The sequence below is a fragment of the Protopterus annectens genome, chromosome 3.part0, assembly GCF_019279795.1.
Source record: "Protopterus annectens isolate FY-2018-M chromosome 3.part0, PAN1.0, whole genome shotgun sequence".
Classification (NCBI taxonomy): domain Eukaryota; kingdom Metazoa; phylum Chordata; order Ceratodontiformes; family Protopteridae; genus Protopterus; species Protopterus annectens.
The window spans coordinates 717514793-717658971 of NC_056731.1; positions in this window are offsets into that span (position 1 = coordinate 717514793).

Consider the following 144179-nt stretch of genomic DNA (forward strand, 5'->3'; position numbering starts at 1 on the left):
TGTTGTAGTGTTTCTAAATGTGGGTTTGTCTCTTTACATTTTTATGGGAAGTATCTAAAGTAATTTGGCGAATGTTTTTGTGCGTTCCCAGCAGTAGTGGCAGCGTGTAGAATACTGTAAGGCAAATTAAAGGTATATGCCCTTTTCCCCACTGTAGTGTGATCCTGGAGTTACTATATATAATTGGGGGGGTGGGGGCACAGCCCCCCACATTGGGCAGTGTGGTACGTAGCCCCCCATCTAGTTTGGTTGTACATTGCCCCATTTCTGTTAAGGGGGTAAGTAGTTCTGGAAAGGGTTAGTTATTGGAGTTCTAAGAGCGCTTGTCTATGGTTTAAGATTTAGTATGTTGAAATTCAGCATTATAAGCTGTCGGTGAAATGGAACTCAGTCAAATGAGTTGTCAGTCAAATGAAATTTAGGTCAAGTGAAGTAGATCCATATACATGTATATATTTATATATATATATATATATATATATATATATATATATATATATGCATATATATATATTGTGTGTGTGTGTGTGTGTGTGTGTGTGTATGCATATAGATAGGTATTTTCCCACAACTCAGCAGACTTATTTTTCAGTTTCACAGACTAGGCCAGTCTCTGTGACTATAGCTGTTTTTGTGGAGATCTTTAACCACTGTGTAAAACACAGGTCTTGAAAAACTGCCATTTACTAATACTATATTCCTTTAGTGCAGCAGTGTTTATATAAAAATGCAGCTTTTAAGCCCGCTGTTTCTCTGGGCTTTTCTTTCTTAACTAGTAAATGCAAGTCAGGTAATATAGCTTTTGTAATATCAATGTTTGTACTGAAATTATGTTGTCCCAATCTCTCCTTTTTCTTTTTTCTTTTGTTTATCCTTTCCTTCAGTCTGTCTATCTGTCTCACTCAGGCCATTCAAAGAAGGGTAAAATGGAACAGACTTTATAAAGAGGTGGTCTTTAGAAGCATTCTAGGAACAGCTAGATGATCCTCTATACATACTTTTAAAAAGCATCACAAACTGGAACATCCAGGTCAAGCTTTGCTAGAACCATTGTCCTGGGGCACCTGGATCTTTTTCCATCTCCCAGGTTGGTTAGTCTTTGGTAATCACTTGTGTGAGCAACAAATCCTCTCCCTCCAGCTAAAAGCAAAGAAGAAAACTCTAACCAGCAATCATCCAAAAATAGACTGCAGCCCCATTTTTAACTCCAGGAACCTTGTTGTTGCCACTTGTGTAGTGTAGGTGCCAGCTTTTGTGACTACTGTTATGCCTTGTTAAAATCTGTTACAGTCAGCTAGAGTGCGTACCCCAGGGGCAACAGCTGCAAATCATCTTCCTCTTAGCCCACCCCCACCTCTTTCATCCATTGCACTGTTGATAATTTGTTTTATGTTAAGGTATTGATTGTTTTTTACAGTTGCTGTGGGGGAGCCTTGCTATGCTCAGGCTCACTTTGCTCCTCACTCACCCCCCCATATCATTTCCTTTATACCTAACCACCTGTTTCCTCCTACCCAAACACTCCTCCCCTTCCTGTTCCTCACAAAGACTCTGGCCTACTTCCTGCCACCAACATAGAATCCCTACCTCTTCCACCACCTCTCTATACACACCACCCTATAACCATTAACTATTACCTATAATTAATATTTTTAACTGTAGTAAATACACATATCTGAACATAGTACAAATAAATTGACAATATATAATTCCCATTCACCTTATCCATAGTCAAGAACATCATTACAGATAAAGTAGCAAGTATCCCCCCTATTTACAAACTCGCTATCTCTGCTACCCTCTCTTAACTAGAGGATACTAATTACCTGACCAATACTTCTTGGCCATACTGCAGCTCCTAACACATAAAACGATAGCTCTTGAACTGGCCATACTCTCCATCACTTTTCTGTAGCCGTATGCCCAGCATTACGTGATGCTTATTTAGCTCCTAAGTCCCTAACATCACTTCAACTTGTAGCTACAGACAGCTCCCATTAGCAAGCCTTACACTCTCATCCCCCTATCACTTCAAATCTCTTACCTCTCTTAACAACAAACTCCCACATACACCTAATACTGCACCTTTAATGCACCAGTCTCACTCATTCATAGATAGTACCCTTGCATGTAACACATTCTTTCTGAAACTAGATAACATGGGTTACACATATCCAGCCCAACTACTAAAAACATAATTCTACCCATTAATAATCTTCACCCAACTCCTACTTTCCATCCTGTCCTCCTACCACACTCAGCTTCATAACCACACCCCATCCCCTTGGCAAACTGATTCCACAGCCAACACCACCAAACTAAAAAAACTTCCCAATATCACCATGTGACCTTGCCTCCCCTACCCTTCTCTTACTCACGCATTAAACTGAAAATCAAAACTAACCCCCTCTCTTTTCAAAGACAAATTAAAATAATTCACAAACTGACCAAACTCTATCTACACCTACTCCATAAACTCACTTGCAGTGGTGATATACATCCCAGTCCAGGACCCAAAACATCAATCAGCCCAAACTTAAATCAGCTAAATCCCCTACACCACAGACCTATCTCAACTCTCCTCTTCTTAAACATTAATGTAAGAAGTATACTTAACAAAATTCATGACCTTCATGCACTACTAGTTCTATACAAACCAGATATCACTGTGTTAACTGAAACATGGCTCCAACCACAACATCACAATAACGAGATTTCTGCCCCGGGTTATAACATTATCCGAAGTGACAGATCAGAGAAAAAGGGTGGAGGTGTTGCAATATTATTCCAAAATCATCTTGCCTTAGAACAATTAGATTACAATACCCATGAATTCAAAGATGTAGAACTAATCCTTCCCAAATTAAAAATAAGTTCCAACGAACATATAATTATTGCAGGTGGCTATATACCACCAGGTAATAACATCACTGTAATGGAAAGCCTGCTTAATTGGACCTCCAACTCACTTCCACATGAAACCATACTATTAGGAGACTTAAATATTGACTGGCATCACTTCTCCAGCCATAAGCCCTCTGCCTTCATAAACCTCCACAGGTTTACCCAAACTATAACCACCCCCCACTCGAATTGACAAAACTTCCAAACACCAGTCCATCTTAGACTGGATCCTGGTATTTGACCCAGCTCTTGCACAGCAATCTGGTTGTCTTCCAGATACCCTAAGTGACCATCATCCACCCTGCGTAATTAGGAACAGATCCCAAACCATCAACCAAAATATCCTCAGCATAGTTTGAAACAAAAAACCTTTATAGCTACTGATCTCATCAATACTCTAAAAAGCTGTCACTGGACCCCCCTAAAACATCTACCTCTAGACGATGCCGTCGAGTACTTTAACACAACCTTCATAAAAATCTTAAACCATCATGCACCCCCTAGAACCATTAGAATAAAAACTAACTATGCCCCATGGCTAAGAAAAGATACTAAAACTATAATGAAAGAAAGGGACAAGGCCTGGATTCAATATCAGAAAAAGAAAACCACTACTTTGAGACAAAACTATGTAGAGCTCCATAACAAAGCCAAAAAACAAATCAAATTAGATAAATCTAGCTACTATACAAGCATGCAAGAAAAATATGCTCACAACCCACAAAAATTCTGGGCCTCAATAAATGGTATACTGCATCCAGCAAAGTCCACGACTCCAACCCCTGTGCTTCCAAATAACCATGAAAACACTCCTACTCAGTTTAACAAATTCTTTACCAAAACAGTCCAGACCCTTGCCAATGCCCAAAATAGTACTAGCAGCCCCACACCAATAACTACCCCAACCCACCCCAATATACAAAACAATAGCCCCAGTTTTCACCTCTACTCTGTATCCACCAAATCAATATCTAAACTCCTTGGTAAATTTAAACCAACCACTCTAGCAGCTGATAAGCTGCCAGCAGACTTCCTTCGGATCTCAGCTGAAGCTATAGCCTATCCTGTCACTATTCTCATAAACAGATCTCTCTCAGAATGCAAAGTCCCCACCTCATGGAAAACATCATATATAATTCCACTGCACAAAGGAGGCAACTCCTTAGAGCTCATCAATTATCGCCCAATAGCAATTCTATCACCTTTATCCAAAATATTAGAAGGAGTTGTTCATACTCAACTAATACAGTACCGCCAGAATAACAACCTACTCTCCATATCCCAGCATGGCTTTAGACCCTGCCATAGCACCATGACAGCACTACTATCATTCACCAACATCGTTAACCACCACAGAAACAAGGGTCTATTTGTTTGTTCCATATTTTTGGACCTATCAAAAGCCTTTGACATGGTAAACCACAGTCTGCTTCTTGATACCCTATCCACCCTAAATATAAGTCTCTCCTCTATATCATGGTTCAACAGCTACTTATCTGCCCGTCAACAAGCAGTCCTATGGCAGGACCAATTGTCCCCCCTGTTACCAGTAACTATAGGAGTCCCTCAAGGATCCATCCTTGGCCCATTGCTGTTCTCTCTATTTACAAATCAGATCTCTTCATCCTCTCCCACTGCCTCAATAGTACAATATGCAGATGACACTACCCTCATATGTGCTGTCCCTACCCTTAGTGAATTGCAAACCCTTACCCAAAATAACTTCACCCTAGCCAAAACGTGGTTCACTAACATCAAACTTTTTCTTAATCCCAAAAAAAACAAGCTAATTCTTTTCAGCCCTGGCAGAGCTCCTCCCCTAAATAATAATTTCACCATTAGCTTCAAAGAAAACATTCAAATCAGTTCAACCACACAAAGTAAACTGCTAGGCGTAGAAATAGACAATAACCTGAGGCTCGACATCCACATAGCACAAACCATTAAGAAGGTTAATAAAAAAACTTCATCTCCTCTACAGGAACAAACAGTTTATCACAAAACGCACCAAAGTAACCATCGCAAGGACTCGTCGTCTATCCACCCTCCTCTATGCTTCTCCCATCTTGACCACTCTCTGCCAAACTGATCTAAATAAAATGGAATCTTGCTACAACAAGATTGCCAAGTTTGCTTTAGAAGCCTCATATAGGTCCCACCAATGACTGTCCCTTAAGCAACTCAATTGGCTTGAGTTGCCTCATATAATTCTCCTCAATCAACTCTCTATAGCACACAAACTCTACTACTTTCCTGAGATAACTCCAACACTTCAGCACCTAATTCAGCCTAACATTCCCTCTAGAGCCTTAAGCTCTAGTAACCAGAACCTCATAACTGTCATAAAGCATAAAAATGAAGCTGGTAAGTCCCTCTTTGCCAACACCATTGCCAAAACCTGGAGCACACTACCAAGCCAAATAACTTCTACCACCTCCTTTAGTCAATTCAAAAAACTCCTGAAAACCCACTATCTAAGTAACTGGCTATGCCACTCACCAGGCTAATCCATACCAAGATAATTTGTCAGGGTATAGCTATGTATAAACAGTTTCTCCCCTGAAAGCTCCCAAACCTGTATACATTTACCTTACAAAACCTATAACTGCAAAAGAAAAAGAAAATGTACCCCTGATTGTCTGCTGTAAGAAATGTTAATCACCAGCATGTTGTCCTGATGCGTATATATTCCATATGTATGTTCTACTTCTTTTTACTCTCATGTAATGTATTGTAATGTGGAGCTTTTCTCCCTGGGCCTCCGCTGAAAATGGACCTGTGTCCAGTCGGACTTTTCCAGTAAACAAATGTAGAATAAAATAAAATAAATAAATAAAATCAACTCATATAGCCTAGTTGGAATGATGAACGCTGTACCGCTGTGTACTTACCCATGAATGTAGGTGTTCTAATTCTTCATTGCTGAAGTAGCTGCACCCACCCTCCATCCCCCTACTCTTGTATATAGTCATAGTTGTGATATAAAGTAGGGTTCTTTGTCTTTCTACTTTACATGTCTTTTTTATTTAGTTCAGGATTGTCAGGCTGTTTTCTCTCTCTCTCTCTCTCTCTCTCTCTCCCTCCCTCCAAGGGCAAGAAAGTGCTGAAGACATTTTCACTTTGACTGCTGATTTCACTCTTGAAAACTAGGCCATTAACAGTTAGAGTACGTGTGTGTGTGTGTGTGTGTGTGTGTGTGTGTGTGTGTGTGTGTGTGTATGTGTGTGGGCACACGTGCACATGGGGTGGGTGGGTGTAGCTTTGTGAATTTGTGAAGCAGGATGGTTGTTGTCTTCTGGGCAAGGAAACCACCCATATAGCCTAAAGCAACTGCAACAGTGGTAATGATGACCATCATCCATTATCAGAAAATAGGATTCTCTGATCATTGCTTACACTAAACCTTTGTATTAGATTTTCAGGGGCTGTATGAGAAGATGGAAAGATCATGGCATAAGAAAAGCACACTAGCCAGGGAGCACAGCACATTTCAGTTTTTAATTTGGATGAGCACTTTCATTAACAAAATATTAACTTTGTCAGATAAAGCACAATACACAAACAGTTCTTTAAATAAGGAAGTAATGATCATCTGTTTGCCAAGCCTCCTCTGTGATCCAATCACATGCTCAGTTTCTTGTTTCAGTGTAGTGCCTTCAGGAAGTGCTGCTTCAGTTGTTGTTTTTAAGTTAGAAAGCATTTCATTTAATTTATTCAAGCATAACTAGGGAGTAAATAGTGAAAAAAAAAAATAAAAATTAAATAAAATATGTGGAAAATGTGTTGTAAATAAATAAAAATTAGAAGTAAATAAAATTATTTTACAAGTGTCTATGAGAAATGCTGATGTTGAATTACTTTTTAATTCTCAACAATTCCTGTTCAAAGAATAAATAATTGAATTTCCTAAAACACCCACAACCTTTATCCTTTTTCGTCTCATCAGACCCTTTAGTGTAAGTACTGGGCCTATAGAAATATAATCATTCAGTGCTGGCTATGCACTGCCATTGGATTTAAGCTGACAGTACAGTTCTAGCTTTTCCAGGTTCAATGACCAAGGACCTCCTCTCACGTTAGGGCTGACTTTTTCTATAATAGTGAACATAGATTTGTGTTCTGAGGTTATTTTTTTGTAAAGTGCATTTGTTTCCTTCATTTTTCTGATGTCATAAATTTGTTCATATATGCGCTCTTTTAGTTTGTGTTCGGTCTTCCCTATGTAAAACCCAGGACAAGATTGGCAAAGAGCCATGCAGACTACACCATTGGTTTCACAATTGTATTTCCTTTTATTTTTATAGTTTATGACTTTTTTTGAAAAATGTTCCAGTCTGAATATATTTACAAAAAGGACAATGTCCGCATTTGTTCATTTTGCAAGTTTTTTTGGTGGGCTTTTTTGTTGTTCATTCTTCTAATATGTTTGTCCTAGTTTTTCATTAGTCACGCTTTCTTCCGATATCAACAGCCAATTTATGTTCCTCATAACATTTGTGATTTTCTTGCAAATCACTAAGGATTGAACTCACTAAAAAATACATACATTTAAGTTTCAAAGTTCATATCCTTCAGAAAATACATGCTAACACAAATCCTGTTACTGTAGCAACTTTCTAAGTTTATAAGAGCAATATTTAAAATCTGGCCCTACTTTTAGACCTTTTATCCCCAATTATTTTAGACTTTACTCAGATTAATGTGCTAAGAGATTGTGAAGTATGCTGTGACAGCATTACATATTTTGTTAGTATCACCAGTAATGGAAATATTTAATAATATACTAAGATAAGGCTTAGTACCCTATGACTGGAAGAAGTCCCTAATCATTACCTTGTTCAAAGGAGGGGATAAATTAGAAGCAGTAAATTATAGACCAGTAAGTCTCACATCTATCTAAGGGAACCTGATAGTTCCCTTGTTCAAAGGAGAAGATAAATTAGAAGCAGAAAATTATAGACCATTAAGTCTCACATCTATCTATGGGAAAACCTTTAAAAGGTATAGATTTATTAATCTTATCAATTATGATATTAGATGAAAATAAGAACTGGCTCATTAAGGGTAAAATACCCTGGTTAGTCAGTAAAATTTTATGATACAGGGTCTGCATTAAGATATCAGAGCAAGAACTGCATTGTAGTTTTTTCCAGTCATTTCCAATGCATTTGATAGCTTAGAACATCATACAACAATAAATTGCCTATGCAGACTAGATGTAAGCTATTTAATCAAGATGAAAGTTGCTGTCAAAAGGCATTTCACAAGGTTCCATATTAGGATCAATTTTATTTACTAGAGTATTTAAAGAAATGTCCGCATCACCTATTTTTGCTTAACAAAATATGCTGATAACTGTAAAATTTGGGCAAAAATAAACAGCATGACAGATCTGATAAACCTAAATAGTTATCTAACCACCATTAATGTGAATTATTGAAACTGGGTTACACTAACTATTACTTTAACTATTAATTGAAAAAAGTAGTGATTTTGGTAAACATATATTAGGAAACAATATGATGGGTGATAAAGTACTGGGCATAGTTAAAAAATAAAAATAAAGTCAATGTGCCTTGTGGCAGGTGTTCAGTGTGCTCATACATTGATAGTAGTGCAAGGTTTACACATCCAGACCAAAAAAGGGATTATAAGTTTCATGTAATTGCTACCTGCAGCACGGAACATGTTTACTTGACTCATTGTCAGGAATATTCTAAATTTTATATAAGAAAGACTAATAGGGCTCTAAGGGAGAGAATAAAGGAACATGTATATTAAAGGGAATCACAACTAATGCTTTGTCTAAGCATGTATTGGCTACTGATTCTAGACACACATTTAAATTTCTTGTCATTGGCAGAGCTTGTGAGACTATAAGGGGTGGAGATATAAGAAATCAAACAGAACAGATGGAAGCTAAATGGATGATAGGCTGAGGGGAGATTTTGGGCATGGTTGAATGAATTCATACCTATTAAACCCAAATTAAAATCAAGACCTCTAGCCAGATGAAAGTATTTGTTTTTGCATCTGTAACTGCATATGCTTGTCCCCTAAATTATTTGTATTAATACATTCAGTATTTGTTTATAGGAAGTTTTATATCGTTTTCATATTGATTTTATTTATGCATATTTGTATATGTATATATTATTACTTTCTTATGTGCCTTTAATAATAATATGTATTTTAGCTGTGTCTCTTTAAATCTGGTGGTCATGTGATTTATTAGTGTTTGACTAATCTATTTAAGAATGAGTTTTTGGTTTACTATGTTTGTTATCTGATGATGCAGCAGCAACTGCGAAAGTGCTTGTGACCTATAATAAATCAAGTTTTTGTCCTGGTGAGTCATGTCTTCTTTGGGGCCATCAGTGTTCTTGAATTATTTGCTCTTATTTTTGTTGGACACTGCTGCTCTGGGAAGTTGGTGGTAGTTTTTCTTTAGTTCCAAAAGGTATTGGATCAGTTTGACAGAATAACAAGAAAATGCTTCACTTATCAAAGAATACATAAAAATCAGTGTATTACCAAGATTATATATTCCATGCTCTGAAAGAGGTATTGGCCTCCTGAAAATTATTTATTTATTTATTTATTTTAGATTTGTTTACTGAGGAGGTCTGACTGGCCAGAGTTGTCCATTTTCGGTGGAGGCTCAGGGAGAAAAGCTCCAGAACAATTGCTAATATACTATACATAAGATACATTTACATTTAAAAATTCATTTAAAAATGACAATTGATTACATGTATAGCTCTGTAATCATGGGACTGCATACATCTGCTGACCTTGTTAGGTCCAAACATAATCAAAGTTTTACAGCATAAAGAGAAGTCTAAGATGACCTCTCTGCTTAGTTTAGCAGAACCATTCAAGTGACAAGCAGGAATGGAAATCAAACCAGAAGTAGACAACAATCAGACAGCAGCTGAATGTGCCAAAAAAGTAAAGAAAGTATATAAGGAGAAGGATTAGATGAGAAGGAAAGAAATGTGGAAAAGCTATATAGATAGTGGCGAGTATAGAGATTTCCTGGAACAGCCTCATGTTGATCAGGATTTCACACAGGAATGGTTAAGGAGAGGTGAATTCAAACCAAAGGCTGAAGGCAGCACAAGATAATGGACTACGTATATTTGGGTTTACAAAGGTCATTGAACATGTTGTGGAAACAGACAAATGTAGGTTTTATAAAAAAAAGAATTGGAAACAGTAGCACACTTTGCAGAGGGCTTGTATACTGAAAAACACAATAATGTGGGGATTGCGCAAGCACTACAATATAGACATAGCTGAAAAGCATTGGAAAAATTAACCACAAAGCATTATAAAGAATGATGAAGTATATATCACATGGGATCTTCTGTTATCAACAATTCAAAAAATAGATACAAGAAAACCAGATACCAGTTCATGAAAAAAGACAAAAGTAAAATTGATCTTTGAAATTGCTACACCTAGTGATTACAGGGTCTCACGTACAGAAACACAAAGTCATAAAATATCAAGATTTGCAGGGATAAATGAGAGCAATGTGCAAGAAAGATACCCATACAGTTCCAATAATAGTAGGACCAACGAATCTCATAAAAAAGAATTTACAGCTGTATATAGATATGCAGTTGTAACTGTGTATGAATTGCAGAAGGAGTTGATTCTGGGCACATTGCAAGTGCTGGGAAAAGCACTTTTGGCTAACATCATAAATTTAAACAATACTAATTTCATGAACTTTAATCATACCATGACTTAGGAATGGGATCCATTCCTGCCATAGTATTAGAAACCACAAAGTCTTGGAGAAATTAAACCAGATCATTAAGGAAAGTTGGCTTAGTACGAAGTAATTTGGAAACAAGGGAACATAATGCACCAAAAAAAAAAAAAAATAGTATGTCAGCAAAGCTCCAAACGCCAACACATATGCTGTATACTCACATAAAGAAAGTCCAACATTAAATGATGCCACAGAATATAGAGTAATAGAATAAATTTAATCCAAAAACAAGTTAAGCGCTTTCACCCACGGTCCATGGGCTTCATCAGAACTGACAAATACCTGTTCAACAACATTTAAATATACTGCTTTGGCGCCAATTTTACTTCGGCTTCTAAAAGCTGTAGTACATCATTTCCTTATGTTGTATAATCTAAAAACTTCCTTAATATAAGTAAATAGCGGAATTAAATACTTCTAATCAGCGTCAAGCAGATTGCAATAAAATCTTTAAAAACATTCAAATATAAAACATATATACAATAATGCACCAATAAACAATATATCACTTCCTTAGTTCTAATATAGATTTTACAGAGGTGTATTCATTTAAACCTGGTGGTGTTGTGGCATCTGTTAATAACTGCCACCACAATTCCCTATAAGCTAAGATGTTTTTAATGCATTTAAAGCTTTATCTAATGGAAAAACTAAGAAAAGAGTTATATCTAATAAATATATGTAACACGACACATTCCAAGAGTGTGGAATAAGCTACCACTGGTGGTCAAACAATCAAATACATTGAGCATGTTCAAAAAAAAAAAAAAAAAAAAAAAAAGGACTAGGTGACTATTTAGGTGATAATAAATATAAATCTGGTATATTGGAGACTGCAGTATTGATGGTCTATAATGACCGCATGCAACATACTAGTAAACTATGAATCTACTGTTTAATCTGTTGATTTCTCCTGGTAGAATGTTCATAGCATCCAGTATTAAAATCTAAGTGGCTATAGCAATCTGGTAGCATTTTCTGGAATGGGTACCCTACTTATTGCAAAAGCATTTGCATAACACTTGCCTAGCCTGTATATAGTCCTATGCTTACATTCATACCTCTTAAATACCCTTGATTTTGAGGAACATCCTTGATTTTGCCTCAGATTTTTAACTCGTCCCTCTTATTTAATTAGTTATTTATCTGTTTTTTTTTTTTTTTTTATTTCTGGTAAATTACTGCAGATTATATTCAATAAATAATGCCAGACATTAGTTTCATGCTTCTTAATGTTCTGAAAGTGCATTTTGATAGAAAACCTGTTGTTCTGTTAACTTTTTAAGCAAATTAGAGTAATGTTTAAAATGCTCTTACTTTTAGGCCTTTGTCATCCTTTTTGTCTTTCACAAGAATTATTGAGCAAAGAAGTTGAGAGGTATGCTGACATTCTCTCAACTTCTCCTCCTCATACTGTACTCCTGGTATGAAAATCTTCATGTAACAGACTTCTTTAAACAAAGCAGGCAGTGGTTTATGATCTACTCACATGTGTTGAATGATCATACAATTGTTTATGGAACATTTGGTTTCCAGAAAGTATAAGTAATCGTTCCTTGTCCAGAGGCAGACTTTTTGCATTGGATATCAGCGTACAACACGCATATCCAAGTGTTTGTTTGCTACCATCAGGCATTCTATCTGACAGTACAACTTCTATATCACAACAAAAAGAATCAATGGGAAGAATCATAACTGTATCTGATGAATAGGAGCAAGCACATCAGCAGAATAAACAAATTGTTTACACCTCTGAAATACCTTTTCCACTTTTCAATATATTTGTGTATATCTTAGTTCATTTCTCACAAAATAAAACCTTTTTGTCTCTTGTAATCGGGAGCACAAAGTTCTGACTACGTAGTTATACTTTGGTCATTCACTGTGCATTATGTACAGTAACATAACTGCAGTAATTGTGGAAAACAGACTGAACATTTATGAATAAGGTGTTGCTTTACACTTGTTTAACAAACAAGTTGGAATAAATGCTGTAATATGAACACAGTCATGTGACCTTTTTTCATACATATTTATGAGTACCTTATAGTCCTGAATTTATATTATGTTGCAGCATTTTTAGTCAAATGTTTGTTCAATATCTAATGTTTATTTTACTTACATTATCATATATCATATCGTATCATATCATAGCCCCTCATGTTAAAATTGAGCAACTATTTTCTTGCAACTTAGCATGAAGGCTTGCTGAAATATCATAACATCAAATATGAAATAAAGTGAAAATCTAGTGATAATATGATGTTAAATAATACTTTTGTTGTAAATGATGGAATTTTATGACTTCTGCTATCCTCTTTACTTTCCGAATTGTATAAATAATCGTAAATTCACACATGCCAGCTCTCAATTACTGAGCTGTCAAATTCCTGAGTACTAGCAGGCTACACAGCAATAGCCTGAATAACTATCTGGAGCTTTTATTCAGACTTACATACTCATCAACAACTATGTGGTGTGGAATTTCACACTTCTAGTAACCCACAAGGGCAGTTAGCCTAGTACTAATCTATGAACCTATGAACCTATGCACATCCTGCATTCCAGAACATTTACTGAAAATTGACTTTAAAAGCATGAGATAAACAAATATAAATATTTTGTGAACAATAAAAGATACTGAAACTATACAAATAGCAACGCTGTCAGTAATAAGTATTCTTTACAGTAACAACAACAGTGCATTCACAGTTTTTTAATAAATAAATTAAGACGTTATAAGGCATACAAATCCAGAATTATATTTTTACTAAACTTTCGCAAAAAAATTGTCATACCTTGGAAATATTGAGCCTAAACATATATTGTTAGAAAACGTTTGTTAATCAGGCATACGCTTTCACATGATGGCAAGACATTGCTCACTTGGTGCGTGTTTATTGCAATATCTATAGAAATAAGAAAACATTTTAATTGTATAATTAACAATATAAATAACACTGAACATCTCTCAAGATGTGCAACTTATAGTACAATTATGAATGATAGTTTTCATCAATAGCATCCAAGGCTTCACCGGATATCTTGCAATATTTTGTAAGTTATTTGTTTTTTGAAGTATTAAGTATATACATAAATACTGCTTATTTTCACAAAACAACTAGCAGTATATCAGTGGGATATAAAGGGGACATCAACAACAGATTTTTTCATGTTCCACTATGGCATTTCACACCATACTCCTCAATTACACGGACATTTCTCAGTTATAAAATTATGAATAAAAAGTGACAAATAATGATTTATTTCGATACTGTATGACATCCTAGCTTAACAGTCTTAGTGTTATTTTAATTATGCTTTGTCCTTTTCTACTATTGTTAGTTGGTAAATCACTTAATTAATTAAGCCAGTCCCTAAAAAGGTCTGAATGCCATAAAGAGGGTGTTAGCTGAAGTTTAAAGAAAGGCACTGTAGGCTTGAATGCATTCACAAGTAAAAGGGCTTAATAATGTTCAATGGTTTGATAAATTGTTCCTATAAAGGTGAGCATGTAGTATAGCTTGTAATAAGCGTTCTGTAGTCCACTGAAATATAGGCGATACAAAACCGATTCCAAATGTTATAAAGTCATTTTTAAAGTTTTCCTTATAGGTGTCATTGGGGGGTGTCTATATTAGATAATCAAACTTTCAAAAGTTTGAGTGTCATATGGTCGACACCATATGATTGGATTTTTGAAAGTTCGAACATTTTAACAGAGAACTCCGTACAGCACGTAATGGGAAGATTTCCCTTTTCTGCACTGTAGTGCTATCTCGGAGTTGGTATATTTAAAGAGCGGGTGGTGTGGAGGCGCAGCCCCCCTTGTAGGGAGTGCAGGGGGGATTGCCCCCCTGCTTAAAACGTTCAGGTAGGTTATTTGTGTAGTTTATTTTTTTTTTATTTGATGTTCAAACTTTTAAAAGTTTGATCATATGGTGTCATATGACAGTCGAACTTTTGAAAGTTTGATTATCTAATATAGACTTGTCATTTAGGATCACTTATTTCTTAGACAGATCATTCAAAACAATTTGTTAATAATTATGACTCATGCCTTACTTTAAACAAAATATGGTTCCTTTTAACAATGCAAAGATTTTCTACTTGAGTTATGGTATAATATTTTAAGTAGCTAGTGGTGAACTGGTAATCATTAAACTCTCTTTCAGTGTGTTCATCACATACTTCATGAAAAGTTCTTTTTATTTTTCTACATTTTTCATATTGCTACAATCTCTTGGTGTATGCCTACTTCTGCTAGGCATCACATTTTTTTATATAAAATTCATAGTCGTGTGATAATTTGTGTAATATTTCTCAGAGCATTTTAAAATGCATTAACGCTGGTGCCTCCAACTTTCTTTGGAACATACATTTTTCAGTTCTGTTGTCTTAATTGCATATCCAGTAATCAATGTGATTATGACCAGAGCCCAAAAGATCCCAGTAGTAAAGTTGAGTAATAAAGATGAAACCAGAAAACATCAACTTTAACAGAAATCAGGAACTAAAGCATTTTTGCAGGAAGCAAGCCTCCCTTCTTGCTACCCACTTCTCTACATACATTAACTCTGATACTGCTGATTTTTGGAAGTATAAGAAAACTTCAAGGCTTCCTAGGTTCTATGATCTTGGAACACTGAACACACCCCTATAATACTAAATGGGGTTCAACAGTAAGTTTGCTGAAGTCCATTTGGAGCATAGTTAAGGCATTCATCTAATGTATCTTGTAAAATTACCTTGAGGCAAAGTCTTCATTGTTTATGATTTCTATTTAATCCACACAAAGTTATGTCTCTCAACGGATCCCTATCAGATGATCAAAGTTTCACAACTTCGAAATTCATATGGTTGGGACCATATGATCGAAGTTTTGAAACTTTGAATGTTTTGAATGGAGATAGCGGTACTGCACGGATCAGTAAATTTACTCTTTTCATCACTGTGGTGATATCTTGGAGTTAGTATATTTAATTTGCAGGGGGTGTGGGGGGGTGTGCAGGGGGGTTTGCCCCCCTGCAAAAATGTAAAAAAAAAATAAACTTTTTATTTTTATTTTTTTTTAATGTTTGAATTTCCACTAATTTGACCATATGGTTTTGAAACTTTAATCATCTGATAGAAATCCCTCAATGCAGCCCTATCAGATGATCAAAGTTTCAAAACTTTGCACATTTTGAATGGAGATCACAGTACAGCACAGATCAGGAAATTTACCCTTTTACTCACTGTAATGCAATCTCGGAGTTAGTATATTTAATTTGCAAGGGGTGTGGTAGTGCAGGGGTTGGGTTGCTTGCCCTCCTGCAGAAATGTAAAACAAAGAAACATTTTATTTTTATTTTTTAATGTTCGAATTTTTGAAAATCCGATCATATGATTTTTCAATTTTTAGAACTTTGATCATCTGATAGGGATCCCTCTCAACAGGTGTTGTATGTTTCCCTAATTGCATTCCATACCTAATATTGTCAACTTGGTCACATATTCACTGACAATCTGCATTTTTGTACATGATTCGGACAGACTTGTTTTGCTGAATTAATACACTCTGTTCAGAAATGAAATTATATTTTACACACAAGGATTTGTTTTGCATCTATATTACATCGAACATTTAGATTGTCGAATGCCTAAACATCGACACCTAAATGTCGAATGCTGAAAACAGCGAACAGCCAATTAAGCAAAATTTTTCCCCATGACAAAATTCGCTTGGCCAAAAAAAAAAAAAACAAAAAACAAACTTTAAAGCCCTAACCAAGTGGGGGCTTCACCCCCCCACACCCCCCGACATGGGGGGCTGTGCCCCCCACACCTCCCTAACTAAATATGCCAACTCTGACATCGCTCTACATCATGGAAAAGGGCAAATCCCTGATGATGGCCAAGCAAATTTTTTCCCTGGGAAAAAAATTTGTGTAATTGGCCATTCGCGGTTTTCAGCATTCGACATTTAGGTGTAGACGTTTAGGCTTCTACAATCTAAATGTTTGATGACGTGATAGGAACCCTTTTTTGACACTGTTTCCCTGGATTAAGGAGGTTTTCAACTTTGACTTTAGGGCTTGTATCCAACTACATTGATGATATTCCCTTTTCTAGCTTAATTATCAGTTTCAATGGGGAAGTATATTTTTGCAATATTTATCACAGGACTGGAATATTAAATCACATGCTGTAAAAGTACCAGCATTTCCTAGTTTCTATTATTTCTTCCTTTTATAAGTTTAATACAAATGTTAAATTTTTGGTCATCCTTAGAGCTTTTAATTTTAGATAGCTCTTGTCACCAAAATTTAATTGTTATACCTTGGGAAAAAATCCATTAATAGTTCATAATAGTAAATAAATAAAACTCAGTGGTAAGTATCAGCAAATAGCTAGTGTTCAATACAGTTTAAACATTACATTAATAACTGTTTAGGCGTTCCACATCAGAAGTATATAATCATCACCTACTCAAGATACTAATGTACGCTGTCATCAGATACATTTTTAAAGAAGAGTAATCAAGTCACTATTCTCTAAAAAATCTTACTTAAATCTGTCACATTTGAGTAGTTAATGTTATTTACCTTTAGAAATGAAATGGGAGTATCTGCCCTTGTGTGTTATATTAATGACTTTCAGTTTAAATTATTTATAAGAACAAAGCTGTACCCCGTGTATGCATCTAGTTTTACCTTTCTATTCAGACTGTGGTTAGTGTTATTAGTGTAGTTAAAAGCAGTATTTACAGTAGATACCCACAATACTAGGGACTGTTAAATTTATTTAGGTCAAACCACCTACTCATTTTTTTTATGTGAAGTGACATTTAAGAAGCAGATAAAATGGTTACTAAGAATAATATTTAAATAATAAAGTAAATGTGAGATTTAAAGATACCCAGATTCCCAAAACAATGTATTTGCTATAAAAGGCTACATAGATTTTCTTAAGCATGTTAGACTCTACAACAATTACTAAAAATTAAGAGACCACTTTTCTCATCTAATGGAGGACTATTTAAAAGCAGTAGACATCAGCTATGCTTTGAGTAGCAGACTCATTGAACAGATAATTCACATGGGCGATGACTGATCACTGTCTTGTGTTGATGGATTAGATGATTATGGCATGCAGTTATAAATATGGGGCATTTGATGAACCTGAGAAGCATCACCATTCAGTGGCCTTTTAGCTAGTAATGTAAGCATGACAAGCAGAAATAAATAAAGAGGCAGAATGTATTTTATGTCACAATATTGTGAGGAAAGCAGACATGAGAATGGCTGGATAAGGTTCATAGGTTCATAGGTTCATACTAGGCTATCTGCCCTAGTGCATTTATAAGCCTAGCCAGACTGTGTTTGGCTTTCGCCACCCATTTTAAATTAATTTTGCTATGCTCTTTTTCGAGGTTAGTATACTGTGCCTCTGTCTAACAGTGACACAGAAGTGATACCCGGGGTAAACCTACGATCTCCCATCCACTCATCAAGATTCCTCTTGAAGAGAGTCAATGAGGGACTCTGCCTAACCTGGAGTGGGATTTTATTCCAGAGTGAAGGGAGCCTCTGGGTTATGAATCTGTCCCTCCAGCATGTCCTATTTATTTCAGTGCTGAGGTACAAGTCTCTCGAGCGCATAGCTCGATGGGATTTGGATTTTCTGAGGTGCAGCATGTCCATTAATTCCGGGTTGGACATGGCTTTATACGTCAGGCACAGATCGCCTCTGAGCAGGCAGTATGACACTAAGTAGAGCTGGAGTTTCTTTAACCGGGCAGCATATGGCATCTGTTTGAGCCCTTTGATCCTCTTGGTGAGATACTTTTGGGGTCTTTCCAGTTGCTGCAGGTGTCTGGTAAGGTACATCCCAAAAGGGGCATTGTACTCAATTATGGGCCTGATGAGGGATGAGTAAAGAGGCACGATGACCTCCCCTGATCTAGATGTGAATCCCTTCATGATTAGGTGGGCTATATAAAATGTTTTTCTAACCACTTTGGCCACGTGGTTGTCAAATGAGAGATTGCTATCAACTTGGGTCCCCAGGTCCCTAATTACTTCTTCTGTACTTAATGGATTACCACCTATGTGGTAATTTGTGGGCACTTTGTTTTTGCCAAAGGGGATGACTATACACTTTTTGGCGTTTAGCTTGAGGCCATGGCTCTGGCACCAGTTGTCTGTTTCTATGAGGCCCTTTTGGAGGATGCTTGTGTCGGCTGGAGAGTCGATTATGGCACCCAGTTTGCAGTCATCTGCGAACTTGGTCAGCCGCAGTCCTTCCGTGTTGGCCTGTACCTCCGAGAAATATATACCGAACAAGAGAGGTCCCAGGACTGAGCCTTGTGGGACGCCACTTGTAACTGGTTTGGAGTCTGACATGGCTCCAGCAATTCTCACCATGTGGGTTCTGTCCTTGAGCCAGTTTGCAACCCATCTAGTGACATAGGGGTTTATATTTAAGCTGGTGAGCTTATCTATAATGCCCGAGTGGGGTATTGTATCGAAGGCTTTTGCGAGGTCCAGGTAGGCTGTGTGGACCACCTTCCCCTCGTCAATGGCCTTGGTGACTCTTTCAAAGAAATCAACCAGGTTTAAGAGGCAGGATCTGCCCTTAACAAAGCCGAACTGGGTAGGATCCAGTGTCTGTAGGTCCCCGATATCTTTATTTATGAGGTCCATGATGATCCTTTCCATAACTTTGCAGACCAAGCTAGTCAGGCTTATGGGGCGATAGTTTCCAGGATCCGTTGAGGCACCACCTTTGTGGAGAGGGACCACTGTTGCTGTATGCCACTCTTTGGGTACATATCCTGTAGTAAGGCTGAGATTGAACAGTAGTTTTATGTTTGGGTTTAGCTCTTCTTAGAGTTCATGTAGGATGCAGCCTGAGACACCGTCTGGTCCCATTTATGCTGTGTTTTTTGCTTTGGAGAGGGCGGCTCTCACCTGAGCATCTGAGATGTCAGGGGGGCAGCACTCTGCTGGGATAGATATTTGCCCTTTTGGTGGGGAGGGGGAGAGAAGTTTGCGCTGAACCTGTCAGCTAGGGTGTTGGCAATGTCTGTGGGTTCGGTGTATTTTTTGTCATTTTGGACTAATTCTGAGCATATCTGGGAATTCCCACCCAGGTTCCTAACATAACTAAAGAAAACCTTGTGATTATCCTTAGTGTCCTGTGCAATTTTTCTCTCGAAGCTGGCCTTAGACGATTTTATGAGTGCCCATAATTTTTTGCTAATACTAATCAGAGATGCCTTCCTTTTTGGGATTTTGCTCTATCATGTAGTAGCTTCCTCCTTCTATTGTATAGTTTGTTTATGGCTGGGGTCCACCAGACAGGACGTCTGCCTTTGGAGGATTTGGTCTTGGTTTTATTTGGGATTGCATGATCCATGCATTCCTGAAGGTGTTCATAGAATGTGTTTATAAAGGATTCTGCGGTCTGGGACGTATTTTCCACAGGCCCAGGGGCTTTGAAGGATTCCACCTCGGTTTTGAGGAGTGTGAAATTTGCTTTGGAGAAGTTTTTCATTGTGGGTTTCTGGGCAGAGTGATATGAAAGCTTATGTAAAGAAAACAGAATATATTTCATTTTATTTTATTTGTTAACCACACACCCAGGGGTGTCATGAGGCATACGTCCACGGTTTAAGTGTCTTACAGTTTCTAGCTAGTTTGGCAGTATTTGTGCCAAGCATACCACAATGCCATATTGCACATATAAAATGGGCATTTGCATTTTATTTTAAAGTCTGAATTTTACCTTCACAATTTTTGTATGGTAATTATATGATCTGATGCTGCCTGTTCTGTCATTTTCTCAATGGATGGGTTACCAGAGCTAGCTAAGACACAACTTTGGCCACTCTCAGACTTTGGATCCAAGGCACAAGCTCCTCACCTTAACCATAATCCCCTGTAGATAGAAAATTACCTCAGATCTCATTTGTCACTCATTTGCAACTGATGGGATGTGATTTATTTTTCTCAGGTTCCCTTAGGGGAATTTATAATGAACACAATCTATACTGGTTCATTCTATCATTTTTTCTATGGATTTTGACCAATCGTGTATATAAACTGTTTTTCATACATTGCTGCTTTAACTAACTAATTGGTGGTTTAGTCGTGTGATAATGTATGCTTATATATGTGCTCATTTGATTCTTTATTTTTATCTGATGAAGTTAGGTATTTTTTCTAATGAATGTGCTTATGTTTTACTGTTTTATGGTGCAATAAATCGTTGGTGACCTACAGTTTCCTCCTGGCCTTTGTGTGTGGTTTACTCTGTCAGAGAACCAATTAGTACACTTCTCATTCCTACAGAGTGTTCTACATAGGTTATCTGATGATTCTCTAGCACTTTTTGATAACCCCAAACATTCCCGGAAGTAGTTGTCTCTAAATGCCCTATATACCTGAATAAGATCGCCTCTTAGATATCTACAAGAGACACTATACAAGTTCAGATATTTTAGTCTTTCATAATAATTTATATTTTTACATCCATGGATGCCATTGGTATATTTCTTTTGTACTCTTTCCAGTTTACTCATGCTTGTTTTCATATAGGGTTTCCATATTGTTATTCCATACTCAAGTTTAGGTCTAATGTAACTAACAAACAATGACTTTATCATTTTTGATTTTCCAGGCTTTATAAATATTTTTATACAACCTGCAGTTCTATAACTATCATTAACCAATTGGTTGATATAGGTTCATAGGTTCATAGATTGGTACTAAGCTAACTGCCCTTGCAAGCCATTTTAAGCCTAGCCAATTATCCTTTGTGAGACTCAAACCCTGCACCTTGTGTTTGTAAGGCAAACACCTTAACCATCAGGCCACCCTCCCAACCCATGATTAGAAAAACTCGTAGTTGGCTCTACCAGTATACTCAGGTCCATAAATGAATCTACAGTTTCAATCACAGTGAGCTGTATTAAATATTCACCTTTCAGTTTATGTCTCCCAAATCTCATATGCTTAGTTTTTGATGTATTTATCAGCATATTATCTCCTGTGCCCAAATGGTCAATTTAGTGAAGTTATTTTCCAGACATGCCTTATCTGTAACACATGTAATCAGTTTATCCAATTTCAGATTGTCTGTGTATAGACTGTAGAAAACCTCAGATGAAAAAGTTAGGTCTGTAACATAAAATCTAAACAAGTAAATGTCTAGGGCAGACCCTGTGGGACACCCTGACTATAACCAAGGATTTCTCCCATCCAGTTGCTGTATGATACTTGCCATGTCTTATTTTTAAGCCATGCAACTATCCATCTTATCAAGAGTCCATCAATGCCTAGTTGTTCTCATTTGTTGATCAGTGTTTTGTGTATGACCCTTTCAAATGCTGAAGTTAAATCTATATAAATTACATCACAGCACAATTTTTCATTCATAGCTGTTATTATATTGTTATAGAACATCATGTTAAAGGTGGTACTAGATCTATTTTCAACATATGCATTCTGATATATGGTTTCAAGTCCCAACCTATCCAAGTCTGACATTAACTTATCCAATATTACCTTCTCCATTATTTTTCCACAACATGAAAGTAGACTTAAGGGTCTATATGACTCTGGATTTGTCCTACTCTCCCTTTCCCTTAAAGACAGGTTTAATAAGTGCATGTCTCCAATCTTGAGGAATCTCCCCATATTTATAGGACCTAGTGAATAATAGATATAATGGTACTGCAAGTTCTTGCTGAAGTGTTCTGTAGTCATTATTACTAATTCCGTCTCCTCCATGTGCTTTGTTTGGATCTAGTTTGCATAGTTCTTTTTTAATATAATCTAATTTGATTCCAATATCTGGGGTTACCTAGATGTCACAAGTACAACTTATCACCCCCTTTGTGGAAACTGTTTTGCATAAGATTTTATAAATATATCTATAATCTGTTATGTCTGAGGATAAATTTTAGAATCTGCATATAGTTTATCGGTTTGTATGTTGTTACTCCTTCCACATCTTATGTATCTGTAAAAAATTTATATAAATGTTTTTCAGATTTTTCATGATCTTGTCTCATACCGCTTAATCTGTTTGTTTAGCTTGTTTGTTTCAGTTTTCAAAGTTGTAGTTCGACCTCTCTTCTGCTTATCTTTTTTGTCTCTCACCTTAATCAGATATCTTGTTCTTATGAGAATATATCTCCCCTGAAGTTATATGCCTAGATCCCGATGTTAAACATTTTTTTTTGATTTTTTTGTACTCAAACAATTTCTCTTTCAAAACTTTCCACATTCCATCTGCAGTTTTTCCATTGAACACATCACTCTAGTTAGTTTTACAACTGTTTTGCTTCCATATAATGGGTAATTAACCTTCTGTGCAATGATTTAGATTTTAGTTTGGCAGAATTATCTAGCAACAAATTAACCTTTATAACCCCATGATCACTGCACATCAGTGGTGGTAAAACTTGACTTGAAGTAACAGTAACTTCTTTAGGAACACAAACAATGTCTAGTATGATCCGTCCCCTGGTCGTATTTTCTTTTTATAAGCTGAAGCAATTGTTGTTCCTGAATATGCGTTGTGAGTAATTTCCTTGCAAACGTTGTTGAATCAAAATTATTTTAGTCTGTTTCTGGTAAATTTAAGTCCCCAGCTAATATTATTCTTCCCTCCTGTGTTTCATGCTAGAATTGTATGAATTCCTCTAGGTCATCTGCACTTGATTTTGGTGGTCTGTACACTCCAACTATTGTCATATGTTCCAGGATTGTCTTTGTCACAGTTACACTGTCTATAGTACTGGTATCATCATTGAATATGTAATAAGCACAGGTCTCATAACTATCTTTAATCCCTATCATAACACCTCCACCTGATTTATTGTTAGAATGTCTGTTACAGTAAAACATTTAAACCCTGACAGAAATGGTTTCCAATAATTTTTCTTTAACCATTTTTCACAAACAATAACAACATCAATCTTGTGGGAACATAGCAAATTTTCCAATAGCATTATCAGCCATCAGAGATGCATCAGATGTTGCTATCTGTGAACTGTTAAATTTTTGACCTGGCAAAAATTATGCCTAGTGTTTGTCAAATATTGCAAAATATCTGCTGCAAAAATTTTCTTCCCTGATATAGACAAATGCACCCGATCCTGTCTGTACACGTGCGCCCAAAACTAGGCTTGGATGTCTACACATTTTCATTTTTTTTAAACAGCACATTTTTTCCATGTAGGTATTTACCCAAAAAATCTTTTCATTTTTGGTGACCTGACTATCCTTTCTATAGGTGATTTGTGAAAAATACATCCTAACACTAGTACAAGATATAATAAGATGGCTGTTATTTCTCTACTAACTGTCAGAGTATCCTTGTGGATGACATAATTTGTACCAGCATGAATAAAAATGAATGTGTACTTTCTTACATTAAGGCATTCCAAGGCTTGTCTCACATCTTCTATTTTTCCTCCTGGCAAGCATAACAGTATTCGATGTTCATTATCTTCTCTGCAAATATAAGTATAAACTCTTCTAATAATTGAACCTCCAATTACAAGAATATCTTTGCTGACCAGTTCTGAAGAATCTTCAGCTTCTAATACAGTAATATCTACTCTATCAATTGCTATGAAGGATAGATCTTCACATTAGTCTTATTAATTCCACTATCATTGTGCAGTAAATTCTCATCTAGCTGGCATTGTAAATCTACAGCTTGAGCCATGTAGTCAGCATCTGTCTTTCTCTTCTTTTTTCTTACAGTAATTTTCTTCAGTCCTTTCACATTCAATTTTGACTTCTTCCTTTTCAACTGCCCCTTGGTGCAGCCCTCCAGGAACCTTTCCAAAGCAGACATTGACAGAATTATGAGAAGTTCCTCAAGACCAAGATCTAATTGTGAGTTCTACCAGCTCTGACCATGTGACAGTCCATTAGAGTTCTTGGATCTAGGCACTTCATAGGGTTTGTCTGCGTGGATTCAAAGACTTGGTCTTCCTCAGTTCCAACCATGTCTCTGATCCAATCAGCACCATGATTCAGACCTCTGTGGATATTGGAGCTGGGGTGTCAGCATCGATGATGTGGGATCAGTCTAAACTTTAAAGCTTTGGTAGAGTACATCTCAGTGCCGATGTCAGTTTTGTAGCCTAGTTGGGCAGGCTTAAAGGTCCAGTCTGTGGCAGGGTTCCTGGATCTTGCCAGGATGTTCTTGGGGTCTGTCTTAACTTTGTCCTTTGAAGCCTTCAAGGGGATGATGTCTCGATTTAGGGAGCAGACATCCCTTCCATTCTTGGATCCACCCCTGTCCCAATTTGGGTCTTTGACCTTCACCCTTCACCCTTCACATACTATCTTACTGGAGAACTATTTCCTTAAAACATTGAGACAGTCCACACTGAGAACTTCACATCAGTTTCATAGTCCTCCTCAGACCATCACTCTGGGGAGGTTGATTGAAAGCACTTATGCAAGAGGAGGCATGTTGACTCCCTGCATGAATCTTTAATGGAGGATACTGATTTCAATGAAGGAGGAGATGGTCCCTCAGATTCCCCTTGAGGACCTCTCATAGAGTGAGATTTTAGAATTGCATAGACAGAAAGGAAGGTGGTTGATGAAAGCTTCCTCCCGGGAGGAATCAGTATTTCTTAATGCTTTTAGGGTTGGCCCATCTACTTCTTGGGTGGTCCCACCCATAGACAAGTTTGTGGGTTTGAGCTCTAAGTAGGCATGAAAGGAACCAGAAGCAGTTGAACCTATCCCCTGGAAGCTGGACAAGATTTTGGATTCCACGGTGGCGGCAGTGGATACCAAGAAGGAGCCGCACACACACATACAAGAAAAAAAAACAATGGGGACATAAGGCCAATGTTGGATATCAGTCACTTGAACAAATACTTGAAAAGGATAAAATTCCAGAAGGCCAAGGTACAGTCCATTCTTCCCTTGTTGAGGAAGGATGCTTGAATGTGCTCCAGGATGCATACTACTGCATAAAGATGGACAAATATTCCAGGAGGCTTCCCCAATTCTAGTTATTAGCCAGTCACTTCCAGTTCAGAGCCCTGCCCTTTGGTCTCACTGTAACCCCTTGGGTGTTCACCAAGTGCATGGCAGTAGTTGCAGCGCATTTCAGGGTGCTGAAGTTCTGTGTGTTTCCTTACTTGGATGGCTGGCTCATTAACATCCCCTCTTGTAGGAAGGGATTCCTTGCTCCACCTTTGCTCCCAACTAGGGATAACTCTCAAGTCCAAACGTCAGCCTGTTGAAGCCATAGAATTCATTGAAGCACATCAGGACACAGAATTCCAGATATCCAGACTACTGAAATCCAGGATTACCATGCTTTAGCAACAAGCTATCTTAATTTTTTGTCTTTGTTTTTCACAGTGATTCTAGTTACCCTACCATCAGAGTTTAGTTGGTTGTTACTTCCAGTTTTCACATTAGTGAAAATCAGTCACTTATTGCTTCCCTGAGATTGTCTAATCCTTCTTAAGGGGCACCTTACTACAGCAACCACTTTTAGAGATCCTGTCTTCCCTTGGGATATTATTGTCCTTCTTCAGGGTTTGACAAGACTCCCTTTCAAACCTGCAACTGCAGTTGTTTTGAAACACCTTTTCTGGAAAATTTTATTTTTAGTAGCAGTTACTTCTGAAAGAAGAGTACCATTGCTCCACACTCTTTCTTGTAAAGTTCCTTACTTTGTTTTTTTACAATGATGGAGTCACTTTATAAACAAATACATCCTTTCTCCCTAAGGTGACTTCTAAATCATAACGCAACCAGTCTGTAATCCTCCCTATTTTCTTTCCATGTTTTTCCAATAAAGGAGAGTACATGCTACAACTTTTGGACGTGTCATCAATGCAGTTTTCACTTGCACCATGTTGAGAATGTCAGAAAGACTGACCAGTTGTTTGTATTTTGTTCCTCAGCATAACTGGGCAAAGAGTGTCTAAGAGAACTCTTTCTCACTGGATATCTGAATGCATTTCTAATGTCTACAAGGAGAAGGGATTGCCCTTGTCTGCACCTTCTAAGATTCTTGTAGGTCAGTTGTAACCTCCACTACCTTTTTCTTCAAAGTCCAATTTAATGACCTTTTTTTCTCCAGCTACTTTGGCTAACTGCTCATACATTCAGATCTCACTACAAGTTGGATTTACAGTCTAGGCCTAGAGCTTCCTTTGGTTCAGCTATCTTCTGGAATATCCATCCATGAGACTTCCCAAAATGTATGGTAACTGAGAACTTTGTCCCATCCATTGAGGAACAGATGGACGAGGCAACATCGCATATGAAAGTTATGTACTAACTATAATGATATCTATATTGTCTGCTTCTGTCCTTCCTACCCTTCCCTTCCAACCATCATTTTTCATTGTTTCTGGAGTGGCCATACTGGTAGTTCCAAAGGCATGGTCATGTATGCTTCAAGTCCTGGATCAGAACTATTGCTTTCCTTAGAATGTATTTTTCTTTCAGTGATACTGTATCAATTTTATTATAAGATGTTGGCAAAGTTGATCTGAGGTAATTTGCTATATACAGGTGGTTATGGATAAGGGCTGGAGCCTGAGACTTCTATCCAAAGTCTGAGAGAGGCAGAAGATGGATCCCAATTGAATCCATTAACCCATACATTGAGGACGAATGGAAGCAGACATCATTAGGGAAACTACATAACTTTCATTTTTTAATGTATTTTAAAGTAAAATAGCTTTTCTTCTCCATTAAAACTGTTTGGTTATTGTTCAGGATTATATCTTATTAACTATATGGAGTTTATGGATGAACTTTTCAGGGTTGTCATTTTAAGGGCTTTCCTTTTAAACTGTTGTGTGTCATTTTACAGCTGCATTTTTAAATGTCATTTCAGAACCTGTTTTTGTCAATCACATTTTGGATTTAGGCGGCACAAACTGAGTTCTGTATTTCACATGGTGGTGGTGATCCATAAATGGCATGATGAAGATTTGAGATTTAAGTATAAAGTTTTGGCAATGATATGGTGATTTGTAGAAAATAATTTTAAAAAGATTGCAGTCCATTTTAGCTAACTGATTGTTGTACAAACTTTTAATAACTTTTTACCAACATGGAACTTTGGCAAGAAGTTTTCAGGGTAGTCAGTTTATAGACTCTTCTTTGTAACTATTGCATGCCATTGTAGTTTTATTTGTAGGTTTTACACTGATTCAATATCATAGTTCAGATGGTTGTGGTCTGTGAATGATATGCTGAAATTTTAAGGTCAGAATATTATGTTATGACTGACTTATGGACATTTATTTAAACTAATTCAAAAACACATCTTTCGTGTTTTGCTATTTTTTGTTTTGTGCAAGTCTTGTGTTTATTATTTCCCTGAGCTTTTTTTATTTATTGTTCTCCAAGAATGGCTATCCCTCTTTATTTATTTTGTCATTTTCATAAAAGTTTATTTCCGAGTTTTTTTATAATGATGACATTGACCTGCAAAGATTACAACCATTGCAGGTCAGAATTAGGGATGAGAGAGAGAGAGAGAGAGAGAGAGAGAGAGAGAGAAATGGTTGCCAGTGGATTTGAAGGCTTGTAGGTGTTAGGGATCTGTGAATGAGTGTGATGTTTAGAGTGCTTGCAGTATTTTTTTTTTGTATGCATGTAATACATTTTAACCATTTTTATTATTGTTAACAGTCAAATTGCAGTGACATTTAACAATCTTCTTCAAATATTGACTATCACAATATTATATAGTTTATGCATTTAGATATTCATATCTCAACTACAGATAATGAAGTAACTTAATAAGTAAAACATGTACAACTGTATATGCAGATGATACCTCCGAATTTATTAGTAATTTCGATCCTCATTAATTTATCTTACTTTTCAGTGTGCCCTATTTGATTCAATTTTCTTAAGATCATAGAGCATTGTTAGCACACTTATCTAATAATGGTGCACGTTTTGGCAAAAGTGTATGATTTATTGGTGACTCATTTGTTTTTTTTATCTTGTACTATCCATCTTTCATAAATAATCATGGATGCCTCTAAGAAATAAGTGAAAGGTTGAATAACAGGGTTTCTTCCAATTTATAGAAATAGTTTCCTAACCAGTGTTAACAAACACTAAAGAAGTGGTAACACCAGAACTTTCTGAATGCAGTGAGGAATGGAAACAGTAATTTATTTTATTTTATTTTACATTTGTTGACCGGGCTAGTCTAACTGGACATATGTCCATTTTCAGTAGTGGCCCGGGGAGAAAAGCTCCAAGGAAAAAACTTACAATTTAATAGAGAATAACATCAAAACAGTTTTATACAGCAATGATTGTACCATAAAAGTAGTATAACTTTAGCATAACATGTTAGCTAAAGAAAATCTTAAAAGAATATAAAAAAATAGAAGAAATAAAAGGTTTTTTTTTTTAATTCTAACCTACTCTTAAGTTGGTTAAAGTATACTGCGTTTACATTTACAGTTTACATTTGTTGACTGGGCTAGTCTAACTGGATGCAAGTCCATTTCCAGTAGAGGCCCAGGGAGAAAAGTTCCATGTATTTGTACAGAGTAAATAGATTTATTTATTTTTTTATTTTACATTTGTTGACCGGGCTAGTCCAAGTGGATACATGTCCATTTTCAGTGGAGGCCCGGGGAGAAAAGCTCCAGTTACACAGCATAATAAAAATATACAAAAACATTCTATAACATTTAGATTTTACATTTGTAGCAATAGACATTTTAAAAACACCATTGTGAGACAATGCAAGGAAAACAAAATTAGGTAATGACATTTGTATATAGTAATAGTTCTAGAGTTAGCAAAAATAAGAATAAGACAGAAACAAAAGGTTAATAGGATTATAGATCAAAAGTAATTCTCAGGGAAGAGAGTGCAAAGACTAAGGAGGAGGGTTAGCTATAATAAAATGATCAGAAGTAAAGATTTATGGTAGAAAATAAAATTTTGTTAGTGTCAGGTAGTAAGTAAAAAAAAAAGGTTAGTCAGGGTTGTTACAAGAGCATAACCAGTGATTGGAGAGAAAGAGTTTTAGTTTGGTTTTAAATAGTGGGAGAGAGGTGAGGGTAGTCAGGTCATTTGGAAGTTGATTCCATATTTTACCCTCTGAGTTTGAAAATAAAGATTTACCTGCTAAGTTATTTGAGAAGGAAGTGTGTATCAACATTTTGATGGCAGAGTGCAGATTCTTCAAGTTATTATAAGGTGTTATAAGGGTAGAGAGAATTGGGGAGTTATTAGGTTGGTGAAGGGCTTTGTGGGCGATTATAAGTTGGTTAAATTGTAGTAGTAGTGGAAATTCAAGCCAAGCTAGCTGTTTTAGATTCTGACAGTGGTGGGTCCTATAAGGAGAGTTGGTCGCAAATCTAGCAATATTATTGTATGATCTAGTCAGATTGTTAAGATTATGTTTAGAAAGATTGGTATATATGGGGGAAGCATATAACAGGGTAGAGATTAAGTGAGTTCTAGCTATTGTGGCTCTGGCTACTGGTGTCAGGAAAGGTTTAATGCGATAAAGGGATCCAAGTTTTTTATTAGTAGATTTAGTTGTAGAATTTATCTGAGAGTCAAACTTTAGTTGATTGTCAATCGTAATTCCTAGAGGTTTGGTAGTGGGGTCAGGAGAGATAACGGTACCATCGTCAGATGTAAGTGTGAAATGGAGAGGGGGTGATAGATGAGATGGAGTAAAGAACAGTAGTTTGGTTTTTTTAGGGTTAAGGAGAAGGCAGTGGTTAGAGAACCATTTTTCAATAGTAGAGAAAGCTTTTTGTGTGTGAGAATGAAGATCAGTTTGAGATGAGGCAGAACAAATGATAGTAGAGTCATCAGCATATTGGATACAGATAGACTGTGGAATGGAGAGATGAAGGTCATTTATGAAGATGGAAAACAGTAGTGGACCTAAAATAGAGCCTTGTGGGACACCTAGAGAGGTAGGAAGAAGGTCAGAAAGATGGTTTTGCCAGAGAACGGCTTGTTTTCGGTTGTCCAGGTAGGATGTGAATCAGTTCATGGCAGGATGGTCGAAGGAGAGGGACTTCAGTAGGTGGAGGAGAAGTTGATGATTAACCATGTCGAAGGCTTTAGATAGGTCTACAAAGAAAGCAGAGGATAAAGTATTATTGTTACGATTATTGTTGATACAGTTAGTAAAGGATAGTAAGGCTGTGGTGGTACTATGAAATGGCCGAAAACCGTGTTGACAGTTAGCTAGGAGCTGATGGTGGAGTAGGTGGGTAATAAGTTGTTTATGGATACATTTCTCCATAATTTTAGCAAGTGGGGAGAGTAGCGCTATGGGGCAAAAGTTAGAGAATTCAGTAGAGTCACCACCTTTGTGAAGAGGAATAATATATGAGATTTTCCAGATTGATGGGATTAAGCCTTCTTTTAAGGTTCTATTGATTAATATAAAGATTGGGTAGGCAACGGCTTTGGCTCCTATTTTGAGGTATTCAGCTGGTAGTTGGTCAGCTGAGGGGGTGTTAGGTTTTAGTTTTTGAAGTAGAGAGGAGATATAGGAGGTAGGTATAGGTTCTAAGTGAAAAGGGGGAGGAGTAGAGCTTGGTCTGGGCAAGTTAGAAGTATCTGGGTTTTGGAGATTAGCTAGTTTTAGTATAGTGGTAGTAAAAAAAGAATTAAAGGCGTTAGCTGTTTGCATTGGACAGTCTGGGTTAGAGCCTAATGGATTGGGTGATTCAACTCTGCCTGGGGATAGTAGTGTGTTAATAGTAGACCAGAATTTTTGTGGTTGTTGAAGGGATGTTTGTTGTAGTTGTATATAAAAGTTCTTTTTGTCCTGTAGGATTGCTTTTTTTGTAATATTTCTTTGTTGTTTAAAGGTTTGGTGATCAGTTGTATTCTTTGTGGACCGCCATTTAGCCCAAGATTTGTTTCTATTGTGGATACGTTTCCTAGTATGATTTGAGAGCCATGGAGCTGGTTTATTTTTCATTCTTATGGTACGGATTGGGGCATGATGGTCTAGGATTGCTAGGAAGGTGTTATTAAAGTAGTTAACAGCTTCATCTATAGGGAGAGACTGTAGGGAAGACCAGTTACATTGTTTAAGTTTGGTTAGAAACAGTTCTTGGTCAAGGTGTTTTTTTGCTGCGGATGGTTCTGACTGAATAGGGGGGATATTTAAGCATGTTTTATGTCTGATAATATATATGAGAGAGTGGTCACTAAGGTCATCTGGGAGGGTTCCTGTTCATAGGTTCATAGGTTCATAGGTTCATACTAGGCTATCTGCCCTGGGGCAATTATAAGCCTAGCCTGATTCTGTATGGCTTACGCCACCCCTTGATTTGAGTATACTGTGCCCTTTTTAAGGTTTAGTTTACTGTGCCTCTGTCTAATAGTGACACGGGAGTAATCCCTGGGACAAACCTATGATCCCCCATCCACCTATTGAGATTCTTCTTGAAGAGATTCAGTGAGGTGCTCTGCCTCACATGAACTGGAATTCTATTCCAGAGCGAAGGGAGCCTCTGGGTTATGAACCTGTCCCTCCAGCAAGTTCTATTTATTTCTGTGCTGAGGTTCAAGTCCCTCGAGCATGTGGCTCTAAGGGATTTAGATTTAGTGAGGTAGAGCATGTCCATTAATTCTGGATTTGACATAGCTTTGTATGTCAGGCATAGATTGCCTCGAAGTAGGCGGTATGCAACTGAGTAGAGCTGGAGTTTTTTTAACCGAGCAGCATATGGCATCTGTTTGAGACCCTTGATCCTCTTGGTGAGATACTTTTGGGGTCTTTCTAGTTGCTGCAGGTGTCAGGTAAGGTACATCCCAAAAGGGGCATTGTATTCTATGATGGGCCTGATGAGGGATGAATAAAGGGGCATGATTACCTCTCTTGATCTAGATGTGAAACCCTTCATGATGAGGTGGGCTATGTAGAAGGACTTTCTAACCACTTTGGCAATGTAGTTTTCAAAGGAGAGATTGCTATCTACTTGGGTCCCCAGGTCCCTAATAACTTTCTCTGTACTTAATGAGTTTCCGCCTATGTGGTAATTTGTGGGCACATTGTTTTTGCCAAAGAGTATGACTATACATTTTTTGGCATTTAGCTTTAAACCATGGCGCTGGCACCAGTTATCTGTCTCTGTGAGACCTTTTTGAAGGATGCTTGTGTCAGCTGGAGAGTCGATTATGGCACCCAGTTTGCAGTCGTCTGCGAACTTGGTGAGCCATAGTCCTCCCATGTTTGCCTGTACCTCGGAAAAGTATATACTGAACAAGAGTGGTCCCAGGACAGAACCCTGTGGGACGCCACTTGTGACCAGTTTAGAGTCTGACATGGCTCCAGTAACTCTCACTCTGTGGGTTCTGTCTTTGAGCCAGTTTGCAACCCATCTTGTGACATAAGGGTTTATATTTAAGCTGGATAGCTTATCTATGATGCCCGAGTGGGGTATTGTGTCAAATGCCTTTGCAAGGTCCAGATAGGCTGTGTGGAATACCTTCCGTTCATCTATGGCTTTGGTGACTGTTTCGAAGAAGTCAACCAGGTTCAAAAGGCAGGATCTGCCCTTGACAAAGCCGAACTGGGTAGGATCTAGTGTCTGTAGGTCCCCAATGTCTTTGTTTATGAGCTCCATGATGATCCTCTCCATAGCCTTGCAGACTAAGCTAGTCAGGCTTATGGGGCGATAGTTTCCAGGGTCCATAGATGCTCCACCTTTGTGGAGTGGGACCACTGTTGCTGTATGCCATTCTGTGGGCACATATCCTGTAGTGAGGCTGAGATTGTATAGCTGTTTTATTTGAGGGATTAGTTCCTCTTGGAGTTCATGTAGGACGCAACCTGGGACGCCATCTGGTCCCATGGAAGCAGTGTTTTTTGCTTTGGAGAGGGCAGCCTTCACCTGAGCATCAGAGATGTTTGGGAGGCAGCCCTCTGCCGGGATAGATACTTGCTCTTTTGGGGGGGAGGGGGTGGAGAAGTTTGCACTGAACCTGTCTGCCAGGATATTGGCGATGTCTGTGGGTTCAGTGTATTTTTTGTCGTTTAGAATCCCAGGTTCCTAACATAACTAAAAAAAGCCTTATGATTGTCTTTGGTGTCCTGTGCAATTTTTCTCTCGAAGCTGGCCTTGGAGGATTTTATGAGGGATTGTAATTTTTTGCTAGTACTGATCAGAGATGCATTCCCTATTAGGAATTTTGCTCTATCATGTAGTAGCTTCCTCCTTCTGTTGTACAGTTTATTTATGGCAGGAGTCCACCAGACTGGATGCCTGCCTTTGGATGATTGGGTCTTGGTTTTGTTTCGGATAGCATGATCCATGCATTCCTGGAGATGTCCGTAGAATGTGTTTATATAGGATTCTGCAGTTTGTGCTGTAGTTTCCACTGGCCCTGGGGCCTTGAAGGATTCCACTTCAGTTTTGAGAAGTGAGAAGTTCACTTTTGAGAAGTTTTGCACTGTGGTTTTCTGGGCTGGGGGTGGGGTCGGGATGTGGACATCCAGTGAAATTAATTTATGGTCTGATCTTACCAATGAGGGATATACTTCTGGTGTGGAGCATAGAGTCCCCATGTTGGTAATGATCAGGTCTAATATGTTGTCCCCTCTTGTGGGAGTGGTGACTAGTTGTTCCATAGCATTTGAGTTTATAATTTCCAGGAACCTTTGGGCTAAGGTGCTGGGGCTTGAGTAGTGCTCCCAGTCAATGTTTGGGTAGTTGAAGTCACCCAATATAATGGTGTTAGGAGAGATCTTCATGTTCTACAATGTTTTCAGGAAAGCCGAGTGGGATTCCTGACTTTGAGAGGGTGGTCTGTAGGATGCTATAAACTGAAAAGCAGTCTTGCCCACTGTTAGCTGCACATGGATGGTCTCAGATACTTTGTGCAATGCCACTAACCTGGAGGTGTGGATATCCTTGATAAATATGGAAACTTCCCCTCCTTTTGTGGTTCGGTCCGGGTTTTGGGGCCGGAAAGCATGATATGAGGTATAGCCTGGTAGTGCTGGGGTGCTCTCTGGAGCCTTGAACCAGGTTTCTGTCACTGCACATATATCGATGTTCTCCATACTGAGGAGAGCTTCAAGTGCGTGCATCTTGAGGTTAAGACTTCTGGCGTTAAGCAGCATTACCCTTAGTTTCTTGTTCCTTGTGCTGTCTACGGGAGTGGGTTTGACTTTTGAGCCTTGCCTAAAAAAGGCACTATGGGGGTGGCAAGAGCCTTTGCCAATATCCAAAAGCCCAGTGGTGACAGGTGCAAGCCGTCCCTAGCGAAGCAACGTGGCTTGTCGAGCATGTCATCCCAGGCTGACAGACACTGGATCCCCTTTGAATGACACCAAAATTTTAGCCAATTGATCATTTTGTCTTTGTACTGTGGCATCATTCTAGGTGAGGGTAAGATGCTGCTCAAGGTCAGGGTCATACCAGCCTGCGCTACATGATCAGAGAGCTCCTCTATGTCTCTTTTCATGTAGTCCAGGGAGGTACGTCTCAGGTCATTCACACCAGCATGTACAATGACTGAGTCATATTTGTATTTGCTTTGGAGTGACCTGAGTGCTTGCGTTATGTGTCGGATCCTAGCACGAACAGGGAGCTCACCGTGACCTTCTCTTTATTCAGCCTGGTGAGCGGGACGTCAGTGTGCCTGACAATAGAGTCACCTATTACAAGAGTATCAGGTGTGTTATTCAGCCTTAAGGGCTGTGGCTGCTTGGCACACTGACTTTGTGGGCTATGTGTTGTGTGTGTTTTGTTTAGAGGTAGCGTTTGCTTGGATGTCTGCTTTGGAGGTTTCTGTTGCTTAGGTAGATTTTTATTTAGAGCGTCCGAGTATGTTTTTGTGTATTTATGTGTTTGGTTCGCTGATGTGGTGGGACTATGTGATACTGGAATTGTGTTGTGTGAGGTTACCTTCTCCTCCTGACTGGTTACACCAGTTTTGAGATGAGAGAGCTCAGCCTCCAGTTTGGCTAAATAGTTGCATCTCTCACATATATTTGAACCTGTTTGGAGGAGGAGAGAGTTGTCCGTGTACATGAGACAGTTGTAACATTGCCTCAAAATTCCCAGATTCACCAGCTGGACTGGAGAGGAAACCATTGACTGACCTTTGGACATGCTAGAGTAATATAGGGAAACTGAATTTAAGACGGACCAATAGAGGACAGGGTAATCGTAGAGAGTATAAGAGTAAGTAGTGCTTATGGTTTAATAGTGCTAACTTGTAGGATTACTTAATTGGACCAGTGAAGGGCCTTAGAATGAGAATATGGTGTTTAAATTGAGAGATAGAGCAGTTATAAGGGAAAAAGTGAAGAGCAGACTTTGTGGAGCAAGGAATAGTTTAAACCCAATTAGGCGGCGCTGCCCGTTGTTGCGCTATGCACAAAAACACGCAAAAAATGCGCAAAAGAGGGTTTTGAGAGAGGAAGATGAAGGAGTTTGGAATTGACCCAAAATGGCCAATAAAACTACAGTTTCAAGTCAGTAACCACTCCCACAGGGGCAGGCAGGCTGCTCAATGTTTTTCATTGCCACTGATCAACAGAGAGACTTCCCTTTAGCCCAAGCAAAAAATGGCCTCCAAGAAACTTACAAACAGTTCAAGAACAGCAAGCCTGTAACTGAACTTTTTTAAATCTCAGAAAAGTGGGAAAAAAGCAAGATTTTTTTTTTTTTGTTTTTTCAGAGATAGCAGAGGTTCACAAGTATCAACAAGTTATAACAGTGCAGTAAATGACCCAACACAAGAGTGCTAGGCCAAAGACAGATAAAATGCAAGTTTTGAGAAAAAAAAAATTTTAAAAATAAGTGCAAACAGGAAATTCAGTAAACAGCTCTAGGTTGTGCTCTAAATACAGTTACTAATGCAGAAATCAAGTTTAACAAGCCAGAAAATGCTCAAAATAGATGGCTATGCAGAAAGACTTAGCAAATAAACAGAGGAAAATACTTAAAATCTCAAAAGTGGCTCCTTTCTTCTCTCAGTGTTTTCTCCTCTTGGTGGGTGCTTCACCAACAGCCAACAAGCCTGAAAAGATGCCAAAACCACGAGGCAACCAGGTTTTAAGAGAGGAAGATGAAGGAGTTTGGAATTGACCCAAAATGGCGAATAAAACTACAGTTTCAAGTCAGTAACCACTCCCACAGGGGCAGGCAGGCTGCTCAATGTTTTTCACTGCCACTGATCAACAGAGAGACTTCCCTTTAGCCCAAGCAAAAAATGGCCTCCGAGAAACTTACAAACAGTTCAAGAACAGCAAGCCTGTAACTGAACTTTTTTAAATCTCAGAAAAGTGGGAAAAAAGCAAGATTTTTTTTTTTTTTGTTTTTTTCAGAGATAGCAGAGGGTCACAAGTATCAACAAGTTATAGCAGTGCAGTAAATGACCCCACACAAGAGTGCTAGGCCAAAGACAGATAAAATGCAAGTTTTGAGAAAAAAACGATTTTAAAAATAAGTGCAAACAGGAAATTCAGTAAACAGCTCTAGGTTGTGCTCTAAATACAGTTACTAATGCAGAAATCAAGTTTAACAAGCCAGAAAATGCTCAAAATAGGCGGCTATGCAGAAAAACTTAGCAAATAAACAGAGGAAAATACTTAAAATCTCAAAAGTGGCTCCTTTCTTCTCTCAGCATTTTCTCCTCTTGGTGGGTGCTTCACCAACAGCCAACAAGCCTGAAAAGACGCCAAAACCACGAGGCAACCAGGTTTTAAGAGAGGAAGATGAAGGAGTTTGGAATTGACCCAAAATGGCGAATAAAACTACAGTTTCAAGTCAGTAACCACTCCCACAGGGGCAGGCAGGCTGCTCAATGTTTTTCACTGCCACTGATCAACAGAGAGACTTCCCTTTAGCCCAAGCAAAAAATGGTCTCCAAGAAACTTACAAACAGTTCAAGAACAGCAAGCCTGTAACTGAACTTTTTTAAATCTCAGAAAAGTGGGAAAAAAACAAGATTTTTTTGTTTTTTTGTTTTTTTCGCGTTAGTGGACATCTACTACTGGATTTCGAAAAGGTGTAATTTCGATCTCCGGTAGTAGACCCATATATATATATATATATATATATATATATATATATATATATATATATCTATATATATACATATATATATATATATATATATATATATATATATATATATATATATACATATACATATATATATATATATATATATATATATATATATATACATATATGGTTTACACTTAGCAGGACGAGGTGGGTTTGGTCGAACCCATGTTAGTTGATCTCAGGAGGTTGAGCGGTGACAATGTCGTACCCGATATTGTCGAAATACAACTGTCGGCCCCATCTCGAACCATGTTAAAGCCCATTCCGAGGTTTACGGCGATTTGTATTTCGACAATGTTGAAATTTGACATTGTCGATTTCGCTGAACGGGGTCAACTATACCATCATTCGATGATATCAGGTCTGACCTCCTGTAGGTAAACATATATATATATATATATATATATATATATATATATATATATATATATATATATATATATATATATATATATATATGTGTGTATACCTATACACACACACACACACACACACATATATATATATATATATATATATATATATATATATATATGTATGTGTGTATATAAATACATACATGTATATATATATATATATATATATATAGTTGTATTGAAATTAAACTAAACACCCAAAGTCTGATGTTTACAAAGTCAACCGGAAAAAGTTGACTTTGCAACTATCGACAAGCTATAAACATGGGCTGAGCAACCATCTCGAGTCAAGGCATGCAAAACTTAAACTAAAAAAATTAAATAAAACATTGTTTTTTTGCAAGGGGGCATGCCCCTCTGCACTACCACACCCCAGGCTAATAAACTCTAAGAATGCACAATGTTAGGGAATGGGTATATTTCCATACCCTGAGAAATTTGTGATATCGCATACCTGTAGGCTATCTGTGTAGTCAACAATATATTATCAAAACAGATGTCGATCGACAATAGAATCAACATATTTTGTTGGCCCTGTATATATATATATATATATATATATATATATATATATATATATATATATATATATATATGTATATGTGGGTCTACTTCGAAGTATCAGATTACCACTTCATTGAATTCTACTTCATTGAGACAACATTGCCGAAACTGCAGAACATGGAACACCCAGAACATTGAAAATTTTCCAAGGGAAAAGAGCCACTTGGCCACCTTGGTAAACTTTGCCCTTTCCTCAGTGTGTGTGTGTGTGTGTGTGTGTGTGTGTGTGCATGTGTGTGCATGTGTGTGTGTGTGTGTGTGTGTGTGTGTGTGTGTGTGTGTGTGTGTAGGCATGCATGTGTCCATATATTACACAAATACATACATATACACATGTGGTATATGTGCAAAGAAGAATGTCAGAATGTCTCAGAATTACTGTTTCGGCAGCTGCATTAGAACTGAGCCTTTCTCTAAAAAAAGCAATGGCCACTGAGATGACTATGTTTAAAAGGAACTTGAAGGGACATAGCTCCTTGTATGTATGTCCCTATTGTGCCTTTTTTAGGCAAGGTTAAAATAACAAATTCACCACCGTAACAGGAACAGGCAAGCAAAAACTGAGGGTAATGCTACTCAACGCTAGAAGTCTAAATCTCAAAATGCACTCACTCGAGACACTCCTTAAAATGGAGAACATTGATATCTGTGCAGTGACGGAGACCTAGTTCAAGGCTCCAGAGAGCACCCCTGCACTACCAGACTATAAGTCATACCACACTTTTCGGCAATGTAACCTGGACTGAAACACCAAAGGCGGAGGTGTGTCCATATTCATTAAGGATATCCACACCTCCAGGCTAGTTGCTCAGCATAATGCAGCTGAGGTTATCCAAGTGCAACTAACTCTGGGCAAAACTGCAACCCAAATTGTAGCTTGCTACAGATCCCCCACCATGCCCCAGGATTCCCACTCCTCTTTTCTTGATGTACAGGAAAATATTAGGGTTCATCCAAACACCCTAATAATGGGCGACTTCAACTACCCCACCATTAACTGGGAAAACTACTCATGTACCAACTCCTTAGCTTAACGCTTTCTGGAATTCATAAACTCCAATGCCCTGGATCAACTTATCCACACCCCCCACCAGGGGCAACAATATCCTAGACCTAGTCATTACCAACATGAGTGACTGGTGTTCCACACCTGAAGTCATCTCCTCGTTGATCCTATCCGACCATAAGCAAATCACCCTTGATATCCACATCCCGCCCCCACCCCCATTAAGGAAACCACGGTAAAAAATTTCGGCAAAGCCAACTTCATGCTTCTTAAGACAGAAGTGGTGAACTTCATGACACTCATGCAGATGGACAATACAGTTACAACTGCTGAATCCTAAACAAATGCACTGTATAAGCACTTACACGAGTGCTTGGATCGTGCTATCACAAACAGAACCAAGACGCTATCCTCCAAAAAAAGGAATCTAATCTGGTGGTCCCCTGCCATAAACAAACTGTACAACAGAAGGAAGAAACTGTTGCAAAAGAGAGTAAAATCCCATGAGTGGAGGAGCTCCCTGGTCAGCCTCAGAAAGAAGCTGAGATCTCTTATAAGATCCTCCAAAGCTAGCTACGAAAACAAAATCACCACTAATTCTAAGGACAACCACAAAGCATTTTATAGGTATGTCAAGAATCTCAATGGCAACACCCAGATCTGCTCTGAGTTACAGCACAAAGGCACGAAAATTACAGAACCAACTGATATTGCCAACATCCTGGCAGATAGGTTCAGTGCTAACTTTACCCACCCTCACCCCCTAAAGGGCCCATATCTATACAGGAAGAATGGAGAGTCCCTGTAATCACAACTATGAAGGTAAAAGCTGCACTCTCTAAAGCCAAATACACAGCATACGTGGGGACCGGACAACATCCCAGGCTGTGTTTTACATGAACTTCAGAATGAACTGGCTCCCCACTTAAGCACCATGTTCAATAATAGCCTTGCATCAGGCTTTGTGCCCACTGAATGGCGCACAGCAATAGTTATCCCACTCCACAAAGGGGGAGCCACCACTGATCCTGGGAACTATCAACCTATTAGCCTGACAGGCTTGGTCAGCAAGGCCATGGAACGTATCATCATGGAACTCATAAACAAAGACATTGGTAACCTCCAAACTCTGGATCCCACCCAGTTCAGGTTTGTGAAAGGAAGATCATGCCTCCTGAACCTGATAACTTCTTTGAGGAAATCACCAAAGCCGTAGATGAGGGTAAGGTGGTTCACACAGCCTATCTTGACCTCGCCAAGTCTTTCGACACCACCATTCTGGAATTATAGCAGAACTCACTAAACTAGGTATAAAACCCTACATCACAAGATGGGTTGCCAACTGGCTCACTGACAGAACCCACACGGTAAAAGTTGCAGACTCCAAATCAAATCTCAAAGCAGTGACAAGTGGAGTACCACAGGGCTCTGTCCTGGGACCTCTCCTGTTTGGTATCTACTTCTCTGAAGTACAGGCTAACACAGAAGGCCTCTAGCTAACGAAGTTCGCAGATGACTACAAACTAGGAGCCATAGTCAAGTCCCCAAATGATGTGGACATCCTACAGAAGGACCTCGCTGAGACAGATGCCTGGTGTCAGAGCCATGGCCTCAAGCTCAATGCCAAAAAGTATAGTGTCATCCCCTTTGGTAAAAACTCTGTACCCATGAACTACCACATAGGCAGCAATCTACTTAACACCGAATGTGTGATAAGAGACCCTGGGACCGAGGTGGACAGTAGTCTCTCCTTTAATAGTCACATCGCCACAGTAGTCAGGAAGTCCTTCTATGTGGCACACCTCATCATAAAAGGGTTCTCATCCAGGAAAAAAGAGGTCATTGTTCCCATCTACTCGACACGCATTAAACCCATTGTAGAGTACAACGCCCCTTTTGGAATGTACCTCACAAGACATCTGCAGCAGCTGGAAAGGCCACAGAAGTACCTCACATAGAGGATTACTAGCCTCGAACAAATGTCCTACCCTACACTGACCATCTCAAAAAACTCCAGCTTTACTCCATAGCATATCGCCTACTCCGAGGTGATCTCTGCCTAACATATAAAGCTATGTCAAACCCAGAGCTGTTCTGCATTAGCACTCTTTAAGAAAAATCTTGATGAGTGGATGGGAAATAGGAAATACACCCCGGGGATCACTTCTGTGTCTCTACTCGACAGTGGCACAGGAAAATAACTTTCTTGGGTGGTGTAAGCCAGGGAACCTTGTTGGCTAGGCTTATGTAGGCCCTTGGGCCGATAGCCTAGTACCTACCTATGACCCGAACCTATGAACCTATGGGGGGGATGGATCCTTTGCCTTTTCATAACATAACCTTCTTTTATCATTTTCACATCTACAGCTAATGTCATTTCATTTGTTTCTGTTTGATGAAACTGCATTCATCAGAATGCATTTTGAACAACCATACCATTTCCAAATAATCATGGAGATTGTAATACTTAATTACTTAGGCATTCAAGAAATTAACATTTTTCTCCCTAAAATTTGCTGGCATCATAGCATGGTAGATCAATTAAAAGAAAGTCCCTACTACCTAGTTGGGCAGTGAAATGGCATATATCTATTCACTTCTATGGCAGAAGTGGGGTTGTTAGTGCTGCAGTGAAAAACTAATGAGAAATTGAGTATGTGTGTGTGTGTGTGTGTGTGTCTGTGTGCATGTGTGCGTGTGTGTGTGTGTGTGTGCGCGCGTATGTATGTGTGTGTGTGTATGTGTGTGTGTGTGTGTGTGTGCGTGTGTGTCTGTGTGCGTGCGCGTGTGTGTGTTTGTGCATGTGTGTGTGTCTGTGTGTGTGTTTGTGTGTGTGTGTGTGTGTGTGTGTGTGTGTGTGTGTGTGTGTGTGTGTGTGTGTGCGTGTGTGTTTGTGCATGTGTGTGCATGTGTGTGTGTGTGTGTGTGTGTGTGTGTGTGTGTGTGTGTGTGTGTGTGTGTGTGTGTGTGTGTAGCTTTGTCAGGACTCTCATGTGTGAAGGTGCATCTGCAACTAGTTTGAACTGATAAGGAAAAGACTAGCCCAGTTAGGTATAACAGTGGAGTGTTCCATTCAGAGGCATGGGACATTCAGAGCTTGTAATGAGCTATTGTTCATTGCAATTTTATCATGACATTGAATTGCAGATTATCACCTCTGCACTATTGGGTGCTACAGCATTACCCAAATAACACAGGTGGTGAGCATTTTTCTGAATCCTGGCCTATATCTTTTCAAGATTAAAAATATAACATAGAGGAAGTGAATTTATGCTCATAGTCTAGTCATCCAAATATTAAAAATTACTAATTGCTACTTCTGTCATAAATCTCCAGCCGCCACTTTTTTGCCAATCAGTTAATCAATAATGTACAGTTGTCCAGACACTATTCCTAGCCAGTACTTTAAATGCTGGTTTAAATGTCAGTCTACTTTTTACAGAGGGGAACAAAAGTGTTGGTTGATATATTGGATTGTAAAGTATAATTTCACTAACCCTGCTCATTATTATTAAATTTATTTATTTTTTAATTATAAACAATAAAATTAAACTTTGGTAGCAGTAATGGCCAAATTAATAATGCATTTACATTTTTGAAATTATTTACAGTTCATTACAGGACAATATTTAAATTATTTTCCATTTAAATCAACTGACGTCTTCTTGCTTTTTTAATGGTAAGGACTGTATTCTTTTTTCCTACCATGTTCAGTCTGCATATGGTCTGCAAAAAAGGAATTATCTACGCTTTATTCAAATTTTAGTTAGCATTAACCAAATGTAACTCCAAGGTCTCTACTTACTATCTATTTATGTATCTTTTGGTTGCTCCTTAAAAGTTTATTCTGAGAAACGTTGCACTAGAAAATAAGCTGCAGTTTTCAAAACTCATCTGCAGTGTATCAGTACCTTGTACTGTACTGTTTAACTGACAAAAGCATTCTGATAATTCTAACTATACTGTAGCTATTAATTAGAATCATCATTCTTACCATAAAACACAGTAAATTAAGCATTTTAAATGATAAAGGATTACGGCTGAATGGCACAGAAACTGGCCATTCATCTGAGCCTTCAGTAACCTGAGTTCAGGAATATGCTCCGTTTAATAGTAGAAGCGGCAGGGAGGGAAAAGATCAAATAGACAATATCCAGCTCTTCTATCATGAGACAGGTTTGGGGTGAACTACTGCTTGTGCAGTCTCTGGTGGATACTAGATTTATTGCAGCTCAGCAGTTCAGTAAGAGCTAATGACAGACATGCTGACATCATTGCATGGCTGTTCTCCTAAGCAAGGATTCTGACAGGATAATGGCTCCCTGCACCCAATCCATAGCTTTCCATTGGTCCTTGCTGCCCTGCCTCTAGGGCTTGTACTATAGGGGTGACCCCTAAGATGCCATGGAACCACCAAGAGAAGAGATATATCCAGGATTATCAATCCTGGAGCCATGAAAATACCTGGGATGAGTAGATTTAGTCTCTAGGTATGTAGCTGGATGCTTCCCAGCAGGCTAGGAGGGGAGTGCACTATAAATCAAACAATCAATCAATCAATCAATCAATCAATGATAATGTTTAAGCATGTAACTAGCATTGCTTTGGTAAACTTAAGTTTAACTATGGTGACCATTATATTCAATTCATGACGTTGACAACTGTGCTATTAAAATAAATTGCAACAATATGGCAATGATCAACTGTTAAAATAAAAATAAAATTATTTCAGTTTTGAATATTCATTTAGCATGCACTCTTGCAACTACTGTAAAACAACAAAAATGTTACCAACACTACGATTACCAGGGTATGCTAACTAGTTTTCTCATATTTAATGTGTGCTACTACAGTCCTGTGCCTGTGACCTTTTTTTGAGATCAGCCTGTGAAGCAGCTATGATATACAATGTTGAACGTTTTAAGTAAGCGTCAAATATCACTTACAATTAAAGTATGACTAAAATAAATTACCAGACTAAATTTGTTTCTCTATATTTGCAGGTACAACAGCTTCAAAAAGCCATTGATGGACATGACGAAATTTTTATTGCTGTGAAGGATGTATACAGTGGATGGCACGAATTACAACAAGAACTAGTAGAAAGCAACAACTTTTATCATAGTTTTGCACATTTGCTTCTGTTAAATAATTTCCCACTCAAAGAAGAATTTGAGTTTAGTACATTCCAGGAACATCTACTCTTAACACTGTATGTCTGGGTGATTTTATTTAATTATTATTAGTTTTTGTTTGCTTGTTTTCTATAAACTCCTGCCAAAGACATATATTGACATTAATAATTTTTGACTTGTAATCTGCAAAATATTGCAATATTTAGGTTATACTGGTATAAAGGAATGAGACCTTTGTAGTGTAGCATGGTTCAATATTTCAGAATCACAAGACTTAGATCTTAACATGTTCCATTTATCTGTTTCACCATTATAAATTTTAATTACTGTTCCTATTCTATTCAGTCGTGTGCAGTCATTCTCTAAGTTGTTTACTGAAAAGGAGTTTATCACTATTAGTTTTTTGTGAATGTCTTTTTTCATTTGTTTTTCCAGCCTTATTTCTGAGATCAGTTGCTTTTTTAACTTTCATTTGAGGTACTTTTATGTAGTGTAGTTTTTCAGTATGCATTTAAAATTTGGTAGTGTTAGGTAGTAGTTTATTTTGATTAATTTAAAGTTATTTTTTTCTTGTCTATTTTGTTTTTGTTTTTCTGATTTGCTGGATGTGGTTCTTCATTTTTGCATTATTAGGGATAGTGGCTGATTTATTTTCATTAAGCAAGGTCTAGATGTTATTTCATTTGTTTTTGTTTTTGGTAGAAGTAGTTGTATTGGCTTTTAGTGTACAGTTTTACTACCTGCAGTATATGCCATTTTGTTTTTATGTTATCATTTGTGAATGTGGATTAGTCAGATTGATGAGGGTGAGGTTTTTATGTTGCTCCAGTATATTTCAGAATTGTGTGTTAAGGATATGTTTTACACAATATTTATTTATGTTTGCAGTATGCCTGATGGAAGCTTTTTGTGAATTGAGAGATCTGTAGTTAATAATGAAAAGTGTGGTCTGCCTGTTATTTCAGTTTTTCAATATTTATTATTTTGTTATTTATTATTCAACTGCATTTAGATTTCATTTAGGATGTTATTTAAGTATACTAGGTGGCTTGGTGTTCTGTGCTTTTATTTTATGAAAGCAGTGGTTGTGTGAAATTATTTTCGTTAAGTAGTGAAGATACTGTTGGTTAACAGAAGTTTGTTTTTTAATGATGATGGATGGAATACAAATTAATGTTTGATGTACTAACAATGTAAATGAAATTTTAAGGGATTACAAAGAATAGAGATAAAAATATATGTCTCTATACAATACACTACATTGTTGTTTTCATCACACTTTTTTCTAAGGACACTCATTAGGATGAATAAATAAATAAATAACGGAATGAATGAAAAATAAATGAAAGCAAATTCACCAGGGGCTGGGTTCATCTACCAAAACAAACAAAAAAAAAAAAACAAAAAAAACAAAATTATGGCCAAAAACAGTTTAAGTGTTTTTGCAAGGGGGGAAGCCCCCCTGCACCATCTGATGAGTGGGCAGCCCCCCCACCCTCTGAACGTGTGTGTGTGTGTATATATATATATATATATATATATATATATATATATATATATATATATATATACGCACACACACACACACACACACACACACCACCTCTATGGTTGCACCAACTCAAAGAAGGGGAAATTCCCCCCAAAAATAGCATCACTGCCAGCACCACTTACTGAGAGTGATTTACTGTGGGGGAATTCCAATCATTGTCAGGTTGAACCACAGAACAGTAAAGCTCGAGATTTCAGTCTTCGTCCACCCATAGGGTAACACACAGACTATCTGTGTTAGTATGTTTTTGCTAATATGAACAAGTTTAATTGTTGAAACAGGAATTCTCAGGTTGAGGTAGATAGGGTAGGGGCCTTTTATCTAACAGAAAATATTTTGAGAAATCACAGAACAAAAACTGTATGCTGTGCTAGGAAAAATACTTGTTTAATTGCATTTGGCTCTGTGTGACAGTAAACTTTTTAAATATCACAAGAACATTTATTGAAGGTTTCAAAGAATTCAAAATGTATGCAAATTAATTAATTCCTAAGAAAATTCTTGCTGTTGTATTGTGATTAGCTTTACCTTTAAGGATGACTTTCAATTAAAGAAGCTTTCTTTTGGAATTACTTAAACTCCTAATTAGGTTGTTTAGAAAGAGAGCTGTGGTATCATTCCAAGGAAGACAGTATGTAAGCTCCTTTGGGATAGAATTTTGGGGAATCTAGCTTGCACTCATGGTCAGATAACTGGAACTTTAATAACACAAGGGCAGTAATAGACAGAAGTACCATAATTATTTTAAATAGTCAGTAGTTGTAAATCGACAAAGCTAATTCAGTCTATAGCTTCAGTAGGGGGATACCTTCTAAAGTGCCTCATGCAGGGACAGAACTTTTGCTTGATATGAAAGAGGAAGTGAGCATGGTGCCCTATTGAGTGTGGTGTCCTAGTGTCAGATTTTTCTGGAATGTTGCATAGCTTATTCTATATCTTTGCCTTGGGGTTACATCACAAGGAAATACCTATACATACCTGACCAATTACTGTGTTGTTTATTTTAATTAAGGTTCATTAGTTGGTAGGTTCATAGGTTGGTACTAGGCTATCAGCCCTAGGGCCTATACAAGCCTAGCCATAACAATTCCCTGGCTATTTCTTCACACACTATTTACTTCCCTGGACCCCTGTCTAGCAGGGCGACTGACGTGATCCATGGGGGGAATTTCCTTTCTCCCATCCAATCGTCAAGGTTCCTTTTGAAGAGGGCCAAAGAGGCACTCTGCTTGACATGTATGGGCAATTTATTCCAGAGTCTGGGGAGTCTCTGGGTCTGGAACCTATCCCTCCAGCAGGTTTTGTTTATTGTGATGACAAGGTTTATATCCCTGGAGCATGTGGCTCAGAGGGATTGGGATTTCTTTAAGTGTAGCATGTCCAACAGCTCTGGGTTTGACATGGCCTTGTATGTTAAGCAGAGATCGCCTCTGAGTAGACGATATGCGACAGAGTATAGCTGGAGTCAGCATAGGGCATCTGCTTTAGGCCTGTGATTCTTTTAGTGAGGTATTTCTGTGGCCTTTCCAGTTGTTACAGATGTCCTGAGAGGTACATACCAAATGGGGCGCTGTATTCTATAATGGGTCTAATGAGTGATGAGTACAGTGGGACAATGGTCTCCTTTTTTCTGAATGAAAAGCCCTTCGTGATGAGGTTTGCCACATAGAAGGATTTCCTGACTGTTGTGGCGATGTGGTTATCGAAGGTGAGACTACTGTCCACCTGTGTCCCTAAGTCTCTTATCACACTTTCGGTGTTTAGTGTACTGCCACCTATATGGTAATTCACGGGTACATGTTTTTTCCCCAAAGGGGATAACTATACATTTCTTGGCATTGAGCTTGAGCCCATGGCTCTGGCACCAAGCATCTGTTTCTGTAAGGCCCTTTGTAGAGTATCCACATCATTTGGAGATTCAGTAATGGCTCCCGGTTTGCAGTCATTTGCAAACTTTGTTAGCCAGAGTCCCTTAGTGTTGGCCTGTACTTCAGAGATGTAGATGCCAAACAAGAGCAGTCCCAGGATTGAACCCTGAGGTACTCCACTTGTCACTTGTCTGGAGCTGGATTTGGAGTCAGCTACTTTTACAGTGTGGGTTCTATCAGTAAGCCAGTTAGCAACCCATTGGGTGACGTAGGTATTAATGCCCAGCTTAGTAAGTTTATCTATGATTCCAGAGTGGGGGATGGTGTCAAAGGCCTTGGCAAGGTGTACAATGGCTGTGTGGATCACCTTACCCTTGTCCATGGCTCTGGAGACTGATTCGAAGAAGTCAATCAGGTTCAGGAGACAAGATTGGCCCTTCACAAACCCAAACTGGGTGGGGTCCAGTGTTTGAAGGTTGCCAATGTCTTTGTTTATAAGTTCCATGATAATATGCTCTGTGGCCTTGCAGATAAGGCTCGTCAGACTGATGGGACTTTAGTTTCCGGGATCCAAGGTGGATCCCCTCTTGTGGAGTGGGATAACTGTAGCTCTGCGCCACTCAGTGGGCACAAAACCTGAGGTGAGGCTATGATTAAACATGACACTTAGGTGAAGTGCCAGTTCATATTGTAGTTCATGTAGTACACAGCCCGGGATGTCATCTGGTCCCATGGATGCTGTATTCTTAGCTTTGGAGAGCGCGTTTTTTACATGTGTGGCCATTATTACCGGAATTTGGCAATCTTCCGGTATTGAGATGGGCCATTTAGGGGGTGAGAGGGGGTGAAGTTGGCACTGAATCGATCTGCCAGGATATTGGTAATATCCTTGAGATCAGTATAGTTAATGCCATTCTGTTTTAGCTCAAAGCAGATCTAAGCATTGCCATTTAGATTCTTGACATAGTTATAGGATGGCTTGTGGGTGTCTTTGGAATCTTTGGCAATTTTATTTTTGTCACTAGCTTTGGAGGATTTTATGAGGGAGCTCATTTTCTTACTGAGGCTGGTAAGGGAGTTTTTTTGCATCCTGGGATTTTCCTCTTTTCTGCAACAGTTTCTTCCTTTTGTTGTAAAGTTTGTTTATGGCAGGGGAACCACCAGATTGGCTTCATTTTTTTGGATAAGAGCATCTTGGTTCTATTTGGGATGGCATGATTCATGCATGAGTGGATGTGCTCGTACAGTACCTTAGTGTAGGATTCAGCAGTTGAACTTTCAGTTCCCGTCTGTATGGGTGTCATGAAGTTTGTCAGTTCTGACTTGAGTAGCATGAAGTTGGCTTTGGAGAAGTTTTTTATGGAGGTTTACTTACTGGGGGGTGGGGGTGGGATGTGGATGTTAAGGGTGATTAGTTTATGGTCAGATCTGACTAATGAGGGGGTGACAACAGGCATGGACCATCGATTTCCCATGTTGGTAATGACCAGGTCTAGGATATTGGAGCCTCTGGTGGGACTATGGATTAGTTGATCCAGGGCATTGGAATTTATGAATTCCAAGAACCGTTGGGCAAAGGTGTTGGTACATGAGTAGTTTTCCCAGTTAATGGCAGGGTAGTTAAAATCACCCAGTATTAGGGTGTTTGATTCTATCTTAATATTTTTCAGTATGTTTAGAAAGGTGTAGTGAGAATCTTGGGGTATGATGGGGAATCTGTAGCAAGCTACAGTTTGGATTGCAGTCTTATGTAGTGTTAGTTGCACCTGGAGAATTTCAGACGCATTGTGTTGGGCAACTAGCCTGGTGGTGTGAATATCCTTGGTGAATATTGACACTCCTCCACTTTTAGTGTTTCGGTCCTGGTTTGGTGGCTGAAAAGTGTGATAAGAGTTGTAGCCTGGTATTGCAGGGGTGCTCTCTGGAGCCTTGAACCAGGTCTCAGTTACTGCACAGATATCGATGTTCTCCATTTTTAGGAGTGCCTCGAGAGAGTGCATTTTGAGGTTTAGACTTCTAGCATTGAGTAGCATTACCTTCAGATTTTGCATGCTTGTACCTTTTACGGTAGTGGTTTTGTCCTTTGAACTTTGCCTAAAAAAGACACTATAGGGGAGGCACGAGCCTTAGCCAGTAACCTGAATATTAGGGGTGACAGGTGCAGACCATCTCTGGCAAAGCATCGTGGTCTGTTGATCATGTTGTCCCAGGCAGACAGATACTGGATCCCCTTTGATTGCCAATTGTTGAAGTCAGTCATTTTGTCCTTATATTGTGGTATCATTCTGGGCGAAGGCAGGATGCTACTCAGGACTAGGGTCATACCTACCTGGGCCACATGATCCGAGAGCTCTTCCATGTCTCTTTTCATGTAGTCCAGGGAGGTATGTCTCAAGTCATTCACTCCAACATGGACAATGACAGAGTCATATTTGTACTTGTTGTGGAGTGACTTGAGTGCATGCGTTATGTGGTGGATCCTGGCACCCGACAGGCAGCTGACTGTAATTTTCTCCTTGTTCAACCTGGTGAGTGAGACATCAGTGTGCTGGACTATAGAGTCACCTATGACTAAAGTGTTAGGTACTATTTAATTTAATAAATGGTGGTTGTAACTGATAGTCTCATATTTACCACGACAGCATTGAGTCTGAAATTGCTTTGTTCCCTTCTGGATACTTATTATATAAGGACACCAGGGAATCCTTTTCCCAGTCTAAGATAACATTACCTTTCAAATTAGATAAGATAAACTGCTTTGCCGTTAGCTCTCCAAATAATTTACAAGTTCCTTTAAGACTTTTGGAGTCAAACTATGACGTCCACAGTCATTAGTCAAGAAAGCAACAAGGCAGCACAGTGGTACAGTGGTTAACATTGTCACCTCACAACAAGCAGCTCTCTGGTTTGATTCTTGGCTAGAGTGCCTCCTTTTAGGAGTCTACATGTACTTTCTGCATTTGTGTGGGTTTTCTCTGGGTACTCTGGTTTCCTCCCACATTCCAAAGACATATGTCTAGAGAGTTTCTCCCCAGACCTCCACTGAAAATAGGCTGTGTCGTAGTTGGACTTCCTCAGTCAACAAATGTTAAATAAAAAAATAAAATATTTTTATATGTGTACCTTGCACACTTTTCCTTCTAATTATTTACCTGACTCTACTGCATGGCCATTCTTTCCCAGGCACGATTTTTTTTTTTACTTTTTTTTGCTGTAAATGCTGAGGCATGTAATCCATTTAATATTTTTGTGTTGATTACTCTTTTTCTGAAACACTCTGCTATCATTCATCAGCATAGATCTATTCCTTGTACTGTCTTCCTTTCATCTACGTATTTAAATAATAGTTCCGGTCCTTCACTGGCATATTTTGTTCAAGTTTCTCACCTTGCCTTCTTCACTTAGTGTTTCATTGCCTTTTCATATTCTTGTTTTACTTTATCCCCTTGGCATTTTTAAATTCCATTGTTTTTACTATCACCTCCTTAGTAATATTATTATTCATCTAAGACAATTTCCCCACTTTTTAATTAATTTTCTTAACATTTTCTTAACAAATTCATCCATACAGTTTGTATGATAAATTCACACTTTGTTTCACCAAATTTCTTCTCATTCCATTCCAACCTACTACATCTAACTCTCCCATTACAATTTGAAAGTTAACCAGGCTGTGGTCTCATACAGTTATTTTTGCATTTTTTTCTCATTGTTAACCACACAGGTACATCACCAAAGTTTGGTTTCTCAACATGTACTTTTACCATTCCTTCAACTTCAACAAGTACAACTTTAAAACTGTATTGCTTTTCATGAAGTCACTGTGCTTCCAAACAGATACTATATGACCTTTATATAAGATTGACTCCCTTTAATTGAGAACACTGAAAAGACACAATGTGTAGGTGTGTGTGCACATGAGTTTGTTTGTATGTGCTTGTATATATGTCAATTAGGTGGTTGAATGGTGCTGTCATCACACAGAAAAAAGCTAATACAGGAGATTGAAAATCATCTAAGTCCATGTTGCCAACTGTTTTCCTATGCAAGATAATGAACAGTGGGAAGTGAGGAATTTGCCCTTTTCCCACTGCAGTATACCTCAGAGTTGGTATACATAATTATCAGGGATTGTAAGGGGTGCAAAGGGGCTTGCTGCCCTTTAAAAAAATCGAGCAACTTTGCTCAATCTTTTGTGTATATATAGACACACACATACATATGTAAACATTTTCAATAATACTGACACAAAAAGAAATACCTACACAAAAAATGCTGATACCAAAATATTGACACTCACTAATACTGACATGTAAAAATCCTAAACATGCATTGCAAACAAAGGCAAAAAAAAAAAAACATTCAAACTCCATATTAAACTAATGAAACTCCACATTAAACTAATCACAGACAAGACACAGAATACTATCAGATATAATTTCTCTGACTAGTGGTACTGCTAGAGTAAGGATTTTTCTAGTGTCAGGCATAGGGGCATTTGCAGAGATAGGGTTAGTGTTAGCATAACCTTCCCACATGACCTTACTCATGTGTGCTAACCTTATCCTTACCTCTACCCCTTACCCCAGCCATGTACATTAACTTCCAAAAAAAACATTCCCAACAGTACCATTACTCCAGACACCAGACAGACAAACTATACAAAACACATGCAGCAATAAGATTATCCATTACCTAGCCCTTACTCTAACCCTAACCTTCAAACACTCACACACATTCCTACCACTAACACAGACTTACCTCTATTGAGAAAATGAGCTGTTGCTAAAACGAAAGTTCGGCTGAATGAAGGTTTGGGAAAATAACACTGCAGTTGACTTTGTCAGCAAAATCTGGGAAAAAAAACTGTCAACAAACTGAAATGCATTCTAAATATATGTATAGGGATCTATGTTGGTAAATCGAAAGTACGTTAAATCGAAACATACTACAGCAAACTCACTTTCGAGAAAGTGCATTTTGGTGAAAATGCACTTTTGGGGGAAAAAAAGACAAAAACCTACAAAAATAAAACACTACTCACGTTTATGCAGGGGGCAAGCCCCCCTGCACCCCCCAACTTTAATATTCTCACTCCGAGATCGCACTACAGTGGGGAAAAGGGAATATTCCCTTATCCCTGCTGTACCGTGATCTAAGCAACAGTTTGCTTAGTTGTACAATCAACAGTACATGTTGATGTACAACTAAATCTACACACAAACTGTGTGTTGTTTTTTTCATTTTTTTTTTGTGAAAGTGCATTTCTAAAATGCACTTACGTGAAAGTGAGTTCACTGTAGTACGTTTCGATTTAACATACTTTCGATGTAAAGACTAGTATATTTGTAGTAATCTAGTAGTAAAAAGATCTTCAGACAAATCAATGGAAAAAATACAAACAGGCCAAATGTCGACAGATACAAACATTGATAAGCTTGTGCTTATTACCAACATTGAAGCGTTCCATGACATATATACTTCAGTTTAAAGTGAACATAGAACTTTACAGTGAAAGATGAAAAATTAACTTAACACGTTCTTGTGGGGGGTGTCCCCCAGCACCACTGGATGTAGGGACAAGCCCCCACAAACCCTAAGCTTATATATACCAACTCAATGGCTGCAAAAAAATCAAAGAAGGGAGAAATCTCCCAGATCCAGATAAAGGAACTCATTGCCAGCACATGTAAAAATCGCACTGGCATACATTTTCAGAGCAATGTAAGTTTTGAAAGAATAGACATCAGCTTAGGCCGTCAAATACACATTTCAACTGGAATCAGTAGGAGTATGTCAGATACCTGTCTGCAGTTAATATTGCTCAAATGAAGTAAGACTCTCAGTTAGAGTGGATGAGATGTCTTTACCACATAGAAATTCCTGCATCGGCACACCATTAAATATATTGCCCAGTCCATCTTTCAGGTAATCAAAGATCTAATATCAAATATTTGACCATCATTAGTTGAAGGTGAAGTGCTTTTTTAAAAACAATCCTGCAGTGTGCACAGAGACCACATGAGCAACTACGAAAGAATAAAGTGCCAGAAAGGTCAGTTTGTTTTCATAACTTCAGACAGCTTTTTAAATGAAATGAAAACATTAGCCAGTATTTTATCCCTATGATAGGTAAACTGATGACATTTCAGTGAAACTAGTTGTCTTTACTTGACCTTTACCAGAATTAAAATGTATGCGTGCTGGAAGTTTTGTGTTCTACTGTAGTTCATGATTCCATGTACCAGTGTGAGGATTCCTATACCTTTCAAATGTGTGTGTGTGTGTGTGTGTGTGTGTGTGTGTGTGTGTGTGTGTGTGTGTATCTCACTCCCTCTATTTATATATAGACAGGTAGATAGCTAAATAAAGACACACGAATATTTAAATATATATTTATTTTATACTATTTTTGGCATTTTATGCTGTTTTTGCATTTTCTATACTTTTTTTATATAATTTTAGTTGTTTTCAGCTAATTCTGTCTAACCTGATATTACTGGTTACCTGTAGCTGTTTGTTCTATTTTGCATAATATGGTATCTGATGTTGTTAATCTTCAATCATTCCTTACTGATAGGGTTTCGGTTCCGTCCTCAGAACCAACTCGGCCGATATAAGAAGCTCACAACAGCCAAAAGCTCTTGAGCCAAGTCTTTCCCATAGTGCTCCTCTCCTCATCTCCCCAGATCTTGTTTGCTGTATAGTATACAAAACGTGTCAAGCCAGCTCTCAGCTAAGTAGTTGTGATTTTCTATTTTTAAAAAAATATTCTCACCTTTCTTTAAATAGTTTTCTTTACAAGTCGTTGATAGCTTCACTTACCCTTTGTATCTCCTAGAGTGTTTTTTCTCCCCTTTTCTTATCATTTTGGTATTCTTCGTACCATTGTTGGTACAGGCCCCTCCCTTACCACTGTGGTAATTGTCATAATCTCATTGGTATTCCTCCCTTTTCTCCTCCTTCTTTATCCTTTCTTAACACTTTGTTCATAGGTTCATAGGTTCACAGGTAGGTACTAGGCTATCATCCCTGGGGCCTATATCAGCCTAGCCAAAAAGGTTCCCTGGCTTTCACCACCCAAGACAATTATTTTCCTGTGCCCCTGTCAAGCAGTGCCAGAGAAGTGATCCCCGGGGTGAATTTTCTATTTCCCATCCAGTTGTTAAGGTTTTTCTTAAAGAAGGCCAATGAGGAGCTTTGCTTGACATGAATGGGTAGTTTGTTCCAGAGTATGGGAAGTCTCTGGGACAGGAATCTATCCCTCTAGCATGTTCTGTTTATTGTGGTGACAAGGTTTAGGTCCCTGGAGCGTGTGGTTCGGAGAGATTGGGATTTCTTTAAGTGTAGCATGTCCAACAGCTCTGGGTTTGACATAGCTTTGTATGTTAGGCAGAGATCGTCTCTGAGTAGGCGATATGCAATGGAGTAGAGCTGTAGTTTTTTGAGACGGTCTGCATATGGCATCTGTTTGAGGCCGTTAATCCTCTTAGTAAGGTATTTCTGTGGCCTTTCCAGTTGTTGTAGGTGTCTTGTGAGATACATGCCAAATGGGGCATTGCACTCTATAATGGGTCTGATGAGGAATGAGTAGAGAGGAACAATGACCTCCTTTTTTCTAGAGGAAAACCCTTTTGTGATGAGGTGTGCCACATAGAAGGCTTTACTGACTACTGTGGCGATGTAGTTATCAAAGGAGAGACTACTGTTCACCTGTGTCCTGAGGTCTCTTATCACACTTTCAGTGTTTAGTGAGCTACCACCTATGTGGTAGTTCTTGGATACCGGGTTTTTCCCAAAGGGAATGACAGTGCATTTCTTGGCCCTTTTGTAGAATATCTACATCATTAGGTGATTCTATTATGGCTCCCAGTTTTCAGTCATCCGCGAAATTTGCTAGCCAAAGACCTTCTGTGTTGGCCTGCACTTCAGAGAAGTAGATGCCGAACAGCACAGGACCCAGGACCGAACCCTGTTGTACTCCACTTGTCACTGGTCTGAAGTTGGACTTGGAGTCAGCTGCTTTTACTGTGTGGGTTCTGTCAGTGAGCCAGTTGGCCACCCATCTTGTGACATAGGGATTTATGCCCAGTTTAGTGAGTTTAACTATAATTCCAGAGTGGGGGATGGCATCGAAAGCCTTGGCAAAGTCAAAATAGGCTGTGTGCACTACCTTGCCCTCATAATAAGTTGCCTGTCTTGGTACTCAAACCATGAACACCTGCATATAAATCCAGGACTCTAACCACTACACTATCTCAGCTCTGTTTAAAAAACAAATCTAATTTCAATCTTTCTAACTGTGTGTTTGTTTGTCCATTTCTACTTGAGTTACAGCCTGTGACAAGATTTTCATCATATTGTTGCTGCAGTGACTGTTTTTTGGATAGTCATAATGTCTGATTCAAAAGGGACAAATGGATTTAAGCAATGTGATAAATGTGGTAGAAAGATGCCATACTCTGAGCATCTTTCTTGTGTCTATTATCTCGGAGTTCCTCACCTCCAAGTTCAACCTCCTTGTGAACTTTGTAAAGGATTCAGCTCTTGTACTTTAGCTGAGTGTAAAAATAAATTAATCTTAAAAGGACTCTTAAAAACTCCTTTTTTGGAGGCACTATCTGTGGCAGAGGTCTCAACACCTCCTAAGAAAGAGAAGTCATTCATTTCCAACATCTCCTAGTTCTAAGGAACCAAAGCCTTCTAAGACCCATACTGAACTGGAGACAAAACTTCCTAAATTGTCAGCACAGACGCTCTCAGCACCAGAGCCAAAAGCTCCCTCCAAGGTGCCGACGACAACCTCTTCTACAGAACCAACAGCCATAATTTCTGCTATGGTGACAATAATTTCCTTGGTACCAGGCACCCTTTTGGCACCAACAATAGTGTCTCCCTATAATCTGGTTGCTCCCTCCCCATCACAATATTCAGGTCCTTCGACCTTGGTGCTGAAAGTTAAAGTTTTAGCCAGGACAAGATACTTCCCGTCCACTGCGCCCTTTTTTGGACAACAGCTTAGTTCTTTTCTTGAAAGGCCAGAGTCCCCTTTGGGGTTATCCACCTGTTCAACCAGGAGTCTTTTGATGCTGGATATAGTGAGGCTTGTTGATCAGCTCGTAGCAGCAAGAGGCATCCAAACTCCATGCAAGACCTACTTCACATCAAGATCCGAGGGATTTTCTCCACAGACTCCAACATATGATCCTCCTTCAACCTTCCCTCAGGCTTCGGAGCCTTCATTACCGATGCCTATCCCAGTTCCAACTCCTTTGGCTCCTGGGTTGTACCCTTCCACAGTTCTGGAGCCTGCCCTGTAGGCCACAGTTCAGTCAGAGCTGATCCACCCTCGAGACCGTGGCTGGCCTATCAGCACCATGACCCCCCGATTTTTCTACGTCACTGTCTATGGTTCCAGTTGTTTTGACAGCTCTGTGTCCTCTCGGGGCTCCAACCCTGAAGGTTGGCTCATTGGAGAGGGGTGTGTCCCCAGTTCTGAGGTTGTCCTTCTCAGTTCTGGGCTCCCATCCCTCTTCAGGTGGGCCTACATTCCAGGTGATAGAGATGGCTCTCACTTCCGCAAGCATGCAGTCGGCCCATTCAGCGTCGGAACCAGACATTCATAGTTCCTCTGGTATGCAGCTGTCACAGCCCACTACACTGAGACATCAGGCACAGGAGCAGCAAGACACCCTGTTACATGGCACCGACTCGTCTGAGTCCTCTTCAGATGTTCCCCCTGAAGAGCCGTCCTGCAAGAGAACATACAAGAGGAAGCACATCGATTCCCCTGAGGAATCCCTCACAGAAGATACAGATTTTGATGAGGGAGAAGGGTCCTCACGATCACCCCCTGAGGATGTTTCATTCGGAGACATACTGGAGATCATGAAACAGAGGGGTGACTGGAAGTCCATCAACCCTTTTACTGAGGAATCTGTATTCTTGCAGGCTTTCCATGCTCAACCCTCTACTTCCTGGGTGACCTGACGTGTGGATGAGCTGGTCAAGCTCATTGTGCCATGTGCTTGGAAGGCCCCTGACACCACTGAGCCAGTTTCTTAAAGACCTAATAAAATTCTGTCTCCTCCACAAGATCAGCTCCACTGGTCCAGAGGCTTGGCAGTAGATTTTATGGTGGTGGCAGTGGCCACTAGAAAAGAACTTGCTGAAGAAAGTTCAACTGTCCATCCTCCAAACAGGGAGTCCCAGATGATAGACAGACTAGGAAAGCAGACTTATGCTTCAGCAACCTTTGCCATATGGTCACTGAACTATCTAGCACATTTTACTCATCTTCAGAGGAACCTGTTTACAGACCTTTCAGGAACCTTGGCAGGGGTATAGCTTGATGTAGTATGTGACATAGTTGCCTCTCAGTTTGCCACCCTAGAATAAATTTCTAACTCCTCCATGTGGTAGATCATCCATACGACTGAGGGGGCAGCCAGAGCAGCCGGTACAGGCATTGTCATGAGACATCATGACTGGATGCACTTGTGCAACTTTGTGGACCCTTTCAAGGCTTCCTTCATCAATGTTCCTGTTGATGAGTCCGCTTTGTTTGGCCCAAAATGTAAGACACTTCAGCCAGGTATGAGAAGGATGGAAAGACTGTCTGCCATGGGCGTATGCTTTTCTGCCCCTCAACGATCCTATACCAGGAATCAGAGAGGTGGGAAGATGTGGTTCAAAAAATATCAAGGGCCTTTTCTTGACACACATAGTGAGCTATCTCCCCGGGGTAGAGGGGGGAACTTATCGGGAAGACTCTACTTCCATGGCAGAAGGGGCCTGCAAAACCAGGGCTCCAGGGATTCCTTCTCTGGGCAGCCCTATCAGCGCTTCTGAAGAGCTTCCCAATTCCTTATCTCTGGAAGCAGTCGAGGGATGTTTTTCTCTGCACCACTTGGCCTTGCACTCAATAACATCGGATTCCTGGGTGCAGACGATAATGACCAGAGGTTACCATATCCCCTTCGACCTTTACCCCAGGCCACTAAGGCAAATCTCTGACATTCCACCCAGTCAGAGGGATGCAGCTGCACAAGATGTTCTAAAGCTGCTAGAAAAAAAGAGTCATCCAAACAGTCCCACCTGACCAAAGGATCCGGATTTTACTCAATATTCTTTTTAGTGCCAAAAAGGACAGGGGACTGGAGGCCAATTTTGGACCTCAGCATTCTGAACAAGTTCATCAGACAAAATTATAGATAGTCATGGTTCAGTCCATCCTTCCATTTCTGGAAAAAGATGATTGGATGTGCTCCATAGATCTTTAGGATGCATATTACCACATAAAATGGACAACTGATCCAGAAGATATCTCCACTTCTGGCAGGGAGCCAGTCACTACCAATTTCGAGTACTGCCCTTTAGTCTCTCCAAAGCCCCCAGGGTGTTCACCAAATGCATGGCAGTAGTAACAGCTCATTTGAGACGGCAAGGATTCTGTGTGTAAGCCCCCAGGGTGTTCACCAAATGCATGGCAGTAGTAACAGCTCACTTGAGACGGCAAGGATTCTGTGTGTTTCCATATTTAGACAATTGGCTCCTTACTGCTCCAATCAAGAGTTTACTGCTTCAAGCTGTATTATATACTCTAAAACTGTCAAACATGCTAGGAATCTCAATAAACAAGGAAAAGTCAAAGCTGGTACCATTTCAAACCTTAGAGTTCATTTGGGATGGCATTCTACACATAATCCTGCCTAGTCACTTTACCTCATCACAGGTTACAAAGCTTGAGATCTCAACTCCAAGCGATACTCTCTCAAGACCTAGTTCCAGCCCATTAGGTCTTACAACTTCTGGGTTCTATGGTGGCAATGATCACTCTGGTCCCACTAGTGAGCTTCCATATGAGGTTGCTTCAATGGCGCTTAGCATCTCAGTGGTCGATAATGACGCACCGAATGTCTTACCCAATCCGCATAACAAACCGATGCAAACAAGATCTGAATTGGTGGATGAAGCCAGAAAAGGAGTTATGGTATTGTCCTTTTTCACCCCCTCAACCCATAGCCACAGTGACTACGGATGCCTCCCTGATGGGGTGGGGGGGGGGGCATTTTCAGGGAAGAACCATTCAAGGCACTTGGTCCAACTTAGAGGACAATTTGCATATCAATGTCCTAGAACTGAGGGTGGTGCTTATAGCATTACAAGCATTACAAGCAACCCTCCCATCGGACAATTGCTTTCCAATCAGACAATATGTCAGTAGTCTGGTGCATCAACAAGCAAGGAGGAACCAGATCCTACCCATTATGTCAGGAAGCCCTAAGAGTGTGGCAATGGGTGATAGATTCCAACTGCTTTCTTTTAGCAGTGCACATTACCGGGAACTCCAATATGATTGCAGACAAACTGAGCAGAAACATTCTGATGCCTCACAAGTGGTCTTTCAATCCCGTAGTAGAGACACAAATATTTCATCACTGGGGCCAGCCTTGTTGCGACCTCTTTGCCTCTTCCTTGAACCACAAATGCAGCAGCTACTTTGCCCTGATCCCCCCTCAGGGGGAGTAACAGAGAGATGCTCTGATACATGATTGGCCCCCAGGTCTACTTTATGCCTTTCCTCCCTTCTCCCTCATTCCATAGTTCTTAAAGAAAGTGCAGTGTTTGAGAAGCAAAGTAATCCTCATTGCACCCTATTGGCCCCGTCAAGTCTGTTTTCCCTTCCTATGGCCTCACCTGGTTCACTGCCCATGGACTCTGAATCCAACCCCAGGACTCTTGTCTCATCCACAGGGGCTGGTCCATCCCAACCTATTGAGTCTCAAGCTGACCACTTGGTTTCTCCACTTACATTGATTGCCAGGCAGAATAATCTATCTTTCCCAGTGCAAAGGTTATCTGGCCTCTCATAAACCATCCACCAGGAAACATACCTCTCAACCTGGAAACATCAAAAATCTGGACAAGGCACATGAAAAATAGGTACAAATCTGTATGCTGATTAACATCAAATTTGCATGCATAATTACGTAACCCCACCCACCCAGTGGAATTGTGGGATATCAACTTTCAAATGCAAACTGAAGAACAGACAACTAAAATATGGCACCAGAGTCCCCCTGCAGCCATTCCAATGTCCCATTACCTGTCTATTCTGCCCCATTTACCATAAACCCTAATGTGTGCATACTGCTTTGCTTCTACAATAATTATTTGGATTTTATTTTTACATTTTATAGCACAATGCACAAAGGCTAATATACATCTGCTAAACAAAGCTGCTAAACAAAACAATACTGTCTCACAATGAAAATAGACTTGGCATTAAAACTTCTCTGCCCTTGAAACTCATATTCATTGAAACAGCATTGAAACTCACTACATCCAAAGAAAATACATCTGGCCAGTGATGGATAAAGATTACCTTTGGGCTTTTCTAATCATTGTCCCCTTGCACACAAAACTGTGTGATGCCCATGCCCTGGCCCAGCAATCAAGGAGCCTCAATCATCACCACTAGCACCAGTGAGGTGCATCTCATATAGGAGGATAGGATAACAAATACAGACAGTAAAGTGCAATTTCCCTTAAGTGCACACAGAGATCACAGTCAGTCTGGGGCTGGTCGCTTCCTTGCTCTCCAGGTCCCCAATAAGATTCCCCACTGGCACAGCTATAGGGTCCAGATCTCAGCCTAGTTTGCAAGCTAAAACCTCCAGCACCATCTCTGTCCAATCAGTGCTTCATGTCCCTGCCCAAGTAGCAAGTAGCTGACATACACACACACACACACACACACACACACACACACACACGCATGCATGCACGCACGCACACACGCACGCATGCACGCACACACGCACACACGCACACACACACACACATACACACACAGACACACAGACACACACACACGCACACACACACACACACACACACACACACACACACACACACACACACACACACACACTTTGAGAAGAGTTTATACAACCACACAGACACTCCTGGGGAAGGCTGGCACATGTTCTCCAGCTGTGCCCCTTTTTCCCAGATTATATGGTAGTACTAGCTGCCACCACCCACTAATATTTATCAGCTACTTAAAGGCCTTTAAAAGGGTGTTCATTTATTACTGTGCAGTATTATTATCCAACTGGTAGTATAGTCCAGGGCTAAAGCTGTTGAAGTGGCTTTGTACAATTTTACCAAAGGCATGCTAGTACTCTAAAGAGTTTACATTGTCTCTACCAAAAACAGCCACAGTTGAAAGGGTTTAAAAATATTTAATAACAAATAGTCAAAACACAAGACAATACTTTTACTACACAGTGCTAGTCAAAAGTTCTGAGATCACAGAGAAATACTGTAAATAATTCAGTAGTACAGTTATGCACAGCCATGGTGGTGCAGTGGTTAGCATTGCTGCTCCACAGCAAGAGGTTCTCTGGTTCAATCCACGGCTGGGGTGCCTTCTGTGTGGAGTCTGCATGTCCTCCCTGTGGTCATTTGGGTTTTCTCCAAAGACATGCTGTAGGTGGATTGGACACTCCAAATTGGCCCTAGGCATGAGTGTGTGCATGTGTGTGCCTTCTGTGGAAGGTTGGGCGCCGGGCTGGCAACTCAACACTGTAAAACTCCACTGCCAATCATGAGCAGACAGGTGATCTGCTGTGGTGACCCCTAACTGGTAAAAGCTGAAAGAAGAAGAATAATTCAGTTGTACAATTCTGACATCACAGAAAAACACAGTCTAATCTTTCTAGTTTCTAGCTATTTCTAAGAGAAAACAAAAGTCTAAGATAAACTTACATATATAGCAAGACAGTGCTGGTCAGTTGGATGGTGAGGACAAAATGCTTAATGCTTTCTGATTCTCTCTGTTTTTAAAATCACATCCCTGGTTCACATTACATCATTCTTCACTCTTCCTGGGTTACATTACCTCATTCTTCACACTTCCCTGGGTTCCCAGGCTAACAGAAACTACATTTATATTCTTCACCTTTGGGCAGAAACCAGAGCAGTAAAGGACATTTATGCATGCAAATTCTGGCCATTAACTCTGGCCTTAAAACAATAGCTAGAATTCCTTCATCTAGACTGGCCAGAGCCGTGTTTACATCAAAGGGTCACAACATGCTTTACTTGGTCAGTAGAGTGCACTGTTGTTACATTTTTTCCAGTTCCACCATTTAAGACAACAAGCCTGTGGTTTACATTAATATTTACAGATGACAGAATTATTTCCATAATTCTATCTGGCTAGGCTGGTAGCCTTCATCTATCTCCATCCAGTCTTCACATAAGCCATAGGCATCTTGCACAGCTTCTTACACTTATTTTCAGTTTCAGTTTTTTTTTTCTTGGGGGGGGGGGGCAAACATTTTGGAAAGTTGCTAGAATATAATGTGTTATCACAATGCATTCCATTGCCAAGTCTTGAACCTAGGCCCCTGTGCACTGCAGTCAGAATAACATACCCATATGCCAAATCAGTTTCTTCAATGATAGGATGATTGAGACTTAAATGGCTATCATTTAGTGAATTCACTTCTCACTTCTCACCATAGCTCTCCACCTCTTAGCACAAAAAAAACTGGACAAAGTCAATAATGGGGAAATACAGCCCCAAAATAAGGACAAGTTTCAAATACTGATGTTATAAACTTAGAAAATTGCCAGAATAAAAGGTTTTGTGCTACCATTTATTCTGAAATTCAAATGTCTGTGATTATTTAGGGAATTCAATCCTTCAGTGATTTGCCACAAAAATCCTTAAAACCACATATCAATTCACAAGTGGTAGTGGCTAGGGACTTTAGGCTCTTTCACCTTATACCCAAGGTACAACGTTTGAGCCTGAGTATCTCTAACCACCAGGTGTATTAAATTTAGGCATTTACACACACACACACAGACACACACACACAGCTCTCTCTTCAGTCAGAATATTTCTTGCTTCAACTGCTCGAGAGATCCTGATCCACAGCAATCCATTGAATAAAAACAGACGGTGCTCCCAAGTGCAGCCACCAGCCAAAGATAGATTCATTTGAAAATATGTTTCCTGCTCATGTACAAGCCAGAAATGTAGATGCATTTCAAAATATGTTTCCTGAGTGCGTACAAGCCAGAAATGTGTGCACTGAGCTCTTGAGCTCAATTCCAACAGGCTGGAAGCCCCGATGGAGCTGATGTTATTGCGCACATGATGACATCAGCTCAAAAATGGGGAAAATTAAAAAAATGGGAAAAAGTTGAAAATTAAGGGGCCCCACTTGGGAATTGTGGCAGCCAATTATTTGGACTCCAAAACTCTGTAAAAAATGAGTAATTTGGTGTGGATGGGAGGCATGCCAGGAAACTTTATCATAGTACATGGGACAGGTTTGTGATCTGTACTAAAGAACAAGGACTAGACTCCTTCTCAGCCCCGGCCCATAAGGTCTTAGAATACTTGTCAACTTTACTTCAGTCAGGAGCCTCAGCCTCTACCATCACAGTTCACTTAGCAGCTATCTCCAGTTTTCGTAATGGCTTTAATGTTTCTTCATTAATGTCTCACCATCTCTGCAAAACCTTCCTAAAGAAAGTCATGCATTTGAGATCACCTCTTGGAATTTGATGCTGGTCATACAAACTTTAACTTGTCAACTATTTGAGCCTCAGCTACCTGTGATATAAAGTTTTTGCCCTGCAAAACCTTATTTCTGGTAGCCATCACCTCAGCCAAGAGAATATTAGAGTTGTAAGCTTTGTGTGTAAATTGCCCATACATCATTTTCCACAAAGAGAGAGTATCACTTCGGACTAACCCCTCCTTTCTGCCCAAGATTATTTCAGATTCAAATCTATACCAGTCCATTGATTTGCCAGCTTTCTTCCCAAAATTTTCTAACAAAGGTGAACACCATTTACACTTGCTAGATGTACATAGACAATTACGTTTTTGCTTAAACAGAACCAAATAATTCAGGAAATCGGACCAGCTGTTCCTATCCTTTTCAGGTCCAAGATTGGGAAAGTCAGTTTCCAAAGTCACTTTAGCAAAATGGTTAAGAGATTGCATTACCTTTGTCTATCAGAACAAAATAACTTTACCAACTAAAGTCAAGGTTCACTCCACCAGATTAGTGTCCACTTTGGTGGCCTTTCATTCTAGAGCCTCTATGGATGACATTTGCACAGCAGCTACTTGGGCAACACCTCATACCTTTATTACTCATTACAAATTGTATATGGTCTCCAGGGGAAGAGCATCCTTTGGCTCAATGGTGCTCAGGAATATCCTTCCATAGGGCCTCCCAGGACATAGAATAGCTAGGGACTCTGTCCTATCAGTAAGGAATGAATGAAGATTAACAACATCAGATAAAGAAGTTATGTTCTTACCATAACGTTCCATCGGTGTTGTTGATCTTCATTCATTCGTTACATCCCACCTCCCTACCCCCCCTCTGAAAGACTCCTGGAGGTTCGGATTTGGTCCTGATTACTTCATAGGGCAGTTGCTCAGATAAAGCCTCCACTTCTTCTACCCTTATGTGCAAACTCAATCTGAGGAGATGAGGAGAGGGGCACTATGGGTAAGACTTAGCTCAAGCATTTTTGGCTGGTACGAGCTTGTTATATCGGCCGAGTCGGTTATGAGGACAGAACTGAAACCCCATCAGTAATGAATGAATGAAGATCAACAACACAGATGGAATGTTATGGTAAGAATATAACTTCTTTTTTGCTCCAATTAATTCACTGCCTTGAATGAATCTGCTTGGACAAGAGCGGAAGCTATCTTAGACTCAGTTGTGAACTGATCTAAGTGAGAGTTAGAGTAATTGTGCCAGGTCCTGGGTGACTTATAGACTTTACCTTGTTTTTATTTGCTCTTTTCATTTCTATTCTTTTCTTTTTACTGCACTGGGGTTTCCCGGAAAGTGAGACTGTGGTATAGTTCCGTAGTCATGTAGTACACACAATAAAAGTACAGGAAGAGTAACTTCTTATAATAATAGTTAAGTGTTTAGCCATTTCTGATTTGTCTGAACTGCTTGCAATGAGTTGGGCAAGTTTTCTCTTAGCTGTGATGATCTGCAACACTTGAATACCAGCTGCACTGAACATAAAAGCAGTCTGACTTTTGTTACTCAAGACCTTTTTAAAGCCTCATTTACTTTAAATCTAGCAGCACTGCTCATCATATTGAGTGAAAACACAATCATCCTTTTATTGCCAGTGTAATAGCATATGGCAATCCTGAGGCAGTATATGAACTGTCTCATGTTCACTGATAATAAACTCATACTAAACCCAAAGAAGACTCTGTGAGAGATACAAATACTTAACTCGACGGGAGGTGTCCCTCTCTCAGCCAACTACATGCAGTGAGCTTAACACTGTCTTACATCCACCTGCACCTATGCAACATCTACACATTACAAACTCTATAAACTCTAAGATGTTTTATGCTATCATTTGAAAAATCTCCACTAAGGACTCCTAGGACTCCAAAAACTAAACATCAGTCTAAACCTTCAAATATACCTCCTATATGTCAAACATGCATCTCTCTCTGACGCTGACAGGGTTCACATAATTAGCATGCACAAGCCTTTAAGGCAAAAAGACCAATCTAGTTCATCTGGCAGTGCCTTGGTTATAGGTGGCTCCATAGCTAGACACACAGATACTCCACACACCATACTAAGCAAAGACAGAGGAGTGGTTAGTTGCCTCTCTGCGATCAGGATATGTAACAACAATAAAGCCTTTACATCTCTTCTCCAGAGGTACACATATGATCTGGTCATTGCACACATTAGAGTGGATGACTTGAGATGTACCTCCTTGGATCATATGAAGAAGAACGTGATGGCGCTGTCAGATTCTGCATATGTAAAGAGAGGGAAACTGCATGTCTTTAAAAATCATTTCACCACCAGAACTGTAATGCAGGACTGTGAACTGGAACTCCTCCATATTCTTCTTAAAATAAACAAAACTTTGTATCATGTAATACCCAGCTACTCTACCCCATCTATGATACTAACAATCAGTGAGGCATATCCTAACAAACTGACATTCTTCTCCATATAACCAAATACTGTCCTCATGGGTGACTTCAACTATTCTCCATTAACCAACGAACCTACACCACTGTGCAAAGATTCCTGGATTTTATTAATTGCAACTCTTTGAATCAACTAGTTGAAATCCCAGAAAGAGGCTCAAAAATATCAGACCTAGTTCTACAAATATAGCCCCCTTATGCTAAGAGTCCACAGTTACTAAATCTCTGATCAAATCTAACTACTATGCAGTAAGATTTACTCCAAATGTGAGACATGAGGTCATCTAGAAATCTCTCCATCTTTAGAGATATAAGACAAGTCTAATCTATCTAACTGATGATCTAAGGAAATTCAAACACCTCCTTACCTAAATGACCCTGCTTCACACAGTGCAATTTTGAGTGATAATTTCTGCACCCATCTCCAAGCTAGCATTCAGGTCTTTGTCCCCATAAGACATAGATCAAATTCATTTGGTGGAACCCAACTATTTATAAACTGTGCAATAAGAGGAAGAAACTCCTGATCCATAAAACCAAACTGAACACCCAATAGCTAGAGAAGAGCTCAAAAATCTTTGAAAGAAAATCAAATCCTCCAAAACCAAGTATGAATTGCAAATCACCAGCCATGCTAAGGTTAATTATAAAGCTAACAGAAGTTGTAGATGCACTCTCAACTAAAAAAGTAGTTTTCAGAGGTGTCCCTCATAGATCAGTCCTGGGACCACTATTTTTTGTATGTACTTCCTTGACATTAAAGTATGTGTCAAAGTTGTGACTGATGAAGTTTGCTGATGACTACAAACTTGGAGCTGTCATAAATATTCCAGATGATGTTCTCCCCAGGAGTGGCTTACTCATGTTAACAAATGATGTTTGGACCACATCCTCAAAATAAAGCCAAAACCTGCAGCATTTTGTCTTTTGGCAAGCCAAGGCAATTCTGTTATTATTGCATAGGTGACACCCCCCCCCCAAAAAAAAAAATGATTTGGTCATTAGGGACTTGGGTATCTTCATTGCCAATGACCCATCCTTTGACTGCCATGTGACTACTATTGTTAGGAAAACATTTAATATAGCCAGACTAATAGCTAGGGCATATCTTCTAGACTCAAGGAAGTCATCATTTCGTCTACTCCTCTCTTATCAGCACACCAGTGGAATATAATGTCCTCTTTTTTATGCAGTTGGTTAGGCATATGATCCAGCTCAAGAGATCACAGTGTTTCCATACCAAACAAATTAAGGGCATGTCCTCACTGTGTTATATTAACTTTCTTAAAGCTCTCACCCTCTTTTTATTTCCTAGTGACTATTGAAAGAAAATTTCTACCTTGCCTATAGAGCTTCAAATGATCTGGTCTTATGTAACCTCCTCCACAAAACTAACAGACTCTAAACATCCATTCAAAAAATCTAAACAACCACTGAAACATAAATAGAACCTATCAGCAGGAAAGATATCTTTTGCAGAGAATACTTCCTTTGTAGAATAGCCTCCCCTTAGAGATAAGCAAAGTAGCTCCTTGACATTTTTTTAAACATACATTAGATGGCTGGACAGGCAGTCATAAGTACCCCCCTCTGGTTCTTATGCAAAGGGTTTGAAACTAAGTTAATGTCTTGAATTAAATAATTCATGTCTTGGTAAACTGTTGGGATCATTCGCTAGGTCACAAATGACCTATTGGTTCAATAGCTTAGTATTAACCTATGAACCTGTATTGTATACTACACACACACACACACACACACACACACGGATGCACGCAATCACGCACACACGCACACACACACACACACACACACACACACACACACACACACACATAATTTTTATGCTTTTCATTCAGTTTACATTTTGAAAGGTATGTTTCATCTACCTGAAGTTGACTGATTCTGTCAGAAGGGGGAGTTGGGGTTGGCATAATGGTGAAGATGTTTACCTCACAGACACAAGGTAGGGAAATTGACTTGGGTCAAAATGGCCTGCAAAGGCAGTTAGCCTAGTACTTACGTATGAACATATAATGGAACTATATAAAGTTTTGTGTGTGTGTGTGTGTGTGTGTGTGTGTGTGTGTGCGCGCGCGCGCACGCGTATGCGTGAATCCAAGTATTCGCCTATTTATTACTATACCTGCTCTTTGTAACTACTGTAAAATTGTGAAGCACTTATGTCTTGTGTATATTGCAATGAATTGTATCATCCTACCCACCCTTCTACTGAGGTCTTCCTGGAGTCCTTGCATAATCTAAATAAATGATAAGCAAGCTAAGACCAAGTTCTGTTGCAGCACTAAACGTTTAACAGAAAGCACTCATAAATTTAGGTAAGACTTGCCTTCAGTAAGGTGTCTTTCAAAACATTTCCTTATAGCTCATGTTAAACTAATAGGATGGAGGTTTTCAACTGCAGATATTTTCCTACCTTTATGCATTGGATCAGTAATGGTGAATTAACCACTGTAGTAAATGAGATTTTCAGAAATTCATTGATATTGTATATAAAATAACAGAATGTCAAGCCCCATGTTATCTAGATGCAGTTTGTACAGGCTGCAATTTGTAATCTGCACTTAGAATCTACTTGCTTCAGCAGAGATTAGGTGATCTAGAAACCAAGAAATTCCATAATAATCTACACTTGAATAGGCTTATGGAACAAAAAAGAGAAATGGAAGGGTAACATCTTTGCAGAATCCATGTTTGCAGCTCTAAAGTTGCCCCCTTTTGTTGTTAACACTGAGCAAGCCCATCAGGTGATAAAACTTCCTCTGGATCTGACCCAGCAGCTAAAACTAGATGTTAAGTTGTCAATCTCGCCTTCATTCTTGCTGGATGGGTTCGGAGCCGAACCTCGGCTCCGACTCGGCCTATACTAAAGCTCGAGAGCTAATTTTACCGGCTCGAGGCAACCCTATATCCCATGATGCTAGGCGGTAACTACCCAGATCTCGTTTGCCGCTTACGCTAGCGAGGTGCTCTTTTTACCGGCTCACAGGTTAGTGACTATTTTTCAGTAAAATCTTGGTCTTCTCCTTATATTGCCTGGGACCCCTGCACCTGCAAGACTCTTGCTCGGTGTGCCATGCATTCAGCCCAAGAGTCCTGCAGGAGTGCAGGAATAAATTGATCCTAAGGGGCTTATTAAAGCCCGAAGGTTCCCCGGCTAAGTCTGTGCCGGGGAAGCCTTCGAAGCCACCTAAACCGTCGGCTCCAAGCTCTAAGCCTTCGGATGGTGGGTCACCTTCTGTGACATTATCAGCTCCAGCTGGAGCCGATACCTCTGTATCGCAGCTGCCTGCATCGGCTCCAGCCGGAGCCGATACCTCTAAGACTCTGTCTTCAAAGTCGGCTCTGGCTGGAGCCGACGTGTCTACGGCTCCATCATCCTTGATGCCCTCCACACGCAAGAGGTCCAGATCTCCATCTCTGGAGTCTATCCATTCGGCTCCGAGGTCACCGTTACTCTCGGAGTGGAGCCATCGGAGCCATTCCTCTCGGTTTTTTAGGCTTTCCGATCATGACCTTGAGAGGGTGGTAAGCAGACTATTAAAGTCTCAGGCACTGGCCCAAATGCTTCACAGCCCGTCTCATCAGACAGCGGCTATGTCCATACAACATACTATTCCTCCTTCGACTCTACCCTAGTGTTCGGAGCCGGAGCTCCTCGGAGCAGTGACCATTTTGACGTCGGAGCCGATACCTCACCCTTTGGCTCCGTCGACTGCTCCGATCTCGTCCATGGTGCCATCTTTGGAGGGATCCGGGCGCTTGGACTCTCTTGCTAGCTCCGAGGGGGCGAGTGGCATCAGACCCTTGTCCAACCCCATTCTCCCTCTCAGAGCATCGGCGTTGGTGAGTTTGGCCCCGACATCGGCTTCGGAGCCGTCACTGTCGGTGCTGGCTGGGGTTCCTAGCTCTTCGGAGCGGGAGCTCTCTAGCCTGCCTGACAGGGGCACCTTCGAGGTCATAAGGAGTATACTGGCCCCAGTGCCTGCTCTACGGTCAGCTCCATCAGCTCCTCCCACTGTAGTGCCTGCTGATGTCTCTTCCCACTCTCTCGCCCCCGGCCATCGAGATCCAACGCCTCAGGTTTCCCCATTGGGAATATCCTCCTCTTCCAAGGTTTCTCTTGATCCATCAGGTGAACCCCCGCGTAAGAGGACATGTAAGAGGAAGCATGTGGACTCCCCTGAGTCCATCACATCTGATACCGACTTGGATGAGTCAGAAGGATCCCCAAGGTCCCCCTCTGAGGATGTCTCCTTCTCTGACATCCTTGAAATCCTTAAACAGAGGGGGAACTGGTCTTCCCTTAATCCTTCCGAGGACGAGTCGGTTTACCTGGAGGCTTTTGGTTCTCGACCCTCCACCTCTTGGTTGTCTCCGCCCTTTGAGCCCCTTATGGAAGTGGTGGCACGGAAGGCGTGGACGGCCCCTGATTCGATGGAACCCACCCCACAGAGGCCTTCTAAATTTATAACAGCCCCTTCTGATAAGCAATTTTTATCTAAAGGTATCCCAGTTGATGACATGGTGGTGGCGGCAGCCACTAAGAAGGAACTGGCTGATCCTTCAGTGCCTATCCATCCGCCTAACAAGGAATCTAGGACAATGGATAGGTACGGTAAGTGGATGTTCTCGTCAGCGACTTTTGCCATGCAGTCGCTGAACTATTTATGCTACTTCACCCATCTTCAAAGAGACATTCTTAAAGAACTGGGTGAGGTCCTACAGGATCCATCAGCTGCTGGGTCTCAGGACAAAATTAACTCACAGCTAGGAACCCTGAATTCCATTGTCAACTCCTCCATGCGGCTTATTTCATATGCAGCCGATGGAGCGAGTAGGGCCGCAGGCACAGGTGTGGCTTTGAGGCGTCACGCCTGGATGCGGTTTTGCAACTTTGCAGACCCCTTCAAGGCATCTTTCACTAACTCCCCCTTTGATGGTTCAGTGTTGTTTGTACCTCAAGTGAAAGATACTTTGACCAGATGCGAACAAGATGGCAAGACTCTTTCTGCTGTAGGTGTCCATTTTTCTACCCCATCTAGACCATATCCTAAGGGTCAAAAGGGTGGAAATATGTGGTTCCGTAAATCACAAGGAGTCACGCCTGACGCAAGAGGTCAGTTCACCCCTAGAGGCAGGGTGGGGGGACAACAACAACAGATGCCATCCAAGAGGCAGAGGGGGTCCGCAGAACCAGGGTAGTAGAAAAATCCTCTCTGACAAACCCTTCCAGCATCCCTGAGGTGCTGCCCAACTGTCCACCTTCGGAGGCAGTCGGGGGAAGATTATCGCTGTATCCACAAGCCTGGCTCTCCCTCACTCAAGACAAATGGGTGCAGTCGATCATATCTGAGGGTTACAAAATCCCCTTTATCCAAACCCCAACGATTCAAATGGGGTCTCTTCCAGACGTTCCACCCAGTCTAAGGGAACAAGCAGCACTAGAAATATCAAAGCTGCTAAAAAAGAGAGCCATCCAGCCAGTCCCAGCAGACCAGCTAGGATCCGGAGTCTACTCAAAGTTCTTTTTGGTACCAAAAAAAAACAGGGGACTGGAGGCCAATATTGGATCTCAGCAAACTAAACAAGTTTGTAAAAAGAACGAGGTTCCAGATGGTCACGCTACAGTCCATTTTACCCCTTCTGGGCAAGGACAATTGGATGTGCTCAGTGGATCTTCAGGATGCGTACTATCACATCAAAATGCACAGGCGCTCCAGAAGGTTTCTTCGCTTCCGGCTGGGAGCCAGTCACTACCAGTTCAGAGCCCTGCCCTTTGGTCTCACTACAGCCCCCCGAGTGTTCATCAAATGTATGGCAGCGGTTACGGCTCACCTGAGACGTCAAGGATTCCAGGTGTTTCCATATCTAGATGACTGGCTCCTCACTGCCACCACCAGGCGTCAACTTCTTCTAGCCAGAGATTACACCATCCACATTTGCAAAGAGCTAGGTATCTCTCTAAATTTTGAAAAGTCTGCCTTGTCACCTTGTCAGTCTATTACCTTCATAGGCGCCACCTTGGACACCATTCAGCTCTCAGCAAAGTTAACAGAGCAGAGGGTGTTAGATATTCAAAATCATGTTCACGTCCTTCTTCAGAACAACAAAATTCAGGCCAGGTATGTTCTGAAAGTATTAGGTCTCATGGCGGCAGCCATCACGCTTCTTTCCCTTGCCCGCTTTTACATGCGGCATCTTCAATGGATGCTTTTCTCCCAGTGGTCCTTCCAACAGCTCCCTATGACACACAAGATCTTAATAACTCTCTCTTGCAGAAAACATCTATCTTGGTGGATGGTCTTCCCTCAAGTCCATCAAGGCAGACCTTTTACTCCCCCCCCCCCCAGTCGCCACAGTCACAACAGACACCTCCCTGATTGGGTGGGGGGGCATTTTCAGGGCAGGACAGTCCATGGCACATGGCAACCCTTCGAATGCCACTTGCACATAAACGTCCTGGAGATGAGAGCAGTGCTTTTGATGTTGCAAGCCCTTCAAGACTCTCTTCCCCTGAGGACTATTGCAATTCAGACGGACAATATGTCCGTAGTATGGTATATCAACAAGCAGGGCAGAACCAAGTCCTATCCCTGTGTCGAGAAGCACTCAGACTCTGGCAATGGGCGATCTCTTCTCAGCGGTTTCGGATAGCAACGCACATCCCCGGGAAGTCCAACGTCATAGCGGACAGGCTGAGCAGAGCTATTCTCATGCCTCACGAGTGGTCTCTCAAGCAATCGTTGACGGACAAAATATTTCAGAAGTGGGGGTTTCCTTGCTACGATCTTTTTGCAACACCACAAAACAGCAAGTGCCTCGACTTCTTCACTCTCTTCCCCCTTCCAGGCCATCCCCCCAGAGACGCTCTAGTCCATGATTGGCCTCGGGGACTTCTCTACGCCTTTCCCCCCTTTCCATTAATCACACAGACAATTCAGAAAGCTACCACCTTGAGGGCCAAGATGATCCTCATTGCCCCTTATTGGCCTCGACAGATATGGTTCCCTTTCCTGCATCGCTATCTTTTGGAGCAGCCTTGGCATCTGGATCCAATGCCTGATCTTTTGGCCCATCAATCAGGGCAACTGCACCAATCCCTCCAATCTCTCAACCTCACAGCTTGGTTGCTCCACTTCCATCCCTAGCCAGGCTTCCAATGATTTCAAATTCTGTCCGGGATATTATTGTAGCTTCCCTTAAGTCTTCCACCAGAAGGATCTATGCTAGTAAATGGCAACGTTTTTCCTTTTGGGCAAAGGCTAGGAACATAGATCCCTTCACTGCTCCAATACACTCGGTCTTGGATTTCCTAGCCAAAATCTTTCATTCAGGATCTTCTTCCTCCACAGTAAAAGTTCAGCTAGCAGCCATTTCAAGTTTTCACAAAGGCTTGTCGGACTCCAGCATCATGTCCCATAAGCTTTGCAAGGCATTCCTCAGAGGTATCTTTTTACTCAGGCCTCCAATCAAAGACTCCCCACCACAGTGGAATTTAAACTTAGTTTTAGCATCCTTGATTCTCCCTCCTTTTGAACCTGCGGCCTCCTGTTCCTTGAAGTTACTTTCCTGGAAGACACTATTCCTAGTCGCCATTACATCTGCTAGGAGAGTATCTGAACTTCATGCCCTCTGCATTCGCCATCCTTATTTAGTGTTCCATAAAGACAGAGTTTCTCTAAGAACTAACCCGTCTTTTTTACCCAATGTGGCTTCTCAGACAAATTTAAATCAATCTATTGATCTTCCAGTTTTCTTTCCTAATTATTCAAACAAGGCGGAACAAAAACTACATTGTCTGGACGTTCATTGTCAGCTCCGCTACTATCTGGACAGAACTAAACAATTCAGGAAATCTGATCAGCTCTTTTTATCTTATGCAGAATGTAAAAAGGGTCTTCCGGTATCAAAAGTAACCCTGTCTAGGTGGCTGTCTTCTGTGATTACCTGTATTTATCAACTCAGAGGTAAAGAATTGCCTTCTAGGCCAAGAGCCCATTCAACCAGAGCGTTGGCTACATTTACAGCCTTTCAAGCTAGATTACCTATAGATACTATCTGTGCGGCAGCCACATGGGCCTCTCCTCATACCTTCGTTACACATTACAAATTGGACATGGCCTCCAGAAACAGGGCATATTTTGGTTCCACCGTTCTCAAGAGTCTGTTCCAATGAGCCACCCAGGATGAAGGTGCTAGGGACGCGGTCCCATTCAGCAAGAATGAAGGCGAGATTGACAACTTAACATTGAGAAGTTATGTACCTACCATAACGTTCCATGTTAGTTGTCTTCTCTCACCTTCTTTCTTGCATCCCGCCCACCATCCCCCTAGCCTGGACAGACCGAGAGGTTTTTCCCTTCTTCCAAGGGACCTTATCTTGCACTGTTCCAAGCTCAGACAGTTGGTCCTGGAGTAGATACAGCTTCAGGTAGTGATATTTCAGGAGTTCTCCTTTCTCCTCCTCCACCTCAGAGGGGAGACTGAATTGGCTATTGTTTCTCAGCTACCAAACGAGATCTGGGTAGTTACCGCCTAGCATCATGGGATATAGGGTTGCCTCGAGCTGGTAAAATTAGCTTTCGAGCTTTAGTATAGGCCGAGTCAGAGCCGAGGTTCGGCTCCGAACCCATCCAGCAAGAAAGAAGGTGAGAGAAGACAACTAACATGGAACGTTATGGTAGGTACATAACTTCTCATTATCTTTTATGGACTGAACTATTTAAGCAAGTTAAAAATCCTGGACACTTACATCTGTGGTAGCATTGTGAGATAAAGCCCTGACCATGGCCCAGGTAGTCTTTATTTTATTAATGGCTTGAGCACTTGGTAGAGTTGTCATGGGAAAGAGTTTGCCCATCCTGGGGTTGAGAATGGCACAAACCTGGCCAGGCACTGCCATGATAATTCAGAGGAGGGATGATGATGCTACTTCATGACCCAAGGGTGGAAATTAGACTCTTCAGGCCACCACTTGATAGTAACCTTTAGTGCAGGTGTGCAGAAGTATGCATTTGCATGGAGAAGGTGTTGTGGGCCTCTGTGGTGATATGGATCATGTCTCCTTGTGCACAGGTATTACAAATTACCTCATTGCTGGGATGCCAGCAGGGACTCAGAGCACCCTCATGGCTGCTTGAATGGTGGCCCTCTTTGGAGTGCTAACTCTGATACTAGGTAATATTCCCAGGTGTGATGATCAGCAGGCATGGGGGAAATAAGGATATAGAAAATAAAGTATCTTGGTCACTAAGAGAAGGCATATCCATCATTTTGGGTGGCTATCAAGTTAGACTTTACCCTGGACATTTCCATGGAATCAGTAGCCAAAAGAAAAGTCATTTCAAGTGTCTAACAATTTCATTACAAAAATGGCTTAACTGCTAATTTGAAATACTGCGCTTTTCCCTGCATTAAGTGGAAAATCTGTCATTCATTTCTTCAGAGCACCAGAAGTTGAATTCATGGTTTTACATAAGAACTTAGTCACTAGTGTTGTGGATGATTTCCCTCTCTTCTGTTTTGAAATTAACCCATTTTTTCAGTGCTCTTGCAAGATCATATCAGTATAAGAAGGCCATCAGTCCAAGCAAGTTTTCAGCTGTCCTCATTTTCTGCATGTCATTCAGCCCTAGCAAGGTGGACACCTTACATTCCAGTACCAGGAGCATTGAATTATTCCCTTGATACCTCATGGAATACATCTTTTTTCAAGTTTTGATTAGTAATAAGTCAGAAACTTTAACGACATTTGAAGTGCTAGGCATGCGCACACTAGACCTGAACAATGGGAATACTCTTCTTCCCCACTTCTGTCCAATACACCTCAGTTAACCATTTTCTGCCTTTGGGAGGAATGACACAAACCAGCCCCCATCATAAGAAACATCCATTATGAATTCAACCTGTGTTGAGGGGCACAGTATTCATTCTTTTTCAGCTTTGTAGGATATTGGACCCTCTTAGATTTTAAAAACAAGCCACAACAATAGAGACTGAGAGAGGGAGAACAGAATGAGAGAGAGAGGGAGAGAGAGAGATGGGGCACTTCTCTGACTAATCCTCTTGTGCTTGAACTGCAGCAGTGCAATTCCTAGTGAAGTCTAACAGTGAGTTTGCATTAATTTCTTCTTTTTGACCCTGGACTTTCACACAGTAGTTGTAATACACTGTTCTACTGAGGACACTAATTCACAAGTTGATGTTCTAATAACTTAACATACATTCTTTAATGCTGCTGTATGGCTGCTTTAATGATTCCTGTTGCTGTTGAATACACAACTTTGCAGCTTTCTATTATAGAGATCAGCATACTTCTCAACTGTCCAGATTTTCAGAAATTGTCAAGATTTTTGTCTCAAATTTTTGTCCGTTCTTCATAAAATGTATTTAATTGTTTTGGCAAATTACTGAGGATTGATGTTAACATATATTGACATAAATCTGAGTTTCAACTTCATATCCTAGAGAAAATGCATGCTAGTATAAATCCTGTTATTCTAACAACTTTCTAACTTTATAACAGCAATATTTAAAATAAGTCCCTATTTTTGGGCCCTTGCCACCCAATATTTTAGACTATTCAGATTTCTTGAGCCAAGAGACTGAGCGGTATGGACTTCAGTCTTTTTTGTATTACCTGCTTAAGTTACATATTTCTTAATCAGTTAGCTATTAAAACACCCTCATTGACAATATTATATATTCTCATGCATATCACTAAATACTAATGCTCTGTACTCTGCTCCCATGTGACAACAGTATAAATGCTTATGCTGCAAAACAAAGCTGACATAATATTGTCACAAGTAGCCAGCTTAGCACAAACTTTTGTCAAAATGTTTATAGGGTCACTGGTATAGTTTCAATCTCTGCAGTTTTGGTGTGTACATCAAAGTAGGACGTTATACCACCTGTCATCAGCAAGTCCATTTAGGTCTCTTACCGGTTTTAACTTGATTACTGCCATGACAATGAGGGGTATTGCCTTATAGACAGATTTTTCATGGCTGGGAACCCATGTGTACCAGGTAACATCTGTGACTCGTATGTTGATTCATTACCTTTTTTCCTCAGTCTTGACAACCTGTGTATCCTTGACCCAAATAACTGCCCAGTGCTTATGGGTGATTAATATGACCATAAAACTTAGCACTGTACAGATCCAACATTTGACTGAAGAGCCATATTAAGGGCGTGAAAATAATAACCCACTTAATGTGGGATCATTGTTTAATGCACATGGGATCTTAACTCCCAGGACACTGGATGCACATTAACTGCAGCAGCAGTTAATTGTTATAGCAGGTTAAATTAATTTTAGTCATGTCACATTTATTAGCTGCAGTGCAGAAGATCTCATTTGCATCTTGCCCTGGTTCAAAATCTGAAAATTTATTGTCTGGAGCCCAGGTTACCTGAACGGCATCATCAAAATGATAGCACTTAGAACCCTTGGTACTACATAAGCAGACATCAGTGAGTGCAGAAAAGAAAATCTGTAGCTGACAAATACATTCTCCAGAAGCCATAACTGCTTGGCTGTTATTGAATCACCTCCACTATGGACCAGACTAGAGTCATCCATTCTAGGGGACACAAATCATCTAGCAGTATTATACAGCACTCTTCTTCAAAGTGGTCAGAAACCTCTTCAGTAAGGGAACAAAGTACTTCACAGCAGAAATCTAAAATGAAAAACATATGAAGGTCCCACTTCTTGTAGAATCACACTGTTTGATGACTGACAAATATCCAATTTTCTGGTTCATTTGAGCAGCGAGAAGTATTTTAACACTGACTCATCTTAAATCCACCAGTGATGTCATAGCACTTCATCATCTCAAATGAAAACTGCAGCCCCCATTGAATGACTTCTGCAGCTATTTTCCAGTCATGCACAAATCCAACATTACCCTGTTAATGGCTTAATTAGTGTGATAGGATACATAATTCTAGAATATGTAGATATTGTTTGAGGGATGCTTCTATCAAACTGCAGACAACAGACAGAAAATCTGTGATTGCCCCACTGTAAGCAATTTGTTTATCATGTTTCCAATTTAGCCTCACAACTTCTTATATCCCGGAAGTTTGGGCTATCATTTCTCATTCCTTAATGGTTCCACTGCGGGGATTTGAATGGACATGGGTAAACCAGCTTGCTATTTCAGCTTGTTCAGGCTTGCTTAACACTGGAATTTCCAGGCAAACCTTTCCACCTTTGTTATACACTATACTATTTAAATGCATAATTGCAGTTCTGTCCTTGTTAATTAATATACAATGGGTCTTCCCTCCCTTTGTCTTCCACACAGACTTTATACTATCTATGAATTAATTCAGATTATGCTGTGCTATATATGACATCCTACTCGTCCATGCTATATAAGACTCTTCACATCATGTTTTGTATAACTTTTCTGTGCACTGTATATATGTTCATCTACTTATTACACACTTTTATCTAGTTCAGGATCAGTTGGAGTCCATTATGTTTTGTAGCACGTATTGGCAAAAGGTAGATAAATTAATCTGGATGGGATACCAACCTATTATAGGACACACACACACACACACACACACACACACACACACACACACACACACACACACATGTGCTTGCATGCGTACTTACACACGTGCACACACACACACACACACACACACACACACACACACACACACACACACACACACACACACACACACACACACACACACATTCACTCACACACTCTCTGTCTCTCTCTCTGACATTTATTCATGCAAGGCAGGCAGACTTATGGTTGGATAGGAGGTATGTCTTTGTCACGTGAGAAGAAATTGGAACACCTAGTAAAAGTCCATACAGATTTGGGAATGACACAGATGGTGCTCAGCTAAGAATCAAATTGGAGATCGAGAACCAGGTGCTATGAAGCAACAATCCCCCGGATTCTCTATGCCTTGCATGGCGTGCAAGATCGGTGCAGGAGCTCTAGCAGGCAATATGTCTGCGGTGCGATCCAGGAACCATGCCTGTAGGGGCATGCACGAGCGCTCCTGCACTAGTCCGGCACGGACTAAGCCCCTGTATGCATATCACACCATTTGCAGAAGAACTCCATGCAAATGAGGTGAATTTGTGACCCAGGAAGCTTGCAACCGGCCATGCAGGACTAGTGCAATCTGCAGAAATGTACTCAGTAACCGAGTACATTTCTGCAAACTCCAAAACGGAGCTGTGACAGCTCCAAATAAAGGCTGCATATCATGTAGTAAGCATGCCAATGGCCAAGTATAAGGCCACTGGCATTGCAAACAGTGAAAAAAAAACAAAAATCAACTTTTAATTTTTTTTTAGCTGATGTCGGCTTTTTAAGTTTAGGGCAGTGGCGAGCAAATGGCATCGGGGGGAAAATAACAAAATAAACCTAAATTAAGCATTCTAACTAAAATCAGTATTCTGCCATGCAAGTCAATGGCAGGCAGAAGTCAACATGGCCAGTGAGTAGTGGTTGCTAAGGGGGGGGGGCTCAGTGTAAGACATGTAACTATGCATTAGCAGGCAATCCTATGCAAATGAGGGGAATGATAGTGAATGCCGATTTTCCCCAGCATGTGAGTCAGGTCCCAACAGTGTAAGAGTAGGAATAGCTTGGTGCAAGCCTAGAAGTTAGGTGACATCATGGAGAGGTGTGTCAGGCATACTGTAAGCGGATTGGAGCCCTGTGGCTCGGGTTTGCTCCTAGCTTAGCTCAGCTGAGCTAGGGGGTGTGTCTGAATCTGCCTAGCACACTTTACATTGCCTAAGCGGGTGTGCACACCACACACCAGGTTTTAAAGGAAGAAAAAAAAAAGTTAAACCAGGAAATAGCAGCAGTGCACTCATTTGAGCCCTCAATTTGTGCAGTGCACCCCGGGCTTAAACAGGAAGGCAATGGGAAGGGAAAACAGCAGTAGTAAGGTAATCAAGGAGAACTAGCATAGCTGGCAGGGGAAATGTATCAGAATCAGCCAATTACACAGGCAGCAGACCTGCCCAGCTCAGAACACTACTGTATACTATGCAAACACCTTCCCCTCTGGTTTTTCCCACACTCTACACCACTGGTGTAAATAAGTGGGGAACTTTTAACACTCACAACAGCAAAATGATAGGGGCAGAAATAGCTGTCATACAACAACTTGTGAAAGAGACTGAGGGTGGTGAGGAGGTGAATGCTGTCCAGCAACCCACAGTGAGGAGATGAAGAAGTATGTACAGACCCAGGGTAACCTGCCAGGGGCTATATGAGCTGGAGATAGTGGAGTGCTATAGGGTGGACAGGGACCTCCTACAGCAAATTGTTGAGCTGTGCTGGCCACACTTGACACACAGAAGTAACAGAGGGGAACCCATCCCAGTGGGCACCAAGGTATGTGTAGGCCTAAGAATGCTAGCTACAGGTACCTTCCAAAGGCCAACTGGGGATATGATGGGGATCTCACAGGCATCAGCATCCAGGGTACTCCACCAGTTCCTGGATGCCATGTCAGCACATGTTGGTGAATACGTATATTTCCCCAACAGCCGTGAGGCATTGGCCAGCAATATGCAACTGTTCCACCAAATAGCAGAATACCTGAGGTAGTGGGTGCTATAGACTGCACACACATACGCATCAAAGCACCACCCGGTGAGCGGGGTAGGGTCTACATCATCCACAAGGGCTTCCCCTCCATGAACTGCCAGGGTCTGTACAATGCCCAGGGCATAATAATGAATGTGTGTGCTGGCTGCCGTGGAAGCTATCACAATTCCCACATCTGGCATCTGACACAGCTGTACCAGAGATTTGCCAATGGGGACATCCCTGACGGTCACCTATTGGGGGATACTGTATACGCACTGGAGCTGTGGCTGATGACAACCATCAGAAATGCACACACACCCAAACATGAACTTCATAATGAGGCACACACACAGACCAGAATTATAGTAGACCATGTGTTTGGGATGCTCAAGTCATGGTTCCAGTGCCTGGACACATCCGGTGGAGCCTTGCAGTACTCACCAGCTACATGTACCCAAATTATCCTCGTATGTGCCATGCTACACGATATGATCCTGCAGAAACAGCTGCAGCAGGAACAGCATGGGGCAGGGCCACACAGCCCCCCCCCCACCATTGCCAAGGCCTGCACAGACACAGAGTGACTCAGTGGAGGAACAACCTGAGCCTGCCCCAGTAGGCAGAAAGTGGTGTGCCCAGTATGCCCTGGCCTTGGCAAAGAGGCAATGCATAGCACATACACTGACACAGGAAGGACCCAGGGAATAAAACCTCTCTCTGACTCTCACATACAGTAAAAGGGATGCCAAACATTACACTACCTGTGCTCAACCATGTGTAGGGAGTGTACTATGTACATTTGACATAGGCAACCTTGCAGCACCACCCTCAATACTGGGACACCCACAAGGTAAGTGACACACACATGCCAGTCAGGGGGGTTTACATACCCAACAACAGTCACAGCCAGCAGGACAGGTGTAGACAAACACAAACAAAGGCTGTGCCTCTGAATGATGCCTATGGCTACCCCCCCAGGCCTACACAGACAGACTACAGCAGGTCAGGCAATGGGATGTCAGTTCTGAAGGGTAGGAATTCTGAAACCAATATGTAGGTAAATGCAAGCTAAGATCTGTAGTACAGTGGTATGCCTCTAGGCAGAATGATAGGTAAGGCTATAGAGTGAAATGGAGTACCTGACATGCCAGTACAGTCAAAGCAAATATGTACAAGTGTCAGGTGTGCCCCCCCCATCCTACGTAGACATGTAGTAACAGGTGCCCCCCCAATCCTGTGTAGACATGTAGAAATAGTCAGGTGTGCCCCCCATCCTACGTAGAAATGTAGTAACAGTCAGGTGTGTCCCCCCAAACCTGTGTAGAAATATAGAAATAGTCAGGTGTGTACCCCCCATCCTACGTAGAAATGTAGTAACAGTCAGGTATGCCCCCTCATCCTGTGTAGAAATGTAGAAATAGTCAGGAGTACCCCCCATCTATGTAGAACTGTAGTAACAGTCAGTGCCAAGTGATCGATGGATACCCTGCAGAAACAGTATGCTACCTGTAGGTGTATAACACATAAGCCAGCACTGCAGTACAGACTACCTGGACTTGATCCACACATTCAGTACAGATGCACATACTGGGCATGCTCACACACAGAGAAATGAAGAGAAATGAAGGCAATGTCAGTCAACAACACATTGAAAGGTCATACTGGGCATGCTCACACACGTAAACACATGAAGGCCATGTCTGCAAACACCAGTGAACCAGACATATCTGACAGTGGCAGATGTTAGTGCAGACTCTCCTCAGTATGCACCACACATGCTCTGCACACACAGTGGACAGGAATACAGAAATATATCTATGGACAACACACTATAATAAGCTAAAGGTAGACATACATAGATGTGTGGAAGAGGGTGACTGTGACAAGGAGCCATCCAGACCTGTCCCACCCAGCACACAGCCAAAGGGCCACAACCACATGAGGTCCAGCTGTCACTCACTGTAGATACTAGCCACTGGTATCTTTCAGCCGTACAGACTATGTGGTGCATGTGCTAGCTGTGCAACATGACTGTACAAGCAAGTAGTCATCTAGCATCTGTATCCACATACCTGTGAAATATGACTCTGTGTGTGGCCGCATGTGATGTGTCAACCTCTAGATGAATGGGTTATGGTCCATGCATACACACTGCCTTCCCCATAGCCCTATTATGACAAGGCTGCTGAGGTCATCCACTGTGAAATACACTTTTGGGAGAGTTGTAGCTCAGTAATCTCTGTGGCACATCCCATAACTGCATACTGCTGTAGTGTGATAAACTTGTTCGGTAGGAGTTCCAATCCCAAGCATGGCAACTGTGTGTGTGTGTGTGTGTGTGTGTCTCTCTGTGTGGAGAACAATGCTTTTTACAGTAGTCACACTCCTTACACTTCAAATGCTCAAATTTGGCAAGGCTGCTGATGTCATCCACCTAGAAATACACCTCTGGGAAGGTTGTAGCCCAGTAATCTCTGTAGTGCATCTTATAACTGCATACTGCTGTAGTGTGATACATTAGTTAGGTAGGATTTCTAATCCCAGACTTGGCAAGTGTGTGTGTGTGTGTGTGTGTGTGTGTGTGTGTGTGTGTGTGTGTGTGTCTGTCTGTGTAGAGAGTAATGCTTTTCAGGGTAGTCACATTTCCTACACTTCAAATGCTCAACTTTAGCAAGGCTGCTGATGTCATCCACCTAGAAATACACCTATAGGAAGGCTGTAACTCACTAATCTCTGTAGTGCGTCCTATAACTGCGTACTGCTGTAGTGTGATACATTAGTTAGGTATGAGTTCTAATCCCAGACTTGGCAAGTGTGTGTTTGTGTGTGTGTCTGTCTGACTCTGCCTGTGTAGGGAGCAATGCATTTTAGCCTAGCCACACTCCCTACAATTCAAATGCCGTACTTTGGCAATCCTGCTGATGTCATTCATTGTGAAATACACCTTTGGGGAAAAAGTTCTTCAGTAATCCCCATTGTGCGTCCTATAACAGCTCCATGCTGTAGTGTGATATAGACCTGTGTTAGGGGTTCTATTTGCACACATGTCGGTTGTGGATGTTTTGTGTGTGTTTCAATGTCTGTGTAGGGAGCAATGCATTTTAGCCTAGCCACACTCCCTACAATTCAATTGCCCTACTTTGGCAATCCTGCTGATGTCATCCAATGTGAAATACACTTTTAGGGAAAGTGTACTCCAGTAATCTCCATGGCGCATACTATAATTGCATAGTCCTATAATGTAATAAACTAGTAAATTTCTTATATGGTGGCCCTAGTATATATCACAATGTCCACCGTACAGGGATAACAGATGTGAAGTAGCCGAGAGGCTGGGGTGCAGATCCATACCCATACATGTGACATCAAGGCCAGGCAAATGCAGTTAACAACACCAGTATTACCCAGAGAACACTCTCAACCCTTGTCTCATACACACACACACACACACACACACACACACTTGCCTAGACAACAACCAATATGTTGGTAATACACTGCATATTGCCCACTGATAGTAACTCTGGAGTGATTGCAGTGGGCTACAGAGGGCATGGCACTCTGTCCATCTGTCCAACAGGCATGCACATGTAGATAGTGCACCTTCCTCTGCACGAATTGCAGCCCTCCTCTAGCTGATTGCATGTGGAACAGCTGTAGTAACATTCCAATAGCCAATTGTATGGACATACTCCAGTAGCTAGCCCCGGGGGGGGGGGTGAGCCCCATCCCCTGAGGCAGTTCCACCCGAATGTGGTGCAGGACCAACGGACAGGGAGGTCCTGGGTTGGGACCCAGACATGCTGGTGCCCAGTGCCACGGCCAGCTGAGGTGGAACAGGTGGGTCCGCTGGGACCGGCCTTCCCAAGTGTGCTATAGTGTTTACATGTCATCATCATTTGTGGGTTAGTAATAGTCAACACATTCCAGGGTTAGGTATAACAGCATGCATAGATATTCCCATTAACCCAGACACCAGATACGGAACAGTTGCATAGCAAACAGAACACATGCATATATGGGACCATAGTGGTAATAAGAACAGCATGCAGGTACATTGATGGCAGCATGCCACCAATGTTGGAATAATTCAGTATAGCACATGTGTGGGAACCATTAGCATTTTATCAAACAATTGAACGTTATCAGAACACAAGGTGTCATTACATACCAGATGGGGGTGGATATGTTGATTATTGTTGAATATATGGTGGGGGGGAGAGAAAGATGTCAATTAGCAACTAGTATATTCCTGTAGTCCACATTACTTTCCTAGTCAGTGCTGTTATCTGTACCCTACAAGTCTTACTACACTACCCTATAGCCTTAGTTTGGAAAGTGATATGGCTGTCGTCTTCATTACAAATGAACCGGTATTACCTGCAGTATACACCTCTTACCTGGTATACCTGTGGAGGGAATGTTTGTTAACACTAACTGTTTGTACACATACTCCCGGTTTCCGGGTTGATGTTTTACACTATGCTATCCAACTCTTCCTGCATAGACATGCTGGTGTGCCTGGACATATCTAGAATATTAATATCAGAACAAGAATGACTGCAACTAACCCACAAGACAAATGCTCCATCATAAAAAAAAAATATATACTCAGAACTATAAATACTACAACGAAGCAACCAGGCAGCCCCAATAAGTTAAAAACCTAAAAAAATGTTTATTGTAGATATCAAAACGGTGAGCGCTTTTGCTAAATAGCTTCTTCATACCATGAAACATTGGTAATAAAACACTTATATAAGTGTTGTAATACAAGGTCAGAATGCAAAAGCACAGGGGATTAATAAGACAGAAAGCAGATAGGAGATATACATCAATACCTGTATAGCAGACACAACTGTGATGGACAGTGTTAAGCTGTAGCAGACACAGCCATGGTCTGAATCCCGGGAGTGGAATTAGGCTGCATACAGATTCATACCCCACAACTGTACAGATGAAGCCAGAATGTCCAGTATATGTGCCCATATCTGCTGCCTGTCCCCCTGGTAAGTCTGTGGGATGATCCCAGATGTTTATCCAGCAAACAGGGAATACAAATGATTGGCAAACATCTATGAGAACACACCTGTCACTGTAGCAACCCCAGAAACTGTTAGGAGAGTAATATGTCAAGTATGTCCTATCTACGCTCCCGTGTTGTCACGCTGTGACCCGAGTGTGTACAGTAACAGAGTGAGATGTATGCGCATGATACTAATGTGTAATCTGGAACTTTGTGTGGCAACAGTCAGGTAGTGCTAACAACCATTGCTGCCACAGGTACATTGGATACGAAAACTGTGCTGTGAAATAGAGACCATTATAACCTGTACTGGTACTGTTCACTCTGGTATTGTAGGGAATTGTGAGTGTTGCAGTTTCTCTGAATAAGAAAGTATCACTGGTCACTGTTCTACATAATATAACTGTGTAGGAAAGCATGTATATGTGTGTGTCAGGTCACTAAAGGTGGAAGAGGGCAATATTCCAGATATACTCAGAACTATAAATACTACAACAAAGCAACCAGGCAGCCCCAATAAGTTAAAAACTTAAAAAATGGTTATTGTAGATATCAAAACGGTGAGCACTTACGCTAAAAAGCTTCTTCAGACCATGAAACATTGGTAATAAAACACTTAAATAAGAATTCAAATGTTCTTGAACCAATCACAAAAAGGACCAAATTAATTCATTTTTAAAGCAATATCAACAATGAAAATAAAACACATGAACCCATACAATAAGTATAAATACATGTGCATCTAAGTAAAAATACATAAAAATATATAAAAATATATATAGATATAAACATATACCTATATGTACTTAGTGAAATATATAAAGTGATTATTGAAAAACTTTGTACTGAATAAATTACTTGTGAATCCTACGTTTTCTGAGTAAGGGCTTAATTGATGCCCTTTCATTCAACCCACTCTGTCTACTACTATCTGTATATATATATATATATATATATATATATATATATATTATATTATAATATATATATTATCATATACTATGATAATAATGTTTCCTGTACCCATAGGAAGATTCAACATAACTTGAGTTATAGAGAGAAAATAGCATTGAGGCACCTACAGAATAATGACTCAATAACGATAAAATCTGCTGATAAAGGCGGACTTATCATTGTCATGGATACCTCACATTATGTTAGATCTATGGAAAGTTTACTAGATGACAATAAGTTTTATAAAATAATTACAGTCAGGGAAGTGCATATGATTATTAAATATGTTACTAATACTTTAGTTGATATTCATAGAGGAGGACTTATTACCAAGGATGTTTTAGACTTTTTAGTTGTTAAAAATCCCCTTATACCAATAATACAGGGGTTGCCAAAAGTTCACAAGAACCCATTTGATCCACCCATGAGACCGATTGTGGCGGGTGGAGGTTGGGTCACTGAACGTCTTTCTGTGTATACAGAGAAATATCTTAGACCAGTTATTAATGAAAATAAGTTTGTTCTCAGGGACTCGAAACAGTTCCTGATTGATCTTTATGAATGTTTAAAGGATGTACATGACTTGAAAGATATATTGTTTGTTACTTTGGATGTACAATCACTTTTTACTGTGATTCCCAATGATTTGGGAATCCAGTATGTGCATGAGTACCTTCTGACACACAGTAACCTTTCACTGGTACAGGTAGATCTTATTACATATTTCTTGGAGTTAGTGTTAGAGAACAATCTCTTCACCTTCAATAGTGGACTGTTTCTCCAATGGCATGGTGTGGCTATGGGTACCCCATGTGCCAACAGCTATGGGAACAAGTTTTTGGCACATTGGGAGGAAACCATACTTTTTGACATAGAGGAGTTTAAGACATGTGATTTTTTATCGACGTTTTGTCGATGACCTATTTTTGTTATGGAAAGGAAGCTTGAATGATCTAGTTATGTTTCATCAAAAGATGAATATCTTAACCAATTGTCTGAAATTCACCATGAATTGGTCTCCTTCACGGACTGAATATTTGGACTTATATATTGAGAAATTAGATAATGGTTATATTAACACAGGTGTTTTTCGAAAATGTTGTTATCGGAACTCTCTCTTAGTCAGATCCAGCATGCATCCTGGATATATTTTCTGGAATTTAATTAGAGGTCAAGGTGTCAGGGCATCCAGACTGAATCCTTTAGATGATTGTTTTTCTGAAGAATTGAACAGTTTAAAAAACAGACTCTTATCTAGAGGATATAGGGAGAATGAGATTCACAATAGCTTACAAGATATTCATACTTTACGTGAAGGTACAGCTGCTCCATATTTTGGTCCATTGAAGGAGAATATACGTAATAGTAATTCAGATATAAATATTTCTCTTAAGGTCCCTTTGTTTTTTACTTCAGACATTAGACAGCTTGTAGAAATATTTAGTAAAAGCTTGTCCATTTTACAAGTGGACGATGATATTAGAAATATAGTTGGTGAGCAACCTCGTTTTCTGTATAAGAACAGGAAGAATCTGAAGAGACTCTTATGTTATCAGTATAATAAAAGTGAATACAGCAAGAAAGGCTCCACTTGCCCCTGTGGGGGTTGTAATTTCTGTAGTTATATTAATACTTCTGATAAATTTTTCCATCCAGATCTCCTCAAAGAATTTACTTTCTATGCTGATGCCACATGCAAAACTTTTAATTTAGTGTATTTAGCTGAATGCCAAGTTTGCCATTCATTTTATGTTGGCAAAACTAATAGGGCATTTAGAGACAGCATCAGGGAACACGTTTACCATATTAGGAAACACTCTGACCATAATGCCCTGGCTAAGCATGTGACATGAAGTGGGGAGACACGTCATTTTACATTCAGAGCTCTTGAAGTTATTAGCCCCAGTATTCGTGAGGGTGACATCAGGAATCATACTGAGTACATTGAGAACAACTGGATTATCACCCTTAGAGCTGACAAAGGCAGTGGGTTGAATGAAAGGGCATCAATTAAGCCCTTACTTAGAAAACGTAGGATTCACAAGTAATTTATTCAGTACAAAGTTTTTTAATAATCACTTTATATATTTCACTAAGTACATATAGGTATATGTTTATATCTATATATATTTTTATATATTTTTATGTATTTTTACTTAGATGCACATGTATTTATACTTATTGTATGGGTTCATGTGTTTTATTTTCTTTGTTGATATTGCTTTAAAAATGAATTAATTTGGTCCTTTTTGTGATTGGTTCAAGAACATTTGAATTCTTATATAAGTGTTTTATTACCAATGTTTCATGGTCTGAAGAAGCTCTTTAGCGAAAGCGCTCACCGTTTTGATATCTACAATAAACATTTTTTACGTTTTTAACTTATTGGGGCTGCCTGGTTGCTTCGTTGTAGTATTTATAGTTCTGAGTATATCTAGAATATTGCCCTCTTCCACCTTTAGTGACCTGACACACACATATACATGCTTTCCTACACAGTTATATTATGTAGCACAGTGTGGGTGACAGTGACCAGTGATACTTTATTATTCAGAGAAACTGCAACACTCACAATTTCCTACAATACCAGAGTGAACAGTACCAGTACAGGTTATAATGGTCTGTATTTCACAGCACAATGTTCGTATCCAATGTACCTGTGGCAGCAATGTTTGTTAGCACTACCTGACTGTTGCCACACAAAGTTCCAGATTACACATTAGTATCATGCACATACATCTCACTCTGTTACTGTACACACTCGGGTCACAGCGTGACAACATGCGAGCGTAGATAGGACATACCTGACATATTACTCTCCTAACAGTTTCGGGGGTTGTTACAGTGATGGGTGTGTTCTCATTGATGTTTGCCAATCACTTGTATTCCCTGTTTGCTGGCTAAACATCTGGGATCATCCCAAAGACTTATCAGGGGGACAGGGGGACAGGCAGCAGATATGGGCACATATACTGGACATTCTGGCTTCATCTGTACAGCTGTCAGGTATGAATCTGTATGCAGCCTAATTCCACTCCCGGGATTCAGACCATGGCTGTGTCTGCTACAACTTAAACACTGTCCATCACAGTTGTTTCTGTTATATAGGTATTGATGTATATCTCCTATCTGCTTTCTGTCTTATTAATCCTCTGTGCTTTTGCATTCTGACCTTGTATTACAACACTCTTATACAGATTTCCTAGACAGATTTATGTTCTAGGACGGTGTGGGCAACAGTGATGTGTAATACCTCATTATTCAGAGCAACTGCATATCATGCTTGTATTTCTGGGCACAGTGTTGGTATCTGACAGACCTGTGGGAGCAATGTTTATTAGCACTACCTGAATGTTCCCACATACAGTTCCAGATTCCACATTACTATTATGCACATACAGCTCACTCTGTTACTGTACACACTCTGACCACATCTTGCAAGTTGGGGTGTAAATGAGAAATACGTGGCTTCTTAGTCACATAAGGTATTGGGGAGTTGCTGGTGTGCCAGCTTTGTTCTCATAGTTGTGTGTCAATCAGTTGTATTTCCTGTTTGCTGCCTATACGTCTGGGATCATCCCACTGATTTCCCAGGGGGACAGGTTAATAGGCAACATATATGGGCCACTTTAATAGACATTCTGGACATATCTGTACAGTTGTGGGGAATGATTCTGTATGCAGACTACTACCACTGGCCGGATTCTAACAGTGGCTATGTGTGTGATAAAAAATACAACAGTTCACAGCCCAGTTGCATGTACTATTCGGTTTTTGTTGTCGACATTTTCCCTGTTTACTGCGGTGGTGGTGCTGTGGTAGCGTTGTCACCTCACAGTTAGACGTTGCCCATTCGATTCTCAGTTAGAGCGTCTTCTGTGTTGCGACATGCGTGAATGGGCATTCCTTCGTTGAAGGTTGTGCGTTATGCCCAGCAGGCCAGTACGTAAAAATCTACTGCCAATCATTAGCGGATCGGAGTTCCGCTGTGGTGACCCCTAACTGGGAAAAGCCGAAAGACACAACAACAACAACAACAACTGTCATGTATGTATGTGTCTCTCAGTTGTACTAAATGGCCTCTGGGCATTACCCCTGTCATATACAGGCATTCCTACACATTCAGTTTATGGTGCACAGTGTGGGTAACAGTGCTTAATACTACAGTACTATTACGTGATTGCATATCTACATTACTGTATGATACCAGGATATACACATGCAGTCCAGCATTTAGACCTGCTTTATCAGGCTATTACATTTTTATTGACTTACAAACAACATGAGACTCTTACTGCCATATTCTGTAGTGTATGCAGTACTTGCCTTGAACAATACAGGTTTTATACTAGCAATTAATTTACTACTACTTTTATTTCCTATGACAGTAAATGCATGAATATTACTGACCTGCCTCACATCGCAACCTTGCTAGTTGACTGATGTGGGCCTTCTGGTTCATGGCCCACTCCATTGCAGCTGTAGGTGACATAAGAGGAATATTTAGCCATACCTATCCATGATATACCTGAGATGGCATTTATTAAACACATAATGGGGTGATACTTACACACATCTGGAACATCCCCTGACGCTCTAGCCTCTTGAAGCCACTCCTCCAAGAGGTCCCCATTACGCTGCTTCAGGTCAGTATAGTAGTGCCTGACCTGCTCACCAGTTTGGGGCATGCCAGTGGCACTGGTGAGGTTGTGGGTGAGACGGTCCGGGGCCTCCACCTTATATTGGGAGCCCTGGTACTGGCCCTTCAGCAGTCTCTGAACATGGTCTTTAAGTAGGAGTCCTGCCATGACCTTGGACTCCTGGATGCACCAGTGCTGCGCCCGGAAGCGCACACCTTCTCCCCTTACTGCTATAGTGCCTGCAAGGGGAAGCTACAACCAGTTATTAGATGTATTCCCGCCTCTTGGGTTTAAGTAGGGCTGATTTCCCATACTTTTCCGTGATTGGCGGGTTTTGAAAAGGCTAAGCTCTGGGCAAACCTGCTTACCTAGTGTTGGCATTGTTTAAAGTGGTATACCGCTGGGCACATTGAGTTAGCTGGTCTACACATTGCTTACACCTCCTAAGTTGGCCTGTGCAATGTTAAGCATTGCTTACATTAGACTTTGCATTATATTTCCTTTTGGGCATTGATTTCTTATTCATTGCATCTTATATATCTGCCAGGTATCCACAATTAATGTGTACGTACACTCTATGGGGTCCTTGTGTTTTATTGGGGACTTCAACACTCTATTACAATGACATCTCACTTCTGGGTTTACTGCTGTACTCCAGTTCACATATTTATGTTATGTAGTGGGTTATGGAACATATAACTGTATACTGATTCCTTTCACAGGTTCAGTTTGGGTTTACTGTGGTGAGGACTTGTTTGCTGATACCTCATTCTTCTGTACTTCTGTGATGGCTTGGTGGTTGACTATGGTGTATGGGGTCCTGGGTTCGAGACCTGCATGGTTGTTTATTTTGTTGATGGCCAGAACAAGGGCCGTTGGATACAGAGTGATTAAGGTACTTTTGAGCAGTTGTAAGCGGGTTTGCACGAGGGTAAGCACTGCTAACCTGCCGTTACATCTGCATATAGGGAGTTAGCTTTAGAATTGCTCAGCCAGTGTAGGCATTGCTTACCACCATGCAAATGGGCTTACGCCTGCTATCTAGTGCTTAAATATGCTTACTATTGCTTATTTGTGCTTAAACCTGCTTACTAGTGCCTTATTCATTATGACACTGACACCTCACATGTGCATTTACTGCAGTACTCTAGTTCATAAAAATATGTTATTTAATGGGTTATACAACATAAATATTACTCATAACGTGATTTGCCATGGGAAATGGAATCTGCTGTAGTCAGACTTGAACCAGGAATGGCTGCTCGTAAGGCGAATTCTCTGCCCACTACACTATTGCTATGCTGCTTCATTTGCATATATATTCCCTGTTATCCTCTTCAGCCATTTAAGCTACATTAACCATAGCTAAGCGACGGGCACACCCGCACACCTACATTAGCTTTAATCGGACTTTTAAAAAAATAATAAAAGGGTTTCTTCATTTTATTTATATGTACTGTTGCTGTTGTACACATGGGGGACTGTTGGTGGGGGTATGTGGGACACCTATGAGTGGTCTCGCTCATTTCTTACCCCTTTCTGCTGTTCTGCATTGCGGAGGCATGTATATTCTGAGGGGACTGGTCTCAGACACACCCCCTGCACTCTTACACACTCCGTGTAAGATTAGGGGATCAGGCAGTGTGCCTCATTATTATGCATGGCGTGCTGCCATCCTGCTCCTAAATGGTCGCTTCCGTGCAGGACTATGCTAGTCCTGCATGGAAGATTAGTAAATCCAGGGGAATGTTAAATGCTGCACCACTGTATTATTCCTTGTGTACATAGTTAATAGCTTTTAATAAGCTAAATGCAGCGGTAGCGTTGTTGCCTCACAGCAAGAGGATCTTCCGTTCGATTCTTGGCTGGAGCGCCTTCTGTGTGGAGTCTGCATGTCCTCCCTGCGGTTGAGTGGCATTGAAAGACATGCATAGAATGGGCGTGCCTTCGTTGAAGATTGGGCGTCGAGCTGGCACCTCGGCACCTGTAAATAATCTACTGCCAATCATTAGCAGACCGGAGTTCTGCTGTGGTGACCCCTAACCAGGAAAAGCCAAAAGAAAAACAAAATCTAAAGGCTGTTTTGCCTATTTATTCTCTGGTAATTAATAGCTAAGTTTTTCCTTCTTATGCTGTTTATGCTGAAATTATACTTTGTTTCAACAGGCTGTTAATTCTGATTAATTATACTGACATCATGCTAATGTTTCATCTTCAAGTTGTGCTATTTTATGAATGCTGTTTATTTATTTATTTGTTGTATCTTATGCAACTTACATTAACAATCTTATCATATTATACCTGTTCATATTACTACATCAACCTAAACAAGTCAGTGTTGTTTGAACTGTGCCTTTGCTGTTAATTGTAATTTTGGTAAAACATATTAAGTGGATATAAAAAGTGTACACACCCCTGTTAAAATACCAGTTTTTTGTGATATAAAGAAATTACATCACAATACATCATTTCAAAACTTTTCCCACCTTTAATGTGACCTATAACATGTCCAATTCAATTGAAAAACAAACAAATCTGTTAGGGGAAAAAATATAAAAAATAAAAAATGCACAGTATGCTAGTTGCATATGTGTGCACACCCTTAAACTAATACTTTGTTGTGTGTGCACACCCTTAAACTAATACTTTGTTGAAGCACCTTTTGATTTAATTACAGTTTTCAGTCTTTTTGGGTACACACCTGCCATCAATTAAAGAGACTCTGATTAACCCCAAATAAAGTTCAGCTGTACTAGTAGGATTTTTCTGACATTTACTCAGTTGCCTGCTACAGCAAAAGCCATGGTTCACAGAGAGCTTACAAAGCATCAGAGGGATCTCATTGTTGAAAGGTATCAAAAAAAATTCCAAGCATTGGCTATACCATGGAACACAATGAAGACAGTCATCAAAAAGTGGAGAAAATATGGGACAACAGTGACGTTGCAAAGAACTGAACATCCCTCCAAAAGTGATGAAAAGACAAGACAAAAACTGGTCAAGGAGGCTGCCAAGAGACCTACAACACTGAAGGAGCTGCAGGAATTTCTGGCAAGTACTGGTTGTGTACAACATGTGACAACAATCTCCCATATTCTCCATATGTCTGGGATATGTGATAGGTTTGCAAGACCAAAGCCTTTTCTTACACAGAAAAACATCAAGTCTCCCAAAACCATGTGGAAAAATATGCTATGGTCTAATGAGACCAAGGCTGAATGTTTTGGCCACAATACCAACAGGTACGTTTGGAGCAAAAACAACACTTTGCATCACCAAAAGAATACCATCCCCATGGTGAAGCATGGTGATGGCAGTATCATGCTTTGGGGTTGCTTTGCTTCAGCTGAAACTGGGGCTTTAGCCAGGGTGGATGGAATTATGAACAGTTCCAAATACCAGTCACTTTTGGCCCAAAATCTTCAGGTGTCTGCTAGAAAGCTGAAGATGAAGAGGAACTTCAACTTTCAACATGACAATGACCCCAAGCATGCATCCAAATCAACAAAAGAATGGCTTCACCAGAAGAAATTAAAGTTTTGGAATGATTGAGCCAGAGTCCAGACCTAAATCCAATAGAAATCTGTGGGGTGACCTGAAGAGGGCTGTGCAGAAGAGATGCCCTCACAATCTGACAGATTTGGAGCACTTTTGCAAGTAAGAATGAGCAAATATTGTCAAGATGTGCCATGCTGATAGACTCCTACTCAAGAAGACGGAATGCTGTAATTAAATCAAAAGGTACTTCAACAAAGTATTAGTTTAAGGGTGTGCACACTTATGCAACCAGCTTATTGTATGTTTTTTATTTTTTATATTTTTTCCCCAACAGGTTTGTTTTTCAATTGAATTGTATCAGTTATAGGTCACATTAAAGGTGGGAAAAGTTTTGAAATGATTTATTGTGGTGTCATTTTTTTATATCAGAAAAACCTGGCATTTTAACTGGGGTGTGTACTCTTTTTATATCCACTGTATCCTTCTTCCAGAGAAATTATATGGTGGTCCCAGTAAAGGTGTTGAATTATTAATTTGTTAGGCAGTTTTTGTTTCAATCTGTTGTGTATTTTATAGTTCCTACTGTTTTATGGCCTAGTACAAAAATCTTATGTTTGATTTTGTGTGTACCTGTAGAAGAGAAGTTGCTGGCACTCTTATTTTTCCTGTTTTCTTTTAGTATATGGGAATTTTTTTGTAGGAATTCAGTGCTGCAGTTTTATTCTTCCAATGTTTGGTTGTGTATTCTCCTAACATTTTCTCAAAATGCTTGTAGACATGCCCCAGTATATTCTATGGCCTTTAGACACTACTGGATTGCTTTCTACTGTTGTTTGTACTTTTTTTGTTATTGTGTCTTTCGGCTTTTCCTGGTTAGGGGTCGCCACAGTGGAACTCCGGTCTGCTAATGATTGGCAGTTGATTTTTACGTGCTCAGTTGCCAGCCCTAACGCACAACCTTCAACGAAGGTACACCCATTCACACATGTCCCCACGCAGAAGACGCTGTAGCTGAGAGTCGAACCGGACAGCGTCTTACTGTGAGGTGACAGCGCTACCGCAGCACCACCACGGTTACCTACTGTTGTTTGTATTATTTCTTCTAATCTGTTTCGAAGAATGGCTTGCAGACAGTGGTAGTTATTACACTTCTATGACTTTGGTATACTTGCTTTTGGGTATCTAAAGAAAACATCTACTAGGATTCATCAGATTAGCAGAAGTACAGTATTTGCAAATCATGACTTAAGCATGCACTCTCTTAAAACTTGCTTATTGCTTCTGGACTATATCTTTCTAGAAGCTGACTAAAAGAAAAAGCTTAAAAAGATGCATATACAAAAATGTTAGGCCTCACCAAACTCATTTCTTATAAAGGAACTGAGTATATAAATTTCTACCGTGGTTGTTTCCCTTTAGATGACTGTAAGCGGGGAAATAATATATTCCATTCCACTGCTATGAATGGTGCCCTTACAGCAAGATTATTTCATTCTTGGAGGAGATGTAACATCATGTTTATTGGAATTAGGGGAAGGTACTAACTGTAGTTAACTTAAAAGTGACATGTACATTTTCCTTCATGGCTACTGATCTGCCTGCAGGTTCTGTACAGGAGCCTTTAGGTCTCACTATGTTTTTTGTAATTATAATGGTTTCTTTTAGTTTTCTTTTGGACATGGAGAGACATACTCTGAATAAAATGCAATATTAGTAAGCATTTGATCTATTAGAATCTAAATAGTTTGTAGGGAAACATGCAATTGGGGTAGAAAATTTTAACCCGTTTAAGTGCAACTAAACCAGAAAATCCCCTTATAGCTAATGAAACCAAATTTCATAAGAACAAATTAAACTGAAATGAAAATGATTAAGGTGCACTGTTGCATAAAACTTTCATTTAGTAAAACAATATAGTTGAAAAATTACCACTGGCATTTCTAAGCAAATTGATTTTATTTTCTACAGAATCATCATGAGTTAAATAATGGACATATGTGCCACAAAACTGCATTTAGAATTTATGAACATCCATCTTACATGATTTGCATAGCTACAAAATTAGGGTAGCTTGTTATTAACTTGTATGCTTAAAAAAATTCTACTTAATATTTTAAAGCAGTGCTGGTAATATAGTGGATCCTTTCCAGACAGGGTAGTTTCCAAATCCAGAATTTACAAAATAAAACAAGCTACTTAGCTTTGAATATATAAAGTTATACTCTTAACTAAATAGCTCTGAGTTTTTTTACAGGGGTGATCTCTTTATTATGGTGAACATTTAAACTAGTGGGTTAGATAATAATTATTTATCATTTTATTTATTATTTCTATTTGTTTACCAGGGTAGTATACTCATCTCAACAGACCATTTGCAGGCATATCCCGAGCGAATAGGATCCCATAAAAAAATGAACAAAACATGTTTACAGATACAAGGATATTCTAAAAAACACACACACACACACACACACACACACACACACACACACACATATATATATATATATATATATATATATATATATATATATATATATACATATTTACAGATACAAGGGTATGCAACAACATTTAGTTCAAGAAGCAGTTAACAATGTCATAATATAATAATGTAATGTTGTTGTGTCTTTCGGCTTTTCCCGGTTAGGGGTCACCACAGCGGAACTCCGGTCCGCTAATGATTGGCAGTAGATTTTTATGTGCCGAGTTGCCAGCCGTGACGCACAACCTTCAACGAAGGTACGCCCATTCACGCATGTCTCCACAGTGAAGATGCTCTATCTGAGAGTTGAACCAGACAACGTCGTACTGTGAGGTGACAGCAATGTAATATAACAACATTTTATATATCCTCCTCTAACTGCTTATAAACTAAACTTTGAGACTTATTTTATATGTGTCATATACATTAACACTACAGCAGGATTCAGATGTGAACTTCACATTTTTTTAGGGAATCTCTTTATGTCTACAGCCAGTCACTAAACAAATTGTTGATCCTTTCTGACAATACCTGCATCATAGTAGTAATATATAATAATAATATAGCTCTCGAGCATGTGTGTCCTTTGTTGGTAATATCAAAGATAAGCAGATCTGGAGAGTTTCTCCCCGGGCCGCCGCTGAAAATTGGCTTTGTTCCAAGTCAGATTTTCCCAGTTAACAAATGTTAAATAAATAAAATGTTTTCAAATAACTGAATTAGAAAAAAATGTGTCACAGCCCAGTAAAGACATGTAACTTTGTCTGGGCTATGATTATGAGAGTCAGTACACTATTTTAGTAAAATTTCAATTTCAGCAATCTTAAGCATAAGGCATATTTTAGGAAATGTCCACATGGTTACGTGCACCTGTGGTCAGAGTAACTGTAAAGATTAGTCTCCCAGTGGTCACTGGATAACTACTGCACCTCTTGCAGTTTGAACAAGAGAAATGAAAATATTTAAAATCTGCATGGAATTAAACTTAGATGTAATTACTACTGACTTTGCACTTTTGTTAAAATAACTTTCATATTATAATATTAACATGGGAAATTAATAAGCAATACTAATTTCTATTGCCATTTGAATTAAGCTAGCAGTATTCAAAATTATAATTACTTGCATAGCATTTTACAAGTTCTGAACAAATGAATATCAATTACCTGCTTGAAAGATTTTTAATTTTGGTGTTTCTGTTTGGCACTGTATACAGAAGCAAAATGAAAACAACTTGCATGGAGAAAAATAAACTGCAAGCTGATATTTTAATCTTAGCAAGAAATATGCAATCTAACAATGAAATTGTATGTTTTCTTACTATGTTAACTTTTTCCTAATACAGCACAGCAAAGCTAGTAGCAAATAGAACCTAATATATAAAAGTGAAAAAGTGGCTAATGGGAGAAATTAGGTATCAATATTCATAGACTAAATTATTAAATCAACATATTCAGTACACATAATTAGATATACATACGTATTATGTATATTATATCTATATCTTTATACATACATATACAGGTATATAGACACACACACACACACACACACACACACACACACACACACACACACACACACACACACACACACACATACACACGTATACATATATAGAATAATAGTAAATTATTAGATTTTCATTGCATCAGTGCTACGGAAATGACAAAACAGAATGACCTAATGACTTTTCCCCACTCCACTTTCTTTATAAGTTTGGCCTAGTAGGTACTGTAAGTTCACGCTGAAGTGTTTTCATGTCATTATTACTAATTTTGCCTCCTCCCTGTGCTTTGTATAGATAAACTTTGCATAATATCTAATTTAATGTTAATATCTGAAGTTTGCTGTAAGTTACTAGGACAATTTATCACACCCTTTATGGAGCTAAACTGCTTTGCTTAAGATTTTGTAAATATATCTTTAATCTGTTGTGTCTGAGAATACATTTTAGTCAACACAGTTTATTAATTTGTATGTCTTTACTTCATCCCCATCTTACGTATCAATAAAAATATTTTCTTTAATACTTTTATATACATGTTCTTCAATTTTTTCTTGATCTTATCTCACACTATGTTAAATTTGTCTGTACAGCTTATTTATTTCAGTTTTCAAAGTTTTCCTTGGATCTCATTTCCATTGCTTATATTTTTGTCTCTCATCTTAATTAAGTATCTTGTTCTTATCCTCCTGATCTTTTGTGCCTAGATCCAGATGTTACACATTTTTCTTTTTTGAATGCAATTTTCCTTTCAAAACTTGCCAGATTCTTTCTGTAGTTTCTCCACTGAACACATCAGACCAATTGGTTTTACTCTGTTTGTCTTCTGTGTGTTGGTTTAGATTTCAGTTTGGCAGAATTATCAAATAGTAATTTAACCTTTAAAACCCCATGGTCACTGCACATCGACTGTAGTAAAAGTTCGTATGAAGTAACAGTCATTTCCTTAGGAACAAAAACAATATGTCCAGTATCTTCTGTTTCCTGGTAGTTTTTGTTTTACAATCTGAAGCAACTGTTGTTCCTGAACATACATTACAAAAAATGTCCTTACTAATGTTGTTGAATCAATATTATTCCAATCTCTTTCTTGTAAATTTAAGCACCCCACCACTATTATTTTTCCCCTCCCATGTTTCATGCGAGAAATGTATTTATTCTTCTGAGTCATCAGCACTTGACTTAAAACCACTATGTTTGCTTGAAGTGATATAACTGCTTCCCATAATCACTATATCTGCACAAGATAATTCAGCACCAAGCCCACAAGCTATTGCCATTCTTGCACTGGTAACCACTTCACAAAGCTGACACTTTCCCTCATCCCAACATCAAAGGTCCTGCCTTGTACTTTGGGCCAGTGACTCTTTCAATAGGATTCTTGCATCCCATTTTCAATTTACAATACTCTGTGATATATACACTGTCATTTTCCCTCCCCTCGCCCCCAGCATCAAGGTGTGAAAATTGTACAACTAAAAGTGAGGAAAGCTCTCAGTAACCTCATTTCTTTTATCTGCACTATAGCAGGCTGAAAAGGAAAGGTCAATCTTAAGACTTTGCAATTGCAACACCAACATTTATGTTGTGTCTTTACCAATCTTGATTCCTTCCTATGCCTCTGGTCTTGCTGCTGAGAATCTTTAGTCACTCAGATAACCACCCATGCCTAGAGCCCTGGTGCATCAATGCACAGGTCTAGGTCCACATTGGCAAGCAATAATTCTGACAAAGTAGTACTCCATTATACATTCCTGGGAATTCTTCCAATATCTTCATCTTTCCCTCCATTGTTCAGAGATTAGCACCCAATCATACCTCTGCTTGTTGCTTCCAACACGGTTGCCATCACCTGTGAAAAATCTGTTCCATGGACACTGCTCTGTATTAAGGAGACTAGACAATGATTTTACCTTACCTTATTTCTGTCACTTCACTATGCAGTTTCCTCAGCTTGTTTTCTGAAAGGTGAAATGTTTGTTCAACCATGTCAGTTTCCAGGCAGAAATGTTAGAAATTTTGAGGAACCTTTGCATTTATCCAGTGCTAACAGTACCCCACTTCTTGACACAGATCCTGGGAGGCTGCAAAACCTATCTGGGTTCACTGCTAGCCAGCCACTATTACCAAGAAATCAATGAAGTAGTGAGCTGCACTTCTGCTCTCCCATTTTGATTTCTATATCCAGTACAATGCTGGTAGCTTCTCAAATGTTGCACACACAACAGTGCATGCCATGGGCATGGCATTATCAGAAACATGCTGATGCTTTAATATCTGACTGTCCTGTCATCATATAGGTAAGAACTTAAATATAGCTTCTATATCTAACTTAGGTAACCATGGATCACTTCTTTCTCTAGTTACTTCTAATGATTTATACTGAATCTTTGCCATCCGCTTTGCCAGTGGTGTCATTCTCCAGTTCTCCAATTCACCTACTAAATGAGAGAAGTTAAGACATGGGTGAAAATTGCCTGTTTCAGGGGAGCACAAAGCCTAATGGGGAGATCTTAAATTGGACAAAGGGTGGAGCCAGAAATGACCCTGCAAAGCTACCTACCTTGATTTCCATTTCAAGTGTCTGACAGGCAATTTATTCTACATAGACTTTAAATTGTAACAAGCCATCACTTCAACTTGCAGATCAACACATTGAAAACATTTCTCCTTAAACCCTACACCGGGTACCATTCTTTATGCTAACCTCAGAAGTAGCATTTTGATACTTTCCATAAGATTAGAATGTCTCTTCCTTCTTTATTCCTTTCACTGTTGCGATGGCCCTCAGCTGTACACTCAGATCCCTTAAAAATTACTCCTACCTCTGCATCTGTTCCCTAAACCATGTCCTCTTGGTGTTCAAAATTGCTACAAATTTCTGACTTGCAGGAATACCCTAGTCTTACCTAAAACATCTCTCTGCTGCATGTTGATGTATGCAGAGCAAGCACACACATAGAAATTTGCATTCTGGTCAAAAGCATCTAGAAGAATTAAATGTCTTGTATAGGTTGCTGCACCCCTTTTGGTGCTCCCCTCCTGTGGTCAGTGTTCTATTTACACCATTATTGACAACTTGATGACCGGATGTCTAATCTCCCAGGTTTGTATCTTGTCATCCATCTTATGTTTTTTAAAACACTAAATTACTGATCATGTGCCAGACCAGGCCTAGCCACCTCTCTCTTTCTGGGCATCTCTCATAGTTGTATAATATGTCACCTTGGCAAACCTTGGTCCAGCCTTTTCTTACTGGTGATTATCATGAGGTATATGAACCTTATAGCCCAGTTGGCTCCTAACTTTACACTAAATTGCATGGATCTATGCCTCTTGAAGACTGTCAGACAAATATTGTGTCAGTGAGGTAATTGCCCATAACTAAGCCAGCTTCTTAAGGCTTGGAACTCATGTGCACCATAGTTTCCTAGATGTATTCTAGGCTGAAAACCACAGAGAACTTTTTAAGCCTAAACATGCATCTGAAATGTATCCAAAAAGTTTTGGTGCCCTGGAGGTTATTTTAAGGTGTATATATAAGCTAGATCATAGATGGTCAAGCATTTAAAGTCTGCCTTTGTCCCTTAGAGATATAGGTGCTAGGCCAGGGGTGGATTTCCAATTTCCCATCCACTGGTCCAGGTTATGCTTGAATAGGCCTAGAGATGGACTCTGCTTCACAAGAATGGGAAGCCTGTTCCAGAGAAGGGGTAGTCTCTTAGAGACATACTTGTACCTCCAACATGTCCTATTTATATTGCAAGCAAGGTTTAAGTCCATGGGTTGGGTAGTTCTAATGCCATTTGTTTTGTGGATATGCAAAAGATCCATCAGAGCAGGATCTAGGGATCCTTTGTGTACCAAGCATAGTTCGCACCTTAGCAGTCTGTAAGAAGCATAGTATAGGGATAGGGCATTGAGGCTATCTGCATAGGACATTCGAATGCACTTTTCCTTTTTTTTTTTTTTTTTTGTTGTTGTGAGCAGCCTCTGTGGACATTCCATTTGTTGCATGTGCCTGGTCAGCCTAGTCAGATGCATAATGAAGATGGCATCATACTCAAAGATAGGTATTATGAGGGCTGAATACAGAGCAATGAAGACCTCCTTGGACCTAGATAACATAGATAGCATGCCCTTGCTTATAAGCCTAGCAACATATAATGATTTCCTTAATACCTTAGACTCATGTTGGTTGAAAGTCAGGTTACTGTTTACATACATTCTCAAATTCCTTGACTACTGAATCTACCTTTAGGGGTGAGATATCAGTGAAGTAGTTTCCTGGGGTAGTCAACTTATCAAAGGATACTATTATTCATTATGTGGCATTGAGCTTTAAACCATGGATGTGGCACTGTTTATTTGTCTGTGTTAGCCTTCCTGGAGGAATTTAGTGTCTTGGGGAAATTCTATGACTTCTTCTAGTTTGCAGTTGTCTACAAACTTGGTCTGCCAGATGCCCTTAATTTTGACTTCCATGAACTAGATGCCAGAAAGGATTAGACCCATCACAGAGCCCTGTGGGACTCCAATAGTGACTGGCCTCTTTGTGGATATGGACTCCCCTATCCTAATTTCATGGGTCTTATTTGGCTATCCAGCACATAGCATATGGGCTTATGGATAGTTTTGTGAGTTTCTTTACAATGCCTGAGTGGGGTATTATATTAAATGTTTTGGCCAGGTGTAGGTAGACAGTGTGCACCATTTTGCCCTCATCCTTTGCCTTGCTGTCCTTCTCAAAGAAGTCCACCATGAAGACTAGGCATGATCTGCCCTTGATGAAAACAAACCAAGCTGGATCCAGTGCCTGAAGGATTTATGTCATTATTAATCAGTTCCATGATAACTTTTTTCCATTGCTTTGCATATGAATGTAATCAGACTTATGGGGCTGTAATTTCCAGGGTCCATAGATGGCCCACCCTTTTGCTGGGGGATTACTGCTGTAGTTCTCTGTTCATGTAGCATGAAACCTGATTGAAGGCTATGGTTAAATAGTGACTTCAGTAGACCTGATATGCCATGTTTCATGCTATTTAAGAGGTATGTATGGATATCTTTGGGGTTCAATGATGCAGTGTTTTTGGACTTGGAGAGTGCATTTAGGACCTACTCCATAGTGATAGCTGGGGGAGGATTATGTTCAATGATATTTCATGAGGTGTTGCTGGTGGGAGGGGGGTAAAACTGGAGCTCAATATCTCAAACGGTAGATTTACTATATCTTCTATCTCTGTGTAGGTGGCTCCATTTAAAATTATTCTGCATATTGTTGTGTACTGCCTTTGAGGTTGCGAACATAGCTAAATAAAGCTTTATGGTAGCAGACTTGATTTGCCGTCTGAGTTTTTTGTATAGATTTATGAGAGCGTTTGTATCCTGATGGGCATGGCATTTCCTAATTTTTTATATGACTTTCTTCCTTTAGTTGCACAACCTATTGGTGTTGGGATTCTATCAGTGTGGCTTGTTTTTTGAACTTGTTCTAAGTTTATTCCAGGTAGCCACAGCTGTCTGTATGCATCTAGTAACATAATTGTAGAGGGTTTCTTTGAACAATTCTGCATTCTGTGTTCTCCTTGTTTGGGGACGGGGGGGGGGGGGCTGGAAATTTTGCCAGGTTATCACGTAATAATAAGAGGTGTGCCACAGAACAGTTTCTAAATATTACTGAGTTACTTGCGGTCCCAATTTTTATATTTATTTCAAAGGAGGCAGCTTCATGATCCGATCTTACCAGAGAGGACATTACACTAGAGTTGGTGGTGGTGGGGATGGTGCAACATTCTCCTATATTTGTGAGGACAAACTCTAGTATGTTTGCACACTCTAGTGGGTGAATGAACTATCTGGTGTTTGGGTTACAATGCCCAGGAATCTCTGGGCCCACAAGTTTGGGGTAGAGCATTATTACTAGTTTATAGTGGGGTAGGCAAAGTTGCTCATGAATACAGTATTGGGTTGAATAGCGATGGTCTCCAGTAAGTTTAGGTATGGGTTATGGGTTTCCTGGGTGATAGAGAGGGACCTATACCATGCAAGGATATAGCATAAGACTTTGCCTATTGAATTTGGATGTACAGCAGCTGAAGTGCATCATCCCGTTTAACCGACATTAAGGTGAGTTTGTTACTGATGTAGATTGGGACACTTTCACCACTGCTCCCTGCCTGTGGAGTAACTAGCCTAAATGCATAGAAAGCACTGTAGCACTATAATGCACGGGTGCTCTGCATGGCTTTAAACCATGTTACAGTAACTGCACATGTATATGCCTTCTCTAGGGTGAAGAGAGCTAGGAAGGAGTGGTGTTTATTGTTTAGACTCCTGGCTTTAAGCTGTAACACCTTTAGATTCCCTTGGGATTGTTTTTCTATGTCAGAAGGTTTGTCAGTTTGGACTTGCCTAAAAAAAGGCATTGTGGGGAGGAGAATATTTTAGCCAATATTCAAAAGTCTATAGGTGACAGGTGCAGACCATTCATGGCAAAGCAACATGGTCTACTGAAATTATCACCTCATTGCTGACAAATATTGTGCACCCCTTTGGAGTGAAACTAAGCCAATTATTAAAATCAATCATCTCCTATTTGTATTATGGCATCATCCACAGTGAAGGTAGAGTTCTACTCAATGCTTGACTGATTCAAACCAGGGACACATTGTCTGAGAAATCCATCATTTTTCTCTTTGTATTGTGCAGGGAGGAATGCCTTAGGTCATTTACACCCACATGGGCTATGACTGAGTCATTCTGGTACTTGTGATCCAGTACCTCAGTGTGTGTGTTATCTGGCAGATCCTGGAACCTGACAGACAACTGACCATGACTTTCACCTTACTTAGCCTGGTGAGTGAGACATCCGTGTATGTCAAAATGGAGTCTTTTATGACTAAATATTGGGTTGTGTGGTGGCTTGCCTTATAGGCTTTGAAGCCAAGGCTCCATGATATGTGGTTGTATGTATTGTGGTGGCTGTTGTTTGATGCAGTGCTTTTGGGGATGCTGAAGATACTTTTGTAGTAGGTGCAACATCTTGGAGGTCTTTGAAATTTAGGAAAATTGCTTTTAAGTAAGTTACTATATGTGGGACTATGTGTCTGATACATATTATGTGTGGTGGGTATATTGTATGCATTTCTGACAACATAGTTAGCATTGTGAGTGCTTTTAAGTGAGAGCTTTGCCTCCAGTAACATTGTGTAAATGCATATCTCATGTGTATTATCACTTTGTTTAAGAATAAGGTGGCTGTCAGTAAACATTAGGCAATTGCCAAATTGCCTCAGGATGCCCATATCCACCAAGATGGCTGCAGAGATGGCAGGAAAGTTCATGTCCATTATCACTGACATTTTTTTAGATTATCCATAGGTGAGTAAAGAGTAGCTACCTTCAACTGCCACAAGACAGCAGCACTAACCTTTTCCAGGGTGTTAAATCACATAGGTGACCTGAAGTGTAAAACACATTAGCATATTCCCCTTTTATACATCTTTTCTTTGACTGCTTGGGAAACAGGTACTGTAATGTCTTCTTTGTCTCAGTTCTGTTTTCCATCCTCATATATAATCCTACCACTATGCTCCCCTACCTTCAGAGGCAGAGGCCAAAGGCAGACCAATCCCACAACATCCCTTGTAGCACTGTGTAACTGGCAGCCAAATTCAAGATGGCTTTAGGTTCTTCTGAATCCTATTTTTAACCCCCATTGCCTAACATGGCTTTAAGTGCATCAATTTCTACCTGTTCTAGAGACACTAAACTCCCCTTGATATAGCCCCTATAACCATGAACTGATTCCCTACCTGTGTAGTCTTAAGAACAATGCAGTTATCCATATCTGCTGGTCCTTGAGCTTGATGATATTCTCAGACTTCATTTCCTTCTGATTGACCATCCTTGTCCTCCTTCTAGATTCATAGATATTCCAAGGGCATTGAGTCTTATGACCATTCTTGCCAGTACCCCCTCTCAGGTAGCACCTCCTTTCTCCAGGAGGGCAATACTGGTCAGTCCTGGAGTAAATTTGTAGATATCCAACCAGTCATCTAATTTATATTTAAAGGAAGATCGCAAGTTACACTGTTTAATAGGCAGGGGAGGTTTATTCTAGAGATTTGTGAGGCACTGGGTTATAAACCTGTGCCTCCATCATGTTTTATTTATCTGTTGGCAAAGATCTACTTCTCCAGTTCTGCTCTTGGTAAAGATATTGCACTTGTGGAGAAACAGGACAGTTGGGTCTCTAATGGCACTGTAAATGAGACAGACATCTCCCTTCATAAATCTGTAAGAGACTGAATAAAAGGATAGTGCTTCCAGTCTCTCTTGGTAGCTCAGGGACTTTAGGACTGTAATCTTTTTAGTTAGGAACCTTTGGGGGTCTTTTTAATTGTTTGATATGTTGAGTGAGATACACCCCAAAGTGGGTATTGTATTTCATAGCTGGACTGATCAATACTGAGTACAAAGGATTGTTTACCTCTTTAGACCTTGATGATATTCATTTGACAATTAGCTGGGATAAATGAAAGGATTTCTTGGAAACCATTGTTACATGATAGTCAAAAAAGAGGGAGGTGTTAAGCCAAGTACATTGACTTGCAATTCTTCTTTTTCCCTTTGGCTTGTGCTTCCAGTTTCCTCAACTTTTTTCTGAACAGCTATAAACAGCTGTGATTCTTTCCACAGGTTTGCCACAACTTTTGTGTTTTTATTTAACAAAACAAAATATGGATATACAGGTCTCTGTGGTAGCTGCCTTCTTAATCCATCAACAACACCCACATTTCAGCTGCACCTTTCAAATGATCAAATAATCTGTCTCTTATGAATAAGTAATTATTTTTTAATTTATTTTCCCATTTTTAATCATACATCTTTGCCACAGTCAGGCTAGAGACCATCCGAGGAACTCAAAAATCTTCTTCCGTGTTATCCCATGTATTCCGTAAAGCTATCATTCACCCGTAGCAACAGGTAACATATCAGAATATCAAATGGAAAGTAATCACTGACTGTTTGATCCCATTGTTATCCTACTTAATTGTGTGTGGCTGCAAGTGTCACTCTAAGCTAAAAGCAGCAATTACCGTAGTAAAAAAAAAAAAAAAACAGCAGCCCAGAATTAAGTACTTTCAGTGTTTTAATTACCTAACCACCTAACATACTACGGTTGTCTACAATGTCACATGCATTTAACAACTGTACAAATTTATACTTCTTGTGATCTCACTGAAATCAGCCAGGAAAAAAAAATTGGCTTAATGCAGTTTCCCAGAAAACATAATGGTTAATGTTTAGTTTAGTTATTCACTTTCAACAACAAATATTCCTGCAATGTTCCTTTCTATTTACTTGCATTCAGTGCATCTTACTCCTCACCTGATCACTGCACCAACTCCAAATCTCAGCCTTTTTACCATGTGATAACCTAAAACAGCCACATGCATGTGAAGCCATCCAGCACCCATTCTACCACCACCCTTGTTGGTCCCTCTATGGAGTTAGTGGATTAAGCAAAATAAAAACCTATAAATATTATCTTCTTAAAATCTCCTGCTAATATTCTTTTGTTATCTTAACGAAGAACAGTCAAGGCTCCTGTACAATACAGCAGTCCTTTAATGTACTCCAGCTGTATGCAGAACCAAAGTCAGCTACTCTATGGCTTGTGTTCCTTAGTGGCATTTAGGTCTCACTACACACTGCAAGCAATGTAACTGCAAGTTCTCCAGTGATTAAAGGACAAAAGTTTTTTTTTTTTTTTTTACTAAAACAATGTATATAAGAGGCCTGATTATCTCCTCCCTTGCTTATATTGGCTTGTACACTTAATCTGTCTTTCCTATTCAGGTTTTTTTTCCATTCAGGTGTCTGCTGACAACAAAGCCTTTCTTGTTAAGATATTTACCCTTATACCTGAGGCTATGATATCTACATCTACATTAGGTGTGAGGAAGGGAGCCAAGATAAAGCAGTCTGTTACCAAATCTGATTTTCTAGGGGTCTTTGATAGATTACAAGTGTATGTATGTTTATTGTATACGTTATTCTGCTGTAAATCCCAGTGTTTGCAGTGTAATGTCAGCTATCCTTTTTGCACTGCTTTATCTTTCTAAATGAGAATAGAAATATAACTTATAGATTAGATATTTTATATAATTTCACAAAACTGCTATGAGGTTATGGTAAGGACAGAGAAATCTTATCTGTAACAATGAAGGTCTGGGCTTGATTGATAATTCAGGAACACTACAACCAAAGGGGGGGGGGGGGCCTTGATTAGCTGAAGGCTAGATCCCCTATTTTGGAGGTATTGGGATTTTATGGCACTAGCAGTTTCCATACTGGTGTGTGGGGACAGGAGGCAGCTAAGTGGGGAGCAACAGTGGGGAATACACTGACATTATGCATAAACTTCTTCACTTACATTACTGTACAACCAGCATAAGGTGATTGAGAAACACTGCACAGTCCTAGCCTGGATGATGTTGATAGTTGGGTCAAAATAAGTAGATAGAAAGACCAAAATATTTGTAAAACTATGCAAACCTTATATGCTAGGGTTTCATAAAGTTGGTTCTGAGCACTGCCCCACAGATGCAGCATTCCACATACTTCCTCAGGCTACATCCATAGTCCATGGTTGAAGGTGCTACCTTATAATAAATTATTGAGAGTCAGCAGGCTATGTAACGATGAAATGGGCCTAGAAAAGGAAATAATAAAAACATATATTAATTTCAAGCAAAGGGGGTATGATGAAAATACTATTTTAGATGCCCTTCATAAAATTATAGATACCAGCTTACTTCATCAAAGCCTTTAGTAAATAAGATAAATAATAATAGAGAATTTAATACTGTGCAGGAGTGTAGAAAAGTCTGCTTTGTTACTGTATATAATATCTTAAGTGAGAATCATTGATGCCATTAGATATTATTGGCCCTACTTAATACAGAAGGGGTACAAAATCTTTGTAGAACTGTAAATATCTCTTTCAAGAGAAGTAGAACTATCAAAGACATGGTGGTAGACAATGGATTTGTTTCACCTGGTGAAAAATTAAATCTGCAGGTTTTGGAATGTGGCACCTTCTCTTGGGGAAGGTGTTTGGTTTGCTCCAACATTACCAAATGCTTTGAAAAAATAAATGGTGTAAAATTCTGTTCCACTTCTGCTTTTTCATGTATAACTAAATCAGTTGTATATGCTTTGTCTTGCCCCTGTAACTTGTTTTATATAGGGGAGACTAAAAGAATATTCAAGTTACGATTGCAAGAACATATTAGAGACATAAAAAACAATAATGCTATGAGCCCTATAGCTTTACATTTTTTTACTTATCGTAGCAGTGACTTTTCACTGTTAAAAGTTTGTATTTTGGAACATATATCAGAAACAGATGAAGTGTTAATGAAAAAGAAATTACTGTATAAAGAGACTTTATATATTTTAAAATGTAATACTTTATCTCCAGCAGGTTTAAATAGTGAATCTAACTGGAGAGTGTTTTTTTAAAATGTATATATGATTATTTTAATTGATGGCTGATTAATTAGGTGATTTTTGATTAATTGTATTTAAATGAATATATGTGTGTGTGTGTGTGTGTGTGTGTGTGTGTGTGTGTGTGTGTGTGTGTGTATATATATATATATATATATATATATATATATATATATATATAGATGTATGGTGTGGCATATTTTGTAACTCCAGGAAGGCTGTGCCAAGGTGCCAGAGTGTTATTCAGTGTGAATACACTGTTTAATACAAGATTGGTGGCATCTTTTTCATTGGCTTTGTAGTCTGGTGTGTACATCCATAGTCCACACTTCATATCTATATCTGGAGATATCTATGCAGCTGTCTTACTGTAAGAAAGCATAATGCCATTGGTACTGGAACTTACATCTTATAACTCCTCTTCTCACACCATCCTTTTTATGGAAGTGCTAATTTATGATGGGATGAGTTAGGATATAATACAGAATAATACAGTAATGATATCCTATATTCTTTGTAGATGGTTTAGGGGTAGATCTGGCAGTAGGATTGTGATATAGAGGTATTGGGAAATAATATGTAAAAAATCCAGAGTGAACTCCAGTGCTGAGAACATGCAAAACTTTAATAAATAAAATACACACAAAGATAAAAAACAAGAAGGTGAGTGTTTTTGCAGTCTACTGGCTGCTTCTTCAGACCTACTAGCACAGTGCATCTGAATTAATTATATACACACCTAACATCAATTAATCAATAACATGGTAAAAACTTGTCCTTCCCTTAAAGTTATAGCTAAACGTCTATCTATAGTATGTTTTAGTTATTATGTAGAGAAGACCAATCGGGTCACTGGATTTTTTACGCATTATTTGAAGTGCTTGGTCCACTGAAGTGTACATTACTTATCTGCTGGCTTTTTGTTGGTATTGGGAAATGACAGTGTGAGGAATGGAAGAGGTATGGCTTCAAAGAAAGAGGATATCTAACATAATGCGCATTTTGGTGGTATAATACTCATAAGGTGGTGCAGTGGTTAGTATTGCTTCCCCGTAGTGCTTGGTTCTCCATTTTGATTCATTAGGTTCCTTCTGTGAGGAGTCTGTGAATCCTCCCTGTGTTCATATGGGTTTACCAGACATCAAAGATATGCCTTAGGTGACATTGACATAGATGGATCATCTGGCACACAGGGCAGATCTCCAGACTAGTGCAACCTTCAAACCTAAGTTTTCTCAGCTAAATCTGTAACAATGAGCTTCTAAGTGGAAGCATGAATGCCATACTGACATTTATTTAAGAAGCTGCAGTATCCCCTTGGCATCTTAAATGAATCCTGGTACTGCACTAACACCCCATCAGCATTTACCACTTATGTTCCCCTAACAACATGCACCCATGGCAGCCTCTCCCTTTGCCTCACCCCAGTTACTGCTCTGTTAAGTGTGTCTTCACCATGTGCTCTGGTTTACTTCCACATTCCAAAGATGAATGATGAATTGAAGATCCTCTAAATAGCTTGCAAATGTACATGCTATATGTGAGTGTGTATGTGCAGCTTGCGGTAATCCTATTTAAGATTAGTTTCTCTGGCCTGTACCCACTACATGCAGAAATGGGGTCCACCCCCTCTCAGCATTGAATTGGATTTAAGTGAATAATCATAGAATAAATAAGGGAATAAGTTGATCACTCAGAATTGAAAAATAATGTGTCAGTGCATCCAGGTTAAAAGACAAACACACACACACACACTTTGTTATATATAGTACTTTTTCATTTAAGTATTTCAGAAAACCCATTTTAATGCTTCTGTTATTCTTAGAACATTCTTTTTCAGCTGTATCACTTATTTGCTACTGTTCCTGTTGCCAGATCACTAGCTGAGAAGCATGCTCTTCTGTTCCACTGCTTAGTGATCTTAGTCCATTAGCAGTCTTTCCCATTTTGTGGAACTGTATGCCCTTCTTATAGTTTAGACTGCAATCTATTGTGGAAGAAAACTCTCATTAAAGTGATGGCCAGCTTCTGCAAAGAAGAAAAAAAGAACAAATTTCAAAGGATAGCTTGAAAGGCACTTATTTGCTACTTGAAGTAGCCAAGGAGGTGAAATAAATGGGATTGCAGCAAGCAGAAAGACATGAACTGAGGCAGATCACAAACTAATTATGTATGAAGGTGAAAAAAAGTATTCTGATGGGCTCTGAAAATATATTTTGTCAGATAATGAACAAAGATTAATTTGACAGCAAACGAGACAAGAGTACTTTGCTTAATGATGTATTAGGTAATCACAGAATGCTCTTTTGTAGATGGAGGACAGGAAAAGGTACATAAGGAGGGGAGGGGTAGAAAGGAATAGAGGAAGGGATGATTCCTTATCAGTTTCATGGTTCCTTATATTTTAAAATTCCTTTATTTGCTAAACATTTAGTTAATTTATTTGTAACTGGTTAGGGGGCCATGTTCAAATGTTGAAACTTAATTGGGCTTTTGGCAGCCCATGAAATAACTACAAAATAGTTTACTTTGTTGATAAAAATTTCAACTAGCAAGCAGTGTTTTCCAGGTATAGCATAGACTTTTGTAATACAATGAATACATACAATAGCTGCTCAAATCTTATGTATTTCTTACCTTACAGTTGTAATAAGGAATGCTCAAGGTATTAGACATCAAAGTTATTGGAGTTGATTGGTGGGATAGAATTCCCAGGATTATATGTGTTCATGACAGCAGTGAAGCTAACTGGATGCCTATTTGAAGGACACTATGCCCTCTTGGAGAATGCCTCCTCTTAACACCACATTTTCTTATGTGGGTGTTTAAGCAATATTGTTTTTTAGCCATATTGAAGCCTTCTCAAATACTTTTAGCACCAGTTTTCTTCTAACCAGTAGAATGACTCTGTCTTTCTCTCCCCCTCCCCTTGAAAACTATTGCTGTACTTAAAATGGGCTAAAATTAAATGCTAAAATATGCAACATTTTCATATTTGGTAGACAATTTCTCCTCTCAGCATACTCTATTGCCAAATCACCACTACAAAAAGAAAATGCAGTTAGGGACCTTGAAACTTGGGTTGATAACGCCTTATCTTTTGATCATGTGAGAACAATAGTTAGAAAATACATCTACTTAGCACAACTAATCACAGAGGAACTATCATCCAGCTCTTACGAGGTCATTGTTTCTTTATATAAAGCAATGACTAGGCCAGTTAATTGGAATGAACCTCACTAGACATATCAAACAGCTAGAAAGACCACAGAAGTTACTTACCCACAAAGGTCACATGCGTAAATAACCTGAGCTCCCATGAGAGGCTGGAAGCACTGTTCTTTTATTCAGTATCTTAAAGACTTTTGAGGGGATATCTGTGCCTAGCATACTATGCCATTAAATACCCAGTTGTCCTTGATCTTGTGTATCTCTGCAAGTTGAATACTTCCACTAACACCAGAAAAAGAGACCTATATTTTCACCTCTTCACCAGCAGATAAACAAAACATGGTAGAGAGACAGGTTTATGACATAGTGTATCCCCACCACTGCAACATTTTTCCCATGCAGGTTAAACAGTGAGAGTCACTAGTGTACTTCAGACAGAACCTATGTGAGAAAAGGTTTATGCCCTGAGGGGTACTGACAAAGTGTACATGGTCCAAAGACTAAGTTGCCATAAAATATCTATGAATTTTTGAAAATCTATACATTATTTAAAATATGCTTTTTGTACAGATTACACTCGCCAAGCCATAGCAACAAGACAAAGAAACTGCTTACTGCTTATAACTACAAATCCTTCTTTAACTGTGCTGGGAAACTAAGAAGTAACACCCAAGAATGTTCTAGAGCTAGTCCTCCAAAATACTGCCCACTTTGAGCCAAAGGAACTAGCTAATATCTTAGCTGACAAATTTAGTTCAAATATTACACCACCCACATTCCACAGTCCCAGCCACCCCCTTTAATTACTATGGAACAAGTTCACTCAGCCCTCTCAAAAGCTAAGAACATCTTATTCATGGGTCCTGATTTTATACCTGGTTGACTGATTATCAGTGACAAATATTTACTATCAGATCCCGTATTTAACCTCTTTAATCTAAGCCTTTCTACTGGTCCCGTTCATGAAGTTTGGAAAATAGCCATTGTAATTCCATTACAGAAGGGTGACCCAACCACAAGCCCTAGTAACTATAGATCTATTAGTCTCACTAGTGCATATGTAAAATTATGCCACATATCTTAGACCTCATTAATCTGAACAGTGCCAGTATCCTAACCCTGGACCCTCATCAGTTCAGATTTGTCAAAGGAAGGCTCTGCCTCTTTATCCTGATTAATTTCTTTGAAAAAGAAATCCAAAGCAGTTGATAGCAATTATGCAGTCCATACAGCATATCTGGACTTAGCTAAGGCCTTTGACACTATTCTCCATGCAGGCATTATTGACAGACTTGCAAATCTTAATATATATCCTTATGTTTTCAAATCTGAATATATATCCTTATGTTTTGTGGTGGATGGCTAACTGATTGTCTGACAAAACACACATGATTAGAGTTATAGGTACTAGTTCTGAAAGCAAAAATGTCACCAGTGGTAAACCATAAGGCTCAGTGTTGCACCCTTTCCTATTTGGTATCTATTTTTCAGATCTTCGGGCCAACACTCCAGGCCTATAGTTACCTAAGTTTGCAGAAGACTGAAAATTTAATGTTTTTTTTTAATTTTCACTGACTTACAATTGCTCCAAAATGGGTTAGACGGTCTAGAGCACATTAATATTTAGCACAAGGGCAATGGTTTAAAATTAAATGTGAAAAATAATGTAGCATAACTCATTTTGGTAAATAAAATATTTTCGTGTATACTATAGGAAATACACCCCTCCAATCAGACACTGTCAAGGACCTTGCAAGATAAAGTTGAACAGAAAGCTATGATTCTTTCCTTTGCATATGAGGTGTGTAATGTTAAGAAAAGCATTATGAAGAATTTGAAGGGAGTAGTTGGTTCTGTGGGGTTGTTGGATAATTAGGGCGGACCTCCACTTTTTGAAAGCCTAACTTGACATTATTAAAGAAGTTCAGCATAAACTGTACCTCTCATGGAGGAGGCTCTGCATCCACACCCCAGATCTCTATGTACCATATTGGAGAAATGTTTGCATATATATGTGGGAAGCAGACTGTCAAAAGGTTAAGCATATCAAACATTTGGAATGCTGTCACAATCAGCTGAAGAAGCATTTAACCAAATAATGTCCAGCATTACTTATGGCAAAACTGAGGTGCGATGAGGATTGTGGACTTTACCTTTTCTCAATTGTATTGATGTCTTTGAGCTTTGTATATATCGGCCCCCTGCAAAAAAACATGTTTTTACTTTGCTTTACTTCATCTTAAATCAGCTAATATTCTGTTTTTATTCAATCATTTGCCATTCAAAAATATGGTTTTCAGTTGAGTGTCTGACACATCCCTACACACATACATATATATATATATATATATATATGTGTGTGTGTGTGTGTGTGTGTGTGTGCAACATACAGCTTGTCTGTCAGTTTATCTAATTACAAGTCCTAAATAGTTATCTAATGATGACATTTTATCTAATAATAGTCTTCAATGCAGTCTATCAGTTATAACTTTTATAATAAGGAGGCACAATCCAACAGCACCCAGGGCAAACTTAACACAATGATTTGGTAAATTTGGAAGACATTCAAAAGGGGAAATATGAGAACAAATTATGCTTGATTCCTACAAGGAAACAACACCTACATAAACTGGTTAAAACTGGACACCTGATCATAATTGCCTATATTATCTATATTGGTCATTACTTTGAATGTTACTTGTTTATATTTAATTAGCCCATCACTGTTGACATATGAATATTCAGATGTTGATAAGTTCTGTCTTCTACCGTATCCATAAGTGCTGCAGCTAACATATGCTGATGATCTTTCCATAATTTATCCCATCCCATCTTTCGTTTCTTCCTTCTTTAACTCCTATATTAATCTAAAGTCTATCATTGTCTCCTGCAGGCACATTCACTTCCTTATACCATTTCTGTGGGCCAGAATTTCCTTAAACTTGGCATCAGTCTACCAACTTCCTGAACTTATCCTGTCCATCCCTCAGACTTTTCTCTGGTCCTCTTAAAACTTGGTACACCAGAATCATAATCTCCTCAGTTAATCTCCTTCATTGTGTTTATGGCAACATTTAGTTTTTTTTTTCTTGCCTAAATCTTGCCTGTCATTTATCTACACAGTTCTTAAAAATAATGGAAAAGAAAAGCTTGACAGGCAGCTTCCTCAAAGGCCACATTCAATGTCTGCATTTAAATTTCAACAGCAAATTCATATGGGCACTGATATCAGAGGCTTTCCTTAAATCCATTTACATCGCATCCATAAAAATCTAATTCTGTATCACAATGATGAACATGTCACAGAAATGATGATGACTGATGTATAAAGCTTAGGTGCCATCAGTCTATGCTTACTTAGAAAAATCTGTCTGATATCCTTTCCTGTGAGAAAAATGTTACTGGTAGGCTTTGACTAGCATCTTCCTTTCCCCCTTGTTGTCTGAGGGATTAATGTTACTGTGTTTCATACCTCTAGTATTGCTAAAGTTTCTAAGGAGAAGTTGTAGAGGTTCCTTAGTGCCTTACAGAATATTGCTAGCAATTCTGAGCCCATAGTTGCGTACTTTAAAATAATTGGAAATAGCTCTAAGACCATTGGAATGCAGGCTGCAAAGTCATTGTATACACTGGGACCTAACTATATGTCTAGTGCATTTTTAAATGATTCTGTTGTGTTATGTTGCCTCTAAAAATACTGAAAATTTGTTCAATGATCTAACAGTAGCCTTACTTATGAATTTCTGTCCTGAAGAACTTATGTACTTTGCAATTAAAATGTATAACTGACAATGCTTTATATCTTGTGGGATTGAAACAATATAGTAGTCAACAAAAATTCACAGTTCTTCATTATAAAAAAAGACAATAAACCAAACAATGACTTCCACTTTACCAGTGATAACTAGTGTAAAATAAATTTATCTTTTCCAAATTGTCTTGACAAGTAAGGTCTGACAGTCAATAATTCTCCTTGTCCATTTCCTTTGAATGCTTTCAAACAAGTTGTTTTAATCTGTAACTACACCAAGCTCATTGTTACCCACAATAAATGGTTGTACAGGTATATAGAAACCAAAATACATCATCTCACTTTTTGAAAAATCAATATACAAACCATGATCATGAATCCATTCGAACAGATCTTTTGTATATGATGTAAATTACAAACGATCATTGGAAGATGTTACAAGTGCTCTGATTTTGACATCATCCATGTATATGGCTATTCCATAACTTGGGTTAGCATGCAAGAATGAAAGTAAAAAAATTAAATAAACTACAACCCAAAATGGTTCCCTGAGGGTCTCCGGAGGTGACTCCTGATCATTTGGAGTAGTGACCATGAACTTTAACAGTTTGACATCAGTGACTTAGCCATAGCTTATCCTAAACAATGATGTATGTATTAATATCTATTTCAATCACTGAATGTGGTATAGTACCGTGTAGAATATTATCACAGGCTTTAGAAAGATCTTTGCACTCAAGGTGAATTTTTTGGCATCAAGAATTAACACATAATAAGTTGTTTATGATGAGAGACCCAAACGTAATCCTCTATATTCTGTTTTGTGCCTCTGTCCTTTCATATTTAACATACCATATGCCCGTCATTAGCTAGGCCAATCATTTCCTGTTTCCAGACTTCCTTCTCCTGATATAGGACTTAGTTTTTCCATACTAATCCTCGTTGGATCCCCACAGCTGTTCAGTTATTATCAGTTTCTGCTTCTTGCTCTACTTGCTAAGAGACTTATCCCTGACATTTAACTTTGTTGAATGTCTCAATAGTTCTGAGATAAGAGCCACATTGTTGCATGATACTGAGTAGTCATGTTTCTGCCATCTGTAACAAGGTCAGCTTTTCAGTACTGGCAAGAACATCTATCATGTACCCTTTGTTTTCCTGTGAATTGAATTTCTGACAGTTTGACTTCCGTTAATCCTTCTCATATTTTCCTCTCTTTCCTTTCCATGAACCCAGGTACTTTATAGCCCACTTTTAGAAGTCTGAGATCTCCAGTGTCCGTGGTTCTCTTCTTTTTTGCCTATCAGTTGTAGAACTATTATCTTTCTCCTTTCTGCCTTCCTGTTCCTTCTGCCCTTTCCTCTTCTCCCTTTTTCAATGGCTTTAATGATGTATATAAATGATATGATCTGCAGTTGTATTACCTACCATTCATATTAATCTTATGAATGGCTGTATCAGATACCCTAATTTATATACCTTACTAATATGTCTAACCTTTCAGTGTATTTATTTAATATATTGACATGTACTCAATATTATCTTACATATTTGTTTGAGTATCTGGATAGCTATAGGTAGAAGAGGCATACCAAGAAGCCTTTAATTAGCTCTCTGGGGTAGTATCTATTTTGTGACAGTCACCAAGGAATTTTAAGAAAGTACAGCAGTATGCTATTAATGTTTTAGAGGCAAAAGAGCATTGCAAAGCTTATTTGTTTGTTTGTTCTCTTGAGATGCATCTGATTAACACAGTGCATGCTTTACATAGTCACATTTGCTGCAGCAATATCCAGAATGAGACTGCATTAATTTCAAGTCGATGATGATAGACAAAATAACTGTTGATCAGAAAAGCTGAAGTTTAAAAGCACGTCAGTTACATTTAAGTTGGATAGTGGCACAGAGTTCAATATATTGTTAGTTCTGCTTTTAAGGCACTGAATTTAAAAAGTAAAATGCACACTACACTTCATCTTACATGATTTTGACTTATGCCAGGTAGAAACTCAAGGTACTTGATCATCTCTGCCTAGAATATGAGTGAAGGTGTGTAAAACAAAAACTGTTTTTCCAGATCATGAACTTACAAGTACTACCAAAGCAACCACTTATACTTAGCAGGAATGCTTTTAAAATACCTAGCATGTTGAAAAGAATGCAGTTCACATGCAGAATGAATTTATTTTACAACTTCAGAATATAAAAGAGGCAAAGTTAAGAGGCAGTGCAGCACAGAGGTAGTACTTTCATAAGGAACAGTAGAGGTGCTCAGTACAAATGTTGGAGCAATACTGAGATTAATGCAACACAGTATGATGTGGCTACTGAATCTCATATGCATATTGAGTTCATTGTGCACAGAAGTATAACTCTAATGGCAGAAAAAATGAAACATCAATCAAACCTGATAAAGGAGTGTTGTTACCATTGCAAGTTCAGTCTCAGACTGCAGAATGTACATGGAATTTTGAGTAAAAACATTTATCTGCATGAAGGTGTAGGGTGCATGAAAACTGCATATCACAGTGAATTTTCTTCTGACATAGTCATGTGACTTTTGGAGTATGAGCCACCCAGTTGCACTCATAGCTATGTTATAGTAGAGTTGAAATGCATGGAGCTGGTGGGTGGGGGTCACAATCAAACCAAATGAATCAAATGAATGGGTGAATAGTATGTTAACAGTCATAAAGCAGGGTGTGTTAAAGATATCCATAGATCCTCAAGACTTGAAAAGAAAAAGTGAAACAGAAGGGAACATTAGCTTCCTCAGACAACTGAAATAACACCAGAGAGTATGCTTTGTGCAAACTTATTTCTCTTCTTGATGCAAAACAGTGATTTTGGCCAATTAAGTTGAATGATCCTAGTTTTCCATTGTACACCTTTAATATATCATTAGATAGATACCAAATTTTATTGCTACCATTTAGGTTATCATTGGTTTCAGACATGTTCCGAGAGCAGTATTAACTGTAGTAGCTGAGGGGTTTGACAGAGTAGTTAATGTAACTGATGATGTCTGATATGCTACAAAGGAGGAATATGGAATGTAACTGGCAAGGCTGAGTGGCAAATTGAGATCTCAAGAAATTTCAAATTTGTGTAACTTCTCTGAAGTACACGGACCATGTTATAACTTCATATGATCTTCATTGAGATAGAGAAATGGTTTCAACCATTGTAAACATGCAATAGTCTAGTGATAAATCCTCTGTTATGTGCCTTCCTAGACATATAGGCATAGATAAAAAATAATTCCAAGTTTATCATCAATGTGTCAGGTTTCAAAGAGTCAGGAAGCTACTAAACATGATGCAGCATGGTGTTGAACTGAAAATTTTAAGATGAGTCTTGAGTTGCTTAAATATATAGTTACAATAGAACTTTCTCTTAAGTTTAATGATACGAGGCAAACTACAGCTTTATAAGTATGTGCCAGTCAGCAGGGTCTCAGAACATTGATTTTTCATGAAATTAAGGCCTGTAATTTATGGTTCAAGGGTATTAATACCTACACAACTATGCAATGATTAAAAAATAAATGCTTGCCATAGCTTTTAGCTGAGAAGCATTCCAAGTTCACATATATGGTAAGAAAATTATAGTGGAATGTGATCCTAAACTACTCAAAGCATCTTCAAAAATATCACTACAGAAAGTGCATGAATATTCTCAAAGAATGATACTGATTTTGTAGAAATTTAACCTGTAAGTTTACTATAAAGCTGGTAAAATAATACGTGTAACTGATACTTTGAAGAGAGAATATTTCCATAAATACTAAGTAGATTTGCTTAGAAGACCTGGAAGGTTCATAGGTTCATAGGTTGCTACTAGGCTATCGGCCCTAGGGCCTATACAAGCCTAGCCATAACAATTCCCTGGACATTTCTTCCCACAATATTTACTTCCCTGGAGACCTGTTTAGGAGGGCGACTGACGTGATTCCCGTGGTCAGTTTCCTATCTCCCATCCAGTTGCCAAGGTTCCTTTTGAAGAGGGCCAAGTATGCGCTCTGCTTGACATGTATGGGCAGTCTATTCCAGAGTATGGGGAGTCTCTGGGTCAGGAACCTATCCCTCCAGCATGTTTTGTTTATTGTGATGACAAGGTTTAGATCCCTGGAGTGTGTGGCTCTGAGGGATTGGGATTTCTTTAAGTGGAGCATGTCCAACAGCTCAGGGTTGGACATGGCCTTGTATGTTAAGCAGAGATCGCCTCTGAGTAGACGATATGCCACAGAGTATAGCTGGAGGTTTTTTAGATGGTCAGCATAGGGCATCTGCTTTAGGCCTGTGATACTTTTAGTGAGGTATTTCTGTGGCCTTTCCAGCTGTTGCAGATGCCTTGTGAGGTACATACCAAATGGGGTGTTGTACTCTATAATGGGTCTAATGAGGGATGTGTACAGTGGGACAATGACCTCCTTTTTTCTGGATGAACAGCCCTTAGCGATGAGGTGTGCCACATAGAAGGATTTCCTGACTGTTGTGGCGATGTGGTTATCGAAGGTGAGACCACTGTGTCCCTAAGTATCACATCACGCCTTTGGTGTTTAGTGTACTGCCACCTATGTGGTAATTCATGGGTACATGTTTTTTCCCAAAGGGGATAACTATACATTTCTTGGGTTTGTGGATAATGTCGGAATTGCCTGTATCAGACAAGTTGCAAGAGTTAAGAGCTAATTCTAGATATTACAGAAAACTTGTTCCTCAGTTTCATTTCTACAAGTCTTTTGGGTTTCTAGTACATGATGGGAATGGACCCCACTCCTAATTCAAAGTATGATTACAGTTCATGACATTATTATTGTTTCAGTCTTTGGTGTTAGCCAAAAGTGCTTTTCACAGCAACCACAATGTACCCAGAACTGACTCCCTCAGTCATATGGAGTTACATGTATCAGTAGCATATCTAAATATGACTGTAAATACTTTTTCTGAGACCCATTGCTGCTCCTACTACTATTGGAACTGTCTGGGTAACCTTCTTCCACATTGCCCTCTTTTCTGCCTGCACATCCTGGTATTTTATGACTTTGTATCTGTCTCTCTCTCTCTCTCTCTCTTTGTACATAAGACACTTTAATCACTGGTGTAGCATTTTCAATGATCAGTGCTACTTTTGTCTTCATTTCATGGGCTACTATATCTGGTTTTCTTGCATCTATTTTTTTAACTGTTGGTAATGAGTGATGTCATGTGATATAAACAGCATCATTCCGTATAATGTTTTGTGATTTATCTGTTTCCAGTGCTTCTTAACTACTTAAATATTGTAATGATTGCACAATCCCCAATGCAACAGTCTTGCCACATTACCATGCCTTTCCTTGTACAGGCCCTCTGCCATTAGTGTATCACACCCAGCAACAAGATGTGTGACTATTTCCAGTTCTATTTTACAGAACCTGCATTTCTCTGTTTCACCCCCACCATGTTTAGTGGACTTTGTAAACCAATGTTTATGTAGTCCACTATCCTGGGCTGCTAGTATTAACCTTTCATCTTTTGGTTTCAATTCACTTCTCCTCAACCATTGCTGCATCAGAGCCTGATCAACATGAGGTTCTTCCAGGAGTTTTCTGTACTTGTAACTATATTTGTGCTTTTTCCACATTTATTTCCTTCTCATCTGATCTTTCTCCTTATGTTTTTTTTTTGCCACATTCTGTTGCTGCCTGATTTTTATCTAATTCCATTAGATTTCCATTCCTGCTTGACACCGATATGCTTCAAATAAACTAAGCAGGGAAGTCATCCTAGACTTGTTCTCATCATGTTTTAAAACTTTCACTATGTTTAGATCTGATAAAGTCAGAAGATATGTATGCAATCCTAAAATTGTAGATCTATACTTGTCTTAAGAAGGCCCATACCTCCTTCAGAATAATAAATATACAATCTTGGTATAAACTGATTTTTATATACCATTTGATAAGCATGAAGCATTTCTCTTGTTTTCCTGTCTAACTGATCCATTATCTTTTGAGGAAAGTCAGTCATCCAAAAACAGTTAAGTTAGAACAGGAAGAGCAAATTGGTTTATAACTTAGAATTTGGTCCTAGATGTCAGGGCTGTTTTCAGTAGTCATTTTAGGCTTCTAAAATATTCCTTACTGAGTTTTGTTCACATTCGTTTGTGTTTTATTGTTGCTCCTTTATTAGTTCCCAAATATTTATACACTGCCTCCTGCCCAGTTTCCTTTATATCACATTTCTGTCCCAGACTAATATTTTCTTGGTGCTGTAGCTTTCCTGCTTTAAATGTTGCTTTTGCAAATTTATCAGGACCACATGACATTCTTATATAATCTGAGAAAGTTTTGACCACTTGCAGTTTTGCTTTCAGTTCCTCCCCTGATAAACTATACAGTTTTAAATCATCCAGAAAATAAGAGGACAAGTTTTAACACTGATGTTTTCTAGCCAAATTGTACCCATGACCTCATCTGTTGAGTAGAAAGCTTAATAGGTTAAGGGTAAGACAAAAGAGCAATGGAGACAAAGAGTTACCCTGGAATATCCCCCTTTGAATTTTTAACAATGGGTTAATAATTTGTCCTTTATGGCTTAGTTGCAAAGTGGTTTTCCATTGCTTCATGGTCACTGTAATGTAATTAATCACTATAGGGTGTAGCTTAAACATAGGTTCATAGGTGCGTACTAGGCTAATGGCCCTGGAGCTTTTACAAGCCTAGCCCATAGGATTACTCTGGCATCATGTCATCCGACCGTAGTTCCTAGTGCCTCTGTCGAGTAGCACCACTGGAGTGATCCCCAGGGTGAATTTTCTATTTCCCATCCACTCATCAAGATTTCTCTTGAAGAGATCCAGTGAGGTGCTCTGCTTGACATGTATGGTATGTCTATTCCATAGCATGGGCAGTCTCTGGATTATGAGCCTGTCCCTCCAGCATGTTCTGTTGATTTTGGTAATGAGGTTGAGGTCCCTGGAGCATGTGGTGTGGAGGGATTGGAATTTCTTTAGATGTAGCATTTCTAACAGAGCTGTGTCAAACATGGCTTTGTAAGTCAAGCAGGGATCGCCTCTAAGTAGGCGATATGAGACAGAGAATAATTGGAGTTTTTTGAGTCTGTCCATATAGGACAAGTGTTTAAGGCCTAGGATCCTCTTTGTGAGGTACGTTTGCGGCCTCTCCAGTTGTTGCAGGTGTCTAGTGAGGCACATGCCTAATGGGGCATTCTACTCGATGACTGGCCTAATGAGGGAAGAGTAGAGGGAGACAATGACCTCTTTCTTCCTGGATGCAAAACCCTTAGTAATGAGATGTGCCACATAGAAGGACTTTCTGACCACAGTGGCAATGTGGTGGTCAAAAGAGAGGTTGCTGTCAACTTGTGTTCCCAGATCTCTTATAATGCCTTCTGTGTTCAGTTGACTACCATCAATGCAATAATTCAAGAGAACCAGGTTTTTCCCAAGTGGGATGACGACACATTTTTTGGCATTGAGCTTAAGGCCATGGTTCTTACCCCAGTCGTTCGTGTCATTGAGGCCTTTCTGTAGGATGTCAACATCGCTTGGGGAGTTAATAATAGCTCCCAACTTGCAATTGCCTGCGAACTTTGTCAGTCAGAGTCCCTTCGTGTTGGCCTGGACTTCAGAGAAATAGATACCAAACAGGAGAGGACCCAGGACCGAACCCTGTGAGACTCCACTTATGACTGGTCGGCAGTCTGACTTGGAGTCAGCTACTTTCATATTGAGGGTTCTATCTGTGAGCCAGTTTGCAATCCATCTAGCTATATAGGGGTTGATGCCTAGCTTAGTGAGTTTTTCTATGATTCCTGAGTGGGAAATGGTATCAAAGGCCTTGGCCAGATCAAGGTAGGCTGTGTGAACCATCTTACCTTCATCCACAGCTCTGGTGACTGACTCAAAAAAGTAGACCAAGTTGAGCAGGTATGATATACCCTTCAAAAAACCAAACTGTGTAGGATCCAGAGTTTGGAGATTCCCTATATCCTTGTTTATTAGGTCCATGATGATGCATTCCATAGCTTTACATATCAGACTTGTCAGGCTAATGGGGCAATAGTTCCCAGGGTCTGTAGTCACTCCTCCTTTGTGGAGAGGGATGACTGTAGCAGTGCGCCATTAGGTAGGGACAAAGCCTGAGGTGAGGCTGTGATTGAACAGGGCACACAGGCGAGGTGTCAGTTCACTCTATAGTTCATGTAGAACACAGCCAGGGATATTGTCAGGTCCCATAGAAGCTGTATTCTTGGCCTTATACATTGCTGTTTTAACATATATACACATATATATATATAGAGAGAGATAGAGACTGAGAGGTAGGTGCACTAAAAATTTGAATGCCAATCCATCAATCCATCCACAGCCCCCTTTTCCCATTTTTGCACATGGTGTTGGGGTGTCACTCAAATCTATGGCCAATTTAGAATTATGTATGTAAGGTATAGATTATGTGTAGAAGAAGAATATATTCAAAAAGGCCTTGTTCTATCATATAGAATAGAAGTAATTACTGTGACACAGTGTTTGGTATCTCTCCTATCTACACATAATGAGGCTGTATGTGCATCTGAAATAAATGTTAAGTGCCAAAACATTTGTTTCAGATGCATCCGTAGCCCCATTCATGCATTCAGGATCAGAATTGAAAGAACCTGTCCATGTTACCAAGAATAAATATTACTAAGGAAGTTTTATTCCCTAATTTGGAATCTAAAAAAACTTTTTCAGAATCTTTGTCAGAAGCAATCAGTTTAGCTGTGCATTTCTGTGTCTCTTGTTATTCTCACTGACTCAGCATTTAATCAGAATAAAAACCTCACTATTCAGATGTAAATACTGCTCATCTGAAGGAAAACTGCAACACTGGTGACTCTCATAAGCCAACTACTAACTGCAACTATTCCAGCTGTAGGAGTCCGGTCAAGAAATCACTCAGATATTTTGATTCAACATAATTTTAGTATCTTTGTGTTAAGCTTTTCTTTTTTGTGTATAGACAGCATGAATCAGAAAATACAGTGACTGACTCACTTTTTTTTAAAATTATTCTATGTAAAATACAAATATACTGTATACCTTTAATATAAAAAAGATGTCATTATATATAGATAAGTTAAGTGGGTTAGTATTTAATAGAACTAAGAATACAGGGATAGTGAGTCATAGTGAGTGAATGCCAATGTTCATTAAAGCATCTTTATTTACTTCTTCTTTCGGCTTTTCCCGGTTAGGGGTCGCCACAGCGGAACTCCGGTCCGCTAATGATTGACAGCAGATTTTTACGTACCGAGTTGCCAGCCCTGACGTACAACCTTCAACGAAGGTACGCCCATTCACGCATGTCTCTACACAAAAGATGCTTTAGCTGAGAATTGAACAGGACAACGACTTACTGTGAGGTGACAACGCTACCACAGCACCACCACCGCAGCTTCTTAAAGTACTTAATTTGTTATACTTCCCATTAATGCCTGTATGACAGTATATATTAGTAATGCAAATATACAGATACAATAATATTGTCATTATTTAAAAAAAGCAAGATGAGTTATTTTAAAATAATTACATTGATAATTCTCTGCTATGTTGTTTTAGCACATTACATCACATTTACTGAGGAAAAACACTACTATTTCAGCTATACTTCATTTATGGTGTCCCACAAACTATTCTACTTAAATTCTATTCTTCTTGAATTCACTCGTTTCTATTCATTCATTCATTTTTATTTATTTATGCTTTGTTTACTGGGCCAATCTCACTAAGCTGGTAGTTTCTCTTTGGGGTAGACCTAAAGTGGTATTTATATGGACTATTTGAAATTTAGCTTCTGTACTGGGGAAAATGTCCTTCTCTTTTTTTCAATAACTACCTTGGGCTCTTTTACATCCACCTGAACCACCACCAGCTAAGGCAGACAGGGCCTCAGTTTGACGTCTCATCTGAAGGATAGCAAAAGTGCACCACCCCTAACGGTGCACTGCACTATCATTAAGTGAAATGAATCTGATCTTCTCAAGTGGAGTTGGAACCCACAGCTTTCTGCTCTTCCAGCACTCAAGGCAAATGTGGTACCTGTTGAGCCACTGCTTCTGGTCTTTAACCATTCTCCTAGGCGCTGCACTTTTCTCACTTTCTTGTCCCACAGATCCACTCCAGATGGGACTGGCCTAGCCTTCCTTGAAAATGGGGGTATGACCAAAGGATATGTACTAGTAAGGCACAAGTAGTCACAGGACTAAATTGCCTTGAAATACTTATGATACATTTGATACATATGATATAGAAACAAATCATATTTTTTCCCTTAACAAACTTGTCATATCGGATAAAGTTTTCCTCATACTCCTGGCCCAAATTTGTTAAACTCTATACCTTACTGCATCGTAGACTCTCGCACCTTCAGTCCTTTGCCAAAGCTAAACAAACCTTTCTTAAAGGTACTTCTGCCTAAATATGCTGTTGTTCTACAATTTAGAAGCAACAGTAACTTTTTCAGTAATTATTGTTTTGTTTTTTCTTAGCAATATTTTGCTGTTGCTGGAACTTTAGTTATGATATTGACACCAGATTCCTCAGTGCAGTACTATTGTTGGCATTATTCCCTGACTCCTGTTATGACATAGAATCATGGCTCTGTACCATCAGTCATACTTCTCAGCAGTCCAGAATTTCACAGAATGCCTACATTTTTGCTTCAACTTTTTGTCTGCTCCTTGTAAAATATACGGTTTCCTGGCATGTCATTGAGAATAGAAGTGACTAAATAATGACACACATTTTAGTTTCAGACTTCATATTCTTCAGATAATGCATGTTAATGCAAAATCTATTAGTGCTGCTACTTTCTAAGTTCATAAGAGCAATGCTTAAAAATCTGTCCCTGATCTTGAGGCTGTGCCCCCCCATTATTTTTGACTTTGTCCAGAATTCTTGCAATAAGAGATTGAGAGGTCTGCTGTCAAGTAGGACTGATTCAATTAGCCAGTTACCAATGAACGGACAGTTTTGTAGGGGCTAGACTTTTATGTTTGTTGTTGGAACTACACGTGCATGACACTTTATTCATGTGTGTGCTATACTGCATTTGTTCCTCGTTTGTAAACATTTGTCTTTGTGCTTGGGTATTGGCTACAAGTGACTCAGTACACTAGTTCACTAGCCTAGTTAATATAAGAGTAAGTTAATAAATAACCAGTTGCAAATTTAGGCAAATGCAGTAGATTGCATGCCATCCTTCTGTTACTGTGTTTGTATATAAATTAAACTCATAGTCTGAACATTTGTTGCCCAGTCTGACCCCAAGTACATTAATATGATAATTGTATTTGCCTGTGAACTGTATAATTTAATGTAGAAATAATAAACGAGAGTAATGCAGACAGATGCTCTTTCTAGAATATATTTTAGTATGCCTTGTCGTTGTTTTCCCTTCACATTTATGAACCTTTAAGAAATATAAAACCTTTCAGCTCTGAGCTTCCCTCTTAGGAGAGAATAGATTAGCTCTGGATGTTACATTAGCATTTGCTTTTGAATGTGCAGTAAGCTTTTAAAAGTGATAGGAAACAGTCTTCTGTATTTCTGAAAATGTATTAAATGAAAACTGGTATATTAGAAATCTCTCTAATGCTAAGGAGGCTGTTTGAAAGACACAGGGCTGGGTATAAAAATATAGCGATAACAATTAGCATTCTGTAAGTAACAGAGACACATTCACTTTTAAATGTTGAATGCATGAAGGTACAAAAGGCAAACATGTTAGATACACGCTCCATCAGTACAGACAGTTAAATTCAGCTCCCCAGGCCAGCTTTCATAATTGCTGAAGTGTTGCCACACAAGTTAAAAAACAAGGTCATTACCCAAAGTCATGGTAATAGATTGGAAAAGCAGAAATGCACAGATAATGCAAAGTAACGTCTGCATAAGCATTTTTATTGAATCTTTGTCTTTGTTGCATTTAGGAAAAATATTTTGCCCCTGCACGGTTGCTTTGGTTTGTTGACTCGTGCTGCATTGATCAGCCACTTTGCTGAAATTTGCAGACTTTTACTAAAAGCTACATAACCTCAGTGGAGTTTGTATTAAGTAAGTTGCATGGAAGGAGGGTGGGGATGATGAGGTGGAGGAGCTTTCTCCACCTTTCAACTAGGGATGCTAAGTTGTATTTTGCCAGACACATCTTTTTTGATATTCTTATGGAGATCAATGTAAAACATTACATTTAGTTTATTGAAGAAACACTTTAAATGAAAGAATATCATCGTGTTATATACCCAGTGGAGATGCATTCTCATTGCAAAATGCTTAAGAACATTTTGCCTCCATCAAGACTTTATAATAGATACCTAGTAACATATATAAACATTCAAAAATCAAAGCAATTTCACTTTTTGTCTGACATTAACATATCAGTTAATTTTAAAGATGGTAATATTCTAATGAATACATTTAAAAAATTCTAAGCAGGAAATGGAACACAATTACAAAGTTCATAAATATTAATCACCTGTCAAATAACACCAAGCCCTGGGGGACACTGTTGGTTGCTTTCATACATTCAGGAGAAGCACCTGAAATTCACAGTCTAGGTTCTGTCTTACAGCCAGTTTGCTATCCATCTTTGCAAATATTGGTCAAATTTTAAAGCAGTTAGTGTCTGTGTGATGCCAGCATTTGTAATGGTGTTGTAGGCCTTGACCAGATAAAAATACACTGTGTGCAGCACATGGCCATGGTCTACAGCCTCCGTGACCCTGTTGAAGAATTTTTACCAGATTCAGTAGGCAGGATCTACTCTTCATGAAGCCAAACTGTTGGGGGTCCAGACTAGTAAGATTTTTGATATCATAGTTTATGAGGTCAATTATAATACATTACATGACTTTGCAGATGAGGCTTATAAAGTTTATAGGTCTGTAATTACCTGAGTTTGCTGTAAGCCCAGCCTTATGGAGGGGAATCACTACTATAGTGTGCCACTCACCAAGGTCAAAACCATAAGATAAACTTAGTTTAAAGAGTTTAAAGACTGTTTGCAAGGGCATGCTTAACAGTATTAATTAAACAACCAGTTATTTTGTCAGATTCCCTGCAGGACATACTTTTGGTCTTGATTGGTACTTTCAGTAAATGATCTTTAGAGATAATTGGGGAAGTAAGGGAATGAAATGAGCTTTGGACAGAGGTCTTTTGGTGATAATGGCATTAAATTTGTTTGCAAGGATATTAGCAATGTTTCTTGGGCCTGAATAGGAGTTGCCATGTTTTCTTAGTTTTTTATATAGCTAAAGAAAGATTTATATTTGTCTTTGACTCAGAGGCCAACTACTGTATGTTCATGGGCTCCTTTAGAGGACCAAATAAAGTTTTTTTTGTAGTACTTTTGATATTATCCTAGAGAAGAGACATTTTATAAGAATCAAATCAAGATTGTTATCCAGTAGGGCTTCGACTAACTGCTCAAGACAATTTTTGTTAATTAAGTCGGGAAAGTTTTAGCACAAAAGCAAATATATTAGAAACATGTTCTGTCAGTACAGAAAGTCAAATTCTACTCCCCAGGCCTGATTTCAAATTTGCTAGAAGTGTTGCCACACTTTATTGAAGGGTAGTTAAAGTCATGCAAAATAATAGAGCTTTTGCTAAAAGGGAGATAATTTAGAACACTAAGAAATATTACATGTATAACAGGGAGCAATGATGTTCTGTAACAAGCTATTACATAGAATGATCTGTAGTTTGATGAGTTCAGTTTGTGGGTCCCCTTGGAATCTGTCAGTATTTTGTTAAATAAATTCCACTAATCATTTGTTGTTAAGTATTTGCTAAATAACTTTTAATAATGAAATGGCAATCAAGTTCCTTGTTTTTCTTTTCCTTCTATGGACATTATATTCAGTCTGAAACTGGCTTTACTCTGATAAATATAAAATTATACCACACCATATGCAATGCTTTCCCTGCTCTAATCATAAACTTCCTTTCTTTTCTCATCTCCTTTTTGTGGCATACATTTGTATTATTCCTGTTTGGACTGGCAGAATGATGGTATGCCCTTGTATTTTCTTGGAGCAATATGGCTTTGTGTTTCTGTGGGTTGGATAAGAGAATGGGACTCCTGAATGCACAAACCTAAAGCTCCCCTTTCTTTTATAGGCATTGTCTAAAACATCATTAGAAGTTTGCTTTTCTTCACTAAGCTGTGACCTTTACTAGTTAGTGACTGGTGATCAAATTAAATTTTAACCTCTGTTTTGTTTGGCAAGCTTGTGCCCTACAAGATTTTTAATTCAACCCTTAATTCATGAAATGATTATTATTGCTATTGTCACATTTTTAGCAGAGATTTTTAGCAGTGCGGAACTTGTTATTTGGGCTCTCACTGAACTAATGAACTTTCCCAAATGTAACTATAGGAAATGGTAGAATGAAAACATCACTAAACCCCTGATTTTAGGTAACTGACTAGAGTTCTGGTTTTCTTTGATGTGTTGTGTAAAGTCATAAATTCACTGTGGCTTTTAAGATCATCTAGTTGGTTTCAATGTATTATCAATGATAATTCAGTACTGAATATGAGTTTAGAAGGTATTTTCCTTTTTCTTGATATCTTGAGTAACATGCAGGTGTTATTGGCTACAGGTATATATGATAAGGTTGAGATATATGTTTTTTCCTTGTTTTGGTTAATGTCTGCTCTTGGCCTTGTGTCTGCTTTGGATTGATTGCTGAGGATTGATGCATCTGTGTTCTCTAGCACAACTTTACATTTCATTATAAAGTTAATTTTGGGTAACATTTGCTTCTTTTTTCTCATTCCTCAGTAATTTCCATTATTTAGGGTTGAATACTATCATAGTAAATACTAAGTGCTTTTATATGGTAACTGCTGCCTATTTTAACTACCTGTGCTGTTTATCAGTCTCTTTTCTCTCTTTTTATGAATCAGCAGAGTAGTTAGAAGAAATCCAGGTGTTAGTAACTTCATGGCACACCGATGGATGGTAGAGGCCTAAGATGGGATTGTCTTTATTAAACATGTGTCAGAGAGCTGTCATCTTCATCTTCTAGGTGACTCAGAGAGGGTTTCTTCTGTACCTAGTCCCTGCACAGAGTACTTTTTAATACCACTGTAGATCTGTTTATTGTCAATCCATTCTACGGGAGGTGGTGTCATTTGATTTGTTCAATTTGTACTCACAAATGTCTTTCTGGACCTCAGTACTCTTAACCAGATCCAGTGGCAGATTATAGTAGAGGTTGTTTGGGTGGCCACCTCTTGTCAACAAAGTAATTTTATTTTTAAAAGTTTTACATTCAGCATCTCATTTTAGTTTGTCTGCTGAATATAGCAATCACTAAGAATGCATGTTTTTGATTTTTATTAAAATAAAAATGTGTTAAATGACAGGCATTGCACCTCTGTATACTCATGATGCCTACTCTTTGCACACGTGCAACAAGAGCTGTTGATGCTGTTCAGCTTGGAGTGCTTTATTTATTTATTATTAATTTATTTATTTATGTATTTACTTACTTAGATATTTATTTATGTATTTATTGCTAATTAAATAAATGTTTCTTTACTTACAATAAATAAATGGCGTGCTGTGACCACATGCAAGCACAGGAGTTTCCTGTTTGTTTCCTTTCTATGATTTTTTGGGATGACAAAGAACTGAAAGCTTGTGATTATTAAATAGTGTAGTGAAACATTGTAGACTGCCTGCTTACAAGAGAAGCTGAGGATCATAGTAAGTGAGGTAAGTACATTTCTTAATGGTGGCAGGGTCATGAGGGGGCACAAAATTATTAAGGTTAGAATCATACTTTTTTTCCAGATTTGCTTTAAAGTTGTAGAGTTTGTAAAAAAGGGAAAATAATATCCACATTTAGTGCAGACATACTATTATCTAGATGTTGTTTAAAATCTATGCTGTTAACTGACACGATCTATACTTGTTGTTTACAGTTGCTAAATAAGCAGGGTTGGCTGATTTCACTGGCATTGCCAAATATTGTTGGTCTCTGTCCATAACAGTTTTGGTTTTCTGGCAAATGTTTGAAGATTGTAACTACTAAAGCTGAGTTCTTTGTCATTTGTTCATTTTAAAGTCTGGCTCTATGGGACTAGTTAATCATTGTTTTGTGAGAAAGAAATGTAAAACTCTCTCTGATTATGAAGAACATCCCTGGGTTTGCCTCTTATTTTTGATCTATGAATAATGAAAGTTGTGGTATTCTGGGAAAGTGCTGAAGACTGAAGTAACTAAATAAGGGAAGCTGCCTGTGAATGATGGCAACTTACCTTCTTGTCATTTGCTCAGTTTAAAGGCTAGCTTTACATGGTTAGTATGCATTTATATGAAATAAGCTTGAATGTTTATTGATGCCTACTGTTCACCGTTGATCCAGAAAGCTCAACATGATGCTCAGAAGGACTCTGATTGCTGCATGCTTTTTCTTTCAAAGAAAAAAAAAATACTCTGCCACTGAGGTTTTCCATCTCACAGGGGTTGCAGCTTGTACAGCAGTCTTGCAGATGAAGCCATATGCTAATTTGACAGTCTGATTAGCCATGTGTTTTCAGAAAATGTCTACATGTGCCAATTTCACTCAGCTGAATAAAATTTTACTTTATGTGACCTCCATAAAAACACAACAGTCAATCATTCACTCACATGGGAGTTCTTGCAGTGCAGGCAAGTTCAGATATATATATATATATATATATATATATATATATATATATATATATATATATTTATATATATAGGGTCTACTGGAAAACACCGAAAATCCACTTGTTCGAAAACAAACAGTGAATTTTCGGTTTCGCGAAAGTGCACTTAAGCGAGAGTGCACTTCCGCGAAGAATGGTTCAACGAACCATTAAGGAACACGGGTGCCAAAGCACACTAAAGTGGGGAAGAGGAGTTTACGTGTTTCCCCACTGTAGTGCGATCTCGGAGTTGGTATATTTAAGTAGGGGAGTGTGGGGTGCACAGCCCCCCACATGAGGGGTGCAGGGGGGCTTGCCCCCCTGCAAAAACAATGTTTTATTGTTTTTTTATTGGTTCGTTGAACCGATGTTCGCGGAAGTGCACTTTCACTTCAGTGCACTTTCACGGAGGTGTGGGTCTACTGTCTAATTTCGAAGATGTGTGTTTTCGAAGTTATACAGTAGACACACACACACACACATATATATATATATATATATATATATATATATATATATATATATATATATATATATATATATGCAGGCACACACACACAAATATATATATATATATATATATATATATATATATATATATATATATCATAATGGAGCCAGTCTTAAATGAAATTGGTAAAGAAAGCATCAGCTGCCTGAGTACAACCACAGAGATATAGAGACAGAGACAGTTTTTAATACAGCTGTATCTATAGTAACTGATAGAAGTTACTGCATTACTACAAACAATGTGTGGAGGCTGTCATTCATTAAAATTGAGCAGGCTGTCTTCTAAAACCATGGTCTCCTACTTTGCGTCCCATTGTGAAGGATTCTGATGTAGAGGATGACTATGAAACAGAAATATGGAACTTTCCCTAGTAACCATAGTAGCACCTGTTTACTCAAGATGCCAAGCTATTCAACTGTTATAACTGTCACTTAGATTTGCTAATCACTTACTCAAGCCTATTCTTACCCTTTATTCACTGCACATATTGTGACTAGTTTTTGCATGCCTTAGCTGCTTAGACCCTTCAAATGCATGCATATACTGTTTTATTAGCTATTGTAAAGCCAACATACAATAATAAATGAACTGACATTATCCCTAGGATTCACCTCTCAGGTGAATAGTCCAATGTGATTCAGAGACAAGTATTGCCACAATGAATAAGACCTCAGTATAGGCTCATTACTGTTTTTCTGAATCAAACATTACCGCTGTCAGACCTTAGTGTGCTTGTTTTCTGTCTAGCAGCCCATGGCTTGCATCAACAAAGGCACCCCCTACATGTTCTTTAACACACACACACATAGATGTGCACACACACACACACACACACACACACACACACACACACACACACACACACACATACACTCTTACACATACACCTGCGTGACAAGTGCTGCTGTAGAAATTAATGATTGATTGCCATGTTTTATAGTGGTCCTTTTTTTCTTCTATAGTAAAGTTATCTCCGCTGAGCAATTCTTTGAATTGGTTGGCTGAGCAAATCAGGATCTGTGGACATTTCCAGAACAAAGCACATGGCTAGTTAGCATTGGCAGCTTCTCCAGTCTGCCTCCTTAGTGTACAGCATCACCCTTAAACTACTGTCCTCACTTAGTTCCCTATGATTGGAAAACTTCAGCAGTACAGTGGTATCTGAATCAGAAAAGCTTGTGATACAGAAACCTTCCAAGCTAAGGCATTTGCATCATGCCAAGCTTTTAAGAGTTCCAAGGTATAACTTATTTTTCTGTCAGAACAGAAGTTCCTGTGGTTTATTATTATTTTTCTCTACTAGAAAGGCTGTTGTTTTATAAGAATATGGTGCTTGATGCACTGCAGCTTAACCAGTCAAGTTGCCATTTTAATTTACAATGTATCACCAAATGCAGTGTTTTGAGGAAGTTTGCAGTATGCAAGTAGGTTGATAAACTGCTTATTGAAGTGCAGGAACTCAGGTTCTGACTGAAACTGAGAAATAAAATGTAGCAATTGTTTTTCTGTACACGTAAAATTGCATAGGGAATTGTTATTTCTTAGAGCCATAACTATGGTCTAAAATACTTATAAAATATTTCTCTGCCTCAAATGTGATATTACTGTTTGGGAGTAACAGGCAATGCTCACAGCTTGTAGTGTAGAATAACACAGACCATGCAGAGGTTACTGAAGATCCAAATATACAGTTTGCACGAAAGCAAAATGCTTGAAATTGCATGATATACTGATGGATGCAAATGAGCACATAATGACATATAAATGAGAAATTCCATGTCAATGAGCAATACAGAATGCAGCTAGAGAAAAACAGCATGGTGGAATAATTCAGAGATGTATAGACAGCAATGCTATGCACACATGCTCACCTAATTTGAATGCTGTGATTTACAGAGTATACAGGATAGAAGTCATAATAGGCGTATCAAAAGCAGTAGTCCAACAGTTTATGTTCACAGCTTCTGTTAGTCATTGCTGGCAATGAAGTCATGGCCAACTCATAAATCATCACCTGACAGAGTAGAAGATAGTAGAATGTAATCAAGTGCTTTAGAGTCGACAGGGATACGTTATGGAACCTAGGCAAACTGTACACCCCATTAGCAGAATGGAGGGAGTATTTGTGGTTTGTCCATTCCTGTGGACACAAAGGTATGTGCTGCATTGACCATCCTAGCTACAGGGACATTGCAGTGAATTATGGGGAACACACTAGGCATATTTCAGGTCTCCACCTTATGAATACATAACCAGCTCCTTGACTTCTTACTAGAACACAGTGAAGTACATACTTGGTTTACAATGGGCACCAGAAGAGAGTACCAACACTATGCAGGCATTCTGTAAGTTTGTGTGCTTCTCTGAGGTCATGGGTACCTTGACTTCACCCATGTGTCTACCAAGGCTCACCAGATCCAGAAGGATACAGATGTATTTATAAGGAGGCCTAGCAATCTCTTAACTGTCAGGTAGTCAATAATGCCAAGTACATTATCCATAATGTGTTCATTCACAACCCAAGCAGTTCATATGATTCATACATATGGGACATGTCTGACCTATATCAGCTGATTTCTTTGAGGGAACTTCCCTCAGGGCCACCTTGAGGTAGGTATGCAGATATATTAGAAAATGTCTTATATATACAGGTTGCATATATCCAAGAATACCACACATAATGTGTCTTGGGTTTTGCATGTGATGCTAAATATGCCCTTGAGCCACAGAAGCTGACTTTCTATTGGCATCCTACAGATAGGAGCCTTAGCTGGGGCAGTGGTGGATACAATACATTGTTGCACTGGCAAAATGGTGACACCGGGTCCACAGCTAGATGCAGTGGCATACACAACACAAAACAATATTATGTATGTTGTAACACTCAGTCTATGCAATGAAGTGCATGGTATGACCTCACTTTATATCAGACATTAAAAAAAAATTATACAGGATAGGAGATGAGCAGAGCACAGTCATCATCATTTGCACAATGCCAGGGAGACATGCTAACAGCTGAGTAAAGCATTAAATGTGGAGAAGGTCATGGGAGGTGATTGTGAGAACTGTATACTCTGGCAGATTGCTGCAGGTCAAGGATCTCATCTTCCTGTGTTGAGGTTGTGGTGCCACTCCATGACTGTAGGTGGTGTGAGCTATACTGTCTAGTTGTGATGTGGCTGGATCATTCCCTCTGCACTGATGTTTTTTTTAATGGTAGGACCTTGCAAGGCTACCTTGAGACGCTTGCCATGGGTAGAGCCCAAAGATTGTCTTCAACCATGGCCAGAGGTGCCTATCTCTATACAACATATGCCACAAATGGTGCATCTGTAACCCTCTGCATCTTCTGACTTGGGTCACCCTCTTCACATCTGATGTATCTGCACACCCATCCACAGCTGCTGAAACCTCAGCCAGAGAAGGAGGAATGATGGGCAGTTGCAGTATAGTGCATTGTTCCACCTATGGATGCAACAATTGCAGCAAATTAATTCTTTAGAAGTATCATCTCAATATGTTGATAATTTAGATCACTGTTCAGTTGGCGCATTTCTTTCCACTAGCTACAGAGCGCAATTATCAGTTCCATATTGCCATGGCTAGAAGCTCTGTCAACTGTTTTAGTGATGGTGATCAATTCTTTCTAGTAGATCTGTCCATAGTGAAGTCCTGTGCCTTCTGCCTTTCATATCTGTAACCCTTGTTGTGCCTGTTGTATGCACCTGTTGTGTCCTGCCATGAAATTCGCACCCGCCACCATGCACTGCTAGATTTGATACCTGGCCTGCTGGTCTACACCATCTTTGGCCTGTAGGCTCATGCTGTGCATGCAGAGGGCCTGCCATAGCACATCATTCTGCCAGCTTATGAATTTCTGCAAGTGTTTCCACCACCTGGTGGCTATAGCTATACCTGCACACCTTTAGACAAAATAAGACATTTATTGGGTCTATATGCTGAGCTACACCGTGCTGTTGTTACTGACCATGGGTTTTTCCCACTGTATCCATGCAGGCGCCACCTACAGTTGCCATATATGGCACTGTATGTTGCATGTATGTATGGCTGTGTCAGTCTTCCTCCCTATATATGCTACAGTATCCCATGCAATAGCTTATGGCTACTGCATTCCTAACATCACCACTGGCAGAGAGAAACTGTGCCGTGAAACTGCATGTGTGGCTATCTGTGAAAGTCAGTACTTACAGGCATTTGCATGACTGTACGTTATGTTACACCACTGTGCATGCCATATCTGAGGTGGATACCCATACATGGCCCACACTGGCATATATCTAAGTTATACATCTAACTTTCCTTCTGCATGGCAGGCAGCACAGGCATTGCAGGGGGTGCAACAGTTACATTACCAGCCCATTTCTCCTTCCTTCCTTCTGTCTCTAATGCACCTTCAGAGTTATTCCAATAAATTCTGTCCTCGTGTTTCAGAGTGTCCTAACACAAGATTGAAGCAGTGCTTTGTAATATGCCAACACGGGCCACTTAGGGTGGAGAGAATGCGGTTGAGACTGGATAACTTCAGTGTCTATGATTTGTTTGCTCACTCTGCTATCCATAATTTGCAACACAAGCCATGCACATACTGTTAAACATGAGCTGTGTGATGTCTATGTGTGTCAACTTGGCCAGGGAGCATGCATAACACTGTAGCGCAGTGCAACTCTTTGCTGCAAAGCATATGATTCAGTAATGTACATCCATGTGCATGGGTATGCATTATTTGTCCTCAAGCAGATTTACTTATTGGCCATGGCTGCTACCTCCAGAGAGAACCATACAACTACAGAATGGTGTGCCAGTGACAGCAGAATTATCCTGTTCTTCTTGTACAGGGACTTTATAGAGCACCTATGAGGTTGTCATGATGATCCGATTAAAAAGATTGGTCCCTGGTTTAAGCTGGCATGGGTACTGTCTCAGTGCAGAGGTGCCACTCTTAAAGAAGAACTGGGCATGTCTCACTGTGATGACCTGAGGAAGTACTACCCTGACATGCTCTGCCAGAGGGAGGCAGTAGCCATGCTATGCACTTGTGTAATCCTAGCAAATGTTTCCCTTTAGCAGAATTCCAATGATCTATAAAATACAGTTGAAGCTGAAGATTTGCTGAGTTATGAAATATTGATATGGACTTTGTTCACTACTGTATGGTAGCGTACACCAGTACAAAAATGCAGCTGACCAGAATAGCTTGTTATATCTTTGAAGTAAACTTATTTGTATCCACTGTGCATCTATTCCCAGTAGAGAAAACAATTATTTACTTGCAACTTTCTTTTATTCAATGTCTCATAAATTACAGAAAATAACTTTCAAACTCATGCGTAATCTGTGCTTCAACTTATTGCTCCTTCTAGCATAAAAATCAAGGCTATACAGAATTGCTTAACTTTGTACATGTATTTATTTTATGCCTCTTAGTGAAGCTGGCTTGCTAGAACAAGAGGAGGGGTGAGGGCTAAATTCAAATGTTAACATTCATTAATTTCTTATTTTATTATTTTATACTATTTCAAACCAGTCTTAGCTACATAGATTTTTTGTTTATTTAACTGAGAGTGCAAGCAAGGGCTGGGAAATGTTTGATCAAAAACTTAAAAGTTGAAAGCTTATGCTGAAGACTTGGATGGAATAGTTTGAAATAAGAATAAAATGCAGAAAATGAAAGCAAATTAAAAAAAAAATTGTGAAATCCCACTAATATAAGCAAGCTTAGTGGGTGTTTTGTTATTTAGGTTATTACCATAAGGAATAAATATAAGACTGACTAACTATAAATACATACTGTATATTACACAGATATTATTCTAAATAACACAAGTCCAGCCCCACTAGTGTACAATAATTCTAATCCCCAGCCCAGTGACACTGAAAGTTAACATTTGTCCACTCATTTAAGAAAACATCTGACTCAAACCTAATCTATGTGAGATGGAGTGTCAAATTTAGGCTTTACCTGCATGTTTCTGTGAGCATACCACAGTCCGGTTTCAAAATTATAATGTATAAAAGTCTTGTCTGTACAGTGTTTGTCTGCTAATCTTTAAGTTCTGACGTTGTTCTGAGCATGTCTTCTGCTTCCCCTGGACATTGGAATCTGATTTTCATTTTCTGTGAGTTAGTTCATAGCTGGACTGATATAATTTAGCTGTAAGCCAGTATTCGGTGTGGTATCACAGGATTTATCCATGATTGGTATAATTTGATCACAAGGGTGAAAACCGAGTGATGGAATGAAGCCAGCCATGGTTAAATCTGGTGATACCCACAAGGAGTGGTTTATTGGTATTACACAATGACATTAATTAAGAAAGAAATTGCTCATATTTTTTATAATAGCGCTGTAGTATTCCTCTGCATTCTTCCTCATCTGCTGATATACTGCACATGCATGCGGGACCTATGCTCCCACACTTCCGCAGTACATCAGTGCTGTTCAGGGGCAACAGCAGAGAAGAGAGAATTACCACTGCTGTTTTTTTTTTCCATGCCATTACAGGCTGTTAATGCAAGAAACCTATACAATGCCCAGCATAAATAGGGGACAAAGGTCCACAAACAGCAAAATATTTTTTTGCTGTTATAAACATAGAAAGTTGCTATAATAGGAGGTTTTGTGTTAGCGTGCATTTTCTAAAGGATATGAAGCCTAAACCTCAAATGTCTGTCATTATTTAATGACTTCAGTTGTCAGTGGTTTGATAGAAAACTATATTTTTTATGAGGAATGGACCAAAACTATAAGGCAAAAATCTGGATATTCTGTTAAAATCTGGATAGTTGAGAGGTATGAGAGTCTGCTAAGGGACAGCATATAAATACAAAGAAAAACAGGCAGATTTCTGTTTCTTTAGTTTTCAGAATGTACCTGACTTTTGTTGTATTTTGCGCTGCTCTGTAGGCATATGCTAATAGAAAAGTCTGGCCACTCAGTGGTACTTCAGCGGTTGGAATTTTTTCTGTTGGTGTATGCTTGACATACATACAGTGGGTGCACTGACTGTGCTGTCTAATCAGCTTGCATGTTTTTGAATAGGAAAGAGTTGTTATTGTATAAATATCTTTTACTGATGACTGTGCAGTACAATTACACTGCTTATAAATTGTGGAAGAGAGAGATCTCTCTCTCTCTCTCTCACTCTGTCATTAGCATACTTACCATGAAGCTAGACTCTTCCAAGCCTGCATTACTCAACTTTGCACAAGTCTGTTGAGGAATCCTGCAGGGCACTGGTTATCTGGTATGGACTGTGTATCAGTCTTCATGACTGCAGATGTTATGAATCTCACTACCCCCGTCATAATATCCCAAGAACATCAAGCAGAGTCTGTCCAATAACTCTCTTTTTGGCATAAACACCATGCACACCCATCCATAAGTACATCCAAAAGTACATTAATGTAAAATACCTAAATGGTTTAGATTAAAAAATATTATACCATGATGAGTATAAAATTATTTATATCTTGTGGAATGAGATGAGACCCAGACACTAAACATTATGTATAGCAATATTGCAAAGAGTAGTAGAGAAACTGTTTAACCAGAACAAAGGCACCATTCATATAAAGCCAGTACCCCACCAGGATTTATTGAACGTTGCATAGGATCATAGGAGGTTACTAGGCAAGCCTAGCAAAGTTTTACCCTTATTTCCATTATTGGAACCTATCACCCCTGTCCAAGAGGGACAGAGACATAGGTGGAACCCCCAGGGTGAATTTACAGTTACCCATCCAATTGTCCAGATTGCGTTTGAAGAGGGCCAATGAGGTGCTCTGCTTGACATGAAGTGGGAGTCTGTTCCAAAGGTGTGGTAAACCCTGGGAGATAAATCTGCCCCTCCAGCAGGTTCTGTTAATATCACTTACCAGGTTAAGGACTTTAGACCAAGTAACCTGTGTATCATTTAACTTACGGATATGTAGATTTCCAATAAAGCAGGGTCAAAGATCACCTTATATGCAAGGCAGAGATTGCCCCTGAGTAGTATGTATGAAACAGAATAAAGTGACAGTGATTTCAGATGATCCTCATAGGACAGATGCTGAAGACCTTGTGTTTTCCTTGTGAGGAATCTTCGAGGTCTCTTCAATTGCTGCAGGTGCTTGGAAAGGTACATACCGAAAAAGGCATTGCATCCAATTATTGGCCTGATGAGGGAAGAGTACAGGAGGTTATAACTTTTTTTTTTTGGAGGCAAAGCCCTTACTTATGAGATGAGCAATGTAGCATGCCCTTCTTACCACTGTGGAGACATGGTGATCAAAGGTAAGGTTGCTGTCAACCTGTGTGCCCAGAACACTCACTACTGAGTGCATACGTAGGGTGTTGTTATTTATGTCATAGCAGAAACATCACTTTTACTGAA